At 34.8% G+C, this 134,095-nt stretch overlaps 6 protein-coding genes across 9 annotated transcripts; 4 read left to right on the forward strand and 2 right to left on the reverse strand.

Moving 5' to 3' along the window:
• Positions 1-3,267: 3,267 nt before the first annotated feature.
• Positions 3,268-44,884, reverse strand: LOC129246190 (TRPL translocation defect protein 14). Of its 4 annotated transcripts, XM_054884779.1 has the most exons (12): positions 43,970-44,884; positions 39,084-39,151; positions 33,576-33,613; positions 33,061-33,098; positions 26,913-27,044; positions 13,426-13,554; positions 12,867-13,003; positions 10,455-10,475; positions 10,066-10,279; positions 9,635-9,965; positions 9,375-9,556; positions 3,268-4,724 (listed from the first exon to the last, which is right to left on the reverse strand). In XM_054884779.1, the coding sequence occupies exons 1-12, from the start codon at positions 44,190-44,192 to the stop codon at positions 4,633-4,635; spliced, it is 1,605 nt and encodes a 534-aa protein (XP_054740754.1). In that variant the 5' UTR covers positions 44,193-44,884; the 3' UTR covers positions 3,268-4,632. The 4 variants fall into 4 exon arrangements, with proteins under 4 accessions (XP_054740754.1, XP_054740755.1, XP_054740756.1 ...); XM_054884780.1 differs by lacking the exon at positions 10,455-10,475 and having other exon boundaries at positions 43,970-44,878; XM_054884781.1 differs by lacking the exon at positions 26,913-27,044 and having other exon boundaries at positions 43,970-44,875.
• On the forward strand, positions 11,027-12,108 carry LOC129246191 (uncharacterized). Its single transcript, XM_054884783.1, has 2 exons — positions 11,027-11,622; positions 11,699-12,108. The coding sequence occupies exons 1-2, from the start codon at positions 11,358-11,360 to the stop codon at positions 12,052-12,054; spliced, it is 621 nt and encodes a 206-aa protein (XP_054740758.1). The 5' UTR covers positions 11,027-11,357; the 3' UTR covers positions 12,055-12,108.
• Positions 44,885-50,230: 5,346 nt separating the features above from the next.
• Positions 50,231-54,580, forward strand: LOC129243571 (kelch domain-containing protein 10 homolog). Its single transcript, XM_054880688.1, has 3 exons — positions 50,231-51,665; positions 51,822-52,382; positions 52,451-54,580. The coding sequence occupies exons 1-3, from the start codon at positions 50,871-50,873 to the stop codon at positions 52,799-52,801; spliced, it is 1,707 nt and encodes a 568-aa protein (XP_054736663.1). The 5' UTR covers positions 50,231-50,870; the 3' UTR covers positions 52,802-54,580.
• Positions 54,581-59,541: 4,961 nt separating this feature from the next.
• Positions 59,542-60,507, forward strand: LOC129243573 (ragulator complex protein LAMTOR2 homolog). Its single transcript, XM_054880690.1, has 3 exons — positions 59,542-59,688; positions 59,837-60,023; positions 60,187-60,507. The coding sequence occupies exons 1-3, from the start codon at positions 59,621-59,623 to the stop codon at positions 60,307-60,309; spliced, it is 378 nt and encodes a 125-aa protein (XP_054736665.1). The 5' UTR covers positions 59,542-59,620; the 3' UTR covers positions 60,310-60,507.
• Positions 60,508-60,565: 58 nt separating this feature from the next.
• On the reverse strand, positions 60,566-66,211 carry LOC129243572 (pre-mRNA-processing factor 19). Its single transcript, XM_054880689.1, has 4 exons — positions 66,038-66,211; positions 64,872-65,890; positions 64,477-64,817; positions 60,566-60,800 (listed from the first exon to the last, which is right to left on the reverse strand). Exons 1-4 carry the CDS (start codon positions 66,054-66,056, stop codon positions 60,656-60,658), a joined length of 1,524 nt encoding a protein of 507 aa, XP_054736664.1. The 5' UTR covers positions 66,057-66,211; the 3' UTR covers positions 60,566-60,655.
• LOC129243574 (uncharacterized) lies at positions 60,954-64,490 on the forward strand. The gene is made up of 10 exons (XM_054880691.1): positions 60,954-61,179; positions 61,269-61,345; positions 62,711-62,820; positions 62,883-63,015; positions 63,075-63,266; positions 63,322-63,525; positions 63,583-63,681; positions 63,734-63,864; positions 63,921-64,143; positions 64,210-64,490. The coding sequence occupies exons 1-10, from the start codon at positions 61,140-61,142 to the stop codon at positions 64,426-64,428; spliced, it is 1,428 nt and encodes a 475-aa protein (XP_054736666.1). The 5' UTR covers positions 60,954-61,139; the 3' UTR covers positions 64,429-64,490.
• Positions 66,212-134,095: the final 67,884 nt, after the last annotated feature.

Genomic DNA, 134,095 nt, shown 5'->3' on the forward strand with positions numbered 1-134,095 from the left:
TCTTTAAATTATAGAAGTATGATCAATAAGCACTGTTTCCACCATGTCTTTTTGTATACGATTTGGAATAGAATTGATAATCCTACAGAAGGTTTCTGTGATCGTGGAACATCGTTGCCATAAATCTCTCTTATTTTTGAATGTTTCTTTTTATGAAAGCCATTCACGCACTAACATAGAGTAGTGTTTTGGATAATTACGTTGCATAAAAAGCCACCGTAGGGACATAATGTCCTCAGCAAATGGTAGCATCACTTCTTGAGGCATGTCCGTGGAAATAAATTAGTTTGTTTAACAGTAATATAAGCCCCACCAGTGTAGGGCATATCACCGATCGTCTTCGTCTAGCTCATCTAAAGGTAGGCCCAGGAAACGTGCTGTTTGGACAGGTTGGGTCCAGAGGGCGAGGGGTGTTAGATGAGTGGGTTTAATAGGGCATGTGAAAGGTGGTTAGTGTTGTTGTTGGACGGGAGCTTAAGAAGGTGGTGACGCCATTCCCATGGCAGCCGGTTCTACGCTACCGGACTGACTCTGGGTTATCTCGACCAAGGGCTGCCGCCCCAGTAAACCAGCACTGTCTAGTGAACAGCAGAATTGAAATAAATTAGTCTATTTTATTGGTTATGAGGTTAATAGGCCCCTTTCCATACCAAGAGAAGCATCCTCAAATTATTATGTTGCCGTCCACGTGCTTAATAGTGTTTTTTTTTTGTGAACCGCAGTGAGAACTATTGTCCTTTTTTTTTTGCTTCATTACTCCAAAGTATGTGATACTATTTTTTCATACCCCCTGGTCCACACCATGATTTGAGCTCTTGAACAAAACTTTTCCTCCTTCAATTTGCTTTTTTCAACAGAGTAAATCTCTTATTCTGCCTGGTAGGTTCATGTTGTACAGTGGACGGCGTACAATTCTCGCTGATACTACGTTGTTGATTTCAGTTGCAATGGCCTTTGATGACTTAAAAATATCCCTCTTGACAAGAGCCACAGCTAAATTATCAGTAGTGCAAATCGTTTTGTTTTTGCCACCACGTCGATTTTTTCAATAATAGTTTTAAATTTTTCCGAGCGGCACAAGGATATCGATAGATAAAGGCAGCGTACCTATTTTAATGACCATATATATATATATATATACATAATTGACCCGTCGCCGAGCTCCTATTTGTGGCGTCCCTGTTGAAGTTGTTTCACAAATGGAGGTACCTACAATTTTGAGACGACTCCGAACGGCAGATATTCTTTTTATCAGAAGCTTTTTTCATGGCAGAAATACACTCTGAGGATTGCCATTGTCTGTCGAGGGGCGACCGATATTAGAAAAAACTTTTTCTTCATTTTGGTCTTTCACCGGGATTCGAACCTACGTTCTCTTTGAATTCCGAACATTTCATTCTTTTCAATTTTTCCGTACTCCACGATTGTAAATATATGTTGATATACAAATTCAGAAACTGTTCGATTTAGAACGATCTTGTGGAATTCCAGTTATTTCCTCTAAATTTTCGAATTCGCCCCAATTAGTCAAATCAAGTGCATACAGCTTGTTGTTGTAGCAACATAAATTTTCCCCATATAAGTACAGGGAATGCTGCTGGAGTCACAGTCCTTGGCCCGGTATAAATCCGTGCCTTTTTGGTAACGTAGAACCGATTGTCGGGTGCAGGTCTTAGGTTAGTTTTGCTTAAGCGCTTGTTTTTGCTCAGAGCATGCTTTTGCAAGTTTTCTTCAACTGCTTTGGATTTTGTTAAAGTCTGTTCGGTTAGAAGGTTAATCCGAGCATATCGCCGCAGCTCACCTGTAGATGGCTCGCGCTAGAGTAATACTTTTGGATGACATGGGCTTAGTTTCATGAATCATCTGTTTCACGATATTAGTGGCCGGTGAATGTCGAGATGACGAAACTCTCAAACTGCTTTTATAAATCCAAGAGATGGAAAAATGCAGACCAAAAGGTAACTTTTTCGGACTATGCGCAGCAAAATTTTGTAAGAGGGTTGCATTATATTTTTGGTCTTGGGCACTTCTAGTGTTGTCGAACCAAAATTCGACATAATCTACAATAAACGCACTCAAAACGATGAAACGCAAACTCAAATGGAATAAAATAATGAACATTTATGTTCGACCATTTTTCCCAATTTTCGATGGATTAACAAGATAAGAATGTACTGATGAACTAAAATCACTATATACATATGGCGAGCAAGCAACATCCTTTAGAACCGTAAAAAAACTGGTACAATGAATATTTTCGTGGTCGCTGGTCAAGCTGGTATGACGATCAATAAGATTTTGACTGATCACCTTGCGGTAAAAAAGGTGTGTTCGCGTAGTAATTTAATTTAAAAACACCCTGGAAACGCGAATGGATAAAGTGATTCGAAATTTGATTCAAACGAATGCGAAAGTGTATTGGCCAGCATAGAGAATATGTTTTCAACGGACAACTACCGTTCCCACGACAGTCGGTTCTACGTAACCGGAACGGCCTGGATTTACATCCGGCCAAGGACTGTCACTTCAGCAGCATTCATCGTATATGCATGGGGAATGTTTATGCTGCTACAACAACAACAACAACAAGGTTTATTTTTTCATTGTTAGGACAGAAATGTAAATAGCAACCCTCAAGAAGGCAAATCTTTTTATTTACTACTCTTTCCAAGGTTACACTTTTGGTCGCAATTGTTATTTTAACAGTAATAGAAGCCCCGTCAGTGTAGGGTATATCACCGGTCGTCTTCGTCTAGCTGATCTAAAGGTAGGCCTAGGAAATAAGCTGTTTCGACGGGTTGGGTCCAGAGGGAGAGGGGTGTTAGATGAGTAAGTTTAAGGGGTCATGTGAAGAGGTGGTTAGTGTCATACGGAGTGTCTTCACATGCCGGACATATGTTTGGTATGTCGGGGTCAATTCTGGATAAGTAGGAGTTTAACCTACTACAATATCCAGAACGTAATTGTGCCAGTGTTACACGTGTCTCACGGGGAAGCTGGAGATTTTCATCTGCAATAGGTGATGGTTGGTCTCCGATTACGGTCTCCCGATGAATGTCGTTTATTGACTGTCTAAATACTGCCTGGTCCAGTAGATTTCTGTCAGTTTTGTCCTGGATCTCGTCGGTATAGTTTAAAAGGTGTCTCCTGACGCGCCGAGGAGGCGGCTCTGGCTCAAGCAGGTGCCTGTAAGGGTGAAACCTGCGGTAGCATCCCAGCAGGTCGCAATCATACGCCTTACTGTTAAATTCAAATAAAAAATCGAAATTTCGTTTAGCTTGGTGATCTAGTGACTTTATTTACTTTTTTGTATTGATTTAAATTAATTTTAAATTTATTTTCTTAATTTTTTCCCTTTTTATTTTAATTTATTTAATTTACTTTTTCTAACATTTGTTTGTGACTTATTATATAACGATGCGTGACATGATATTATTTCGGATATTATGGATGAATTCGAAAACACATTAAGGCAAAGTGTTATTAGTCGCTTTAATTTGAAAAAAAAAATGCCAAAATTGCACCGCATATTGGACATTATCAAGTGTTGAGGCTTAGAAAAACAATATATATGTAGATCATACTTCGTTTTATTGCGTTTTCGAATGCAGTCTCACTTTCTTTCTTCATTAACAGATACAATAGTAAATTTGATTGAAATATGAAATATTTTTTCTTACAATAGTTTGAAAACCCATATTTATTTAATGGTCTGCGCTCTATCTATAAATTATTAAATTGAAAACATAATTTACTAAACAATCAAATTTAAAAAGAATTTTATGATTATCATGATCACGTCCTAAAATGTCCAAAACAACAAATTGGTGAGCTAATAAAATGCTTAGGTGCATTTAATTTTTTCACATTCTAATAAATGTCTATATATGTATGTATGTAAGCAAATCAGCAGCAGAGAATATATGCACTTTGCTGACGTCCCTTTTGCTTTCGACGATTTAACTTAATTTTATCTTTGTTTTAGTTTCTCTTTTTTCGTTCCTAGATATCAGCTAAAATCTACAACAATTACATAAAATCACAATTAAACTATTCTTCCAACTCGTGAAAAATTTGACAAACAAAGTAAAATGTGTAATTTGGTATTTTAGTTTAAGTACCATAAATATAGATTTTGTTTTCTAATTTTTTATTTTCCAGTACATGATTTGTTTTAGTAAAAATTTCAAAAATATTAAGTCACTTAAAGCACATAGTTGCATTTTGCTAAAAAAACAAACGTTGGATGAAATAATCACTTCTGCATAGCCTTGTTATATAATTACGTATGTATGTATGTATAAATGAAAGTATGCAATTTTGAGTTAAAAAGCTTTGAAGTCAATAAATTGTGTTACTCTCTTTCATTTCAATGAAATTAATTTAGCCATAAAGTACTGTGTAAACAGTTATAACTATACATATATATTTATTATCTTAAAAGATTTCCAATAATCAAGAATATTCACAAAATAAAACCTGACCTTACTAAAATATTTATAAGCTGTGAGACGACATCAAATTTTGATTGTACATATGTATGTATATGGAAATATGTATCTGTTATGCTTACAAAATTATCTAAAAGTTTTTTTAACGGCGCAAAACATACTACGAGTATTATTATTATTATTAACCCTTGGCATGCCCGTTAAGTACCAATTGCATATTCGATACACCGTTCGATTGCTTTACTTTGCTGGCGTTAGTGGCGGTTACCTCTTCTATAATTAAATAAACAAACAAACAGAAAAATAGAGTAATTATGTAGGTGTGTAGGCATTGTGACTCGTGCATACTACAATATATAATATGTACGACAAAATAGAGAATATTTGTAATTTGAATGAAATGGCAAGAAAAATATAATGCGCAAGCAATGCTTAGTAAAACATTAATTTTAAATACATCTCTTAGACTGCCTACTTGCAAGTTGTTGCGCCATTTGTGTTTTCGGCCGAGTGTGGCATTAAGGTCTACACTCGAAAATAAAAAATAAATTACCGCTAAATGCCTATTTGCTTCTTAAATCGTACCTAAACCAACGACTGTTCTATGTAAACTACGAAAATGAAGTCTCCAGTTTCCAACAAATTAAATCTGGGGTCTTATACGGTGGCATATTAGGTCCAATTCTGTACCTAATTTTTAAACACAAACTGCCAACCAAAAATTGTGTTCTAACCGGTACTTTTGCCGCCACAGAAGCCTCTTCTAAGATCCAAATTGGCTTAAATAAAATCCAGAAATAGCTAAAGGGCTCCTGAGCTGGCGCTTGAAAGTAACGAGAAAGCACCACCTCAATTCCGCAATGTTATACTGCCAAATACCTAAATAAATAGGCATTCATTTGGATAAACGCCTTGTGGAAAAAGCATACCTTTGGCAAAAGGAAAGCCCTAAGATTAATATTTCGAAACATGTATTGACTGTTAAACCATAAATCCCCCTCCTAGTGGACAAAAAATCTGTACTCAAACTAGCCTGGACTTATGGAGTCTAAGTGTGGGGCGCAGCATCAAATTCAAACTTGGAAATTTTGCAACGTTTTCAGTTCAAGACCCAACGCATCCTGGTAAAGGCTTCGTTGTACGTGACGAATGCCCAAATCCATCGGGAATTAAAAATTCCTTTAATAAAAGAGGGAATAAAACCAATTTGGGAATTTAACCAGCGAATACCGAGATACTTTTCCAACGCACCTAAATGAACTGGCCTCTGATCTCATGTCACCATGACGTGTCTGTTTAACACCGATCCACCTTCCTCTAAGAGCTACCTATAAAATGTTAATTTGTTAATTTGTTTGTAGAATTTCACAGGAAATCCACGATACTTCTTTAATGAAGTCAAATATTTGGAAAAGGTCTTCTATGAATTATTAGTATAGATAGAATACAAAAAAAAAAAAAAAAAACCAATATCAAAGATTGTCACTACTGCAGAACTCCTATGCGGTTACAACATATACCTCATACAACATATACCTCATACGTAAAACCATGCACAGGACATGTATACATTTTATGCGTATTATAAAAAATGTTAGCAATATGAAATTTATTGCTTTTGGTTTTTGTATGAATGTATAAGAAAATCGATTTGTTTAAATTGAATAAAAAAACAACGGTATTTTGTTCCGTAAGAAAATTCAGAATATAACACTACACGTCACGTATTTGCTTATTGCTTGGTTCTAAAGAGGTTAACTTTTGACCTTTATATTATTAAGCAAAATAGTCTTGTTGACCGGTGTTATGCACAAAAATTAATATATTGCAAATATTTTCACTTTTAAACCCGTGGCAAATTATGGTGGCAATAAATTAGGGGTTACTAACAGCTTTGCATAGAATTGATTAGGATCTCAGACATTTGTAATTATTTTATTTTATTTTTTTTTTGTAAAAATAGGTTTGTTTTACGTACTCAATAATTACTGCATTCTTACAAAACCGTTACTCTGCTGCATAATTGCAGCACATAAATAGTGTTTACAGTTTAAGTTGTTGTTGTGAAAGTGATTGCCAACATTTCATTTTCATCTCGAAAGCTAGATGTCGCAGTGCTGCCAGAAATTGTAATTCGAACGCAGCGCATCTTGGCATAACGAACAATACTGTAGTAATTATATAGCAAAAAAAAATCAAAAGAGTTTTATAAACGTACTGGCCATTAAATTACGGACGATGCAAACAAAAAATAATATTTTTTGAACAGCAAATAAATAAAGTTAAACCTTGATAAGCGATAAACTCTATAATAGAGATGAAATATAATATAATGCCTTAACTTCAACTTTCGAAACTCTCTATAAGAGAGAAACAGTTATGTGAACGTCATTTTCACACCTTAATCTAAATATGTATTTATGTAACTGAGGCTGCCATTACCCAATGTCTCCGAAACTCGAGTGAATCATATTTTATGTTGTAATAACATAGGTCACAGTTTTTTTATCGTAATTTTCTAGAATGGTTAAGCATCATTTTCGAAATCATCAATTTGTTAACGCTAATACATTTTGGCGGACGCCGTAGCTGAATGGGTTGGTGCGTGACTACCATTCGGAATTCAGAGAGAGAACGTTGGTTCGAATCTCGGTGAAACACCAAAATTGGCAGGCAATGGCAAACCTCCAAGTGTATTTCTGCCATGAAAAAACTCCTCATAAAAATATCTGCCGTTCGGAGTGGGCTTGAAACTGTAGGTCCCTCCATTTGTGGAACAACATCAAGACGCACATCACAAATAGGAGGAAGAGCTCGGCCAAACACCCAAAAAGGGTGTACGCGCCAATTACAAGTGTGCGCCATATATATATATATATATATATATAATACATTTAAGTTTACAAAAAAGTTCGAGATCTAGAAAATACCTACAACTGCAAATAATGAAATTTAGTAAAGAGAAAAGGTTCCAGAATTCTGACCTATTGCACTCTCCATTAATGGGATTAGTAAAGAAAACGTAAATATCCTCATTTCTCCAAACAATTATACGCACAAATTTTGTTTCCTTTGTTTTTACATGTAAAGGAGGTTTCAATGTAGATAAATTTCTATAATCGAAGAAGATCGAGGCCACATTCACGGTTTACATTTTTATCAAAGTGAGTTTTAAGAACGAGCAATATTTGGAAATTATTCAGAATCACTACCGAAATTTTGAGTCGGTTCTCATAACTTTCAGAGCTCTTGCTTCATATACAGAAATTGGAATATCCTCACAAGATCAAATTAATTAAAAAATAAAGATTATTAAGCATTCGAAGCGCTAAGATATCGCCAGAAATCTGGAAAAAGATAAATTATCGAACGCAATATTGCCCCCGTTTCCGCCGTTAATGTGTGGAATATTGGTGGAAAATTGGCTCGAGTCGAGCCATATCAAATTTTATACTTAATTTTAACATGTAAACTACACTTGGAATAGATTTAATACGACCGATATCTCAATCTATCTATTTCATAAAAAATTTCATTAGTCCCTGCTGAAAAATCGGATACTTAATACATTGTGACACTATTTACCTCTACATCCAACTAAGTAAGGTGTTTCTTTTGATTAAAAAAAAAATTGTTAAATTAAGTAAATAAAATAATTTAATGAACAGATGCTGTATATCAATGAAATAACCTGTCAGCGGCAATAAAAACAAAAAACGTTAACATATCGAACGCTAACCCTTAAAAGATCACAATTAACATCTTAAAACATATCTGTGGACTTTTAACAAAACAACTTAAGGGGACTTATACGTATGTATTATGTAACAAAATTGCTGAGATTCATAATCTTAGTTTTGGAACGGGTGTTCTTGATTTATTGCTCCTTAAAGTCAGAAATCCACAGCTTTTAACTTAACTTTTTTATTAATTAAAAAATTCTTTATTTTGACTTTTACGCGAGAGCAGTCCAGTTAACAAGTGCCAAATAAGATTGACGTTTCCACGACAGTCGGTTCTACGTTACCGAAACGACCCGGATTTATATCCGGCCAAGGACTGTCACAACAACAACAACAACAACAACGATTAGCGTACGACGCCATTTGCAAAAATTATAAATCTTTCAAAGGGGTGTCACCTTGAATAAACACGATTTTGAGTAACGTCTTTCTCGTCGTTAGTGTGGAATTAATGTGCATGCTTCATATGTAAAAATACGCTAATTGTAGTTCAGTTTCTATTTATATAGCTTGGTTAGTTGTTATTCCGCGCAAAGTGGGCATTCCGGTATTAAGTCGGTATGTTAGCAGTAATAAGATATTATAAATATGAATTTAGTGTGTATTTCATCAAAACCATTTTCAATTTCTAACTGTTATCGTAAATATTTCCACATTCTTCATTCAAATTCTTCTTGCAATCACATTGGTCAGTAACTAATAAATATGTACGTTGTAGATAATAAGAACTAATATTATTTTCGTATATATGTTTGTTGTTATTGACTATTGGTATAAATTATATTTAAAAAAAAGTTAGTATTTTTAAGGTTAAGCGTTAGATTCTAGCTCTTCCTTTCAGTACATAAATTTGTTTAGTAGAAATTTTACTAAAATTTACAATATTATACAATACACAGCGCAGTAAACTGTCATGTGTATAGATTTACATATACATACATATGTGCCTGTATATGTATACATATGCATAGTATATATAAATATTATTAGCGAGCAATTAGCGAATAGTATACTACAGCGGTGCTACATTTATTTATTTTACTTATACTAAATGCTATATTGATATTTAGGTAGATTAGGCGGGTAAGCAAGCAAGCAAGCAGTCATTATCAACAAGTGCATTAATCACTTTCGACAATGTCGTCACATTTAGTTTCACTAGTTTTGCTCCCATCCTTACCAGGCAAAGGGTGCCAGAATTTCTTTGTCGTACTCCAGTCCTCACGCAACGACAAGTTGAACATCGAATATGCTGGATCGCCAGTAACCTCTTTCACGATATTCAAGAATGTCGGCATATAATTTTTAAGCGCATCGCCGCTATGTGATGAGTAGGTTTCCAAGAGGATCAGCCCTTTGCAACTGCAAAATCATAAAATTATAATTTTTTTTTTTTTTTTTTCAAAATCACGAAACTAAATGAAATATTTTGCAGCCTACCGTGGATGGCTTGGTTCCTTGTAGATGTCTAATTGGAAATATTGATTATTGATGAGGAAGCAACGGCGCTTCTTATAGATGGTAAAATGTGCATCGTCACGTTGCGCCAACAAGTTCATGTAGTCGCGATGTGTTAGTTGTGTCTTCACCTCAATGCGCGACTGTCCATGCACATTGGGACGGCGTATAGTGTGGATATAACTCCAATGATTCTTTTGGCCACGTTTGCGCAAACGCGCTTGTACTTTCGGTCCTGAGGATTGCAAGTAGTGATGTACAACATCGAAGTCTTGAAACGGTGGAAATTCAGAGTCAGGTGGTAGTGAAGCAACTGTAATAGAAAGTCGAAAGCAAAATGTGTTACAATTATTTAGAAATAAATAAAAATAAATATATTAAAATAAATAGTTGGCCAAAGTTAATTAACATACCAAGAAATTTGAATTTTCTTGATGTGGCAAGCAGACGATCGCCAATGTCGATGCCAACTTTCTGGCATACTGCCTCAATTAAGCGATTCATTTTGGTTTCAAAATTTGTTGAATTATCTATGACATCGAAATATGGATGACCAACCCAGGCGGCAGCAGATTTATAATCTAAATCACGTGCCATGTCAACGCCCTCGGAGCGGCAGGCATGATCCTAAAATTTAGAAAAAAAAAAACAGTTTTATAAAAATTGTATATATGCATAAAAATGTGAGAAATTGCTAAATTTAGTAGTATATTTTTGTTATTTTTACTGCGCTTACTAGCATTTTTCTTCATACCATAGCTTTTCAATCATTTTTAAGCTTGAGAATGTTGGAAAACTTTACCTGAGAAGGCCTCTTTAAAATCTTTTGAATAAAAATTTATTTATGAAAAAGTGTTTTAGTAAACATTTAAGTATTTTTGTGAAGTTTTCGTACAAAATATGTTGCTACACGTATAAGCTCTTAGGCAAAGTTTTAGATATAAGTATATGAATGAAGCTTAGCACATATTCCTTGTTACTTGGAAGAGTAATAATAAAAAAATTTAAATTAAATACGAATTCTTGATATTTTGGGTATTTGTATTATGACGGTCTTCTAGTAAATGCGCAATATGTACACAGCACGGGTCTCAATTAAGTTCAGTTAAGTTTTTAATGTAAACTTGAACTGACACAACACAACTTTTAGTCTAAGAGCTCATGACCAAAAAACCCAACATATTTTATACTTCTTGAAATTTTGTGAGATTAGTTTTTAATATTATACTAGAATCGATATCCGGCGGGCTGGCTGCTCAATAGCGGCCTTAATTATGCGTTTTTATTTTTTAAAATTGTTAATAAAAAACATTTACTCAACATATTTTATACCACTTGAAATTTTAACAGAATTTCATTTACGGTCTGTATGAAATGAAACGATGGTTGCCGGCAACAAATTTGGAAAATTTCATTCCTGTGAGTGCGAGCGAGACCGACTTACGTGAATGTGGGCGCGCGAGAGAGAGCGTATATCGTTTATATACTGGCTCTCTCGCACGCGCTGGCTCTACTTTTTCACTAGGAATTTTGAATGGTTATTCATAAGTCGCCATCTGCCTGCAATACAATAGGGGCGGTATTCAAGGACAACAGTGTCCGGACTCAAAGTACGATGTCATGTATAGTTAGTTCTTTCCACAGTGTTGGCTAGTAAAGACGTAAATTTTAACTTTTCGTTCGATTTTCTTACTTGTTATTTAAAATGGAATCTTCCATCAAGTGCGTTTTTTGTAACAGTAAAAGTACAAATGATAAACTCGTTGCTTTTACCGTGCATACGTTAAAAAAGTGCCGGGAAGTGTTGGACATTCGGAAAAAATTTAATTTAAAATATAAAGATGTTATTTTGCCAGCATCAGAATGTGATGACGGCTATCATATAAAATGCCATAAACTGTTCTTAGCAGTCATGAAAAAGTATTATGAAAAAAAGGCACTTACATCATCGGATATTTCAGTTCAAACAGGTATGAAAATATTTATTTTACTGTAATACTAGTTCCGATTATAATTTTTTTTTTGTATTCAAATGTATTTTCACAGATGAACCGACACCAAGCACTTCATCTGCTCACGAAATAGAACAAACACATCAGGAAGGTCAATCTGCCATACAAGAAGCTTCAGGTGAAAAATTAACGGAGGCAGCATTAAGTGTGGCGCAGGATATTTGTGCATTTTGTAATAAAAAATATAAAAAATTCAAAGGACGTCAGGCACCACTTGTTAGAGGAGAAAAAAAAATTCTCATTGAAGCCTTGGCAGAATATTTAGATGTTGTGAGAGATAGTGAACTTTTTAAGTCACTTTCTAACGAGCCTCCGCACTTATTTTATCACAAAATCTGTCGGGTTGAATATTTTAATAATTTAAAAAAAATAAAAAGACAGCCGGTATAAAATATATTGACTTGTGCTTTCATCAACGCACTTTCAACATGGGCTGGCAGTACTTTGGGACCATGAGAATGGGCTGGCAACCATCGTTTCATTTTATACAGACCGTAAATGAAATTCTGTTAAAATTTCAAGTGGTGTAAAATATGTTGAGTAAATGTTTTTCATTAACAATTTTAAAAAATAAAAACGCATAATTAAGACCGCTATTGAGCAGCCAGCCCGCCGGATATCGATTCTAGTATTAAAAAACTAATCTCACACAAAATTTCAAGAAGTATAAAATATGTTGGGTTTTTTTGGTCATGATCTCTCGGTCTATTTGGATAGTTTAAAAATCAATTGTTAAAAATATGGAACAAAATACCAAATGAAGTCGTTAGTTCCGCCTGCGAAAGTTTTCTAAGCCTGTGAGTCAAATACAAAAAATTTAAGGTGAAAGAATTAAACTTGAATTAAGCTTCGATTTAAGTAATATATGAATTTGTATATGCTATACTTTGTTATCGAAATAAAGCTATTAATACCGTTATTATTAAAAAAGCGACAGTTATTATTTTACACGCTGTATATTTATTTTTTGAAGCCATATAAAACCTAAGCATTTTCTTTACAAGTATTCGTACATCTCCAATAAAGGTAAATACATATGTATGAACATACGACTACTACATCCCGCTTTGGTTTATATTTTCAAAGCGCACTAAACAATAATAACTAAAGTTATGAGAGCTACATGACGTTGGCCTTTTGGCTAATTTTAATTAATGTGATATGTTATCAATTTATACAAAAACAAAGAACAAATACGTTACCTCAGTGGTGTAGAAATCTTCAGCGCCATTAGCCGCGGAAACCAAATGCAAAATCTGATTGTAACGATTATCACGCAATTCCACAGGATTCCAGTTGTTTGCAGACATCATTTTCTCCCATTTATCTTTCGAGATATCTGCATTTGTATGTATTAAAATAAATTTGATATCAACTAGTTAATTTAAGTAGGTAAATATACTATATACAGGGTGGTCCACATAGTTGTTGTTTTTTTTTGTTGCTTGAATCATAGTTAGTTTGACAGTCATAGCTCTTTCCAGCTGGAAATCTTGACAGAAAGTATCATATCTCCGTGGCACGAAATGAAACTCTGCACGCTTGAACAACGTTGGGAAATATTGCATCGTCAGAGAGAGTGACGGAGTTTAGAGCGGAGGCATCATTGGCATTTTTTTTTTATATGCTGCTTGAAAAAATTAAAAAATACCGAAAGAATTGGTATTTGTGCATTTGTTTTAATTTTAACAAAGAAACCACCCTTTCATATGGACCACCCTTTATATATATACTTATACATACATATATGTTTGTACTTACATGCACTGGCATCCATGACGCCACGATCACAGATAATCAAACAATCACGTTGACTCGATTGTCCCAATTCAAAGTAGGTATTCTCGATTTGTATCATTGTACGTATTAGATTCTCTTGAAACTTAAAAGCTGCAATGGAAATGGTCTGATTAATTATTTACTCATACGAATGAAAATTGTTGCCTGGTGGTAAACCAAGCATTTCGATAACAAAATTCATTGCTTTGCGCAATATTTATATGCATTTTAAGAAGAAACAGTTGCAAGCAAGAAACCCACAAAAAACATAGAATTTGTGCTGAATAGTGGCCAATGATTAACTGATTGCTCGAATAGCCAGATGATTTGTGTATTTCGGCAGATGAATGATGGGAATATGAAATGATTAGCCCCAACGTACATACATAAATGGATTCGTTTGATTGCGCATACATTTTTCAATATAATGTAAAAAAAGTCAAATTCTTAACTGAATGCTGAAAATGTTCTTTAAATATGATACTAGAGGTAGTTCAGGTCAATGAAATAAGTTACTATATTGCTTAATTGCTAAACTTTGAAAAAAAAAAAAAATATTATCAATTGAAAAAGTTTATATATATATGTATAAGTATGTATGTATATTTAATGCAAGAAATATTTAAAATTTTTAATTATATGAATATAAATTAGTTCAGAAATAAAATAATATCAAGCTAAAAAAGTAGAAAAGGGGATGAGCGGCAAACATTGTTAGAAAACCTTCTTTTATGGCTTTAAATTCGAAACCATAATTCAGGAATTACAAGCAGAAATATTTGAGCCAAAAATCATTTAATTTGGTTGCTCATTATTATTTCCACATAAAGAAGTATGGTATTTTCAAATTTAAACGAGTTTAGCACATTTAAAATTGTTATTTTTGCATCTTCGTCTAAGACCTGCCAAGGTGGAAACCACTTTCAACATAGCCTCGGCACCACCAGCAGTTATCGTATTGAGTACTTTCTGGACTGGAGTACCTACCTATTCGCATGACTACCTAATCAACGGAGCCGATGTAAGTTGATTCAGTGTACTATGTTGATGCCTTCGTAAAGTTGTATAGCTCCTGGCTGGCTTTTTTTGCGAACTTTTTATTAAAAAAAAAAACATAATAAAAAATTTTCCATTACGTTAAAATGGCAAATTGTATATTAGAATATGCAAAAAGCTGCACAGTTTTTAATTAGCAAATATTCAATTTAGCATTATTTCTTTGTTTTCAAGAAAGGCAGGAATAGTATCGAATATTTGATTTCGTGCACATCGCTAATGTGCAGCATAAATAAATTTTTAAATTTAATTTTTTTTCTTCAAAAAAAGCTTGTAGAAATTCAGCAACTGATATGAACCAGCAGAGTAAGATAAACACGAACCTAGGTTTCATTCATTTAACTTTATTTGGCTGCGATATTAAGCGATTTTTGGGAATCCTTGAAGAGTTGAAATATGCAATTTAGAATGAGAATATTAACCACCTTTGCACGAGCTTCCCTCGTATACCCTCGTACAGCCACATAGAGATAGCTCAGCAAATAAAGATCAAGTGGCTTAATCCGCTAGGTTTAGGAATGCCCTTCTGGGTTGGTGAGACAAAATAGAGGAGTTGCGGTTTTTAAATTAGCTTCGCTTAGCACGACGAACGAACGACGCGCTTTGCTCAACTCACTTATTTCTTACTTCTTCTAGCCTTTAATCGAATTTCGCATTTAAGCTTGATTTAAAACATAATGCAATAATAACAATGTTGCAAGTTTGCGTTTAAATGAAGAGCTTTTTATTTATTTAATTCCTAATAAATATTGCTACAGAATGAAAAAATAAGATATGCTTTAGAGTTTTTATTCAAAAGTTTTTGAACAAAAATAAGGGGCTTTTAATTAAATTTCTCCGAGAGAAGCTAGTTTGTGTAATAAAATAAAGTGAGATACCGTGTCGAAGGCTTAGGAAAAATCAATATAAACATAATCAACTTGCAGCCCATTTGAAAACATGCTATATCAATGCAATATTCGCTTAGGCGGTTAGGTACTGTGACGATAAAGAAAAATAAGAAGGTTCGGCGTATCTTAAATTAATACTTCATTGACTATTAACCATAAAAACAAGCTGCGGCAGGCACTCTATCAAAAAACAATTTTTAATAAAGTACCGAAAATTACTCAATTTGGTAGGTACCGTACCGCTAGGTATGTCATGCACCAAAACACTCAAGCGGCGACGATATTCGATACATGTAAATTATTGTGTATACATACATGTATGTACACATATGGGCATTAAAATAGGTACGCTGACTTTATCTATCGATCTCTTTGTGTCGTTTGGAAAAATAAAAAACTATTATTGAAATTTCGCTTTTTTTACAATTGACATCACTCCTTCGTTGTGAATTTAAAAGACCCATTATATTTATTAAGTTGCGTTATTGGTTACACAGATTCGGTTACTTTCATAAAGTGTAATTTTTCGTGACCACTACAATAGTTACTTTCCGGATAACTCTTGCCTTTCAACTAATTAAGTGAAAAATATTAAATGTTACGTAATGGCATAAACAGACAGACGGTGGCGTTAATCGGGAATAATGACTTAATTCGGAATTATCTTAGAAATTAAGTGCAAGTAATCCGGATCAACTACTAGACTGAATTGACATAAGTTAAGAGGATTAGGGGAATTTTCGATGGCGATACTGCCGAAAAACGACAGTTAATATCTATTGAACAAGAAAGACTGGATGCAATGCAAATTTGCACTAACTCGTTCGAAATTACATTCATTATTTTGATATTTCGGAGCAGTTTGAGAAATAGCAATTTAAGTTTTTTTATATAAATAATGTTTTTTAGTATCAGGACAGCTAATACCCCTTTTTGTTGTCTGCGGTCCATCTCTTACTTGTGGCGTGCGTCTTTATGTTGTTTCACAATTTTAAGCCGACTCTGAACGGCAGATATTTTTTTAATCAGGAGCTTTTTTCATGGCAGAAATACACTCGGAAAGAAATACACCATTACCTGCCGAGGGGCGACCGCTATTAGAATAACCTTTTTCTTAATTTTTATCTTTCACCGAGATTTGACCCTACATTCTCTCTGAATTCCAAATGGTAATCACGCACCAACCCATTCAGCTACGGAAGCCGACTTTAATCTGTTGAAAAAAGCAAATTGAAGAAAGAGGAACAATTTTACTCAAGAGCACAAATCATGGTGTGGATCATAGGGTATGAAAAAATGGTATAACATAATTTGGAAAATTTATTTTAATTCATTTGGAAATGACGTTGGACGAAATGTGAGACGTACTAAAGGACAATAGTCCTCACTGCGGTTAACAAGAAAAATAATTAAGCCCAATGCCAGCAACATAATTATTTGGAGATGCTTCACTTGGTATGGAGCTACTAGTCCAATCACCTCTCTAACCAATAAAACGGGCAAATTTATTGACAACGACATGCTAGCATCACCATTTTTTGAGAAGAATATGCCACTTCGACGACTTTATATGCAAAACACTCCTCAATGTTAGTGCGTGAATGACTTTCACAAATAATGTTAAAGTTATGTGTTGGCCAAGCCAACATAATATTCTACTATATGAATTAAAACCCGCATACAGTTAATATCTGTTATTATTAATTTAAAAAACTTGCATTTTCGCTCCCACGTACCCATGTACCTATTTTAATGACCATATGTGTATATGTACATATGTATATGCACGTAGATTCCCATTATTGAATAAGACAGTATTTTTATAGAAACAATCTGACATTCCACATATGTTGAAATAATATAGAAATCCTATTACTCATTGCAGGAATAAACAATGGAATTGACAATACGTATTTATTTAATGTCTGCAACACAATGTAAGGCATAGTTCGCAATCGCATTTCAAGTTGTTGATTTTTATGATCAAATTATGTTGTTTACAACCTTTGAATACTTTTTCAGCAAAGACCCAAAAGCTGATAGTGGCCTTTTGTTGGCTGAGTATTCCCTTAACTTTGTAGCAAGCAGAGCAATCAAGAAGAATTCAACAATCACAATTGCGTATGCTAATTGAATATTAAAAAACGTCTGTATTCGCTAAAATAAAAATAATCAATTCGAAATGTGGAATTACACATACGCCATGATAATTACACCAAACACCATAAATAATTGTTTTTGTTGATGTATGTTTTGCGAAAAGAAAATAAATTCGCTACAGTCATTTGACAATCGACCGTAGGAAGAACTTTTTATGGCGATTTTGATTGTTTTATTTAATTTTTTGTTTTTGTAATACATACATATGTATGTATATAGGTATTTCAGTGATTTTCCTACACTGTACCGTAGAACATTCTCAAAATTTATTTACCCCAAAGTCAGCTGCTGTTTGACGTTTGCCGCTTTTCGTTGCGTACACAACCAACCACCCCCCAGTAGAGAGCAAGTGCGATTTGTTTTTCCCTACAATAATTTAATTAGTGTAAAAACATACGAAAGCAAAAATAGTTCGCAAGTCGCTACTGCACTGATGCAATCAACTGCACAGCTATGTGTATGTGCATGTGGATATGCATATTTGTGCATTTGGATCACGATTGTACTATTATTCAATTACCGTTCAGCGAAATTTCAAAGCATTTAATACTTACATACATTTTATACTTAGAAGCCGGTAGATTATTGAAATGCTATTTGTTTATTTAATTTTGTTTAGTTATTTTTATTTTTATTTTTTTTTCAAATTTATATATGTATGTATGTACATATGTAGAACTTTTGTTGATAGGAGTATTGAATGACAATAATTTACACAGAACAAGATACGCGTGCCAGTTATTGGTTTCCCAGGAAATTACCTACTATTTAAGCAAAATAAACTATTTAGTCCTAGAAGACCTAGTCCTTTTTTCATGGCAGAAATACAATCAGAGGTTTGCTATTACATTCACGGAGATTCGAACCTATGCACCTCTGAATGGTAGTCATGCCACAGTCGTGATACTTCTGTTTTTTTCAAACTGATTAAGATAGCGCAAAAAATGGGTCTGGAGTGAACGAGGGCAAGACGAAGAATCTTCTACTATCAAACAAACCGGCGTCTCAGCAGTGACGTAGTAATAATTTGGAAGTAGTAGAAAGCTTCGTTTACTTACGACTCTAGAGTAGTCGCGCCTTTTCATGAAAAGTGAGTACTATTCTGCCGATATTTTTCGCAATTAAAAACAAAATGAAATATACACCAGCCGAGAAAGTAACGATTTTCGAACTTTACAACAAAAATAATAATTTGTTAAAACTTACTTACAACAATCTTAAATTTTAATGAGCTGCTACAACAACAACAAGGCCGACTTAAGGCTAGTCCGACTATATATTTATTCTTTCAACTACGAGTAAATTTTATACAGTATATCGATCCATCATCAGTAACATTTTCCATCGCCAACTCGTATGGGTCCATTAATATTCCGTAGAATTCTCTCGAGCACTCGAAGAACCACCTCATTTTATATAATAGCTCAAGCGCCTGCGTCATACCGTAAGACGGGCATGATTTGTTTGATTAGTTCTATATTTGTCGTCGAGCGTGCCTACTCCTTAATCATCGACTTAGTCCAAGAGAACACTTTTGGTCAATACAGATCCTGGCTAGAGTGCTCACCCTATAAGAGATGTTTATTAAGGAGGCCTATACTGTGTCCAGAAGACCAGGTGCAGAAGGTCTTGACTTTAATTAATCGCGAGGTTTGTTTCTAATAAAACGAAGATCATTGAAAAATATTGTACGGTGTTTTCTATAGCATTTTTTAAAAGATACCATCTGGTGACCTACCTTTATTTATAATTTACAAAAAAATCCGACACCTGTCATAATATTGAGTTTAAATATAGCGGATTTCCGCAACCAGATTACGGTATTCAAGATACTCATTTAAACCGTAAGATACAGCAGTCAAAAGATTGTTGTTGCTTCCTTTATTGATATTGAACTTAACTAAATATTATTAATGATATGGAAAAGATATGCGGAAACATGTCAAACAAATTGATATTTTCCAAATATTTTATAAGAAATATGTTTACCGACTTGTCCGCTTCCCGGCATTTATTTTTATTTTTACTTTTTTTCGACGTTGGATCAATTATCGCTAATCTGATTGTTTAAAAGTAGTTTAGATTGATAAGATGTGAAACCCCGCAAATCGAGCACATTTAAACATTTTATGAGACACTCTTAACTGAACTACAAAAGAACAAACCGATATAGGGCCCATTACCAGGAATAAATAGACACCAACCACCATTCATATATATTGAAATACTTTAAAATTATACGATTGAACGAAACCAGTACTTTTTAAGAATGAATATCGTGTATACTGAAAAATTTACCAGTGACGCACGTTGATAGTCATATGGCCGACGATCACTTTCCGGCGTTCAAAGTTGGAAATGATAAGACGTCATACAACTACGCACATACCTACGCATATGTACTTATGTAGTCTCTTCCAAAAAGTTTCCTCGGAACTAGTGCAAAATTAGTACACAGGGGAACAGTTGGTCGGTTTTGCGATAACATTCTCGTCCAGAATACTACGCTTCCTAATCCTGTGAAAGTCGAAAAATAAGGTACACGATCTTCTCGCACATTATGGAAGTAGCCTCCTTTAATGATTGGGTCACTAGTTCGAATAGCAATGGGAGGAGGTGGGGATTTTGAATGCAACAAATATGTAATGTTGTTATGTGGTTTTGAACTTTAATGGATTTAAATAAAGATAGGTTAATTTTAGGAAATATGATATAATAAATATTATTCAGTTTAGGTAATTTACACCCAGCATTGAAAAATTATAGTACAAGTGGCAAATTATAGTAAAGTGTTCGCCTTTCCGCAGATGGGATCGGATATTGATTTCCTGAAAGCCACACCGTTACAGTAAGCGGTTGCGACAGCGGCACCAGCGCGAAGTTCCTATTTTTTTGTTTCTACTCGGTTCTGAAATACACTAAATTTTTTCCCCCCAAATAATTCAACCTATTGAACTCTCTAAAAGAGAACACGTTCAGTATTGCGCAACAATAGAACAGAGAACGAATACAGCCTCCTAATGAACAAGTTCTAAACTAGTCTGATTTATTGCAGGGCATATGTGTACATTTGGTCTAGACTACCTACTTGCTAACAAATAGCAAAGAAGGGCTGTTAAAAATATGAAATATATACTTTCAATGAGCTACACACACACGCACACTCATGTGTAAGTATGTGCTAAAAATGATCTATTTGCACAAGCTTGAATATCTCATATACATACCTACATGACATAAACGTACTTGTTCATACATATGTAAAAGATCTTAATGCAAATATTTATGTATGTATGTGTGCTCATTAAAACTGAATGATGTACTGAAATGATGAGGCGGCAAGCACGTGATACATTAACAGACATTTTCACCTCAAAGTAATAAGCAATCAGAAACATACACGACGCGTGTGAACATAAGCACATTTGCATGCATAGAAAATGGAAGAACTATTTCGAGTGTTTTTAATATTGGGTTGTTTGTTACTTCTGGGCTTTTTACGAATTTCACACAAAAGTTCCCAGAGCCTTTTGTATGCCCATTCTCGACTTCGGCACGATAAAAATTCCTACTGTGTGCTTATTTACACATACTTTGCCTGTTTAATTTATTTAAAGCACGAGGGTAGTTTATAGATAGTAGTTTATATGTGGTATCTATTATTGACTGCGTTAGGCAGTGGAAATATGTAACTGTCCCTTTATACATATGTATATACACAAAAACATATGTCTATATACAATACTTCTTTCTTTAACTAAATCATCAGCCCAAGTTGGTTCGCGAAAGTTTTCGAAAGCTTCGTTAAAGTTAAAAAATTGCGCCATTGGTTCTATATCACAAACTGCAGCTGCTTTTATTTCAAATGTACAAAACACCAATTATACCTCCCTTCCATCGTAGGTCTGTTTGTATGTATGTATGTATTTTGTGCGGCAATCGAACTCTTTACGTAATCTCTAAACGCTAAATAGTGAGACATTTATTATACTTATACATATGTATGTATGTATGTACTGTATGTTTATATTTTCAGTCAACAGCCTCGAAACGCGTTTTGCCATTCTACCCGGCTATCCATTCTATTGGTTGTTCTTTCTATCTGTTAATTGTAAGTTCTGTCTAGTGCAAAGCGATTTATTATTGAATATTTTGTATATAAATGTAATCAATTTTAATTTTCGTTGGTGAGAAAGTATTTTTTGTTTGGTTCAGTTCTGAGGTCAGAAAATGACGCGGTTTTCTATTTGCGCGGGTGCATAATTTACAAAGAATATATATATATATATAGAATAGCTGGGTATTTCATACATATCCCTATTTAAAAAATGTTTTTGGTTTTTGGTTTTGCATTCGGAGCAAATAAGCCACACTATCAAGGGAAACAATTATCAAACATCAACGGAAACATTGAGCCACTTCAATGTTGCACTTTATTATAAACCTTTTTTTTATGTTCTGATTAAAAGGTTTGAAATTTTTATGAAAAGCTGTCGAATTTTTGTAAATCTTTTACAAAGTTTGAAATTTTGATTTATATATTTTTTGCAGAACGGACTATATTTTTATAAAAAAACATTCTCTAATAAATATCCTATTCCTAAAAAATCTAATTAGGTGCACGTAATTACATACATATGAGTACATACTGTCAGGGTCAAAAGAAAGTGTACACCACATATTGACAAGTTATGAATATTTATTTAGTTTTGTTTTTATAAAAGTATAGTTCAAGCTACAACAAAAACCGTATAACACCCCTTCTGAATTTTGGATTTCGTCTTCTAATCCGCCTCATCTACATCCCGCCTCCGAACGGCAGACGATTTTTTATGAGAACCTCTTTAATGGAAGAAATACACTCGGCCGCTGTTAAAAAAAAAAAATCTATCAGTTGATGCTTAATGCCGGCAGTGAGTTTCGAAGTCAGAGCCTGCCTAATGGTAATCACATGTAAATCCATTCTACTAAGATGACCGGAGGTATACTAGGAGATAATTATATTATATAGACGTAGAAATGGCGGGTTCTGCGGAGACGATTCGAAAATGGCAAGTGAATTGGCCACCAGATGATGCTATTTGAAGCCGTTGAGTTTTTGTTTTTGAGAGGTGTATCAGTAGCCCTAAAATAATTGTTGGACTGAAAGACGAGATGCGAGCTTTTGATCAAATTGAGGCGGGGCTATGTCAAAATGGAGTCCAGAACTTCGACTTTGATAAGTCTGACATACATATTGCTTTGTGATGTCGCTGCCGAGTGTTGGCGTGGCATACAAGCATGCGCGCTAGCTCTGGCTTGGCTCATCAACAGGACATAATTTTCACAGTCCTACAGCTGACATAAAACAAAAAGTGTATAGATATGAAGTGGAATAAACTGTAGTGAAAAAATCGATCAGTAAAAGCCGAAATAGAAAAAAATATATTAATTGTTCCGTCAAAATACAGTTCCGTAATAGCATTGGACTTTGCATATTCGCATCATCTTTTGGGGCTCTTATAGTTGGGACCACAGACTTACCAGACTGTTAAAGGCAGTGACAATGATCCACCATTGGTGTGGGTCATAAGTTCTCCAAGCCAATGATAGTTGGAAAGTACTGAGCAGAAAATTAACAAATTTAACAAAAGGTGCAGCTATAATAAATGTTTCTTTAAAGAGGGCGCTATCTTAATTTAATGCCTATTCTTCTTCCACAGACTTTTATGTTTCCTTTCATGAGTAATGAGGTTTAATTTTTTGTTATCTTTTTTTCATATAGTCGTAAGCATCTTTCTTGTTGATTAAATAAATAAATAAATTATTCAGCATTTATTTATTAGACTAAGTACTTTGATTCTGGAACTGTACATTTACTTTTTACACAAATACTTTGTCAAAAGATTATTTGATAGGCCTCTCGAGAATTTTAGATGCTTCTGTTGAGCGAATGAAATAATAAAAACATTTAAGCTTTTTTATAGAGACATAGGCAATGAATAATAAGGTATATTTTTATATATGTACACCTGTATTCAATATAGAATCTCGATATACTGCAAAGTTTTCATTTATTATTTTTTTTATTAAAATATATTGTAATTCAAAGTTTCAGGCATTGTACGAAATTAAAAAAAAAATCAAGATATATTCATCAAAACTTCAACTTATTATAACAATTCTTAGAAAAATTCCGAGTATGCAGCTTTACAAGCGATTGAATTTGGTATAATAAAAGAGCAATTTCAAGTGGCGCAAAAATTCGCTTTGATTTTTGACAATTCTTTTTGCTGGCGGTCTCGTGCTTTTCCTCCAAATATGGGCCATAAATTGCATACCCAGAAGGTTTCTGAAAATTTTGATTAAAAATTGTATAATTATTCGAATGCGTTTAATTTTTGTGAATTTCGTACAAAGTTTGAAGCTCTAATTTTTAAGGTTTTTGTTATAAAGGGGTTTTCAATTGGCGCGGGTCGATTTTGGCGCCCTGTGGCAGCCATTTTGTTTTGGTAACATCTGTCAAATCTTTTGTTTATTATTCAGTTGTTTATGCCAAATCATCATGGCAAGTTACACGATTGAACAACATGTTCAAATGATAGAACTTTATTTTCAAAATGAGTGTTCATTAATGCAAACGTTGCGCGCATTGCGCCCATTTTTCGGTAGACGTGGTGGCCCTTCCAATTTCTTATGGCCCATATTAAACCATATGGACCTAGACGACATGTGGTTCCAGCAGGACGGCGCTACGTGCCACAAGCAAACGCCATTTTATTCCATTTCAACATCTACCCGCCCTTATTGAAAAACTCCTATATTTTTATAAAAAATTACGATAAAAATTTAGCCCTGAAATATTTCGTATATTTTAAAGTGATGAAGTGACTTAATTATGTGACTACAAGTGTACATATTTGTATGTATATACGTGTGTGCATTGATGCTTTCTTGTTGTATGAACCTGAATCCATATGTGATTTAAATAATTTGCATTGACGAATATTTTCAACATTTTTTTTGAGAATTTTCACATTTCTATTGCGCTAATCAATAATTATTTTGATTAACTACAAAAATATCAAAAAGTTATAGGTCCAACACGCGAAATTTCATTTACTCTATTTTTCTCACGCACGGAAATGATTATAGCAAAGTGTTGATTAGAGCAGAAATCAAAATGAAAAGAAAATACGTCACATGCATTTCATCGATAAGATGAATGGCGTACGACACCTACTATTTCATTCATTCTATTTTTTTTTTGTTTTTTGTCACACGCTATTTACTAGTTTTTTGAATTTTTTGACTAACTGCATGGCACAAAATTTGAACGTGACGTTGTGACTGTATGTATTTTTTCGTATATATCGATTCTTATTAATAATCAGATATTAAGTTTATTAGGCACACCTATAATAAATTTTGATTGTAATATTTTATAGGGCGGTTTCGGGCGGCATCACCATAACCAAATATTCCAATCTGGCAGCCTGCACCTATCTTTCGTACACTATGTGCGACCAGAATTCATTTATGATTTTCGGTTAAGCGAGAATGACAGATGAGTCTATCAACGGGAGGGAAAGTGTGTTATTACAATCATCACCGGTAACTCGAAGATGGAGGGGCATCTCCCGATCAGATAGTTTTACCATTATTGCGTTATTTACTTCCTTTTGGTTTACCATATTTGGTAAATCAGCGAAGTAGTCATCACTTTACAACAACTGTCGTCATATAATTTAGTAGTAACAAACAACCTATGGACTAAACGAGTTGGTTTTAAGGCTTTAAGGTTATTGGCTATGGTTAAATAATTTTTATAAGACTGAACAAAGTTGCTATTGCACAAATTCTTCAACAAGGGCGCATACACATAAGTTTTCCCTGCAGAAGTTGTCGAGATAAAGAAGAGTCAGACTCGATTTATCACTTTCTATATCGAGGCCATACCTTTCCACTGGCCTGTCAGATATGTATGTATGTAATAAGTGGAAATATTGACCTTTCTTGGTCTGGTGTAGTAAGTAGTTCATGAGGACAGTACTTGCGGCCACCGTAACGGACTCAGCTATGTGTGACTACCCCTATTTGGTATGTCCCGAGTTCGAGGGCCACTCTAGGCATGGCCAACCTCTGAGAGAATTTCTGCTATAAGCATCTCATACGAAAAACCAGCTGCATAAGAGTAAGTAGGCGGCATTAGACTGTAAGTTCTTCTCATTCTAGCGCACAACAACTTTATTTTTTCTGATATTTTATATCTGATGTGGACAACGAATCATCTAAGACGTATTTGCGTTGCACCTGTGTTCTCGTCGGAACAAATAGATCATAAGATAAAGGGGCTTGGCAGAAAGTAATGTGCCAAGTCACACGTACCTGCATATATGTACTTTTTGGTTTAAATATAGTAAGATACCTAAGGACAATACGTTTTTTCTAATCTAGAAATAACCTTCGCTTAACTCCTACATCATCGACGTCAGAAAAGCACGAGATGGATAAGTGTACATACATATATTGAGTGCATAGTACACAGTACATACATGAATACTTATGTATTGTATATTAACGTCGACATATTTAGGTTATGCGTTAGGCTCTTAAATGAGTGGAGTGTGTATGCTTCCATGTATGTATGTATGCATGTAGTGACACCAAGCTAACAATATATAATATTATACAATATGTGAGGTGAGTTTTGTTAGTATAACACAGCACAACGAAATTTATTGTTTTAGTAAAATAAAACCATATAAAAAACCAAAAATATATTTTATAAATTAAAAAAATTGAAATTAAAACAAAAAAGAAAAACAAAACAGAATACAAAAAAATAATAAATAAAAGAAAATTGGCACAGCTAAGTAGAAGAAGGATGCAAATTAGAATGAAAAAAAGAAAATTAAATGTGTTTATGGAAAAGTAAATTGTAAGCAAATATAATAGAGAAAATCAAAAATAAATATGTGCAAAGCAAATTTATTGAAAGAGTTACTACAGCGCCAAAAAATTGTTTTTTTTGTTTTAAGCTGCTGAAACGGAGCAAGTGTGGTGTGCTCGTTAAATATTTTTTTAAGTTCATAGCTTTAAAATTAAATTCTTTTAAGTAATTAGTTAATTAAATTACATTTTTCTGTAAATTATTAAAAGCTTGTGTACCTTATTTCGCTTATATGTATATAAATACACGCCATAATATTGACAAATTTATGTATGTTGTTACATATATTACATGTTTGCTATTTTTCCTTCAAATTTCTTTATTTTTAATTTATTTAAGATGATTATTTTTTTAATTGCAGAAAACGAGCACGCACACGCAGATTAAGACTCACATACACTCACTTGTGCATGCGAACGGTGTGGACTCACCTTCGCTGCCATTGGGTTTGGAGGCAGCATCGGCCAAGCAGCGTGGACAGGATGCGGTCAAGTCAATTAGACTGTGTTCCAGTGCAGCGAATGGTAGACTTTGGTATTTGAATGTGCTTGGCGTAGGTGGCGCTATCAAATGTACATACATACATACATCATACAATATATTCTACAATACATACGTATCTACTACATATTATATGTATACATATTTACTACATAAGCCGTATGTATGTGGCTCATAAGCGCAAAATGAATTCATGTCATACTTACATGACAAGTATACCAATTTACATTTTCCGTTTACATTATTATATATGAATATGTAAATATATATAGATAAATATAATTTTTTTAATGACAAAAAATATGAAAACAAAATTCGAAAATGCAATTAAATGAATTATTCGTGGAGATTAAACAAAGAGCGCTGTAGCTATCATATTTTTGAAAGCGCGCAGATCTAAAGCCTATTTAAATATGTCACGCCTACATACATACATCGGAAAAAAAATATACAATATATATGTATATATTTATTTAAAAAGTGAGGCGCGCATGTGACTTTTCTTAATACTTGTATTTATGAGCTTTTTTTTAGTACCAACAAATACCACAGCAAAAATACAACACAAAAAAATGCCTCTCGAAAATGTTGAACAGCACACAACGTTCAATCCCCTTTGCATGTTCAATTAACAATTAACAAACATTCGCTCATTCAAAAGCGATAACGTTTATTATTGACGATAAAATCAATCAAATTTATCGATACAGAAATGCCTGGTGGCCAATTACATTTGCGATAAAACCGTCTGCAGAAGCGAAAGGCCACATGCATGCAAAGGTTGTGTGCTAACTTCTTTTAAAGCCTAGGAGGGTTAACACGAAAACGCTTGAAGATAATTCTAATTGAATAAGACGAATGAGATCTAATATAAGCCAAAGGTATCGGAAAAAAATCAACATTACTAGAGGTAAGAGGAACAATGACGCACACTTGGATTTATCTGGAGATTCGATTAGATATTATCTAATGTTTATACTTGCATACATTTAGGATTTAACATTGACTCGAATCTATTATTTGTGCGGCAAAGATCCGGACACGCCTCGGAGTAGCAAATAATTTGCGTCTAACATCATAAGAAAAAATCTATTGCGAGCAACCGCAGTCGCAACAATCCTTCAGCAGATTCACCACTCGACTCTCGCTCCTGCTGGCAGAATGTACTGCTCTACAAAACAAAACCGAGCGAGTAAGAGGCACACACGCCCGGGAGGGAACACTTATCCCATCTGTTGAATGATGAGAGCAGTGGAAATAAGAAAGAAGATGAAGACTTCGAAAGAACGCTTCGTTAGTAGCACGTCAAAAATAAATCTCAGTTGCGGGACGGAGACAAATTGCCGGAGAAGCTGTTCAAATATGTCAGTCAGGAGCTAATATGGTAGGTGTAAGAACCAAATCTAAGGTAGAATATGGACGGACTAATTCCGTTAATATTTCCTGGGGCGACTTTGACTATATTTTTTGAAATGTCATTAAGAAGACTTTAGAGCATGTTAAAACTGTAAAAATGAGATGTTCTATTAGCCATTCTCTTTTGATGCTTTTGCTTTGCGAATATAAGATAATTCGCATTTTATAGATCAGAAAGGTATTTGCAGCTACATAGTGAAATCAGAGCACTACTTTACATACAGTGCACTTCAAAAACCGATTTAAGCGACATCGAATTACGAATAAGCAGGTAAAATTTTGACCAACTTTTGAATTTTCAATACCCATTACAAAACAAATTTGAATACAATTCGACGATTTACATTATTGAGGGAACCGGATGTTACATACATATGTACTATGGACTGTCCAAAAAACCCGTTTTTCTTGATTCTACCACCAAATTTTGTTCGATGGCCAAAAATTTGAGACATCTATGTTCATACATAGATGAAATACGCCTATGAAATGAAATATCTACTTAATTAGGTGCTTCACAGTTGCCTCAAGTGCTGTATTATCATACGTCTTAAAGTTTTTAACGGTTAAATAAATGTTTAGGCGACTGTAAACCACAACTATTTTTCAACGGTGTGAAAATTCATAATATGACTTGTGTGGGATCTTGTGAGCTCCTTAAGTATATTCTTAGTCGTTTGAAGCTTATGACACATACCAATACCACACCCCTAATTGTGTGTAAAGGGAAACCACACAATTTCTAGCAATCGTTTGGTATTTAACTGGCTCAATACTTATCAGCGCCGCATGAGTGTAAATCTTTCTCATACCACTTTTTTAACTGTTTCCGGAAAGTTTGTAAAAGATAAAAAAAAATGCCTTTCAAAATGTCTTTTTTTATCATAATACATGGAAATGTTTGAGTAATTTTGAAAACCTCTGATTGGCGTTCATTAGAATGCTCGCTTTACTGAACAGGTGGCAACCCAAAGTATTTGCGAAATTCACCTCTCTTCAACCTTTTTCCATTTGAATCCTCTATTGTAATATTTGATTTATCTAATTTTTTTTATTTATTTAATTTAATTAAACTTTTTTAACAGGTGAAAACTCTCTTAAAAATCAATTGTGATCTATTTTTTAGTCCTGGTCATATGCTATCTGTGTGTAAAATTTTATACGATTTCGTTCAGTCGTTCTCACGTGATTGAGTCACAAACATACAATTATTTATTGTTTATAATTGGCGCGTACACCCTTTTTGGGTGTTTGGCCGAGCTCCTCCTCCTATTTGTGGTGTGCGTCTTGATGTTGTTCCACAAATGGAGGGACCTACAGTTTCAAGCCGACTCCGAACGGCAGATATGTTTTTATGAGGAGCTTTTTCATGGCAGAAATACACTCGGAGGTTTGCCATTGCCTGCCAAGGGGCGACCGCCAACGTTCTCTCTCTGAATTCCGAATGGTAGCCACGCACAAACGCGTTCGGCTACGGCGGCCGCACAAACATATAATACATTTGTAAAATTACCTTTGAATTCGCACAGGAAAATTTCACTTTTGGAATAAAATGCTTATAAATCAATATTATTTAATACCCTATAATCCAACACAAGAAAAAAATATTCAAAAAAGAATACCCAATATAATTTGTTATTTCTTCACAATAACCTCGACCTTAACATTAACAAATTAGTTTTAAACTTGCAGGGAATAAAAAAAACTTTTGAAGACGTATTTTTCTTAAATTAAAAAAGTCACGCGACATTTGCATTCAATAAAAATTTGCACATGTAGCTAATAACTCTTTCACGTAAGTAAAGGGTGTTTCAAAAAACTAACATTCTTAGTTTTTGCCATTTCTTATGGAACGAAAGTGTGGTTGCATATAAAACAGCTGACTGCAAATTTTAAAAAATGTGAGATAAGACTAATTTCGATTAAAAAACAAGTTATTTTACGACAGAAAAAAGTAAATAAAATGGGTAAATTGTGCAAGAAAAACGCTTAATACCATATGCGTTTGTACAAAAAAAATTGGAGGCTTTACATTTTTTCTTCGCAAATTTTTAGAATTAATTTCTGTTTGAGAACGAATTTATTCTCAGAAATATTTATTTCATTTGCTTTGCTGCTTTATACTTTGTACTGGAAAAGTACTGAAGCGAAGTAAATATGGCATATATCGATCACACCAACTTAGATATGTACGGTTCTCCAACTTGATAGTAAAGCATCAGCAGATCGATGACAATTTTAAGAACTTATTTTTACTTTTTGAATTACAGTATTAACTCACTTTATGCACCCTTTATTATTACGATAAAGGCATTAAACAATGAACAAAATGCTCAGCGAAATTAATATGCAAAAGGGTATGTGGGGGCATGAGACACGAAATCTTGACGACATGGGGTTGTAAAAGTGAAGTGGCCCAAATTAAGGTAAACAACTCAAATGTTAATTTTTCAAACCGCTATAGACAGACACGAGTTGACAATTTTATAAGCAAATTTTTATTCGTGTTTGTTTATTGTAGGACATAAACGAAAAAACAAAAAGTTCAATTACTTAAATCTAATTAGATATAAACATGCATTGACATTATTTATTGTATAATATACATTGAAAGCGATCAGTACATAACCATGTAATCAGAGAAAATCCGAGGGTAAGGGTAGAAAGCATAGAAAGATAGGTAGGTCAGTGGAGGACATGCGGAATTTTTAACGTGGTTGTATTGTTTTTGGCGCAGAAGTGACCTATTGCCAAAAGGGCCAGTAAAAGATGAGACGAGTCAATATGAGAGGCTGCTGCTATACGAGACCAAAACTAAATAACGTAAACGTGAGCGCGAAAGAAATGTGACGCCTGGCAACGTGAATTTTCGAGAAATGTGTAGCAGGCACGATTTGGCACGATTTCAAATAAATAAAAATAAAGAAATAAAACAGCAAGAAGCAAATACGAATGGATTTCTTTGCCTCAGAAGAAAAATAAACTTCGGTGTAAATGCATGTAAATACATATAAACATATCGAATATATTTATAATACCAATGAGACATTCGTTGGACAACTCACAAATGTCCAACTGACGCTGACGGGACTTTGTGCCACCCGAGTTGACAACGCTAAGTGCAACAAAGTGTACTTAGTCAAGTGCAATAGTGCCTACACCCACGAAATAATGCATGTATGTATGTATATATGTATATATTGATACATATATTCTGCCAGCTACTTACGGCACGGCATTGTGCAACTATTTAGACGTTGGGGCAACAATGGATGCCGGCAAAATACATACGAATGAAAATTGCTAGTCTGAAATATTTGGCAAGTACTTTGCCAGGAAACTGTGAACATGACCTTTGAGAAGGTAAAGATAAAAATTTAGAGAAATACAAGAAATTTCACCCTGAGTGAATTAGGTTTTTATTTTTGATTTTTGTTATAAAAAAATAATGGACTATTCCATGAACTAGCAACGTTTGGAAATTATTAAAAATTACTTCAGATAATTTGAGTTGGTGGTCGCAATGGGTCGTAATAAACGTGCCACCGGAACGATATGCTCTTACGCTATTGAGACAACGCACCGGGCGGAGTTATTCAGTTGAAGATGAGTCAAGTCAGTCAATTCTATATCGTTAATAGGAGCTGGGAATATCTCAGTAGATATTGTCACAAATTTAGCATTACTTTTTCGCTCTCACCCTTACAAGAACAAATTAATTCAGAAAAATGTCAATAATTTCAATAAGAACCGAAATTTCTCCGATGAGGCTCTGTTATTTATAGTAAAGTTATTTAGAGCCCTATTGAAAGCCGTGACTGAAAAGGATACATACAAGATTAACCTCAGTTATTACTGAAAGTCCGTGGTATGGTAAAATAAAATTGAAGAGTCGAGCTGCGCCAAACTTCACCCTGGAGACTTAAACTGGCCAAGATGAAACAGTTGTTAAAGCAATTCGACGGTTATTTCAAGCAAAACGATTCCGGAAATCTAACAAAACTTCTTTTCTACCAAAAAAAAAAATGCAATTTGATATGCCGAAATTATTCGTGATTCGGTCAAAGAAACACTCGGGGGCGTGCCATCACAGAGGAACCATAAGGAAACAAGTAATATATTTTGGAAAGAATTGTTGCTGTAGATACTGCCATACAAGTTACTTCGGGCGTTCGATAGGATATTTATTTATTTTATAAAAACTCTAATTAAAAAGTTTGAAATACAAAAATACAAAAGCAGTCTCATATAAAAATGGGGGAATTTTGTAGACTGTGTAATTGAAGCCATTCCCACTAATTTCTGCAGGCTGTCATCACTTTTAAAAATCTTTACCACAGTTCCTTAATGAAGAGCCCATCTTCGAAATGTATATCTTATTTGAAGCCCTTCCAAGTCGAATTAAGTTCAAAGGTGGGGTTTTAATTTGTAGTCAAGGCAGATACAGCAGTAAATAAAAACCTAGGAAGTTAAAATATCAATTGCGCGCTTCACTTTTTAAATTATTGTAATTATTTCGCTAGCATAGAGTATCTCTTATGTTTTTTGCATTTTTATTGCTTGCAATTATTTTATTTTATTATTTTTGTGGCTGCATGAAAATTTTCTTAGTTGCTTTATATTAAATTTAATTTTCTTTAAATATTTTACTATTATTCTTACCTTCTTTATCTGTGAGATCCGAGAATTTAACACCACCACTAGATTTTTATAAAAGAGGAAGAGATTAAAAATTGAAACAGTTATTATTGATATAAAAGGAGTACGAAAAAATCGACGAACTATTTTCGAATTTCAGAAATATGCAAGTTTGACAATTGATTTTTGTGTTTTTCATATTTTCTTTTTTGAATTAGTGCAAATTATAAAAAAATATAATATAAATAATTACTATTGTACTTTATCTCACACAACTTAAATACATTATAGCACTAAAGGTATATTTGCTGGCAGTATTTGACTTTAGTAAATGGAAAGATTATAGTTTGTCAATATTAATGAATAGTTGTTTTTAATGTTAGTATCGCTAAGGTTGTTCACAATTTTACTTCTTCATATTTAATTTAATGCCAACAAATCTTTAATAGATTTGTGTTTTTGTTTTTATTGAGAGAAAAATTTGTTTAATATTTTTTTATTTATTTTGAATTCATTTAATTTGTTTTTTAGGCATTTACCTGAGGAGCACTGTAGCCGTTTCAGGCACACGGAATACCTGAAAAAATTATTAAAAGCTCATTTTGTTTGTCATGGTCGAGTAACAACTATTAGATTGTAATTGTTTTTATTTTTTGTCTTAAATTGTTCGCTAACGATTGCAATGGAATTTTTACTAACGGGTTTTGTTCGCTAAAAAATGTTTTGAGATTAAAAAACTTAGGTCTATTCAAAAATAATTCGATATACTAAAATTGAGTATGCTTATTAAGTTGGCCTGTTTATTTATAAGTTCATACATTTCGTATTTTCCCTGAGAAACCTTAAAACGATTTAATGGCAATTTTTTTCTTTTGTTTGGAAAATCTACCCCCAGCCGTTTCCCATTTTCACTTATTTTTGTGATTTGCGATTTTTCATTTTGTTTCTGAGAAAGTAAACCAACAACCCCGCCTCGGATATTAAAACATTAGAACAAAATGAATTTTTATTTTAAGTACCTCAATCTTAATTCAAGACAATGTGGAAATAAATAAAAATAAATACAGATTTTATAAATTGCTTGTTTATTCTAATATTGCCAATTACTTTTCATTTCACTGTCTCAAAAGCTGCTGGTTTGGAATCGAAAATATTTTCCGACTTTCGAATATTAGAGAAAGTTTGTTTGCGATTTAAAAAGTAAATCATAAAATTTTTGTGACAACGAAAATGGAAGCATGGGCTGCCTATAAAATTTTAAATTTTTTTCCGTAGCCTGGAACCTTTGTTAGCCATTTCCAATATTGATTATAAAAATATTATTTCAGACCATTTAATGACACTTCTATAGAATTGTGCAGAAATTTATAAGATGAAACTAAATTGCGAAATGAACTTCAAGGAACTTGATGTCTTTTATGAAAATCAAAATAACTCAATTAAATAAAGAGGTTTTTTTTTAATGTAGAACTATAAAGACGTGTTATTGCTGTTGTTGTTTCAGTTTACTAAGCCCTGCTGATCTAACGATAGGCCTATAGGAGCAAGGAGCATCTATCAAGCCAGTTGCTCAAGTAAACATTTAGGTTCAATATGCATTGGCAAATTACTATACAAACACTAATGTAGGGTTGTTTTCTGAACCTTCTGTTAACGTGAACATCACGAAAGAGGCTGATCCATTAGTTTTCGGGTACGAAAACACGAAAGCTGTGCATTAAAAAAATACATACATTTTTTGGTATAAAAAAACTCAAGGATAGGAAAAGAGGAAAAAGGAGTAGTTCTTGTAAACTTGAGTATTCGAAGGGCACAAGGAGTTACATTTTAACTCAATGCAATAAAATGTTCGGCAGGCCATGAAAATCCTCTGAGACTATTTCTACTACGAAGAAGCTACTCAGAAGAAACCATCTGCCGTTTGAAGCCGGCATAAAATTGCAGGGCCTTCCATTTGTGAAAAAAACGTCAAGACGCACAACACAAATACCAGGAAATATACTTGCCGAAAATGAATCCAACCTGTTGTCAATGTCGAGCGCTACAGTCAAATCACATCAAATGACCTTTTGGTGCCCCACGCTATTACCAATCGTTGAAGTGCTAAATGGTTGTAACATGGCGTTGCATCATGCTATACCTGAATCAGGAGAAATGGGCCTGCCGATTGGCCATCTAGATCAGGAGATAGCACTCTCTTAGAGCAATTTTTGCGGTGACAAGTCAAGTCATTGGTCTATAATGTTAAGCGAGCCACGCTTGCCAACTTGAATGTCGACGGATACGATCGGATGGACGGATACCAGACGCAGTAAAGGTAACCATACGCCCGAAATAGTTATTTACCTTGAATGCCTTACAATTTACAAGGTAATAAAGCAAATATTTGATGATTTAATTGAGTTCTTTGTACGTTGTAAAACATAAAAGTTAGTGCGCCCCGCTTCATAGCAGAAGCAAAATGTATTGAAAGATTCATGTAGGCGCGATTTAATAATGAATATTTTTGCTATTGATATGAAACATTATTTCGAAATGAAAGATAGATTCAGTTTATATTGGATATGTCACCGTTACGTCGCACTTGCCAGTACCAGAGGATTAATTTTCAGGCGGATATTTGTCACTTCTGCGCCATGCTGTTTCCACATAATCACGAAGGCGCGTCCACATAAGAGTCAACGCTGGCAATTCACACTCAATGTCAGAAAAGGAGAGGATGTCACTATTCCAGTCACGATTTTTTTCCTAACTTTGCTCAATAAATTCTAAATCAAAAACGTCCATACCTATAAAAAGAACACTCCCGTTATATTTGTATTTTTTCATTTTCATTTTTCTAGTGCCTACTAACGCGCCGGATTTTTGTTATTTAATTAAAATTAAATCAATAATAAGTGACCTACTTCGTGAGATGACCTTTTTTGGTGGTCCCTATTTACTGTACTATGTATTGGGTGTGGAAGATATTGGAAAACATTTCTCAACATTAATCGTATTGTACGATTTTGTAGCATAGCTATTTTTAACCCGTTAGTGATGGAAAATATGAAGCTTATACAATGATGTACCATATATAAAAGCTTAGAGATTTCCAGGAGAGCAAATTACATATGTTCATATATATAACTTTTGGCAAAGCAATTGATTACATAAAAAATAACTTTGGACTTTTGACAAAACAGCATAAGACGACTTAGCACTTTGCATGTGTTAAATACTAAATTGATGGATTCTAATGCAATATTTGAACCATAGATCTTTTTTCATCTAAAACAAAAACTTATTTTTGGTTATGAATCCAAGTTTTTGATTACAAATGTTAAAGATTCCGTAGAACGCAGCACTTTATCAATTTGTTCGCAGAAAACACCAAGCCTATTTTTTGTTTACATTCCAAAGGATAAATCGGTTCCTTTTTCTCTCGAATGATACAATTTTACTTTACATTAAATTTAATTCTTTATATAATTTGCTCCCAGTAAGTCTTCGGTAGTTAGATAATTGTAAGTACAAAAACAATTTAATACATACATATATTGTATTCTTAAAAAGTTATAATGGCGCATATTCACAAGTGTTTGCTAATATTATGTGTAAATAGTTAAACCGCAATCGTCTAATATTAATTAGTTTCTGTTGTATAAATAATATAAAAATCAACTTTTTTGTTATTCAGAAAAATTTCAAATACTCGTAGTAATTCTGCATACTAGTTTTTCATGTTTCCACCAATTTAATTTTTTACGGAACTTTATTTTTTAACGTGTTTGTAAAAAAACAGGAAGAACGACGTTGAGATATGTATTACTACATATACCGTACATATATACCTTTAACATACATATGTATCTATTTTTTGTTCTTCCAAATAATTCAGTGGGAATTTTTAAGGGCATGTAAGGATAAATTATGCAAAGGACACTATATTTGTTTGGATAAATCTTCTCTCGTTTGATATCCATAGTGCTATCATAGAGTATTTAAAGTGATTTGTTTTTTGAAAATCTCGCCCTTTGAAATCCTTATCTCTAATCTGTAATTTCACGTGCAAATGAATTTTTTCCTGGATACCTTTTACTGACACTAGTTGTTATAGTCGCTTTTCAAGTGTTCAATGAATATATCTAAGTGATAGGTTTTTGTTTTTGCACGTATATGTACATATCTGCGCTTAAATTTGTATGATATGAAGCAATAAGCGCAGAGTTTTATATGCCCTTATGAAGGATTTGCCGATGAAATCGGTGCATCCAAGTTTTGTTATGTAGTTTTTATCGGCCTTTTGTAATCTGTTTTGTCGACCGCAAATGTTATACGAAATGTGAACAGAGAATCTGAAACAATTAAGATTTTAACTTTTTTAGCGCTACCATTTTTGAGTTCGTAATTTTCTTCAATAAATATTGATTAGATATTTGTTGAACAGTGATGCCAAATGTGAATACGGATTATAGACAGTTGTCGATGTGAGTTGTTCTTTTTTTTGGTGTGAGCGCAGACACATATGTACATACATACATATGTAAATCTCATTTCATATTTCATTTATGTACATATGAGACGTCTTCGATCCGCAATGCGTTAGCGACTGGCGAATAGATGAAGCAATTGGCATAAAAACATATCTTGACAATTACATTTGGTACGAAACACAAAGCGTTTTGACCGAGTACGACCAACCCGGAGTTCTTTTCCTTTTCTGCTCTTCCAAAAGTTATGAGGTCTAATGAAACTTGCCTCTTATCGACAGCATTAAAAGTAATGAGTGCCGATTTTTGCTCGATAGCTTTGTTTGTGCTTTAACACAATGTTTATTTATTCTTCAAAATCAATTTTGTCCCCTTCAAAGTACTAATGGCGCTTTTTACCCAATTATTGAGAAAGTTGTTAAACTGAAGCAAACTAGGCCTTTTTCTAATTGGTTTGATTCTTCGCTGAATAGTCTGCCCCGATTTGATTTCAAAGATACTCTTACATAATTACGCAGGCCGACAAGAATTTTCACCAGAAGTCAGAGCTAATTTTTCAAATGTTTTTAACGTTTTCTTTCAATTATTCTGGTAGCTCAGGTTTTCGAGATATTCTTATATAAAAGCGCAAAAAACTCGGTTTCAGCCCATATTTGAGCTTATGAGCATTGTGATTTGTACTTAGCACCATCATTTTGAATGCAGTGTTTGTAGAAAGTTTGGTAAAGTTTGATGTAGTGGTTTAAGGGACAACAAGCACATTTTAATCTAGTTATCTACATAATTAGACATGGCTAAATCCATGTATATCATAATTCTGAATATATTTTCTTCTCTACCTCGAATCCGTTAGGTAGGAAACAACATTAATGTACACTAGCGTAAAATTCCATACCCACAATGCATTAACCCGCACGATTATACAATAAAAAATTGGAAACTACGTATTTTCAAAATTAAGTTTAGTATATGTATTTATTTTATTGAAAGTAAATAGGAAAACGGCTCTAGAAATACTGGCAATTAGTTTGACAGTTACAGTATTAAACAAAAAAAGTTTGAAGCAAAATTTAATTTTAGTTATGATAATGAACTAAGTTAGGTTAGGTTAGATGATTGCCTCCAAGGGTAAGAGAGTTAACTTGGAAGTAAAATTTAATTTTATCCATAATGGATTGCTTTCAATTGATTTTTATTTTATTATAGAATTGTTGCACGTAGCTCTGACAAAGCGATCATTTTCACATATTTATTTTTCTTTTAAACGTCGACAGTAAAAAAAAAGCGCTAAATAAATTTGATGTACAACTATGAATATGCGCGAAATACTTTTCAATATATGTACATATATGAATGTAACTGATTTTTTTAAAGTAGGTACATTAATAAAATTCTGCGTTATTACTATTGTTATGCAATCACCTCAAATAGTGACTTTAGTAACGACTATTTTCTTTAGTACTCATTAGGCATTATAATATTTACAGAAAGTAAATAAATTTCAGTTATTAAAAGTGAGGAAAAAACGAATAATAATTGTAATAAATTATCAAATGAATATAGTATTTAACATACCTTCCATCCTAAATTTTCGAAGAATGTGCACAGACGTGATTGGCCAGTTGTTTTGCCACCACATGGACCTGCAAAAATAAACAAATTTTTATATTTAATAAAAAATAAAGAATACTATAAGCATTTTTGAAATAATTATATAGCAATACTAAATAATTGAGAGCATGCATTGCGCAGTTATTATAGGTATGCAGGTATGTAAGTATTTCCCTGCTGTTAAAATGCAATTTCAACACCACGAGGGGCTGTATTATCAACACCCTCACCATCTCCGATTGCGAATATTCGCATAAACGAACATCCATCAGTATAATGCGCGCGAATAAATAAACAAAACCAAAATGTTTAGTTTACATGATACCCGCCAAAAATACCATCCCCAACTTCGAATCACACGTACAATATTCAAACTTAATGGTACAGTGGGAGAACTTCCGAGCAAAGGATGGCCGGCCTTCCTTCCATACAACATCAACACTATGAAGCCGATGATTCCCAAACACAAGTATCTGCATATATCTATGAATGCACGTAAAAGTGAGTATACACATACAATCCAACTACAGAGTGTACATAAATAAATATACACAGCATCTAGCTGACCTTGAGACAATAAAAAAAACAACAACAGCCCACCACTAACAGAGAAATTTTCAACATGCGCGCCCATTTCATACTTTCGACTTGGCAGTTATCAGTCTGGACGGGCCCACTGGACCATAAGGAATGTATATGTAAGTATGTATATATTTTTACATGCATACATTTAAAACATAATAAATAAACTGAAACTTGATTCAATTGATTGAAAATTTGCAAACATCGTACAAGGAAGTAATTATATGTGTGCACGTATGTACTATTTTACAAAAGAGTGCTTTCTACCTATCGCGTTGCTTGTGAACACATCATGGAATGAACAAGGCTGTGATTAAGCAATTGGTGTTAAATTGAATGTGATTGAAATGGAAATTTATTTTAACAAATGTATGTAAGCATATATGAATACAAACATTGATTAGAATGTACTCGTACATATGTATGTACGTCTGTGTAGTAAACAAACTATAGTTTTCCAATTGAATGAACTACAAACTGTCTATGGACATTTGTGAAGACAAGTAGAATCGATGCACCGGCCAATATCGTTTACCAAGTAGTTAATGTCATTTGACATAACCACTCACAATTGACGAAGCAGTGTGAACAAGATAATAACACACCATAAACAATTGTCATGACTAGGTGCTTGCTTATACAGTATTTCTCATAATTTTTTTCACTATTTAATATTGTATAAGGCGTCTTCGCCACATCTCTGCCCTTTATCTCTGGGCTCTGCTCACTTGATGAAACATAATTACTCTCAATGCAGCCAACTCTGACTCCGAACAGCAAATTCTACCAATATATGTATTTATTTATACCAGTTGCTTCATTAACACTTGGCGAATCGAAGAGGCCTATAGTATCATTATTTTATTAATAGATTCGTTTATGGCATATTACTTGGAATTCCTTTTTTGTAGCAGAAAACTTTGCTGACGTTTTCTATTTGTTCTAGTAAACAAAATTAGTTATTAGAACGTTTAATATGCAAAAACAACCACAAAAATAAAAATGCGTTATATTTTGGGTTGTCTCAAACATAGAAACATAACAGTTATCTATGTGTTTTTGTATATTTTTGGTTACTGCTGCACGTAGAGCTGATGAGCCAAGTAGTTACAAGTGATTCGTGGTGTTCATTATATCGCATCAATAAGAAAACGTCTTTGCAATTGTTCTATTGGATTTAAGCCCAATCCAGAGCAGTGATCGAATTGTCTTCGAAAAATTATTTGCAACAAGGCTAGTGTGCTTCGGATGTTTGAAATATAAATAAATTTGAATGTGTTGAAATATCGTTTTTTAGTTGTGTTGAAATATCGTTTTTTAGTTGTGTTGAAATATCACTGTAGGATAATTCGGTCTTTTGAAACTCTAAGATTGCTTTTTGAAGAGCTGGGGTTCAATTTTTCTCTTTCGATATTATTGAATCGTTTGAACTTAAGTAAAGTGCTGCAGGAATACTCCAGATACATCATTTTCACAAAATTTTGGACGAAGATCGAATCGTTCTTAAGTATGGTATATTTCTCACAAAAATTGCAGTACTTCTACTAAAACGCAAAAACTCCATGCGAATTCTTCAAGAGAAATAGATAAATGAACGCATTTCAATGAATGTGATCACTTCAAATATATGTACATATTCATGCTCAAAAAGTACCATTACGGCAACGTACTCGTTAAAAGATGCACATATATGGTTGTCAGCGCATCGTTCTTAAATATTTTTCAACGACTATATACAGTACATCACTTGCGCATTTTGAAGATGGGATTTTTTATAGTCTCGATAGACGAGTTTACATTTTCTTGCCGCTGAGTGGCTTTTACTGGGCAGAGTAAAGCGAACATTGAACATCAAAAAGCTCTGTCTAACAGCGATCGCCATCCTCGGCAAGGAATGACAAACATTCACATACATACCATATGTATATACTTAGGTATATTATATTTCTACCGTGAAAGATTTTTCATAAATAGGCCCCTTAATTGGTTCGACAATACTAAAGACTTATCTACAAATTAGAGAAAAATCTTGACCTAAACCCATTTCACGGATGTTTACACTATTATTAGTTTATTATGTGTTTATTATTAGTTTATGCATCAAAAATTACAAAAATAGATGGTATGCAGCTGAAAGGACAGCCCGTGGCCGGTTGTCGTAAGAACGTGGTATAATTTATAGATATTCACTTTTTTTTGGTTAGACAAACATCTAAAGACACAGTAAAATTTTTCAAATGGTACTCAACATTTTTTTCTTTTCGAATTTGACAATTTTTATTCGCTGAAGTGTAACGCCGCTTCTGCCATACAATTAATAGATGCTTGAATTTTATTTTATGAAAGAAAAAGCCTTAGATCGTTAATAAGAAATATTACCAAAAATCAACTGTTTTTGTAATCACTTGAAATTGGCTATAAAACATTGTTTTTGTTGTTGTTATATAGTTTTGTTGTGGTATAAACAATATTTTTCATAAGAAAACAGTGATGTGTTTATAACTTTGCAACGGGTGTGTGTGAGAAGAACTCGTAGAAGCACGAATTAATAGTGGTTAGGGCAAGCATATGCCTTTAGCATACATACACACATATATTTTTTGTTAAAATTCATTAGGAACTTTAAAGGATAGCCCAGGGAGAATTTTTTCAAACGACATTACTGTACTATATTTTTATACTACATATGTATTTTTTTAATACAATAAAATATGTGTATGAATTTATATTTTGTATGAATAACTTTTACTGTCACACCGAGTAATTTGCCGAGGATCAAATGTTGTACAAAAATGCAAATCAGGAATTGAATTCGATTTGCCTCACTATATCCGAAATCTCGTAACTTAACTCTTCAAAGCACCAACTGCAAGCACATATAGGCATGTATTTGCCCTTTAACAATCAATAAAAGCAATCAAAGCACGTCATGCGCTAAGTTCCCCTGAAAGGCATAACCGCCGCTGAACTTGGAAACAGTTAATGTCTTGTTTTTTGTCTTATTATTCAAAGCTTTATTCTTTCCTTTGTAAACCTGGACGCTTATAGCGATAAGTGATGGTCGTGCCAACAGAATTTCAAATCTCAGAACAGAATTTTCGCATATTTTGTTTAAATTGGTTTTTAAAAATCTAACATTTGCCCACATACATGCATAAAAATGCATAAATTATTAAAGATTATTTACTATAAATATACATATGTACAAATGTGCGCATAACCAGATACACCATAATAAAAGTAAAAAAAAAAAAATGCAAAGCAAGAATATACAAATATAATATATGTACGTTATTCAATAATGTATAATTGTTTCTTGCTTGCACTACCAACAGATATGTGCCATTCAGACAAGCACATAAAATTCTAAAATTTGGCATATTGCGCGGCCATCCGCCGGTTAGTCGGCCTTTCATCAATTTCTTTCGTTTTTCGTGCCAACATATAAATACATACATACTATATGTATGTACATCCTTCCACTGATCGGTGAAAACGATTTTTAAAATAGCATTGACGCAGAAGCGAATAGCTTGTTCTTTGCAGTGAATGTGGTAGTAGAGGCAGCAGTATCTATCACCAAATTTACTCTTGGCTATTTTGAAGTCTGCTTTAGGTATATATACGCAGTCAAGAATTGAAATACGATTTCCATGCTTTTTAGTAGGATAAGCACATGCATTTCGAAACTGCCATCTCCCTTCAGTATTTACAAACAGATTTTCGTTGAAAACAAACCCGTATAAAAAGGTCCGCTGTTTTAATATTGATGAAGGAAGCCCACGTGTAAAATGACATAAGGCACTGACACATGACACACTAACAAATATCTCTACGCGCTGCACCGGTCGGTATGAAAAATGTAATGGCAGGTATAGGAATATTTACGACCCAATAAAGCAGTTTTTGATTTATAGCTTGCTTCCTTCTATCCTAGACAAACAATTGCAACGCAAGAAATAGATAGGTAACAAAATTCACGAACTTCAGTTGGGTTCTAATGCAGGCGATCCTTATTTATCAGTATGTATGTTGTTGGCTTGCAAAACACGTGCAACAGTATTGCTCTACGTATATAAATAATGTACTGTTATTGACCCTGAAATCTACATAATCACTGGCGCAACCGCAATGCGATTTTGCTGTCTTTTAATCAAAGCCTTGCACATGCATTCTACTATCTTTTATCCACTACATCAAACATTTCTTAAATTTATGAAGCTTATAAAGAATATACTGAATTATGGCTCAGTGGCGGATGCACTTACCGCCTGTTAACACCACTTTGTATACACGTCTTTTTGTGCTGCCATTTGTTTTGGCCAATTTCAATCCTGCTCGTGGATTCAGCTTTGGTGATGTCCTTTCCGGTTGCTGCTGCTGTTTCTGCTCTTCCATTTTCTTTTCAGAGTCCTGTTGCTGTTTGTTTGACTGTTGCTTTTGCAGATGTTTGCCATTGGCATTTTCTATTGTAGCGTCCTTGCGCTCCATTCTTGCCCAATTTTAAGGATTTTGACGCACTCAAAAACACCCACCGAACTCTTGCTTTGCGAATCTGATTGATTCGCTCAGTCTCAATCAGATTTGCTACGCGATTGTGCAGCGCACTGTTATAGATTTGTTGATTGACTTATTTGAACTACGAGCAATGCTTGTGGTCTCGATTTTTCCTTCCGTCGATGTGTGCTTTGATTCTGTTTAATTTGTTTTTTATAATTCTTGTTGCTGTCAAATGATACTCCCTTTTGTAATGTTATACATGAAACCCGTTGATGTTGGCTAGATGTTGTTTCCTATTCTGAGTTGAACTTGATGAATTCTCACATTGAACTATGTATGTGCAGTTGGAATTTTTCCGCTTCCGCCAAAAAGTTAAATATCAAAATATTTAGCTTAGCACGAGGGGTAGGATCGTCTTCAATCAACAATGAAGCAACGACCAGGTATGGGCCGAATATCAGAGTTTATGTCTATTCTGTTTATGATTAAACATTTTTACGGTATTTGCGTAATAGAAATTAGTTGAATTTCACATTCGCAGACACATTGAAAAGCCGAAATATAAATTCACGGTTAAACACGAAACACAAATTTACTAGAGCCAAATCACTAAAATGACTGAGAGAACATGGCCGCAGAGCTCCCCTTTTTATGTAAATCTCTATAAAGGTGCCAGATAGATCCAAGCCATAAGGAGGCTCAACAAATTTTGAATATATAGAATTAACAGATCAAAGAAAAAGACGATTGAGGAAAAAATTAAATAGAAATTTTTTTAAATATTTAATTTTAATAAGCCATCTTGGAATTAAAGATTGTAAAATTTTAATGAACAAATTGCATAGAGAAAATGAGAAGGTGGCAAGCTAATATGAAACGAAAGAAACGGAACACTATAGTGCCAGATGAATTGAAATGTAAACGACTGCATACAAGGTGAAATCAATAAAGCAGCTGTGATTTTGTGGTTTGAATGCAAGGTGGATTTATTATAGGTATTATAGGTACTCACCAAGGTGGATTTAATAAGGTGACAGCATTCACCCAGCTGAATTTTTCGCCGTAGTGATGGCTTACGTCAAAATGATATGCTTTGTTTGTATGTATTGGTATGTTTACATTCGTATGTTTACATTTGCTTGCTGATTTTGACATGATGCTTGCACCAAACGCAACAACAAATACATGTAGGGTTTTACTTATATGTGTTTGCTGTCACCTGTAATAAATTCGCCTTGGTACTCACCCAGCTGAATTTTTCGCCGTAGATATGGCTTACGTCAAAATGATATGCTTTGTTTGTATGTATTGGTATGTTTACATTCGTGTGTTTACATTTGATTACTGATATTGACGTGGTGCTTGGACCAAACGCAACAACAAATACATGTAGGGTTTTACTTATATGTGGTTGCTGTCACCTATAATAAATCCACCTTGTTTGAATGTAAGAGAGGGCTGTTTATTTGCTATTGCGTTATCTGTGTACATTCTCATTGCAATTTTGAAATTCAAACCCCCGAAGAGCAAACACAATATATAAAATATGGTTGTTACACCGTAACTGTGGTCGTTGCAGTGGTTTACTAAGCTCTACCGGCCGCGGTGATTTTACTGGTCATCTTCGTCAATCTCATCTAACGGTAGGCCAAGAAGTTGCGGTTTCGACGAGGTGGATCCAAAATGAGCGGTGTGCTCGGTAAGTGGATTTAATGGAGCACGTAGGTAGAGAGTTATTGTGGTGCTGCGTACCTTCACAAGCTAGTTATATGTTGAGTATGTCGGTGTCGATTCTAGGTAGGTAGGAGTTTAACCTGCTACAATAACTGGAACGCAATACTGCAACTAGTTCTGCTTTACCGAAGTCACCTTCTGTGAATTAGCCTTGGCCAGCAAGAATTATAGAGAAGTAGATTGCGTCTTCCAAATTCGCTGTGTCGCAAGAGTCCATCAATAAACAAACAAAAGGAAGAGGAATTACTTCTTTGTGAAGAGTAGGCGAAGGCAATGGAAACAACCCAACACAAGAAACTATACGTATACCTATACTTTCTTGTCACGGTATATTCCTCATAAAAACACAAACAAACTGCATTTGGAAGCTTTTTATTAATTTGTGCTTTCACAATTTAGCACACGGTACTTCGTTCCTATTAGTTTTATTAGCTTAAATCTCACAAATCACAATATTACCACGAAATTCATTGAATATTCACAAACATGTAATTTCGCCTATTTTTGTTGGTTTTGTTCATTTGTTTTGTATTGGTAAGGAAGCTGACGTCAAACTTGTCCAAATCGCGAAAAATAAAGTAACTGTTATTTAATCGCGCCACTTAAAGTACTCAATTCGCCTTGCTTGGCCAGAGCAGAAGAGAAGGCAGAAAATCAAGGCGAATTTATACAGGGTGGTATTCAATAATGATAGATTACAAAAGCGCATCTTCCGAATTCCTTGTGACGTCAACGCTTATGAATATTCAAACAAAATGAAGATAAACTACTTGTCTGTGAAGAGTAAGCGAAAGCTTAACACAAGAAATTATATACACCCACTTTCTTCCCATGTGCTTTGCACAAAGATATTTGAATTGTATTTCTTCCAATGAGTGATTTGAATTTGTAAACGGTTAAGTAGTTATTGAAATATTTACGTTCTTGAAATACGTAAAACTGATATTGGACCTCCTCCGATATCTTCTCCATTTTTAATTTATGAAAGGCATGAAAACCACAAAGTAGCTAAAAAAAACTCTTTTTAAGTTTGTGATTGTACTACTGCTATTCTCCTTTTTCAACGAGCTAGGTGTGTTGATTTCGCTTCGATAATTTTGATGATTTTTTACAGTTCACACCATTCGAGCGATTTCGATCGAGTCGGTGTGACATCATTTCAGAGAACGTTAAATATAGAGAATTCTCACGAGCTACGAATGGTGTGAATTGTCAAAAATGAAGTGAAACGGCGAACACTGTTTCACCTCGCTAAACTCGAAGGCGGGGAAGTTCTTAACAGAGCTGATTACAGTGAATTATGTACAAGTACATTGGCTCTGCTCAGTTTTTGGTTTCTGTATGAAATCAAATTGACGAATGCCGACGGCATTTTGCAAGGCATTTGCTTGTGCATTTTTATGTTCCCTTGGTAAACGAAAATATATTCAATTTGTATTTTCAAACAAAGGTGATGAAGAAAAAATGATTGAATTGAATATATGCGCCAACATTTCAAATCAAAGTAACTTTAATGTTTGCTGTTTTAATTTTAAAAGAAAAATTTAAACAAAATACATTGTAAAACGACCTCACATTTTTTTGTGTGCGTTTTAGTGTAAATTTGATGAAAATTTTTACTAATTTTTCGAGTCGAAATTAATTTTAGACAAGAATTCAAAGAGCATATTGGTATATTGATGAATATACATATATGCCTATCAATATATGTTTATATACATATATTTTGTTAGTTATATTCGTGCAAAAGTTCAATTGCATCTTCAATTCTTATAGTGTTACAAATGTATGTATGTGCACACGCACTGCAGCAACAATGACCTATCTCACGACGCATTGCCTTATCATATTATATTTATGTACATTTGAATATGCATTTTTGTTCCTTTGCCAAACGAAATTTTTTTAAATTTACATATACATATATATTACAGGGAATAATTCATATACATATGTATGCATTTTATAGATAGTACAAAACTTTGAAATTTAAAATAAATAAAAGAAAACTTCAAACAAACGTATTTGCATACATACATATATGGGACAACTAAGTTCTATTGCATCTTTAATAAATATAGTGTTGCACGCATATGTATGCACTGAAGCAACATGACCTACCTCACGAGCATCGCCTTATCATATTTCATGCAATAATTAGGGTGTAAATATTCGAATGATCGAATTCCTGTAATGCTAAAACAACTTATTCTGCATATGCATCGACATAAGTGCATGTGCGTATATGCACACTTGATGCCCTAACTATGTATATATATGTACGTTCAAATCAAAAAATTCTGTATACAAAACGCTTCATTACCAGGCACACAGGAAGATGGCATATGCAAATATAAATATTGAATTCAAGCAAAACAATGCTTATTAATATACACATATGCATGTACATACAACCGCACACATAGGGCATTCGCTTTATTCCTCAAAATGCGTATGTCGTTCAAAGCTAAAATTCTATGCCTAGCGACTACAAGAACAAAATGCAGTCCTAGACGCAGGCGTAGCGGCCATCATTCTAGTTGCCATAGCGCTGAACAGTCGCGGCGGCGCCGAACAGTTTCAACTATTGTTCTGTGCAACAAAAACTCATCTTCAAAAAATTCATTGATAAATTCGAGCTCATAGTTCTAAGAGCAAGAACTTTCATTCATAAAACGAGCCGCCCATATGCCAATTTTCTCGACAATTTGAAATTAGTCAATATTGGAATATTTCGCGAAGAATTATTTGCCAATATTTGATAAATCTTCAATTTTTGTCAAGTCGAGTGCCCGCGGCATCGTACATATGTATGCAAAAATATATGTATGTAAATATGTCGTTCTAAATGCTCGACAGCCGCAGCTGCTGTGCGTCAAGTGCGCGCATGAGCATACAGTAAGTTGCAGAAGAAAACAAGTAGCTTAAAAAAAAGGTCTGATTCGGACATTTTAATACTAAGATAAAATTTGGAAACAATTATTTTATGTTAACTGATAGTAGGCAAATAGTTAATTAGTAGATTACTTTACGTATGTAGTTTTTCAATTGATAAAAAGTGCACAAAACATATGCATATATCTGCAGTTAGAAACTTACTCTGAAATCAGAGCATTTGAAGATGCCTGTAACATTTCAAGCTTACTGTACATACAATGCTGTGCCAATGAATGTGCGCTGCGCCATGAGTGCGCGCTGGATTTCTTGCGAAGTTTTACCGTTTTATCTTGAGCTGTGGCTGGTGAGCACACATACACACAGCATATACATATGCGCAAATGTATATAAATTCACAAATGTATATAAATTCACAAATGTATATAAATTCACAAATTTACATTTGCATATGCCATCTTCCTGTGCGCCTGGTAATGAAGCGTTTGCTATAGAGGATTTTGATTCAGGTGAAGGTAATTCAACAAAGTTTTACAGACACCAGACAGACAGACATAACATATGTACATAATTTGGATGATTTGGAGAAATTCAAATATATAGGTCATATTAAAAAGCTACCTAACATTCTTTGCTTCTAATTACCAACAAATTCTTATCGACTGCTGCTAAATTTACATAATTCAGCCCCTCACTGTTAATTTTTGTTGAAAAATCTGTCTATGGTGAATTGTCTTCGCGAGACGAGTACCCCTCGAAAATGAACACTTTCCAGTCATTAAGACTTCTCTATTCATTAACGTTCTCTGATCATTTGTTACAAAAGCCTCAGACAAGCAAGAATGATGGCATATATTGTGGCAGAGAATGTTGATATCAAGGCGAATATACACGAGGTGATTTCGGCATTTTTCTTGCAATTTGCTATTTTGAACGGTCAAAGAGTCCTGCTTCTTTGTTGTTATCTTTGATTGTTTATATTCTAATTTAGACATTCAAACTATCAAACTCAAATTGCAAAATCAAAATTCATGTGAATGTTATTATTGCTCTAGCGAAATCACCATCTCTGAATTCGCCTTGCTTCTCTGTATGCTCTCAGTACTCAATTCGCTATGTTTGGTATGCTTTGCACAAGGTGGATTTAATAAGGTGACAGCATTCACCCAGCTGAATTTTTCGCCGTAGTGATGGCTTACGTCAAAATGATATGCTTTGTTTGTATGTATTGGTATGTTTACATTCGTATGTTTACATTTGCTTGCTGATTTTGACATGATGCTTGCACCAAACGCAACAACAAATACATGTAGGGTTTTACTTATATGTGTTTGCTGTCACCTGTAATAAATTCGCCTTGGCTTTGCATTTGCGTTATCTATGGCATTTGTTGCGTTGAATTGGAAGGCAAGTGACGTGTAAACACGCAATTTAATATTAGCATTGATTAAGCACTGTTTGGTGTAAAAGTTCTGAACGAAATTGTGTATTAAATATATACAAAAAGTTTAATACAAAGTAGGGCACAAGAATAAAGCACATAAATAAAATGATACGGAGTGTACGCAAGCAAAATTTGCTCAAATTTCATTTGACAACTGTTGCGAATGATTGTATGAGGAGCAGTGGACGCTAATTGTCAGCTGATCGGTGAGGTAGCAATGTTGTTGCACTCTTGCATAAATCCCCGATAATTATTGGAATAATTAGATTTTGAACAATAATCACAATTAAAAACATTAAAGATTATATAGAAAGAGTGAATCCTAGCCGCCGTGATTGTTCAGAAAAGACCAATTGTAATTTTTGGCCTTAAATAAAAATTGGTGTTGATATATAGCAACATTGTACGACCTTCACCACCAGCTGTGCGCGGTTAAAAATCTATGAAATCTAATTCTTGAAAATTCAATGTGATTTTCGTATCAATAATTTAGGTGCACTTTTACACTTAACATTTTAATTGTAACGAATGATTAGTGTAAGTGAAATTTAAGTAATAAAAAAGAAACAAAAAAATACGAAAAGTTAGGAACTGTAATGAGAATAAGAAGATTGGCAGCGCTAGCCTTATTAAATTTGCTGAATAATTTGCTGCACGCCTGGCATTTGATAGCAGTCCTTGAACGAAATTTCAATTATATTTTACGAAGCATACTTCCAACGTTTTTCTCCGATACGATGGATGGCGAAGGTGGTGAACAACGGGATCCCATGGAACAACATGAGGCTGAGCCAATGGAAGAGGATATGGAAGATCAAGTAGTAATGGGTCTAGGCTACGATGACGAAACAGATAATGAAGATGATGCTTATGAAGACGAGCACGAGGATGACAACGGGTCAGATACGTCAAGTGAAACTGATTCTGATTATATAGTGGAAATAGATAGTGATGACGCATTTGAAAGCGATTATGTAGCGGGCTATGGTGGTGGCTACTCAACTAATTCAGAAAGCGATAGTGAAGTTGGCCACAAAACTTCTCGCAGCCATTGGAATGACGGTTCAGGATGTCGTTTACCTGTCATATCGTTATACGCTTTTAAACCACAGCGTTTGCTTAAGTGCAACTACAAGAAATTTTGCCCACCAAGGGATTATCCTTTTGCGCGTAGTGGACATCGTGTAGTCGCATCGGAATCACACCTTTACACATTAGGAGGCTACAATCCAAGAAATAGAGAACATGGGACGGGCATGCTTTTCCAAGAGCTGTGGCGCTATAATTTCGCTACTAACCGATGGGTGCTATTACACAATCCCACAACGAATCGAAATATGCCAAGGGAGTTAGCATCAAATGCGCTTATCATTAGCAACAATTTATTGATTGTAAGTAAATTTTTTGACATCGTTAGCTACTAAATTTATCTTTGTGATTCCAGTTATCAACACATTGAATAAAATAATTGAAACAAATGGCATATGAAGTTTTTTTGTAACATACTCGTTTAAACATTTGCTTTTATTTCTTATATTATTATTTAGTCATATGGCGGCACCGGCTATCCATTTGGTGAATCTTGCTCAAACGACTGTTATATATATCAAACAACAGGTAAAAAACCGAGTGTTAAGCGAATAGAGGCTACTGGTGATGCGCCAATTCCGCAATATGGGCCGGGAATAGTTTTACACGAACATTATTTATATACTGTTGGTGGAACAACTGGCTATGATTACTCTTGTGATGTTCATCGCTTAAATTTGCGCACACGAGTGTGGGAATGCGTATATATCTGTCGTCCAGATATACGCGAAGATCCAGAGGGTCGTTATCGTCACGAAGTTGTCTACGATGGGCAATACATATATGTGCTGGGTGGTGGTACATCGAATTTAGTGTATGATTTACAACGCATCCCTGCATTTAATTTAAATACAAACCGATGGGAATATTTCGTCACATTACCCGATCGAACATCACAAACAAATCTAACAATCGAGCGACAAAATTCCGGATATCCAAACCCACGAAAGTGCTTTTCCTGCGTACAGCACACGAAATCGAATGGTGAGGTCGAAGCATTTATTACGGGAGGCTTGCAGGTGCGTAATAATTAAATTTAGTATTATTAAATTATTTTTGAAGTTGGATATCACTTTTCCATTTACAGGCCGATCAAGTATATTCTTCAGATATATGGAGATTAAATTTTACTACTAAGCAATGGACTCTTATAAAAACAGCGTCTCTACCAAAAGCTTTGTACTTCCATGCCGCAGCGCACAGTCAAAATGGTTGTATGTACATATTCGGTGGTATTGAATATGATGGAAAACGTATACGACGGTGCAATGAGCTTTATAAAATGTGGATGACCATACCATTATTAAGTGAAATTTGCTGGGAGGCAGTGTTACATTACAGACCAAATCTCAAATTGAATGGCCATTCACAGCTGCTTAAAATGGGCATACCACTGCGCTTTGCACAGAGATTGTGGCATTCTTCAAAAGCCAAATGATTATACAATAAATGAAGAGATACAATATATGGTATGGTATGCCATGTAACGAGCAATAAGAAGCGACAATTTTTATGTTTCATTCTAGACATAAAAGCATAATTATTGTTTGCTAACCATTTAGGAATGACATAGTTTCATATGGAAGAAATGGAACCAAAAGAATAAACATAATAAAATAAGACATTAATAATGAGTATAAATGAAAAAAGCTAATTAATATGAAAATAAGAGTAATTATTTTTATACGCTACATATGTGTACGAGCAGTTGTGGCGATTTTTTTTTACAATATGGTTCATACACTGTCAATGGATGCTCAGATCACGAATTCTAGAAAATTGTACTATTAGAGTGGAAGCAGGATCAAGTGGCCAATCGGGCAACCAGACCAACACCAAATTTAACAGGATAATAGTCTGCCGTCTGATTTAAAGTTGGTATCCATGAGTCTATGCATAATTAAACTCTCCTTTTCCAGATTATTTATATAAACAAATTATTTCACAAGAAAGAAAGATACCAAGTTTTTAAATCAAGGCGGCAGTAATGTGCTAAATAGAGATTGGCCTCGAATGCCTGCAGTTTTTTTCTGTCCACTACTACATTTAGTTACATATATCTATTATATATATGTATGTATAGTACACACATGCATATTTAATTTAATGCAATACAACATTAGTAGAGAACGGCCGCACTTCGGATTCGGCCACATAAGTTTTTTTTGCTCCGGCCGAAGAAGAACCCACTCTTTGGCAGAACATTTCTTTCACATTTTTTGTTCAAAGTTTGTATTGAAATTTAGTATTTGTAATAGTTTTTGAATGCTTCTATCAAAGCCCAATTTTACTTCATTCACTGCTTTAGAATATTTGTTCTCCCATCGAGTGTGACTAGGGAGCAATTGCTGCAAGTCAGCTCTAAACCGATAGACGGCGCCGAAAGATAGAAATGCCATTATAATAAACTTCAATTATTATCAATATAAAATTATTCAACTATAAGTATTCAATAATTACTACATGTATATAGGTATGTAAAAATAAGTTGAAATTAATATAATTGATACTTATTTATGTATCTGTTTTGCTTTTTTATTATTAGAACAATACTGAATTTTTGAAAAAATCGTTGGTTGTTTATTACTTCCACACTTTGAAAAGATCGGTTCTTCGGCCTTAAAATTTAATGTTCGGTCGTTCTCTAACCATTAGTAACAGCTAGTAAAGGAATCAAATAAAGCCACAACCCGAATGATGATAATTAATTAATTAGTTAGATATTCAAAACAATTTATTATTAATATTATATTACTGATATCTAACTGTAGAAAGAATGTAAGATTTCAAAGAAATTTGTATGTATGTATATATGTACATCTTTCGGCTCATACTCATTAACGTAATAATAATGCGATTTCGTATATTTGTAATCGAATTTAAAAACAATCTGATTTTAAATATCTTTTATTTGCATTTGTTTCAATTATAGATTTCAAAGCAGCAACTCTTTGCTAGCAAAAAGTTGTAAACCCTTAAAAGCGTAGTGGTAAACGATTTTTAATAAAGGAAGGAATACAGCGCAGTTGCAATTTTCAGCCAATAAGCTTTCATAAATACATACATACATCCAATAGAAACCTCTAAATATGCTCATGTATGTACTTCTAATTATTGCCATTGCGATTGTGCCTGAGATTTAGACTTGTACCAACAAAGAAATGTAAATATGTAATTGCTATAATAAATTAAAAAGAGTTTAATAGATTCATCGAAATGTGAACGTCTTTGTTTACGCAGAGTGCCTGCGCAATGGTTAATAGAAAACGATCAAGGCCGGGGATGCGCCTTTTTATTGGCTGCATGCAAATTTGTTTGTTTCTCATTCTAAATATATTTTCGCTGAAATGTTATTATCGGAAGGAAAATATAGTATCCATACAAAGATCTGTATGTACAGCTGTGAACATGAAAATAGCAGTACAAATTAGTTTGAGGTCATTTATTTTTTTCCTATAAATCATACAAAATAAAATTTCTATATCAAATATCTACGAAGGGTTAGGACAACTACGTAAATTCGGCTTTTAAGGAATATTAATAAAATTTTGCACAGATCTAGACGAAAGTACGTTTTTTATTACTTAAATTTTTTTTTTAATTTTGGTGAGTGTCACGCATATATTTCTTATGCTTCGACTATAGTGGGGCGAGCGAAACATTGCACCACAGAACAACGAAAGCAGATTGACAACAGATGTAACATCTTAGACAGAAATACAAAATATTCTTTCATGTTCAGCAAAAATGATTTCGAATGCAATCAACATTGTGGAAAAGGAGGAGGAAAACGAAAAACTTCTCAGCAGAATTGAAAGGTGATTCAAATATAATCAAATAAAGTAAGTCATACAATTCAAAATTGTAATTTTATTGTAAATAAAATAAATTGCAGTTACAAATTAAAAAGAGGTGAACTTAAATGTTTTCTCTGCCATTCCTGAGACCAGAACATGAGGCAAAACGTTTGGAATTTGCCAGCAAACATACTAGGTGGACAGCTAATATGTGGCGTAATATTTTATGGACTGACGAGTCTAAAATAGTTTTGAGTGGCGTCATGCGTTTACACTCTAAAAAACATTAAACATGGAACCTCGAAAATAATGAGAGAAAACGCCAGTGAAATGGGGGCTACCAGCGGGATAATGATCTTAAATACACGAGTCGGAAGGCCAAGGATTGGTTTCGCACAAGTAAAATCGAGGTAATGGAATAGCTCAGTCCCTTGATCTCCATCCTATAGATAATCTGTGGGGGAACTTACAATGGCAAACCGAACTTTGGGCAAATATTAAAAATGGGTGGCTGTAAATTTCGAAGCAGCGATGTGAGCAATTGGTGAACTCAAACCCCGCCGTTATGATGCCGTAATAAAAAACTGGCAAGTTCAATTAAATATTAGTTAAAACTTTGTATCTGCAAACTTTGTCAGTACAGTTTTTCCTTTAATTCTTTTACTTGATCAGAATGCCTTACTTCTATGACCACTGCTATTTTAATGTTAACCCTGAATTTCTAACTTTTCTTACAAAAAGTATTGTTTTTCGTAATAAAATTGATTGAAATGTGTTCATTTAAAGAATAGAATAAGATTTTAAAATAATAATAAAAATTTTCTAATCACATCATAGATTAATTTTTTTTTAAATCTAATATTTTTTTTATATTTGCAACGTGACGCATTATAGATGATCTGCTTCTAGCAACATTTTTCTTCAATAAATGCAAACAAAACGAACTAATGGCAGTTGGCGCCGTTAATCCGGATTACCATGACAGCTAATCTGACTAAAATTGTAGTGTGACAGATAATTGTTACGCGGATTAGAGACCAGCTGATTTGTTTATTGGATAGTTTGCCAATAAAGGATGGACCGCAACAAATACTAATAACCTGATACTAAAAAAAATTATTTATTAAAAAAAAACTATCTCAGGAAAGAACGAGAAATCTGGAAAATTGTAAATTTGTTTGGTGTAAGACGAAGTACTGTGGGAGAAATATTTGTGGATTTTTGCAGCGCCGGATATCAAATACATTGGATGTGTTAATATGTCGGTGCTTCTTATAGGTAACTCGGCTTTTCGATTGTCGCGATACGTTGTTCGGAGTATTTGATGCAGCCTTTTTCACATTCGCCGAATAAGTCAGTTGGGGAGGAGTCTTTTAACTACCGACTGTTAAGATGCCGCCATGTAGTAGGGAATGCATTCGGCGAATTTAAAGCTCCATTTAAAAAATCGGCAGAAGGCTCTAAGTAACGACGCAACGGCATTGGCAATCAGGAACGCGATAGCTAAGAGTTTTCGTAAGTACAAATTCAACGGACTACTTCAATTCAGGTACAAGTAGTACAAACCTTTGCGTTCCTTATTAATAGCAGTATATTTTAATTCATAATATTACAAAATAATAAATACTACTTCGTAATATGAGATCTTTGTAAAAGAACTTAAAACATTAACCTAACACACACTGAAAAAAAAAATTCATAGAATTCATAAAAAAAGAAAAAATTCAAAATTAGATCTTATCAATTAATTTCTCCATTAGAGAAACTATCCTCTCTGATGCATAATTGTTTTGCTCCACAGCAGAAACAATTTGGTTTGTTAGGACTCTCGTTCCCTCCAAGACATTCTCTAACAATTTTGTTTGCTGCATCATTATAGCTTCAATTGAACCATTTTTTTCCACCTTTTTAATTGCGGACGATGGTTCTGTAACTGCAGCTAGCGGTGTTGTCAGTCCAGTATGTACGGGTGATAATGGTGGTGATGATGGCTCTGGAACCTCGAATGGAGGCATAATTGGCGACAGCGGATCAATTACTGTCGGTGATGGTGACGGCAATGAAGAAGGTGATGGTGATGTCAGCTGGCTTGAATTCTAAAATTCATCTTTATAAATTTATGAAAATATACTGAATAATATGGCATGTAAAATCTTACCATTGAAAATGATTCACTAGTGGGGGCAGTGTTCATCGCAGTACTGCCCATAATGCTGTGCACAGCGGAAAAGTGTCTCCAAGTTGAATGGTTTCCGGCTGATCGACGCCTTTTTTCTTTCTCTTCTCTGGAAAACTCCACAAGTTAGTTATTAGGTAATATGAAAAGAGTTAGTTAAAAAATTCACCTGTATTTCTTCGATAAGTTTTTTATTTTTATATAAACTTCCTTCGCGCTGTATTTGCTTCCCATTTCGATAGCAATGTTTTTATAAATGTGGGCATTTCTTTTCTCCCTCCGCAAATCATTCGCTCGTTCTTCCCATTTTATTATGAGCGCCTGCTCATCCTCTTTCGTCCAGACTGAGCGTTTCTTTCCGCTTGCCATCTGAAATTGGAAAACACATTTTTAAGCTTAAAAATGAAATGAAAATGATATAAAATACTACTTACCTCTGTTGTGCTCATCATATTGTTTCAGAATATTATGCTGCAATGATTGTTTTCAGTCTTCGTTTTGTTTTTCTTTTTAAAAGCTTGATTATTTTTCATTCACAATATATATTAACTGTTGCTTTTCGGCAATGTTGCCATCGAATGCTTCTAATCCGCTTAAATTATGAGAAATAAAGTACGTTCACATATGCAGTAATTAATAGTAAATCCACGAAATTAATCTACCCGTTCGCATATGGCAGATTACCTGCAAAATTGACAGTCAGCTGTCGAAAGGTTTTTTTCATAGAAATAGCTTTTGTGGAACATTTTGAATTACCTTCCACATGGATGTACAATCCTGCGGGAATGGCATCTGCACAAAATCAGCCTAATCATACTATAAAAGGCGGCGAAAACGACGCAACGGCATTAGCAATCAGGAACGCAATAGCTCAGAATTTTCGTAAGTACAAATTCAACGGACTTACTTCAGGTACAAGTAGTACAAACATTTGCGTTCCTTATTAATAGCAGTATATTTTTATTCATAATATTACAAAATAATAAATACTACTTCCTTTTTTTCATAGAAATTGCGTTTTATTTTTGCGGAGTATTTTTGAGTTTTGGTTTGTTTAATTATTAACGATTTGAAGAAAAGGCAACTTCCTTAGTTAATTTAGTTGTACCATTGGCTGATAGTAATAAACAGCTGGAGGAAACCCGGGAGATATACTAAATAGCTCTGTATTCCCTAAAGTCGGTTCTATCATATATGGTTTCCTTCTTCGGGTGAATGGTATGAGGATAATCTATTTTGGTATCCTCTGGTGGCCATTATTGTTTTGTGTCTTCCTCATATCTTGAGAATGGTTAATACGTAGAGACCAATCATTAAATTCATGTTCTTCTTAGCATTGTTGTTGTTGTAACAGCCGACTAGCGATTTGAAGATATTGTTTTGGACCTTATGGGTATTTATGGTTAAATGTGTTGACAGCAAACTCTACATCGGTTAGATGGGAACAGTAGTCTATTGCATCCCTTGATACGACGTATTGTCGAAAGCCCTCCAAGATATTAATAAAATCATAAAGCGGTAATTTTTTTGACTACAGAGCTTTTAATAGTTATACGATGTATTAGTCTTTGGATTTGCACGATTCGTAGGCCAACTGCAGAGATGGCGGTCCTTAAGTTTTTTCCGGTTTTGACTAAGTTCAGTACAATAAGGTATTCGGGAATAACTTCCAAGTAATTTGCATTTGTGAAATTTCTCTAATATTGCATAAGCTATTGTAATACCGGCTAACTGAGTTGACAAGCCTAATAAAAATTTAGAAAGCAACTCAGTATTGGTTCAGCTCTTGTACATTGACTATCATTTGATCTACTTATTTGTTCCATGAAACAGCTGCGGGATTCATAAATCAATAACACAAAATCTAGCTCATGTCATGAACATTAAAAAAAAAAAAAAATCAAGTACCAGCGAGCTTCATCTCATTTGCCGTCTTACCGGGGCAGAGAGAGAAATAGTATGCATTTGTAGTTTGTAGGACACAATAAAGGTCATCCCATTGGAGGAATGTTCAGGTACGCGCCTAGAATTATTTAGTTGTTTTGCGTGTATAATATTGGACCGGAAGAGTGGAAAAAGTGAGAGATATGCAATATTATAAAAAGATTCCCAGTAGGTAGTACACTGTAAGACTTTATTATTTGTAGCAATGCAACCCTGCAGTTGCCCATTGTCGTTATCGGTCGATTTGTTTTTAGTTGTACTTCTTCCATTTCCATTTATTTTGCAGATAATTCTGGTTGGCAATTTTTGTGAATTACTTACAAGTATTTTTGTTTTAAATATGTTAAAACCGAAAGCATTGACGCAAGTACTCGCGCAAGCAAACACAGGAGGTGTCGAGAACACGCTGTAAGTAAATGAGTCAATTATGTTATCAGGATGTTCTTTTAGCTAAATCAAAAGCACTAATGCCTACGAAAATTCCGTTGCATTCTAACCAAATGTATTATATGCGATCCCGAACCATCTTTATTATGATATGAACGAATGATTTTAGTTTGCTTAGCCAAGAGGGCGCTTTACTTGCATATGCAGGCTATGGTGATAAGGACGCACGAGTGACTGCGGCGATTGCTAGCAGTATTTGGGCAGCTTATGAAAAACATGGGCGCAATGCGTTCCGTGAAGATCGTCTTACCTTTGTTCTATTAGATTGTGAATGCGGTCATGTGGCCATTACACAGGTGAGTGGGAGTACACACATTACTCAACAGCTTTTTTTTATTTTGGAGAAGGATTTAAAGCATAAAAAATGTATTTTTTACACGATTCAATAATAATTGAATCATGTATTTTTTACAAATTTCATACATTTCAACAGACGTTAATGCATGTTTACTTTTTCAGGTTGCCAGCATATTGCTTTGTTTGTACGCAAAGGAAATGGTTGGTTTGGGTTTACTCAAGCAGAAGGCGATGGCATTGGCAAATTATTTGGAAGGACCACTGAAACAGATAGCAGCCTCGTAGAAGGTGCTCGTCCGTACATATATTAATATTCAGCGACTTGATCAAGCCAAAATAGTGAAATAAAAAATATTTTAAGTCTTAAATAATATTAAAACACCAGCAATTTTTATGGAATTTGCGCATTACAAATGTACTACACAGTTGTTTTTGTAAGCACGTTAAGATTATGAGCGATAAATACAAATTAAACGAAACATATATGTTGCGTATACCCTTATTGTTTTTGCTGTGGATTTGCAATACGAAGATGAATGAATTGAATTTTTTGCTATTGTTTTAAAAACTTTATATTGTTAGTAATTAGGTTGAATTTGAGTCATAGCTACAAAATTAAATTAAATTAGTTTTATTCAATGGCATAAAGTTTTAGTGTACGATCCATGCTTGTCGAGGCCAAATATTGTGCATGTTTGCCGAATCGCACACCCGTGGCTAAAGCCGTGTGGTCGTTGAAGACTTTCAAATCCTGCCATTGTTTACATAGATGAATCCTGTAACAAGAAGAAAGGAAATATAAAAGTTTTTATTCCTTGTTTTTAGTAAGTTGCGATACGAAAAACATAGAAAATTTTTGGGGAATATTGTTTTTTAAGTATTTTAGATCTTAATATAGCCTAAAATGCACCTAACAAATTGGTATAATATGAATATTTCTTGGTTGGATATAAATTTGAAGCGTTTCCATGGCGATATTTTCACATCATAATTTGGCGTACTAGTACTTGACAGGATTTCTATGCCTAAATTAATTACTTGTATAGAGGGTATCATGACAACGAAGTAAACAAATAATTTATTGATTAACGAAATTTTATAAAGCTTGGATCGAGATGAAAAAATCAAAGAAGAAAATCTACCGAAAATATGAAGGTAAAATATTTAAGCTCACATATTTATAAATTCATTTCCATTTCGGATTGAATGAATTCAACTTATTTGTTTATTTTAATTGTTCATAGATTTCTACAACGCTCAAGACTTGCGTGATCCCGACACGTTTCCACGAATTAATTTAACAATCAACGATTTTGATGCGGTAAATTTTAGACACATTTAATTTTTTTTACAACCGAAATTTGAGTGTTTTTTATAAATAAATTGTAGTAATCAGAAGTGAATCGTTTTTAAAAACTTTATAAACACAAATATGTTAAACATTGAAACAAGCTCGCCAAATATACCGGAGTTTCAATATAGCAAACTGCTTCTATAATAACATACATTTTTTGGAAGTAATTATGTATAGTCTTGCTATAAATTCTGTGACAAATTTTTCAATGCACACGGCGAGAAAAAATTCCCAGGCAAAAGTTAGAGAAGATCCTCACATGAAACCTTCCGTCGCTCAACTGGCCATCTTTTGACAACGCGCTTGAAGAAAATTAGACTCGAAAGATGCAAGCAGCTTCTTCGGTGGCACGCGGTCAATGGCCATGAAAACATTCCTTTCACAAATGAGAAAATGTTCGCTGTTGAAGATATAGTTAATAAGCAAACCGAAAAAATCTGTGCTGAAACTTCTAAAGAAGCAAAAAATATTGTTGTTGTTGTAGCAGCATAAGCATTCCCTATGCATATACGAGGAATGCTGCTGAAGTGACACTCCTTGGCCAGATATAAATCCGGGTCGTTCCGACTACGTAGAACCGACTGTCGTGGGAAAAATGTTGTTCTAAGGGTTCAGCGGGACCACCCTTCAGCCTCCGTAATGGTTTGGTGGAGAGTGTCTTGTATGGGCGTTACATCTCTTCATTTCTGCGAAAAAGGGGTAAAGACCGGAGCAAAAGTGTACCAGGAGGAAGTCTTAGAAAACGTGGTGAGGCAGTTGAGCAGTTCTCTATTCAATGGCGGGCGAGATTCCGCTCCAACCCATAAGACAAAAACCCCTCAGCAGTGGCTAAAAAACAATATTCCTGGGTTTATAGCCGCAGAATATTGGCCGTCTGGAAGCCCATGGAGAAGTCTGTCGAAGACCTCAAAAAAATTTGGAAAATCTCAAACAATCTTTGGTTCGAGCAGCGACGTCAATATCCATGGCAACAGTGCGAGCTGCAATAGCTGAATGGCCTAATTGTTTGAAGGCTTGTATAAAAGAAAATGGTGACCATTTCGAATGAAAATTTTAAATTTTGTGTTTAATATTATGATTAAATCAAACTAACTACATTAAAAAAACTTGTAATTTTATATCTATAACAGACTTAACTTGTAACGGAACTTATGGCAGGACTAGGTATATGTTAAAATAATAGCTAAAATAAGTGCACTTAAAAATCCATGCGGTATCCCTAAGGGCTTTATTTAAGTTTTTAAGAGAAATAATGTGAAAGATGTAGCTTTTATAATAAATTGAAATGCTTTAAAGTGGTAATTTAATATTTTTCACATTCTCTGCTTTAAGAGCGGCGGTGTTGTTAATCCACGCGCGCCATGTCTTGTGACTACTATCGACCCAGGTTATGTGAAGGATGCACGCACCCAACGTTTGGCGAGAGAATTTCGCATGAAAACGTGTGTATACAATAAAGTAATAAAATACCATTCAGTAATCGGATTTTTTTAATCACTTACAGTGATATATTACTTTTGCGTGAAATAACACGCAAGAAATTTATGATTTACTCCACACAACAAATGTATTTGGATAAAGAGCGCGAGAAAAAACAGCAGGAAGAAGAATACACGGGACTGCTTGACTTTTACGAAGTAAAGTATAAAAATTAAACAATTAAAAAAAAAAAGATATTACAAAAATAAAAACTTAGTTAACAGGAAACTCATTGGAAACGATTGAAAGAAATGCATTCAAAGATATGAAAACCTCACTGGAGGAATGGCAAGAAATGCAAAAATGCACACTAGCCCATGAGCTCAAAGCGGTAATTGAAGACCACAGACGCGCATTGGTCGAAGCTCATGAAGTCTATCAACGCTTTTTGTATTTGCTTAAATTAATTGTATAATATTTTCCATACCGAATAAGTACAAACTATTTACTGGAATTTGTTTTAGGGTTACTTTGATGAAATCGACGATGATGCGCCAGCCAGTGAAGGTGGCAGGTTAGTTTTACCGAACGAGATTGCAGAGCTCAAACCACAGAACGAAAGTGAGGCTGGTATGAAGCAAATCGAAGTGGTTAAAAACTATATGGACGCCGTTATACGCCCATATTTGGCTAAGCGAAATCACTTGAATGCGGATGTGTGGCTAAAGGTCAGCGAGGTAGAGTTTGATTAAACATTGTTTTGAACTAATTACCTATATTTTTAGGGATTTGAGTTAACTCGAACTAAACTTTCTAACTACTATAAACGTTATACAAATTTGGCATTATTAAATCACATTGTGGCGCTGGTCCATGAAAAGTTTGTAAGTGGAAATTATATAAAAAAAAGAATATAAATTATTTCTAATTTCCTAGCAAAAGACTCAGACGCGTTGCAGCGTTCCGGCACTGCTTAAAGATCCTAATTTTATGAAGGAGCGCGTTAACACTTTGAAATTGCGTGCAGATAGGGCCTTAGCGAAATATGAGTGCAAACAAAAACAAGAGTAAGCAAATTCATTCCTGATATACACATTACATAAAAGTCTTTTACTTTTCTCAGCAAATTATCTTTAAAACTGAATGCTACAGTACCGATTATACTTAAGAGTTTACAGTGCACTAGAATGAAAGCAAGCGAGTCAGATAATGATCACGCGCTACAAAGGGATGACGATCGAAGCGTCAACTCATATAAATCACGGACTGAATCTGTTTTGAGCTCTTATAGAGATGAGCCAGATACTACACTGACAAAAATTGAGCAAATACAAGCATATCTGCTGGTGTGTATATTTGCTTATGCAGCAATACCTAGTTTTCAGTTCATACTTCATCTTTTATATTTTTAGTGGCTATTGAACGAACTGGATGACATGCCACCAGATCTCTGCAAGAAAGTCGAGAAACGTGTAAGGCGACGTGTAGCCATGGCAAAGGAGAAGTCCCGCCGTGCATTAGTCGAGCAAACACGTTTACAGAACTGGATGACACATTTTAAGAGACATGAATTACAGAGACAAAAGGATACTGCCATATGTGTGCGCAGAAAAATAACTCACGAAATTTGAAGCTCAAACAATTAAGTAAAAAGTGTTTTCATAATTAGTATCTCTTACCTCACATCAGTACCCGCTATGGCCAAATAGGTACCACTCTGGTCAAAGCACAGGTCTTTGACTTCGTATCCATCATCTAATTGTATTGTCTTAAAGTTCTTTAATTTGCGCAAATCCCACAATTTTACGCATGCATCATCCGCCGCAGTGGCCAAGTAATAACCATTTTCCGAAAAACTAATTGCTGATATTGGACCAGTATGTCCAGGGAAATTGGCTACATTACTTTGTTCTTTCAAATCCCAAATCTTCACTTGTGAATCATCAGTCCCGGTGCCGAAAATTAAACCATCAGGATGGAATTGTGCTGTTGTTAAACCGACCTCGGCGGTGTCAATTACCTACGTAAAAAAATATACTAAATGTTTACTATCTTTACTAAATTTATTTCTAACCTTTGTCAATAAACGTCCAGTGCGTATATCTGAAAAAGCCCAATGTTTGTCCGATGATGTAGATAATATGTAATCGCCCGTGGGATGCAGTGACAAACCCGTAACAGGTCCATCATGACAACGTAAAAGCAACTGCGTTTGTGATGTAGGGACATGCCAAATACGTATAGACATATCAGGCGAACCTGTAATTACGGTATCCTCATCCGGATGATAGATCACTTTGGTTATCTTCTTAGTGTGTCCTTTCAGTATAGCTACAACTTGTTCCGTATCTTTATTAAATACTGTTGCATTTTTATCATTTCCACCAGTCAAAATTTTACTATGATCAGCACTATTAATATCCAACGCTAAAATGCCTGGTATGGAGGCCGAATGTAAGCCAGGATGTGAAGCCACAGTCATGAATGATTTAATTTGCTCCTGTGTAACTAACTCCTCGGGCACAGTTCGGCCACGCTTCTTACGTTCCTGTGTTAGTACAGTAGCTTTGTCTTGAAGCTTTTGTATAACTTCGGCACTCATGCCAGTCTGTTCAATCGGATGTGTGGCATTGCCGGCAGCTTCAGCAGCAATTGCTGGTTGAGGTATTGACGTAGGTGCAGTAGAGGCGCCAATACCGGCTTGCGGTTTGAGTGTCGCCAAGGCTTCACGTGCTGCAGCCACTTCTTTATTTAAACGCGATATTACACGACATGCCGCATCATGTTGATACAAGGCATGCGATAACTCTTGCCGCGCTGTCTGCAGTTGTTGGCGTTGTGTAAATGAGTGCAACATTAATGCGTCCCACTCATCTTGCATTGTCTTCAATGTGGCTGGGATACTGGTAGCACTTGGAGGCTTCGGTTTTACTATTGGCGGTGTTTTTACTTCAATCAAGTCTTCAACCTTCAGCTCTTTACCGGTGATTGGGTCACAACCATTTTCCAGTATATATTTCTCAATGATGCGCTTTTCGAATATTGCACCAGAATGTGGTGAGATTACGGGTGTGTCTGGCACTTCATTTGTAACTATGAAAAGAGTAAAAATCAATAAACTTACTTGTTCAAATTTCCGAAGGAAATGTACAGAAATATTAATGTTTTGCGGAAAGTGACACTAGTGCCGCGCATCATAACCTATAAATGCATCGTTATTTGAGTAGTTGTTTCACTTACTTGCACAGACCAATGACATTGTTTATTATTTCCTGATTGTTATTGGCGTTCAGAAGAAACGAATTGCGAAAATTCCTTTGACTTTTTCAAATAGTAATAATATCTTTTGCACGTATGAAAATAATACAGCAGCGTTTAGTGGAGTAGCTGAATTTTATGAGTGATGCCAGATTTGAGTTTGTGCAGGGACGCATTGTTGAGTGATGCCACTGTTTTTAATTTGTACGCAATTGGGTTGTAAGTCTTCTCTCAACGAACAAACCTAATGATGCTTACACTCACTAGCGTAAACGTACGTTCCGTGCCAGTTGCCACGAAAACCTCATGAGAGCCCCATGGAAATGAAAAATCAATCGATTAATCGAGCATGGAGATAGTGTGCGGGGAAATGGCGAATAGAAGAGGGCTAATATTTGATGAGATATCCCTTGGAGTGTTTGAGAGAAAGATTTTGCGGAAGACTATTGGACCCTTGCGCGTTAGCGTTGCCGAGTATCGCAGGCTGAGCTGTATAAGCTTTGGAAAGTTTAGGTGGAGATGAAGTTGGCTTCACTTGGTGTGTCTAATTGGCGCCGGTTAGCACGAGTAAGAAACAACTCAAGCTTGTTAAGCTCGGCCAAAATCGCGTAAGCGGTTATGGCGCCAATTAAGGAGAAGAAGAAGAAGTGGCAAGAAATTCGGTGAGATATGTTTTAACACTCAAAATCGCGGCCTCCACCTAACATTTCTGTTTTAGCAGAACTTCTTTAGCACAATCTATAGAAGGTATAGATGTGAGCTTACAAAGAAACATCACCGAATTGGCCGTTTACGTCAAATCATTTGCCAAATTTATTGTCTTTGACAAATCGTAGACAATGACGAAAGCGAGTTGCGAATGTATAACTCAACATCTTGACACTTGATTCTTCATTTTACAACTGTCTAATTTAATTGAATGTGATGGCAATATTTTAAGTGTGTGCATTGTCATGTTATGTTATCATCAAAATGTCATCAAGTAAGCCAGCACGTTGTGCCCGTCCTCTTGATTGAAGGACGACGAGATTCTGGGTGAATCCTTTCTTGGAAAGAAGTAAATGGCCTAATACGGAAAACAGGGATTATTAAAGATGCTGCCAATATGAACGTCACAAAAAATATCAATTGACTGCCAAACAGCCTATTACTCCACAGGTGTTGGGAAAATACGACTTTCGCCTCTTTTCTGCTTGCTATATCTGGGCTCTGCTTGCTTGACTAAAAATTTGCATGCGAAAGCAATAACGAAGTATGGTTTCGGGTATGGTTAAACCCCATAAAAGAGGTTTAACCCACTATTTTCAATGCCGCCAACTCTCTTCTCTGATATTTAGTAAGTTTCATAAGACCGCGTTCATACAGGAAATGTTTGCAGTTTTCACTTTGAATTCTCGTTTGGTGTAGTCCATTGAGTTCATACATGTCAGCTCCGTTGTTTGCAATTGTTTACTTTTTAAAATAACGTCAACAACAACATTGAGAATGGCGAGAACCCAAAGGGTATTAGCAGAGTACGAGCATCAAAAGTAACGAGTTGAAGCAACACATTTTTCCATGTATGAACGTGGTCTTACTAATACTCATGAAGAGCTTCCAAAAACTATGGCCCTTATTATGAGCAACATTCGATCTTCGACTGTAGTCGAAAGTGCTGATCGAACGAATTGTCATTTGGTATTATGGTGCTCATTCGCTGAAGAGTAGGACTATTGTGAATTTCGATCGCTCGACGCATTTACAATAGATAATTTTTTCTCAGCTGATACACCGAATCAAAATAAAAGAAAAACCGATTGTGTTGAAATTCTTTGCTAACAACATTTTTAAAAGTTAAAAAAAGTATTTTTTGTGAAAATGAGTACAACGGAGTTGTGGTTCGACGATTTATTGGACGATGAAAGATTAGCGGAATTAGCTAGAAGTAGAAAACAGTTGAGGGGCGCATCCAACCCCCTAGAAATGGCTTCCACTGAGTACGTTTAGAATTTTCAAAATGTGTTGACGTACTTAATATTACAGAAATTTCCTTACAGATTTTTAAAGAACTTTAGATTATCTAAAGAGGCGTTTATGAACCTACCCGACGAAGTTCGCCCAGAGGTTTGATTCTGTTTATATCTACTATAAGACTATTATTTCATCAATGAGTTTTTTGAGTGAAAATCTGGGTACATATGATGAGTACATAGATAATGACATAGCTATACCCTTATAAACATGTAAGCTACTCATCCTTGAAGAAATTGTAAAGAAAGCAAACGAAAGATGGCGTAATGAAGCCACCTGCAAAATCGCCCGTCAACTGTGGCCGACTCTAAATGCTAAATGTACAGAATCTCTGCTAAGCCAAAATAAACACAGTCTTAGCACATTGATCTCAGTCATAACGGGGCACTGCCTAATAGGTAGACACGTCCAAAGGATGGGTGTGCAAACACATGACTTCTGTAGAAGTTGTCTAGATGAGGACGAGGAAGAGACAATGTGCCACTGTCCTATCCAGACGCAGGTTTACTGTTCTGGGTAAACAATTTTTTAATGAGTTGGAAGATCTCAGTTCTACAGAAATCAGAGATATTTTAAAATTTTTGAGAAGCACACACTGGTTTTAAGAGTTATAGGGACAAGCTCCCCACGTGGCATAACAATTGGCTATGAGCCTAACCTAACCTAAGTTAATTTAAGTTACTTTAGACCAGTTAAGTTACATAAAGTTATTTAAGTGTAGTTAAGTTAAGTTTGTTTAATTCAGTTCAGTTTATTTAAGTTAAGTGGAGGAAAGTTATTTTAAGCTATTTTAGTTTAGTTAAGTAAAGTTGAGTTTGCTTAAGCTTAGTTATGTATTTAAGTTAAGTTAAGTTAACAGAACACCGCTATGCAGAATGAGAGGCTTCACATGGGTAACGCTGCACAGCATGTACATAGTGAGCTGTTACGCACCACCGAGATGGCCACAGGAACAATTTGCATGTATGCTATCATTAATAGAAATAGAGCTCAGGGGGAAAACTCCCAATACTGGTCGCTAGAGAATTTAATGTTTGGTCACTGGCATGGGGTAGTAGATTTCTTCGCTTCCCTGGATGGTGTTATTGAATGAGCACGGAGTTCACACTTTCGAGACAGTCAGACATTGATATCGGAAACGGGAAGACAAATTATAGGCGCATAGCGATCATCTCCCCATCACAATAGATATCATAAAAAGCCAAGCTGCCACAGAGTACAAGCGAAAGCATGGAAGACCAGGTCTTTTAACATAAAAGCCTTCAACGAAAAATTGGAAGGATTAAAAATTACGGGTGGCACGTCAGATATTATTGCCGACCAGATAGCGCGTCATATGGAAGCAGTGATGGGTCGATGTCTAGATCCAAAAAACCTGCCAACAGAAAAACGGTGTATTGGTGGTCGAATGAGATAGCTGAGCTGCGGGAAATATGCAATAAAGCAAGAAGACGATCTCAATGAGCGAGGGGAAGACTAGTATTCGAAGAACTACGGGCAGAAATTAGAGCACACCGACTGAAGTTAAGGAAGCAAGTAAAAAGGGGTGCCTTAAAAAAATGATCGACGACGCGGATGTCAACCCATGGGGTATTGCCTAGAAGACAGTCATGTCCAAAGTAAGAGGTCCCCAAGCTCCTCAACCAACTTGCACAGAACTGCTTGAAAAGGTGGTCATCTCACTCTTCCCTCCACAGGAGGAAACCAGCAGAATTTGTACGCAAGTGGGAGAAAATTATGAGATTCATGCGGTTACAGTGCCAGAAGTATTAAGCACATTGCCGCGAATTAATGACAACAAAGCATCTGGGCCCGATGGCATACCGAATGCCACATTAAAGCGGCAGTGTACTCAAATCCGGCCGTGTTTGTAAACATGTATAATTCCCAAAGAGGTGGAAAAAGCAGCGTCTTGTATTATTGCTAAAACTGGGAAAGCAGCCGGATCAGCCATCGTCATACAGATCGCTGTGTATGCTCGATACCGTTGGGAAACCGAAAGATTACGGGAATATCTGAAGGGGCCAGTAGGTCAGACAATAAGTTTGGTTTTCGTAGAGCCAGATCTACTGTTGATGCAATAGGGATGGTAGTTGATTTGGCCAAAAAGGCTGTTAATAAACTCAATGGCACCAGGAGAAAAATTCTCTCCACTGTGACAGACTCCATAATATTGTACGCCTCTCCAATATGGGCTGGAGCAAAAAAGTGCCATTTTAAAGAAGTACTGCAGGTAAGTAGAATAAGTGCGTTGAGGACCGCATGTGCCTATAGAACGGTGTCGGACGATGCAATCTGTGTCATAGCTAGCAAAATGCCGATAAACATCCGGGCAAACTTACAGAAGAAATTGTACTGCTCGCAAGGTATGAAGCCGACAGACGAATTCAAACAAGCAGAACGTTCTACCTCGATAGCTGACTGGCAATCAAAGTGGGACCAGTCATCAAAAGGCCGGTGGACGCATAGGTTGATCCCACGGATTAACGAGTGGATCTGTCGGCAACATGGATACGTTGATTTCTTCCTAACGCAGCTATTAAGTGGACACGGATGTTTTCAAAAATATCTGCATCGCCTAGACTTAGCTGGTAGTCCTTATTGTCCAGAATGCGTGCACGAAAAGGAGACGGTCGAACATGTGAAGGATCGCGATGACCTAGCAAGAACAACTGGTGTGTTTCTGACACCCATTAACCTAGTCCCACAAATGTTTGAGTAGAATGAAAAATGGAGGGCAGTGCAAGCTTCCGCAACTCGAATTATCGTGGAACTTCGCCACATTGATTGGAGGCGAAGGAACGAAAAGTAGGCGAATATAACTTACGATTGAGCTTATTGACTTGAGGTGCTTTTAGTGGCGTTAAAGTCCCACAATGACTAAGGCTTTCGATTGCTTTTACACCTCGTTAAAAAAACAAGGTTAAGTTAAGTTAAGTTAAGTTAAGTTAAGTTAAGTTAAGTTAAGTTAAGTTAAGTTAAGTTAAGTTAAGTTAAGTTAAGTTAAGTTAAGTTAAGTTAAGTTAAGTTAAGTTAAGTTAAGTTAAGTTAAGTTAAGTTAAGTTAAGTTAAGTTAAGTTAAGTTAAGTTAAGTTAAGTTAAGTTAAGTTAAGTTAAGTTAAGTTAAGTTAAGTTAAGTTAAGTTAAGTTAAGTTAAGTTAAGTTAAGTTAAGTTAAGTGTGCTTAAGCTCTGTTCAGTTTATTTAACTTAGGTTATAATACGTTCACATATAAGTAGATGATATACTTTTTTGAGCTTAACTCAAAATCCGTAATTAAAAAGCGCGATTTCCCATACAAAATTTCTCTCCCAAAATCTGAGATTATGAAATAATCCTAGATAATAACGATACTTATTGACATACAACCCTGTGTTTTCTGTGTTATCGATAATTAATATTACGAATGTAAGAAGAAACATCAAAATAAAAACTAAATGAAATAGATGCCGGTAAAGAAAACAGGTCTATAAACATAATTCTAATAAAATTTTTGTTAAATATTACTAATTAGGGATTCATTTTACAGAAAAAAGCGTGTGTCCATACCGTTTGTCCACTTATTACTTATTATAAAATGTAATAAAGAATATCTCATGCGCATTGCTGCCATAACTTTTTGCAACCTTTGCTATTCCTTCTCCTTGTATTTTCTTCATATCGATAATAGTTAAAGAAACCAAAAACACAAAATCTGCCATATGTGAACGGGTAGATTAATTTGGTGGATTTATAGGTGATTAATGCATATGTGAACGTATTATTAAGTTAAGGTAAGTTTATTTGAATCAATTTAAGTTATATTCGTCTAGTTAAGTTAAGCTAAGTTTGCTTAAGCTCAATTCAGTTTATTTAAGTTAAGTTAAGTTGAGTTAAGGTAAGTCTGCTTTTAAAATCCTCAAACAAACGCGTATAAAAATATTTGCTGTAGCAAGTTTATTGGATGTGAAAAAATGAAATGTCAAAAAAAAATGACGTGTGGATTAATTGTTGTTGTAAGAAATAACAAGGTAAGTTAGGAAAATTGTATATAGGCTAACTAGACCATAAGAAACAAAAAGTAGCTAATTGTTCATTCTTGTTATTAAAGGAATAAATGCTTGAATTTAATTCAAATTCAAAGAAATTAATTAAAAATTATTCAGATATACGCCTGGTGGTAAAAATAAATAAATAAGGAACTAATATAAATAATGAATTTTTAATCAAGTAAGAGAACCAAATTTTAAGTTGTTAAAAAAAAAAACGATGAATGTATTATTAGACAAATAAAAATTAATTTGTTGCATTTAGTTTGATAAATTTCTAGATACCCCATTTTAATAAGTCTTATTGATTAATTTAAAATTCCAAAAGACTGATAACATTTCTAGTTAAAACAGCTACAATGTCCCATAAGTCAGATACTCAAGAAACCAGCGACAAGCAAATACAAGCACAAGCATATACATATATTTTTCGGTTTATACTCGTTTGCACATAAGTACCATAATAAAGAAGCCTCCTCACACAGCAGATGACCTTGGGTTTTTCCTGTTATAGTCATGATGCATGATCCCTTAAAATTGCCGCAAAATACGGTACTTTGTGTTCACGTAAATGGTCATCACAGCGGCTATGAACGAGCTTTCAGCAACCCAAAAACCAAGTAGTACATATACATGCATACCTACGCTTACATGCTTGTGTGAGAAGTTAAAGCAGCGGCAAGTTCAGTTACAATGTAGTCACTAGGGGCAGCCTCCACGGAATGGAGCGGCCACCGTCAGACACTTGAATTATCGCTTGCCACAGGTTGCATATTGACAACCTGTACGAAGTGAGTTGCATGGTCACAGAAAAAATAAAAATATAAAAATGCAAGTTTTCACTTACATAAAGTTGCACAGAGTATCTTTTAAGTAGAGTGGCAGCAGCAGCACCAACAATTGAAAGGTTGAAAAGAAGAGGACGCTTAGAGCTGCCGCAAATTAAATGCCAACAGTTTTGACCTTCATGCAATGCATCAAGAATACGTATCTGCATAAAAACCTGACGTACGAGCACATATGCATACATACTATGAATATAAGTAGGCAAGTATGTACTCGTATGTATATAAGTTTACATTTTCTTTTTGCTTCAGTTTATATATCTGTTGCGGGTTTTTGTTTGCATTCAGAACAAAGCGCAAGAACCATAATTGAAATCGCAAACTTAATTTATCATCATGTGCAAATACATGCAAATATACATATAAGTATATACGACATATAGCACTAGGTATATGGTGCATTTGTACAAGCGCATGAATGGCTAAATATGGCTAATATTTCAAAAGGTTCACGCTACGCATGGGATTCTTTGCTTTGGTCGCTTAAATCAAAGTTGAATGCTAACAAAAGAATTAAGCGACGAACTCGCTTTCAATGCAATGCAGTAGCAGCCAATTCTCGTCAATAGTTGAATAATGCACTAAAATGCAACAGCTGATAAACTAGAACATTTCAATGGATTTGTATTCTATAAATGAAGCATCTTTGCTGCTTTTGATGTTTCAGCGCAAGAAAAATTATCTAAATAAATATACGAAAGAGGAAAAGTAAACAAATAAACGCTTCAAGGTCCATCCAGCTTCACAAGCCAGCTGAATGAGACAAAAAAGTGAAAAAATGGCAGAATGTCAAGTTTTTTCTTGGTTTTTTCAAGCATATGGCAGCAAGAAGGTGATGATTTATGATGCGCGCATTCACAAATGTGAGAACTGCAATTTAGCGTTTGAAAATATACAAAATCACAAAGAAAGCAAGAACTCAGGCAGAATCTATTGAGTGCGGCACAAAGTACATAGGCTAATTGACTTAAAGCAACATTTTTTGGCATTTGAAGAATATATTCGTAATTTTTTATATGATTACTCGATATCACATACTCGTACATAGTTCTCATCTTCGCATCGTGGGTCACACTTAAATGACTCATTAAATTTTTATTGAAAATAATTAGAGTAAACCTTTCTATTGTAATATATATGCCATATATGCATATGTATGCATGCTGTTAAATATCAAAAGAAATTAATCATTCCTTATTGGGTCATAGCATCAGCGGGTGAGGGCTTTGCGGTGCCGTTATTGGCAAACACCCACTGGACGCCTGCAGGCGAGAATATAAAATCAAACAGAAATAAAAATAACTCAATGAAAAAAGTACATCGATTCTAACACTCATAAAATGTATTTGAGTTTTTTATTTCTCTTTCTTTGGAGCTTATCTGGTTTAATCAGCGCCTTTTTTGTTTTGATTAATAGAATTCTAGAAGAGAGGTAAGAAATAATTTGAAAAACGGCACGCTTTTACGTCCCCAACTAAATATAAAAATTTCAATATTTAATTATCAAAAGTTTAAGAAAAAATATATAAAGTCACATAAATAATATAACATATTTAAGATTCCAAAAGAAATTAAAAATGATAGAAATTAAGATCGGAATTACCAATGAGTCTATTACTCGTTTATCTCCTTTAAAAGCAAGAAATACAGTGTTAGAAATTTTGTAATTTTTATTTTTTATTTTTAGAAATTGTTCAAATTGTTGTTTGTTTTTGCACAGGGTGCTCAGTAATAAGAATGTTCTACAGAATGAACGTTCAATAATAAGAATGCACTATTTTGTGCACAGATGGTTTTAGAATAAGAAAACTGCAAAATTGTACCCTTCGATAAAATGAAATTAAAGTAATTTTCTAAGAGCGAGTTTCCTACTTTTTTGGCTTCATTTTCCTACTTTTTTGTTATTTTTATTTAAATAGTCAAACACATTCTCCTAAGTTATTCAATAAATTTCTAACCTAAAAATTAAGAAAAAATAAATAATGAGTAAATGTATTTTTTTATTCTTCAAAAATCTACCTAATGTGATTAGCCAAATGTAGCCGAGAAAAAATAAGCATATTTTGAGAAATACAACTTGGGCAAAATCAATCAGCCTATCGGAAGATTTATAATTTTTGCGAATGGAATCGTACGCCAATTATATTTCATACTTGTGAGCTCTTCATTATATAAACAGTCTGCCAATGGAGGGCATAAAGGTCAAAATAAAGATTTCTATCATTCAAAATCGTTTTTTATTTAGTAAAATAAGCTATTCACAAAAACAAAACTGGTTTTAGTCAAAGTAACAACATCAAGACGCACACCACAAATAGGAGGAGGGGCGCGGCCTAACACCCAAAAAAGGTGTAAGGGCCAATTATATTATATATATATAATATAAAAGAAAATGGGACTACTTAACATCTCTTTGAAAGGGGCTGTTTTTGACGGGCACGCGGGCGGATCGATTGCACTTGCATTTTTTAATTTACTGTCATTAAAACAATATATGCCAAAGTTGATTTTTTGACAAACAAAGCATTAAAAAAAATTGACGACTTTCCAAAGAAAAATATAATATTTAAAACTAAAAAAAATCATAAAAAAATAAATACCTCGAAAACAGAAATAAATAAAAATCCATGCCAATTGCACTGATAAATAACTTTTACAAATGTCTAGAAATGGGGATTGGTAAATACAGATGTGGCAACCAACCAAAAAAAAAAAACAAAAAAAAAGAAACACTTGGCGGTTGTCTGGGAACTTTTCGATCAAGGTGATATATAGGTATATACATATTAGTGATGGGAAGTATTGAACACTTTTTGGAATCGATTACTTCGATATCGATTATTTTAAGAATCGGGTACTTTTTAAAGTATCAGGTGCTTTATTTTCAATGAAGAAATAACTCAAAAAGCAATATATATTGAGCATAATTGGCTTGAAAATCGGATAGCAGAGTAAATACATTCGTCTTGCCTTAATAATCATGTAGTACTGACTTCTTTTGAGTACTTTATCAGGACTCACGACAAGTCTAATACTTATTTGGGAATTAAGAGTGCTATAATTTCATACGGAATAAAATAAATAAAGCCACGGACAAAAATTGAAGGACACATTTTTGCACAAAAAACTTTCATAGTTGCATGGTCTAATCTATTGGAATATAAAAGTATACATATACTTATACGTACTAACTTTTACATTCAAACTTTTTAAAAACTATACTAACCCGGCTTTTCAGTTAGCCACTAGTGTACTGATATGTTATTTACACGATTGCTCAACACCAATAATTAATTAATTTGAACATTCCAATTCTCGCGGTGGCTATTACGGTTATATACAATTAATGCAACCAAATTTGATGCTGGAAATCGAAATGACAGTTACGTTCTTGCCAAAATCTAATAAAAAATTTGAACACTTCATGCACTGGAGTTAGTTGGCTATAAGCTTGAGCGCTACTTTTTAGTACAGCTAGTCGATTTTTGGTAAGTTGTTTTCGTGCAACAGCAGCAAATTCTACATAACTCAGCGAATGAAGTGGGCAGTAAACCAAAGATTAATTACTCGGAAGCAGTTTTACGACTTTGCTTTCGATTTCAATGCAGATTTCACAGAAAAATGGCATTCAAAATTGTTGGTGTATTCTATGAAATTATTAAGATTCTCAACGTTGAAATAAAACAACAGTGAATGGAGAGTTTTATTTTAAGTAGAAAAAACTAAATTAAAGAAAAAAGGCAAAAGTGTTCTTGTACTTCTTAAAGAGTGCCTTAACCGTCTAATCGATTTTGGCAGACTTTAAAAATGCACGACAGTCGGTTTTTTATTCTGCGTGCAAATTGACGTCATGCAAACTGACGACAGAGCGGTAAAGTTTTTCTCATCTTGGCCTCTTCAAAGCAGAATAATCTTCATCTTGCTTCTGCCGCCACAGCGGGTATCGCATCAAATACTCTCAGAGGTGGAACATTTGAAACCATTCGCTCGATATGTCTTATTCAGCACAACCGTTTTTTTCAATTCGCTAAACTGAGTTGTTTGTTTGTGAAAAACCTCTGAAGTTGGCTTCAATGCTCTGTGCCGACTGTAGATTTTTGAACTATGCAATATTTATTGTATCTGGCTCCAAATGATGCAGTGATGCCTGCAGTCTGCTTACGAAGAAAGTACGCAGGGAGAGATACTGAAACTTTTTAAGATGTTTGCCTAAAAATATGTGTTGTGTCGATGGTCCGTCAAGTAGAAGGACAGCTGAATGTTCTTATATATTTGTGGGGAGTTAGCAGATCTGAAACGAAAGCGCTAGCCAGGTTGTTTTAAATAACCTAAAAATGTTCATATCTGGATCTTAAGAAGATATAAAAAGTTTCTATGGCCTTTAGAGCAGCCTGGTTGTAGTTGATACTAAATTCCATTGGGCTATGGAATAAGTTTGGGCTGTGGGGCTTAGGAAAATAAACTGGCTACCGAATTGCCAAAATGCAAATAATTCAGTCGAAATTCCAGGTTACCGTACACTTTTCCCAATCCAATTTTCCCAAAACCATTTTCCCAAATCAATTAAAATCCTATTTTTCCCAAACCTGTTTTATGGAACACGTACGAAAAAAAATAGGATTTTAATTGAATTGGGAAAATGGTTTTGGGAAAATTAATTTATTTTCCCAAGACTTTTTTCCCAAATACATTTTTTTCCAAAGAGCAAAAAATTATTTATTAAATAAAAAATAATAATAATAATGTTTTCTTCAGTTTCGATAGAATCCACAGTATTTTTGCGTAGAATTCCTTTTCGCGTGGCGGGCCTTCGGCCGCGCTTCAAAAAAATAACCCTCATCAGTCCAACTCCGGCTACGCAATCCACCGTATTTTTGAATTGGGAAAATGGTTTTGGGAAAATTGGTTTGGGAGTTATTTTATTGGGAACAAAAGTTTTGGAAAAAAATGTATTTGGGAAAAAAGTCTTGGGAAAAACAGTTTGGATGAAAAAATTTGGGAACATTTGCCTTTGGGAAAAGTAAGCATTGGGAAAAAAGTTTTGTGAAGAATGGATTGGGAAAACTGGTCGGCAACGGAAATTCCATTTTTTTTTTAATTTTTAGACAAATTTAAGGTATGCTATTTTATAACTTATTGAACTGTGATAAGTAAACTTGCACCTGGAGTAGTTCAAAACTTGCATTGAATTTATTGACGGTGTTTAATGTTTTCTTCTATATAAAAAAATTCCGAGCATTCGTTATATGGAGAAGATACAAAAGAACGCCCTCAAAAAATGTAAAAATGAACGCAATTTTGAACCACTTAAACTTGTAATTGTAATTTTAATTGTAAGAAATTCAATGTGCTATAAAACAACATACTCCAAATTTTCTGAAACTCTGAAATTTTTATGAACACTTTTTAACCCTTTTTTAAACTTGCAAAAGGTTGAAACTAGATTGAACTATATTTTCATGAAAAGTTATTAAACTTAGGTAAGAAGCAAATAAAATATTAAAATTTGTCCTACATCTTTGTACTGTTATGTACGAGCCTGTACTATGCATAGCTAAGTACTCTCTCTTTCTAGTCCCTTGTGGACAGTTATATTACGAACGCGGAATTTACGAATTAGCTTAGTGAGTAATTTTTAATGCGGCTCCATGACATATTCTCTTCTACGTTCAATTAACACAACATTTGCACAAGAATTTTATTGAATGTTTACATTTATAATATACTCGTAAATATTTTACTTTTGGCCAGAAATTGTTGTTGCTTTAAAATGTTGCTGGCTTCTATTGAGTGTTGATTGATTGATTGACACAAGTAAAAAGCAGAAAAAAATTCAAATGTAAAAACTATCTATTTGATTACAAGTGCATGTGCATAGTTATATTTACTAGTTTAGTATTAATTAATTGGATTTCCTGCAAGTTGGTTGCATAAAAACGCATATTTCAATAGTCATATATAAGTATACATACTTACATATGTGTTCACAAGCATGCAAAGTTTTTAGTTAATATACATATGTATGTTAGTTCCATGCACTTGTAGCATTTTTTCTTTGCGCAATCACTTGCAAAAGCAGCGGCGGCGTGGGGCGATTTCTGCTAAAGTCAATCATTATTTGATGGAGAGCAGGAAAATTGGAAAAATTATTAAAAAATAATGCCTTGTTTATTTTTCAATTGCTTTCGTGGTTGTAAGCGGCAACTATTGCAAGCATACATATATATATCCCAGCAGGAAAGAGTTTAAAAATCGAAAATTCTATTCGAGAAAATTGCATTTAAACTAAATTTAATTTAAAAACTAATAACTACGATTGGGGTACGAATTATTGGTGGATGGAAGCACAGTGCCAGTTTTATCGTAAGCTTTCATTCCCATTTGCCCACTATCGGAAGGTTTATAATTTTGGCAAATGACGTCGTACGTCAATCATATCTGACACTGGTAAACAAGACAGCTGTAGTATACAAACAGAGTAGCAATGAAGCGTTTATACTCCGAGAGCGTGGGATAATTGCGTCGATTTTTTCAACCAATAGTAAGTTGGTGGTGTTGGCGCAGCATGAATATCGACGCCGATTTCTTAATCGTGACGCAACAATTGGGCAAGCACTCCGGCGCTAAGCTGCTCTGCTTGAAGAGACTGGAACCACACGTGACCTTGCAGAGCGTGGCCGTCACCGACCATTGGGTATCACCACACGGATGCTAAAGCGAATTTTAGTGAAAGACTTACACTTGGTCACGTACAAAATGCAAGCAGTGCATCAAGTAATGCTAACTACAAGTGTGATAAACAGGCAAAAATTTGTTCAGCACTTGGGACAGTCACTTGGCGAATATCATCTTTTTCACTTAACAAAACAGATTGTAAAGGTCCAAAAGATTTCCGTCATTCAAAATATTTTTTTTATTTAGTAAAAAATTTATTCTAAAACAAAAGTGGATGATTAATTTTATGAAAATTTGAAAATATGAAAACTCAGAAATCTCATCCCCCACATATTTTAGGAAAGCTTAGTTAGTGTTAATTTTAAGTATTTATTTAAATATCGACCAGATCATTTTAAGAACTTTTACGTTTATTTTTTCAGAGATATGTGAGCTTGAAGGAGAAAACTTTCGTCCTCTGAGCAGTTGCTTAGCTTTACTAACATATCCTTAACTAAAAATCTAAGCATTTATACTTTTACTAGGTGCTTGCGTTTGCAATGACATACATTTAGTAAAACACTTACTAACATTAAATTTTTGAAACAGATGAGCAAACAATAAGGTGTTTAAGGTGTGATCATTAAGTCCAGTGAATTAAGTTACAACTCGGAAACTAGCAAGAATGTGGGATCTAGAAGAGACAACTGGAGAGGACCTTTTTCTAGCTCTGCTCGAAGTCTGAAGTCGATAGCTCGTTTGGTTTGTATTTTATTTGCGTTATGCAAAATAAACTTTCTTAGTGGCGTTGCGAAAATAGTGAACTCACATTATAAAATCGAGCTGAGAGGACTTGACGTTCAAAGGTTAAATGAGTCGCATAGCTACTAAAAATAAGTCCTGGATATTTCAGTATGACCACAACATCCTGTAATATAATCAGTGCGACTGTACAGTTCTATGATTGGGTCTTGGAAGATAGTCATTTTCCCTGAGAATAATTGCAATTTGTACCGCGATAGCGCGCTAGTCCTTGCGTGGAGTTGGAAGCAGTATTCGGTGAAGGTCATTTTTAAAATTTTACTTGTAGTTTAATTTCTTATGATTTATTAACAAATACGCTGAACTTCATTGTTACACTTTCTTTACTTCGGCAGACAGAGCTAGAGCTTTTTCGGAATTCAATACCATCCCCATAGATTGAAATAAATTGAAATGAAGTGGAATGAAAACGCTTGGTAGTTTGAAAAGAACATCCTTTCCTGCACGGCTACTTGTGCATACCCTCATTTATCAAAAATATGTTTGTTAGTTATTTTTCATTTTTTTTATTATATTTTTTAATACTTATGTTGTTTTGCTTTCAGTAAACTGCAAGCTGGTATTTTTGTTTCAGTTTTTATTAAGCCATTTGGCAGCTACTTTACTCTGCATTTTGTGCCTGCTTTTGCGTTTTTTGTAGTTGTTGGTATTACCAGGCTGCTCCAATTTACTACGCTTGATTAAGGCAGCCATTGTGTGCGCGCAGGTTTAATGCTGTTTAAAAGTAACCAAACTACACACCCGATCGCCCAACTTAAGAAATATTGAGTCAGGCAGCTGGCGAGTTTACAACGGTTTTTGATAAGTTTTGGCGAATGCGCATACGAGCACATATATTACATATACCATACATATACACCACCACCATTTCGTTTTGTTTTTCTTTCATTTATATGTAGTTACAAGCAGCATACCAACAAACGCATTCGAAACCAGACACACACTACACACACACATACAGTCTAGAGCCCATACTCGCATGTGCTTAATATACAGTATATCCATGGCAGAATCGACCAACTGAGTTGGCTTTAACCGGTTAATTTGTTTACTGCACTACGAGCGCGCTTTATTGCGTAAATGCGCCATAAATAATAAAAACAGCAACCGCTACCTCTATCCTTATACATTTATTTTTAGTTTAAATGAGAAAAGCAGAAAAAGCAAATCGGCCGCAATGGCCGAAATTTATAAACAAGTTTCATATAATTTATGCATTCCACTATTTATTGGTAGTTTTTTTATTAATAACTTATTTTCTTTCTGCTACATTGCTGAGGTCAAAAGGGCGTGTCAAGTTTAAGTCAATCAGAGAGTGAGCAAGCTTCGTTTTCATTTTCAACAATTTCAATTTCTGCAATGCACTTTTATGTCGATAAAAACAATGGCAAATAGCCCAAAACTGCAATGTTTACTTTAATAAATTTCATTAAAAATAAAATTTTGTGGCTAAAGCACTTTGTTGTTATTTGAATGTAGGTCACTTTTAGGCGTAGCAACTTCTAGTACCAAATTTTCGCTTTAATTTACACTAATGAGTTGCTGCCTATGCCAACCAGCTGGTGAGTTGGCCGCATGGACCGTTAATGAACATTGTTAGCTATCGAAAAAATTTGTTATCTGATTTTATGCAAATATTTTGCTTCGTTTATTTCTTATTGTTGTTATTTTGTCTAAATTAAGTAGACTCTAAATTAGAGCATACCAAGATTTATGTATCAATGACAATTTTTAGGGAGTGGAAGGTTTATGTTAATTTGAGATAGTTTGCGGTAATTCGGTTTGATTTTTTGTGGCGGATTTGAAATTTGTGAAAATTTATCAGCACCTAATCATGTTTCAGCAACTTCATATTATATTAGGTGAGTTATTCTTAAGAAAAGGAGTGGTGCCTAGGAAAGATTTCAATAGTCGCATCACCTCCTCCTATTTGTGATGTACATCTTGATATTTTTCGACAATTAAGCCGACTTTGAACAGTAGATGGTTTTCTATGAGAAGATTTTTGATGCCAGGAATACGCCACCGAGGGGTCACCGCTATTAAAAAACGTATTATGTGTTGTTTTGTACCCGGAGTTTCGAACCCGCACATTTCCGTATGCCAGTCAGACACGAACCCATTCGGCTAAGGTGGCCGCCTAATGTGGGACATTATTTCATGTACACATTTTCTCTACCGTGATTATGTCTAAATAGTCCATACTTTAAAAGAAGATCATTTTCGAAATACGAGATATACCTCTTCCTCATCTCTAAAGACCCTACGGAAATCTTTATGCGTATCCCGGAATTTGACAGTCATATACTTAATAGCGTAGTGCCCATTGGGAATCTTCTTATTAGTCCGCCTGCAGTTCTGGTATGGATTAGAGCTATGCTGTCGAATAGTTTGTAAGGATATTTCACATTCTTGATCACATTTTGAATGAGTCGCTAACGAATCAAGTGCCTTGGACGCTGTCTAATAGTCTGCAAAGAATGCGAGCTTTGAAGGAACGATATCTCTTATGCCGTTACATAAGGGGTTAGGTTAGGTTAGCCTAATTGGCAATAAGCCAAGCATAGACCTTTTGGTTCCTAGCGATACCAGATGGAGACCGACCTCTATGAATACCTAAAGTAGACATCATGTAGGATGTCAGCGCTTTTGGCGAATCTAAGTAGAGCTGGGAGCTCCGCTTTTGAGACGTCCTCCAGACCCTCAAACAGTGGGGCTCCCAGGCATCTCAGTCGCGTTTTTAATAATGCTGGACAAACGCATAGAAGGTGTTCTAAAGTTTCCTCCACATCCTCTCTGCATTTCCTGCATTTGTCCGTGTTAGCAATGCCTATCTTGTACGCATTTGCAGCCAATAGATTATGACCTGTTAGCATGCCTATGATCGTTCTGCAGTCCTTTCGCGAGAGCGTAAGTACGAATTGAGTCAGTTTTTTGTCGTTAGTTCTACACATAACTTTTGCTGTTTTGCATGTGGTCAGATTAGAACACCTAGCTTCCACTCGCCTTTTCATGTGGTCGTCCATTTCATTGTAAATTGTGTTTAGCGGTTTTGGTATGTCGTTCTCTTGCTCAAAAGGTAGTCCAACAGCACTTTTTGCTATCTCATCTACTATTTCGTTCCCCATAATGCCCTTATGACCAGGTACCCAGTAGATATGCAGCCTACTGTTTGCGGCTAGCCTTTCTATGGCCTCCCTGCTCCGTCGAACATTTTTGGACTTAATACAATATGAGCTTATTGCTTTTATTGCTGCTTGACTATCCACGTGTATATTAATTGTTGAGTTCTTTCTTGCAAAGCGAAAACTTCCGCTTGGAAAATACTGCTGTGCTCTGCCAGCTTGATAGGGTGCCTTATCCCTAGTTTTGAGCAGTAAATACCCGCTCCCACTCCGTCTAATGTTTTAGAGCCGTCTGTATAGATGTGAAAAGTTCTATGGCCAGGCTTCATGCCTTTGTGCCATCCCTCCTCTTCAATTGTAGTGCGAAACCTTCTCTCCCAATTAAAGTACGGAGTCATGTAGTCCGTGTAACCTGAGCTCCACTTTCCTATTGAGCTTTACCCGAAGGTTCTACAGGTGAATACCCTCGCAGCCACTAGCCTCCTTGCGGATTTCGCTGCCAGGTTTTCCGCCATAAGGTCAATAGGTGGCATGCTGAGCATCATTTCCTGCGCCGCCGTTGGAGTGGTTTTTATCGCTCCTGTTATACACAGAGCAGCGAGTCGTTGAATCCTTTCCAGTGGCATTAAGTATGACAGTTCTCTTGTCGCAGCCCGCCATACTAAGGCCCCATACAGCAATATCGGTCTAACTACTGCCGTGTAGCACCAATGCATCAGAGAGGGTGATAGACCCCAAGTAACGCCCAGCATTTTTTTACATGCGTACAACGCATTACTGGCCTTTTTCACCCTCTCCTCAACGTTGTGCTTCCACAGCAATTTGCTGTCCAGTATTACTCCGAGGTACCTCGCATGATCTTTGAGAAGTAGTTCGTTGTTGTCTAGCTTCGGGAGGTTCCACGTCGGGACCTTGTACTTCCTGGTAAAAAGTAGCATGTCCCTTTTTCCCGCGTTTATCCCTAGTCCTGCGCGAGATATCCTTTGGTGTACCCCGTCAAATTTCTTGAGCATTTCATTTGCTACAAGTAACCATAATAGCGGCGATAGTACCCCACCTTGCGGAGTACCTCTGCATGCATATTTGGTGAGGCTCGGATCGTTCCACTCCGCTCTTATCTTTCTGCTAGCTAATAGCTGCCTTATCCATAGATAAACCGCGGGTTGCACATTAAGTGACTCTATGCTATTTAAAATAGCATCTTTTGTCACGTTGTTAAAGGCCCCTGATATATCTAGAAATACTCCTAGAGCACACTCCTTATATTCTAACGCCTTTTCTATGTTTAGTACAAGTGAGTGAAGTGCAGTTTCAGTAGATTTGCCTTTAGTGTAAGCGTGCTGCGCCTTGGATAATTCGTCCGGCGCAATTGTGTCTCTAATGTATGTGTCTAGAATCTTCGCTAACGTTTTCAGGAGAAATGAGGTCAGACTAATGGTCCTGTAGAGAGAGGGTTGCTTTTTCCCCCTTTTGGAATAAACAAAACTCTCGCTTCTCTCCACAATACAGGAACGTAGCTGAACCTCAGGCATCCTGAATATCGTTCTTAACCATGGTACCACAAGATGACTTACCTTTTGGAGCATGGCTGGGAAGATTCCATCCAGTCCTGGAGATTTATATGGGTCGAAACTTTGTATCGCCCATTCTATCTTGTTGGTCGTAATTACGTTCGTCGGAATTTCGTGCACAATATCTCCTCTAGGTTCGAGATCTACAGTGTCCGCACACCCTGGAAAATGTGTGCTGACGAGGTCTTCTAGAGAGTCCTCACAGCTGTCAGCCCACTCCCCGTTAATTTTTTGTATTGTTCTTGGCATAGACGGATTCTTGGATTATAGTTTCCTAAGTCTAGCCACATCGTTAGTGTCTTCCATACTGCTACAGAGGTCTTTCCAAGATTCTCTCTTGGCTTTACGTATCTCTTTCTTGAATACTTTTAGTAGATCCATATACTCTTTCCAACAGAACTCATTGTCAGCAACTTTGGCTAACCTATAGAATTCATGTACCCTACGCCTTTGTGCTCCTAATTCCTTGTTCCACCAAGGAGGCTTCCCCTTGCGTCTATTACGTGTTGGAGGGCAGGATATTTTAAAAGCTTTGACAAGAGTAGCTGCAAACAATTCATCCCCTTGCTCAAGTGCGACGTCTGACTTGTATTTCCAGGGTATCATTGGTGTTTTTGATAGTATATCCCTATACAAGTCCCAGTTCGTATTCTTAAGATTTATAACGGATATAAGTTTGTTTTTTGAGCGGAATATAAACTGAAAGCTTGTGTGTCTGTGATCAGAGAATGAGGGCCTACTCAACACTTCCTATTCCTGTACCATAAATTGCTTGCTTGTATAGAGTGTTAAATCAAGTACATTTTTCGAGGTTGGTCCCACATATGTTGGTTCTTCACCTCTATTAGCTATTTCTGGGCTACTTTGAAGAATATAGTTAAATAGTGACTCACATCGGTCGTTTATGTCTGCACTACCCCAGACCGTGCGATGTGCGTTTGTGCCCGTTCCTACCACCACCGAAGTTACATCTGTGGTGCTTCTTCATCATGTGGCATATAGCAAGACCCAAAGAGTAACGTCTCATCGTTGCAGCCCTCTAGCGCCACCACTGTCAAATCGTCTGAAGAGAGATTAAGAGATTACATAAGGGGAGTTTTTCGAAATTTTTTCCAAATTTTGTTTAAGAATGGCTACATGATCCAATTTTGACCAGTTCCAATTTTTTTGTTTTAAATGCTCGTCAATGATTTTGAAGAGATTGTCTAGGCCCGAATTTTAAGTTTTTTATTATATCAAAGTACATCCCTGAATAGGGACATTTCTATGAAATTCTACCATTTCTAATCAGTGGTAGTACGTCACGCCAAGTATGTAAAATTGGTAATTCTCTAGGACTTTTGTACAGAATTTGTCGGCAAATACATATTGCCGGGTGGTCGCCATTAATCTCGCTATGCTTGCCTTAAAATTGCTTGGCCTAAGCACTCAGTTTTCCTGCATCCGCAAAAGTTCAAATTCTTTTTACTTTGTAACGAAGTTCAGCCTCAACATACATTCGTGGAATATTTTTGAAAAAATGCAAGCGATTTCTAAGGCGATTTCTTCCATCTCATTAGGCTTAGATGTATGTATATTCTGATTCTGTAGTACCCCACGCAACAGAATTTTATTTTACAAGTTAGTGTGGCCATTTAATGAAATTTAGCAATCATTTATTTTGTTTGTTGACTTTATCTGCTAGCGAACCATCTTCGGATATCTCACGTACCACTGGCAGTATGCGTACTACAGTTGGTAATACCAGTCATATAAATTGTTGTTTTCATTGATTTTATTTTACTTTCAAAAAGTACACTTTTGGGCCTAATTGTTTTTAATTACTAATTATGCTGCATAAAGAACATAAATGCAAACTGATACTAGTCAGCGAAACATTTTTAAGAAATAAAACAAAATTTGATTTAAATTACTTCAAAAGAAGTCTATTGTTATGCATCCAATCAAATTGTTTGATCAAAATAATCAACACAATCAAAATATTTATAAAGCTCGATTGCGCAAGGCTACCAAAAGTCTATAACAAAAAGCTACCAATACCGCAACAAAAAAATTAAATAATTGCACACACTAACCTTCTAATGTTCGCCGCTTAAGTCCTCTGTATGGCGCGCCGCAGCACAAAAGGCAGCTGACTCTTTTATTTCGCCAGCAAAAGTTATCGCTCGCATGAAAACGCTATCATTTAACGGTTAAGTGTTTCATTTATCACATAAAGGCAGCGGGTTTAAACTATCAAAAAATCTAATCACGGTCACTGCGGCATGGATTGGTTTGCTGTTTAAACGTTCATTAGCCGCAAGCGCGTTTTTCATACGAGTACGAGTCTATTGGCAAAACAATTTCTATTTTCGACATTCTGCAAGTACTTCGTACATATGTACGTGTGTATATAGAGGTAGTATAAAGCGTACATGGGTAAATAAAAACTTTGAAGCATGGGAGCATACGCGTATGTATGTAATACAGTAATAAAAGTGTGTTTGGATATGCGGGCGCGCGCGTATGTGTGTTTGGTAATTTTCGGCAAACTGAATAGCAATGTGCTGCTAGTGGCAATATTAAAAAAAAATAAAAAAAATCGTTTAACTTTTTTTGCAATTTGATGAGTTTGTATAGGCACACACAGGTGCTTTTGGTGGCTACTAAAATATTTGGTGTTAATTTTAGTATTCTTCTGTTGCGTTTCTTACCTGCCATGTGTGCAACACTGTTCAGTAGTTAAAGTGTTAAGGGTCTGCAAAATTTTAACCTTGAAATATGGACTATTACTTAATATTTAAATATGTTTGGCTTTTCTTTAATCATTTTTGGTCAACATTCGTTTTTATGAAACGGCTTATTGACGCATTGTAAATTTTCATAATACAACTATTTCATTTTTGGTGCTATGACTTTGAACGCATTTGAACTTCAACATATAAATCCATACAAGTATGTAAGTATATATTAAAATACGCTAGTCATTATATTAAATGATTTTGCACAAAAATGCTTTATTTATAATATCGGAATGTATTGAAATTTAATAAAAGTGGCTTCAACTTTTTTCACAATTTTTTTGAAATATTTTTATTCACAAAATTATTCTATTTATTATTCTACAATTAAACGCTGCTGTAAATCCGGCTTCAATGGAGCGTTTGTGACATATTTGTATCAAGTTCACAACTCAAGCAATCAAGAGCACGATTTTAATTACAAAAAGCAACACAAATAACAACAGCCACAAAAAATTTCATACGCACCACTTAGTTGAATAGAGTGAATAGCTGTAGTTGAACGAATCGCCATTGCCATTTGCCCGCAAAAATCGATTCGCCTTTTGATTGATGCCTTTGTGCGACAGATTAGCCGATAGTTGACCACATATCACTTCTCCGTGCACTTGCAATTTATTTTATTTATTTTTGTTGATTTTATTTGTTCAGTTAACTTTTTGCTTCTATCTGTCACGTTAGTTTGCTTTATTCAAGCAGCACGTGCGCTATTTGGTACGCCTTTGCACGAAGTAAACAATACTAATAGATCGGCAAGTTCTATGCTCACTACCGCTAAGCGACTGAAAACGACATTTTGTTTGTTCTAAAGTTTATAAATTTGTAAACATTGTTTTTGTTCTTTTGATTTTTGTATTTGTTAGCTGCGCTTAGAATTCAATGAACTCGTATTTCAGTTCCGTTTTGAGAATTATGTCACCATCGCAGATTAGATTTAAGTGACAACTGCTCGAGAACACAATGAATTTAATGCCACTCGTTAATTGACTGGCGAACAAATTTGAAATTAAGCAAATCGAGTTTGTCGCCAAAGTCTTTGATAGCCGCTGGCGCGACATAAAAGGCGATTTGAAAGTAAAGTAGATTGCAGATAAAAAAATAATAATGAACCAAAAATCTGTTAACAGTGGGCTGTACAAAGAATAAATACTATTTGCTTACATTATATACTTATACATACCTATTGTATGTATGTTTTTACGTATTACGTTGTAAAAAAATCGTTTCAAAACCTTTGTCTAAAACAAGTCGAGTTTTGTTGAACTGGCTGCTGTCAAATTTGTCCCTCTACTAGATTCATTTTGATAGCACACGCAGTTGAGGGCGGAGCCTGAGCGTTCGTATATACATTCTATGGTGTCAATGAACCTGAACGGATGACATACATATATTCAACCTTGATTTTGTACTCAATTTACTAAGAACTTTGTAATCAGTAATTTTAGTCGCTTTCTTCACAGTTTGAAGCAATGGCGCCACGTGCATCTGATAATTTCGGACTACCCTGCATTTCTTTAACTTTTTATTGTACGAAATTAAGCCTGGACTCTTTATAGTGCCAAGATTGATACCCACTTCGTAGGAGAAGCTTTTGAAATCTGCTTATGTTGCATTCTTCTGCCAACAAGAGTTTAACTGTGTTACAGTTACGCGATCCTTCTATCTAATTCCTGCTTCCTTAACCTCTTAAATGGCGTGTGCCTGAAAACAGAGTGGTGGAAGGTTGCGATGGTAAGGGAGTACATATGTCACACCCATTATAATCGAAAACACTTACGTCATAACCATTGAAATGAAATATATTCTAGAAAGTTTTGATTATATACCTATTAGTTATTATAATTCAAAATACACAAATTTAAAAATACTTCTGACACAATCAGAGTCAAGTCATATTATTTTTTGTTGTTTTTTCGAAAAATGAGGAAACTATAAAAAGTTTATTCAAAACCCTGATATGAATTGCAGAAAAAAGCGCATATCTCAAGCATAATTTTATTTTTGTTTTTATTAAAACACATTCCCGTGAACTTAAACCAAATTTTGGGGCGGGGGATGGTATAACGAAGCCTTGACAGCATAGATGGGCTTAGTTTATTTTATCACCCACAAATTATGATAGTTGTAAATAGATAGTTTTATTAAGCAACAAAAAATAAATAAAAATTGCAGATGCAAGTACTCGTACATTGAATTCATTTAACATAATTTTAAATTTACTTTATTTAATTTTTTTAGTTATAACTTTTACACTAATTGTGATTAGTAAAAGTTGTAGATATTATAATGAACTAAAAATATCTATTACCAATTTTTGCGCTCGCCGATAAGCTCAAAAAACTAAGCCCACTTTTATTCACGAAAAATGCAACCCTGTTTCGAATTCATCAATAAGCATAACCATTGAGCTTTCCTCGGGAGTCAACCCTTCGAGTACATTAATACAGCCACCGCTATTTGCGTCTAAACACAGGGGTATCGTACCATTAATGGTAACGAAATAGCTGTTGAGTTAGCTATATATGACTAGATACAGTTCCAGAAACGATAGGTGAAACAATATTTATTTGTTTACCTTACTGACTACTATTAACTAAAATTATATTCATTTAACTAAAATTAAATTCATTTATTAAAATTATATTAATTTATAACATATTTTCAGTTTAATTTAATGGATCTAGTAGAAGATTCGAAGTTAATAATACCAATTATAAAAGGTAGCAATAGAATTAATTTACTATTTTCTAGTTGTTTAAAACTACATAGGAGCAGTCGTGGTTTATAGAGCGGACCCGGATCATAAAACTTCATCACATATCAGAGAGAGTGAACTTGACTGACTTCGGCATAGAACGAACCAAAGCAGTAAATATTAACTTAAGGGTATGCAGGTCTGAAAAGTTTTAGTTATTTCTTCTAATAAATTAACAGAAATGTAAAACACTTTCTACAACAAGTTGAATTACCGTATCAGCAATGTTATAATACGTATGCATGTATACCGTTAATTATTATCGACTAAGTGCATATACTTCCCGAAAGAAAATGGTATTCCTACATGTGAGATGGACGACTATTGAGTGCTGTCCCCAATGGATAATCAGCAACGATTCTCTGCTAGACATTTTTCTAGTTATGTCTGAAAGAAATTCCTATAATGGCGCTTTTCAGAAAATCTTTTTCGAATTAGAGAGCACTTATAAAGTAAACGACTGAAAGTTTCTTTTTACTAATGGTTCCAAGTCTGCAGAGTTCAGCTCATTCGCAGTGGTAACCGACGACGAGAAAACAATTCGCTATTGGCTGCTTAATCCAATGTATTCAGTGTTCAGCGGGGTCGTTTCAATCCTGCATGCCCTAGAGTACGCCAAGAAAAAAAAACTTGGGATAAATATCTAATTTGTACTGACAGGAAATAGTGTATCTCTGCATTAGCTTCACCGCCGAACTCTAATACACTAATAGCAGCAAACAGAAATAAATACGCTAGGAAAAATTAAAATTATGTGGATCCCAAGTCATGCTGGAATACCAGCAATCAACAATTGACTGAGTTATCCACACATCAATAACCAAAACCAACGCTGTGACAGCAAATACGCGTTTGCGGATAAGATACATCATTTTAACTCAGTAAATGAGTAAATGACCAGAAACAGTCCAGTGAATTGCTTTCTTTAAGGGACAACCAATTAAATACATCCTCGTAGCATACCCAAGAGTGCACAGAACACTTTACGGCTCTGACAACATTGACCTCATCAAAGTTCTAAACAATCCTTGTGGGAAAATTGTTATGAAACAACTTATTAAAAGATATATTTAATAAATTAACAATATTAAGTCGTCCCTTACCTATAATGAATTTTATTTATATGTTACGTATTCTTAAGTAACAATGCAGCTGAAAGCCTCGTAGACAGTGCTGGGTTTTTCGACTTTTATATAATTACATTTATGTTATATACATTTTATAAAATAGTTTTTAAATTCCACGAGTGGGACTTAATGGAAGTACGTTGTTTTCTGCTCGAGCCGTTTCCATTTGTCGAAGTTTCCCTACACGTATCTTTGTATTTGTAACTATTTGAGTGATTTGCGAAACCCATTGCCTAGATAAGGCGTGAACACTTGGCACTCATTGTATAGCCAAAGAAAAAGCAAGATCGCGCCCAAAGAAGCGAAAATCTCGTTTTTGGTCAGTTCTAAATCTTCGTTCGGTGGATGGAACTAAGCTGCTTATAAGTATTCAAAACGGCGTCAACTGGAGTTGACAGAAAAATATGGTTGTCATTTTTACCTTGAAATAATCTTGTCAAATTTTTAATTTACTATGCTAAATATAAGAAAATCTCCCTTGCTCGTATATGAGCATACATTTACGGAATATCTTTACTACTTTTCTTTCGTGTCTTTAATTTTCATTAATTTTCTTTTTAAATATAGTTCATTCTATCACACAACAAATATCATATATAGTAAATTAAAGTTTTAAGCTCTTACGAATGAAAATTCAAAATAACGCAGTCACCACATTTTTTTTTATAAAGTGAAAATGATTAACATCGTCAGGTAGGACAAATATTTAAAATCAACGAGAGTTTCGAGCTACTCTAAATTTGTATTCGTCTCCATTCTGTATTTACGTTGTATTCTGTATTTATTCGTCTACATAGGTTCTTACAGACTACTAGATTTATTAAACACTTTAAATAAATTCAACTTAAAGTCGTATACATTATATATACTTAAATTAAAATTTATAGCCGCGAAGTAAATGTTGCAAAGTTGGATGCATCTATATAAAGACATGCATAATTACTATAGATTTACGTACAGCGACTGTAACAATTCTAACGTGCCTCAATTACCATTTAAGATAATAGAGGTTTAGCAAATCGTAAACTTCACTACATTCTACTAAACCACTAAGAACTTTGTATACAAACAGTATTGCAAAGTAACTCCTTCGATCAGATAAGTTCTGAAGCCCAACAGTTTACGCCTACCGAAATAATCGGGATTACCATTTGGCCAATACAGTTTGGATAATGCAAACTTATTAAAAACTCTTTACATTTTAATTGACTGAATATCGTAGCAAGAATTCTAAATTATGCAACAATAATCGAGGAGACTACATACCAACGAAACGTACAGCACTTTCAAAGTGATTGGATCAGAGAAATCAGCGGCGTTCCTACGAATAAACCCAATCATTGAATATGCTTTAGACTCAATAAACTATTTTTTACAAAGACCTTTCTCCCAATTAAAAAACGACTGAACATTTTTGAAAGCGTTCCTTTAATTCGGAAGCTCTCTGCCTTTATTCATAAGAATAGTTTGATCAACCTTTTGAAAAATAAGTATAAATAAAATAAGATTACCTAGAGTTTTGTGCCTTCTTCGAACGGTAGATGGTTCCTTAAGAGTTTTTCATGGCAGAAATATACACGCGTCCTGCGGAGGGGCAACCGGAAATAGAAACAGTTTTTCCATCATTTGATGCTTCATGCCCGAAGATTCGAACCTAAGAACTTCCGAATGGTAGTCGTGTACCAACTCATTCGGCTCATTCAATTTTAAATGCTGATAAAAAATTTGAAATTTTCACGAAACTGTATGTACTACATATATATTTTTTTATTTTTTTTACAAATGTGGACGTCGAATGAACGATTTTTTACAGAAAAATTAGGAAATATGTAATACGTTCCATTTGTGGAACAACATCAAGACGCACGCCACAAATAGGAGGAGGAGCTCGGCCAAACACCCAAAAAGGGTGTAAACGTATAATAAATAATAAATATATATATATATATATATATATATATATATGCATAAATAGAACTCCTAACTCCATTCTAAAACAATCGCTCACGCATTCATTCGAAATAATTTCAGCAATCCGTGGCAGATTCAATGCCATTTTCATAACTTTTAGACAAAAAGCTTTAATTTCTACTTTTTTTTACTGAAAATGTTCCTTAAAATGTGTGAATGGTATTATCTGTGATATAGCTAATTGTGCCACTTTTTATGAAAACCATTTATAAATTCGATATGGGAATAGTATTTGGATTGATTTTAAAAAAATTGCCCGCAGCCTTTTTTACTTCAAAAATAAAAAGAAATAAAAAGAGAAAACATCGTGGTAGTTGAAAAACTACAAAAAAATATAATAATTGAAGCGGAATCAATATGAAATGCACAGCTTTGTTATAAAACTAATTAAAGCATGACGAACTCAAGCCGAGTTGGCATATCGGTAAACAAAAAATTTAAAAAACATTAGTCTCGGCCCTGTAGGAAAATAAACTATGCCAAAGTCAATTAATAGCGCCTTTTATTTTTTTAAGGGGTTTTGAATTTGATTTTATTTGTTTTAATGCATGGTATAAGTATAAGTAAATGTGCTTTATTTGCTTATTTTATTTTGTTTTCGAAATGATGGTAACGTATTCGTTTTCAAGAAGTTCTTAAGCAGAAAATAAAAATGTATTAGTAATATTTTATTATATTTACCCGACCGAATAATATTTTCCGAACCGATATCAAACCGTGAGCGACATTATGGTGTGGAGCCGTCCTAATGGGTCAAGCACAATAAGCTTAGCTAATGTTAATTTACCACGTTAATCCTTTCCAGCAGGGAAGTAGCAATATATTTAAGCTTCATTTCAGGTGATAACTCCAAAACATTCACTTAAGTCTTAAATATATTCATATCCATACGTAAATACCTATGTGCAATAAAGTCTATGCCAACAATAACTTATGTATGTACGTATGTATGTGTGTATTTATTCATATATCAAAATGTTTTCATTACAAATAATTATACATACCCGTGCACTCATACTTAGCATGATATGAATATACGCCCAAAAGCAATAAAGATTTTTCGATTATCTACCAAAAAAAAAGAGAAAAATAATAACCAGCCGTGGCAAATTTTTTGCACAGCAGATTCCTAGTCGATTGAAGCAATAAGTTGCAATTGGATTTAATTGAATTTTGAAAACCGAAATTCGTTCCTCGCCCGCTCAAACGTAATCCAAAGAAATAATTGAGTCATGCAATGATTTGTATTTCTGGCGATTAGCAGAAGCCGAGTGTGCTTGCATGAGACATATGAGCTTACGAAGTGAACGCTATTGATTCGAATCCTATTTAAAAAATGAAATATCAAAATGTAAAAGTTATCGCCACAGAAGCAGTAAGCTCCCCACAAGGGCTCTCAATGGATCTGAAGGGTCCTCTTCAATGATCGCTTTCGCTTGTTGGACAAATTCTGACTGACAGTGTCAGAACATCCATAGTGTTTCCTGCGTTTTGCAACAGATTCTGCACTCTAGAAAATTTCTAACTATGTTGCTTCCTTCTTTGATTTAAGTTCCAGTTCTCCATGTCTTATCTGAAAAAGAGCAATAAGAAAAATAATGATTTCGAGGAGTTATAGCCACACATATGCATATCCCCAACTATCATATGCATCCTGTATTCTTAGAAGAAAAGTCATATTTTTCAAACATGCCATTTAAAGATGTTTTGCTTCGCACATTAACAACTTTTTTCTAATTTTAATAGAAATGTATATACCTCCCCTCTAATGAAATAGAAAAAATCTATAGACTAAACGTAACTGGAAAACATTGATCTTCACATTATCCACACGTTTATGCCAAGGTGATATTGATTTTAAGTAGATGAAGGTACAACTGCCCAATTATACTTAGAATACTTTATATTCTTGACATTGAACCATGGAATCTTGCGTGTTGAATTTTAAACACCTTCAAATTATTAAAATTTATTAAAAAATAAGTGCTCTGTTCGTCAATGTTCTTTGTGTTCGGGAAGAAAACCATTTTCGGTGATTTGGTTGATTCACAAGCAAAATTATCAGTGGGACGACAATCCACGAAAATTTACTTATCGAAAGCGAAAGCTATTTGATGTGGATTTTAGTCGTGCATTATTATCTGTTTTCTTTCTTCTAAGCTGTTATACAAAGTCGTCCCCAACAATGGCACCACGAGCGCTATTTAGCCGAAATTATGTTTCACGCATATTTTCATAGAATGCAGGTAAAAATAAAAACAACAATCGTATTAGTATCACATAACTTTAATTTTAAGCTTTGAGGGCGACAAAAAAAATTGTTTGAATATACTTTTGCTTAGACTTATACTTGTTATGGGTTTAGCAAGTATATAGAAAAAGACTGCATTCCCAGAATAATTAATTGACCCTCAAAATCTGAACTTCGGGGTGAAAAAGCAATTTTTCGTAGCTTGAAGCATATATTTACTTATTCATAATCTTATATACTTATGCGGCGATTTTGGGATGTTCTTGGCGACGTCTCAACACTGGCCCGTACAAGAGCAATATTCTCATCTGATCGCCTTGGTCGGTTTTGATTGGGCCTCTTTGGATTAGAAAGAGCATCACCAGACGAAAACCTTTCGCACAAACGATTAATGGTGTTCTTAGAAGGCGCACTTTTCACATTATTTAATTTTTTATACGCACGTTGAGTTTTCACAATTGACTTCTTTTGTTGAATGTAAATTTCAACAATTTTGGAGCGCTCGCGTGACGTGTACTGTTCCATGGTAAACATTTGCTTGGACTGACGCTTCCAACGCGGTATGTCATTAAGCGATCTGACGTCTCTGTCAAAAGATACAGGGTTGCCAGATAGGTCCGTCGAATATGGGCAACCCTGTACTATTTTTGTGTTTAGTAATAGTAGCTTTAGTAATATACTGATGGTTAGAAGGTGTACACCGTTGGTGCCATTATTACCTTTTTACGAAAAGTGTAGCTGAAACCTGTCGTATATTGATCAATATTTACAGTAATCACGCTCCACCAAATACGACTTGTAAAGAGTGGTTTCGACGCTTCCAAAGTGGCAATTTCGACGTGAGTGATAACGATCACGAGCGGGTACCGAAAAAATTCGAAGACACTCAACTACAACAATTATTGGATGAAGACGCATGTCCAACCCTTGATGATATGTCTAAAGAGTTGGGTGTTGACAGATCAATCGTCGGTAAACGATGGGAATGGTCCAGAAAACAGGTAACTGGGTGCCACATCAACTGAAGGATATCGGAGAGGGATATCGAGAGACGTTTGGTGACGTGTGAGATGCTTCTTGAACGGCAGAAAAGAAAAAATTTTCTGCATGGCATCGTCATTGACGATGAAAAACGGATCTATTATGGTAACCCTAAGCGTCGAAAATGTTGGAGCCTGCCAGGTGAACCAGGTCCATCGACAGCGAAAAAAAATATTCATGCTTCAAATTTTATGTTGTGCATCTGGTGGGATCAGAGGGTGTCATCTATTATGAACTCCTTAAACCCTCTGAAATAATCACTGGCGATCGTTACCGACTGCAGCTAATGCGTTTGAATCGAGCTCTCAAAAGCGGCCGGAATAGGATTATAGATATGACAAACTGATTTTGCTGCATGACAACGCCAGGCCACACGTTGCTAAATCGGTGCAGAAATATTTAGAGGGACTGAATTGGGAAATCTTGCCCCCCGCCGTATTCCCAAACATAGCACCTTCGGATTACCACCTGTTCCGATCAATGCACTCAGCCCTTATGGGAGAGCGGTTTACTTCTTACGAGAGCATCAAAAACTGGCTCAATGAATGGATCAAGTCAAAACCACTCGAACTTTTCGTCAGAGGAATCCATATGCTGCCTAAAAGTTGGAGTAAAGTTGGCAATGGCACATACTCCACATAATGTCATGTATTATTTAATTGCTTAAATAATTTGTAACTTTGGCTAAGAAAAAGCGGAAACTTATTCCCATACCCAATTTTATGGTCGATTTCAACACCATGAAAGTCTCAGGTAGTGCAAGTGGAGCACGTGAAAGGAAAAAAGCAAATGAATAGAGAAACTTTCAATCTTTTAAATCTCAATTCTCAAAGTTTATATGATATATTTTACATTACGAAAAAATCGGCAAAAGTTAACGCCTGAAATCTTAGTGATAAAAATAATTAGAATTCCGGTTTATTTCAAGATCTAAAGCCGTTCAAAGAATGTTGCTTCGAGTATCTAAACAAAATGTTTACTTCTTTCCATTAAAACAAAATCATTTATTTAATACTTACAAAATACTATATAAGTATATAGTACTATAAGCTAAACTATAAAACTTATGCAATATTTTTCTAAAATTCTTCCACGAAAGTGCATGCGTCTTACCCACTGTGAACCTATTTCCAATGAGAATATATTTTTTTTACTTTGCTGTCTCAAAATAACAACTTTTCTGGTTTCACTTTCATGTGCCAACTTCCAAATGAAAGTGAAACTGCAGCCGGCACCGGCAGAGAAGGCATATAAAAATCCTGTTCTCTGACCTCAAAACGCGACCAAGGTGCTGCCATGATAAAAAAAAGGATTTCTTGTTTTTGCTCTCACATTATTTATTTTCTCTTTCAATTCCATCGCATCAAGTATTACATAACTAGCAAATTGCAGATGGTAGACTGCAGGCTGCAGAAAGTGGATTGGTAAAGCCAAATAACGTACGCAGACCCTTTTCTCGCACACACTCGCACACACTCGCAGCACTTATTGCAAAGGTAATCGTAAAACTTGAGCACGCAGCCTACAAAAGTGGGTCAACTTGTCGTTTTGCAAGAAGTATAAGGTAAAAAACAGATAGCAGCAGAGTTAGTAGTGTCGGACAGAAAATCCCCAAGTTGCCAGACAGATCGGGCGATTGCACATCACTAATGCTGTTAAATGGTAAACGCCTTAAAGCGATTTGATTTATGAGCGACTGTGTTATGCTGTTGTCAACGGGAGCAGCGGCAGATAACCTAGATAAAAACAACAATAGCGACAGCATTTACACTAGCAATAGCGCAGGAAGCTGTTACAACTGAAACACATTACATGCTCGTATAATAAACTCCTCGATATTGCATGGAGTAAAAATGCAGGCATGAAGCCAAACTCAATCAGGCAGGGAGCGCATACGTTGCTGGCGAGAGGAAGTTGACGCAATATGTGTTCGCCAATAAGCCAGTCCGCAAGTCAGCCAGTCAGCCATATAACAGTGACAGGGAAAAATTGTTGCGCCAAGAGCCATGACAAAGGCAGTTATGGCGAGTGATAAGCACAGCAAATGGATTGGCTCAAAGGAAGCAACTAAGTTGTGTGTGTGGATGCAAAGCTGAAGCAAGGAAGATGGAAGGGAAAAACCAAAGGGGATAAGCCGAGCGACTGCACTGGCAACAATGCATACAAATACAAGCAGTAAATGTTGATTGGCAAAAATAGATTGTGAGTCAGTTTATGTTTCAGGTAACCGGTATGTTGCATGTTGTTGGCAAGGAAACAGCTGTTGTAGGTATGGTGCGAATATTTCTTCAAGCCAATACAGAAGTTTTGCATTTTTTGAAAGTGTATATTGTAAAGAGATACAATTTAATGGAGAATTACAGCCATATGGTAATTATTCTATAGGTGCAGAATACCTACATTCTTGTGAACAACTGCGGGAGAAAGGAAAAGGAATGTAACATATCCATGAAATATGCAGAATACCAGATGCAAGAACATCCAGCAAAGTTTTGGACGTACGAATGTATGGAATATTCAAACAATTACATTGAACATATTTCATATCTAAGATGCTAGGGTTTTAAAATTTCGTGTGTAGTTTCAGCCTAAAAGTAATAGATTTTCATGTTTTCCAAAAATTCTGACGTAAACCTTAAAAATGATTTATGACAGTTATTATTCCTTCACTTTATTTCTCAAATTCCGGTGGCAAAACCTCATTACGAAAAAAGATGGATTTTGTTGTACAGTGCAATTATTGACGTTCTTTTTGTGACTATGGCTACTACAATCCACTGAAAACACGAGTAGAGTAGGTGCTCAGGCGCTTCTTTATTTATGTTTGCTTTTTAATTCCCACCTTTCGTGTAAATACTAAATTTGAAAACTCTATAAAAACAAAAAAATAATGGTTGTTTATACATTAAAAACAATTTAGCCACTTGCTACCTACCTGTGCTGATGCAACCTAATTTTCGTATGTCTTAATGTGTGTCACAGGTGCTAATCAGTAAACACAAAAAAACTGCAAAAACGTAGACTATAAAAAGATTTTACCATCCCATTGCACCAATTTTATTATTGACAAAATAAAAAATAAGTAAAAAATGAAAACAGCACTAGGCTTGGAGCCATGCATATACACTATCCACTTACCGCAGCCAGCTAATTCACTTGCAACCTCAGCCCGTTCAAATGAGCGCTTTTCCATGCAAGTCTAATAAAATTTAAATTAGTTTGTTGGCAATAGCGATTTGCCACCATGCAACAAAACATGACACTTTACTAAACATACACACACACACACACACACACAAATAAATATCAACAATAATTAGAAGAATTATTGCATATTTTAGGCAACGTTTAATGAAGCATATAACAATAAAAAGTGGTTATAAAAACAAGAAGTTGCAAAATCATTATTAAATAATAGTAGCAAATGGAATAGTAGTAATTTCCAACACTGGGAGCCTTTTGCAAAGCGAAAATTGGCAGCAAATAAATTGTATGTTAAATACATTGGCAACATCGCTAACTGTGTAAGCGCTAATGCAATGCAAGTGTCTAATTCTTGGCGCTGGAGGAATGAAATGGGGTTTGGGGGTAGAAAAGAGGTACCTACATCATGCGCATACATCATATAAATGAAATGAAAATGCTTGAGTAAAACTTGTCAATGAAAGATTATGGAGGATAATTTTGCAAACATTTTGAACATATTATTCACGCTTACTTGTGAATTGTGAGAGTATTGGGTGTATTATTGTGTTTAATACATATACATATATATATTATTGTATTTAATACATATACTCGTATCTATGGACATAAAAAAGAGAATTGTAAACGGATTGGTGAGCATGGTCGCAGTTCATACATTGGATTTGGTGGGAACTTTATTAAATGCCACTTGTTTGTATAAAATGACAGCTTAGCCAGTTCATCGCAAATATCCATAATTGAGATAGGTTATGTTAGCTAGGTTGCTTGTCTAAGACGAGACACTCGGTGGTTGTAAGGCCCATTGTGATACCTGTATTTGATTTCCATCCCCTAACTAAGTTGCGTAAACCACTTAGATCCATTTAAGGAGGTACCTAGTCCCTCCAGTGAGACAATTTGCAAATTTTCCAGGATCTCAAAGAAATAATCACCAAAATATTTGGCACTGCTTCTTTGAACAGCTGGACATTTACGGAAGAGGTATTGCACCGACTCAGTTTCTTCTTCATCTCCTTCAACTCCTGCAGAAGTTATTGTGAGGTACTCCCATTCTACTGGATAGGGTGCCAGGTTGATCTGTTGAATCCAAGCAGACATTTTGTCCTTTCAAGATTCAGTTTTGATCAGAGCGCTTTGGAGACTCTGCAGTTAGTAGACAGAGACCATCTTCTATTGGTTTACGTGATTACGCTCAAATCAATCGCAGTGTAGATCAAGGTCAAGCTCAAAGTCTTTCCTTGCACACTCATCCGCTCTTTCATTTCTCTCCACTCCAGAATGGCCGGGGACCCAAAAAAGTGTGATATTGTGTGGTTGGATAAGTAAGAGCGACCTTTTGCATTCTTTAACACATAATTGAGATAAATATAGATGAAAATACAAATTTAGACAGAGATGTTCTTGTTCCATTGTACATAGCAGCTGTCGTTCCGCTCTCCCCTCCACGTTTCTCCACCTGTTCGAGATCTCTACTGCTATTTTTATACACAGGTATCTTTAAAAAAATTCCTACATGTCTACTCAGGTAAGATTTAACATATAAATAAAAAGAAATACTGTTTAAAGAGAAAATATATGGTCAAACATTACTTTTTTATAATACAGTAGGTTCTGTTTTTATGCGGTAGATACGTTCCGCAAGAAACAGCATAAAGAAAAAACAGCATAAAAAAAGCTACTAGTTCTATAGTAAAACTATAGATACGTTTCAAATGCTAAAACCGCATAAATCTGAAATAATCGCATAAAAAAGGGCACTAGTCCCATATTATTACTATAGATACGTTCCATAGACCGCATGAATCTGAAATAATTAAATAAAATCGCATAAACAAAATATTGTATCTTTGAAAATTATATCTTTATATATCTTCCATACTTGTAGGGTTAGCATTTCTGATGCAATCTGTGATGAGTTTTTGCTTAGCTGGTTTAGAATCTTGTTTATATGTACAATTCCCCATAGGTCGACATGCATTTTGTAATTTAAAAAAAAACCGCACTATTTCAAAACCGCATAAAAAAAAGCCGCATAAAAACAGAACCTACTGTAATTTGTTTAAAAAATGAAAAATGGAGTGCACAAAAAAAAATTTTGGGTTAACATTGCAATTTATATTATAGTTTAAAAAACAATATCCCACATCGATCATATTAATTCATTCACTATAACTCTAATCCGAGGCGAAACCCCCCAGGCGCTCCACTAATATTTGAGATGTGTTAGTCTTAGCTCATATATTTATTAGTAGATTTGTTATGCTTTAGGTAATATTCACGAGATTCGTTGGTTTCATCGGCCTTCAAGCTTCTTATAAGTTTCAAATAGGACTGAGTCATTTAGTATTTAGCACATGCATGCATTGTCGAGTTAACCCAATGATCTTCTGCGTTTTTGACCAGAAATCAAATTGTCTACTATGGTAGGTTGGTGGATGTTTCTAGGACGGCTGATTGGTTGATCCACTTATGTTGGTCAATACTTACTTGGAGTTCTCCATCTAATAATAATTTTGTATGAATAATCTGATTCTGAAATATATTTTTATACCCGCACACTTGAGCACAAGGGTATTTTAATTTTGCTCTCGTAATGGTTATATGAAACAGTGTAAAGCATTTGCAAAAGTATTTATATAATTGCCGCTTATATCGCTTGTTAGTTGTTTGGCCGAACTCCTACTTCAATTTGTGTTGTGTGCCACAAATGGTGTGGGGTGATGTGATGTTGTAGAACAAATGGAGAGACCTACAGTTTTACACCGAACGTCAGATAGTTTATATGACGAGCGTTTTCATGACGGAAATGCACTCGTAAGCTATTGTCTGCAGAGGAACCGTTAGCAGGAAAAATATTTTCTGTCATTTTGGTGCTTCGTGCCCAGAGCGGGTTTCGAAGCCGGGCACAACCGGATGGTAATCACGCACTAACCCGTTTCGTTTCGGCATCGAATCACGACATACACAGGGTGGCTGATGAAAGCCGCTACCAAAAAAAAATTGAATAACTTTATTTCTTTTTAAGTTATCTGTTCCATTTTTGTTTTAATTTGCAGATTGATCTTTAAAATTTATTAAAATGGATAACTGGGACACGCAAACAAGAATTTGGATAGTCCGCCGCTATCACGCACTGGAGTCCGTAGTTTTGGTACAGAGAGAGTACAGGCGGATGTTTGGCGGCGATCCCCCGAGCAGATGGACCATAATGAGACTGGTGAATAATTTTGCTGAGCAAGGAACAGTCGCAAGAAGGCCTTATCATCGAAACCCACCAGTTCGGACGGAGGAAACGATCGCTGCTGTAGCTGCAGCTATACAAAGCAATCCAAGGGTTTCAACAAGAAGCTTATCTGCTCAACTTGGTGTCAGCCGACAGTCTTTGCAAACAATAATGCACAAAGATATAGACTTATTTCCCTACAAAATTCAAATGGTTAACAAACTGAATGCAGCAGACTTGCCGATTCGCTTGGAATTTCGCCAGAAGATACTCCACGAGACACTCCCACAGATACTCCACGAGACGGAATTGCATCCTCTTCGCGTGACAGTGTGGTGTGCGGTTTCTTCACGCTGTATTGTCGGGCCTTATTTTTTTGAAGAAAATGGTCACACCGTTACGGTTACTGTTAAAGAGAATTCCTTTCAACTCTGTGTGGTTTCAACAAGATGGGGCAACGTCTCACATAGCCCAGACTGTTATGACAGAGACGGTTACGGTTACTGGAGACCGTAATTTAAAATGCTGAAAGAATTTTTCTATCCAGAACTACGCCGAAAGAGAATTCCTTTCAACTCTGTGTGGTTTCAACAAGATGGGGCAACGTCTCACATAGCCCAGACTGTTATGACAGAGTTGCGACGAAAATTTCCCAATAAACTGATTTCAAGAAACTCCGAATTTCGTTGGCCCCCCAGGTCGCCTGACCTTACTGCACCTGACTTTTTCTTGTGGGGTTTATGTAAACAAGAAGTTTATAAAACAAAGCCAACAAATTTGGATGAACTAAAACAATCCATTCGGGCAACAATTGCGGCTATTCCTGTCGCAACTCTCAAAGCAGCAATGAACAACTTTTTACTAAGATGCCGCACTTGTGTCAACGAGCATGGGGGGCATTTAAATTCAATTATTTTTAAAACTAGTTAAGCTACATTTAATAAAATTTAATGACCTTCAACTTGAAAAAAAAAATAAATGAATTCCATACACTAAAAAAAAAGTTATTTGAGTTTCTTAATGTAGCAAAATTCATCAGCCACCTTGTATTTACCAAAATACAATAAAATTATGAGGAGAGGCGATTTAATCATCTCCCTCCGTACGTCTATGTATCCATGGATACTATAGTTCGAGCAAAAATTAATATCGTTCATTGAGACTTGGTACACATACACACTTTTTTCCTAGTTAGAGAAAATGGGCGAAATCGGTAAATAACTATGTCCACGTTCCATATAACGTTATAACAATTGTAACATTATAAATGAAGCAAAATTCCTCAACTTTTGTACAAATGATAAGCCAAAAAAAATACAAACGACGCAAGTAAAATTTTGGAGCATGGATGCGTGTATCTCGATAACTTCTTCTCCTACAGTTGCTTATTCGTTTACGAGTATATGTGATCACACAATATTTTATATCTTTTTACAATTGCTTTATAAATGTCTCTATTTTTAGCTGCCTTTATAATTCTGCTACATTCCATATTGGGTGGGCATATGTCTTATATTTCAGAATTATGAAAGCATCGTTTCTCTTGAATTTTTCCTTCCAGTACTAATTGTCCCATATGGTATTTGGTGTTTCTCATTATGTGTCCAAGAAAAGCTGTCTTGCGATGTTTTATAGCTTGTTCGGCCTCAATTAACTCATCGTTGAACCTCTATGTTAGAAACCAGATCGGTCCACGAAATTTTCAAAAGTCCTCGAATCTGTTAATGTCAGCGACATTGAGTGTTGAACATTCCATGGCATATAAGAGCCAGACCACACATAACATTTCACGAAACGAGCTTATTCAAATGGAAGTCATGGCAGCTTAAGATTTTTCTAAACTTACAAAATGTAGGTCTTAAATTTGTGGAACAAATTGTATGTATATATACTTTTTTGTATGCTCAATCGATGCAGTAATAAACACAAAAAGTTGAAATATCTTTTTTAATTTTTAATTGCATAAAAAATTGTGAAAATAGGTGAAATTTTCATGCTCTAGGCCACCGGGCCCCCTTAAGGAACCTTTATTGGAGCCAGGTGGCTGAAATTTATGTTGGCAACGAAAAATCGCAAGAAATCTCGATTTCTTCCACTCGTTTTCAACATCTATTCTAAGAAAATGTTTCAAGAAACTTTTTGGGATTCATATGAAGGCATACAACTTAAATAACATTGAATGATTTGCAAACCATGCTAAATAAATTTGTTCATCACAGCGAAAATTACTGTCTTAAAATTAACCTGAATAAAATGAAATTCGATACGAACGAAATTGCTGTATATACCTTCTACTCAAATATGAACGAGACGGTATCAATAAAACGGTCCGCGGATGACATATGGCAAAAATAAATTTTTTGTTTTTTGGTAGGACTGTTATAAGCTTACATGGCAAATTTCAGCGTGATATGTCACATAGTTTGTTTTCTGTGCTACTGTAAACAAATCAAGCTCGAGTGTGTTCTTCGAATTTAACGATGGAAATTCAAGTTGAACAAAGAATTTGTTTGAAATTTTGTTATTCCAACAAAATTTCGGCTTCAGACGCCTTAAAAATGTTGCAGACAACCTATGGGGACTCTGTTCTATCGCGTGCACGTGTTTTCCAGTGGTACAAATCGTTCAAAGAGGGCCGTACATCAACCCAAAAAACCACGACAAAGTCGCTCAAAAATTAAGGTTATGCTGACTGTTTTTTTCGATTACGAAGGTGTGGTGCACTCGGAGTTCCTTCCGCAAGGCCGATCGGTTAACGCTGAATATTATTTAGACGTTTTAAAGCGTTTGTGCGAGAACATTCGTCTTAAAAGGAAGGAATTGTGGGACAACAAGTCATGGTTCTTACATCACGATAATGCACCAGCTCACACATCACGTCTTGTTCGCGATTATTTGAACAAAAATAATGTTAATATCGTTCCGGAAGCACTGTATTCGCCTGATATGGCTCCATGTGACTTTTTCCTGTTTCCCAAGCTCAAGTTGCCGCTCCGTGGAAAACATTTTGAGACAATTGAAGTCATAAAAGAGAATTCCAACAACACACTCGAGCTTGACTTGTTTACAGTATATTGTATATTTGCCATATGTCATCCGCGGACCGTTTTATTGATAACGTCTCGTTCATATTTGAGCAGAAGATACATATATAATATATATATATATATATATATATTACATATATATGATTTCAACTTTTTGTGTTTATTACTGCATCGATTGAGCACACAAATTTTTTTTGTTATTTTATTTTAAAAACAATATTTTTCTTATTATAAATAAGCCGGACACGGACGGAGTAGATGATTTTGAGACTTCTACTCATCTGTAACACAAAATTCAATTCAAATTCAATTCTTAATCAGAAAGAGTGCAGTTATGGTGAGAACTAGAACAAATCGAATAATTAACAAAATGGCGCGCTTTTGAAAAAAAGTTCGTAAAATCGAGTCGTTATAAAATTATTATTCCAGTTCCGACAATAGTTATACATGTGGGAAACAACATATACAAGTTTCAAGTGAATTGTTTGAACATTTTTTTTATCCCGCCGTGCCGAAAAAACTCGTTTCGAGATATATGAGTTTAAAGTTTAAGGTACAGATAAAGGGTTTTTCAATTGGCGCAGGTCGATTTTGGCGCCCTGTGGCAGCCATTTTGTTTTGGTGACATCTGTCAAATCTTTTGTTTATTATTCAGTTGCTTATGCCAAATCCTCATGGCAAGTTACACGATTGAACAGCACGTTCAAATGATAAAACTTTATTATCAAAATGAGTGTTCATTAATGCAAACGTTGCGCGCATTGCGCCCATTTTTCGGTAGACGTGGTGGCCCTTCCAATTTCTTATGGCCCATATTGAACCATATGGACCTAGACGACATATGGTTCCAGCAGGACGGCGCTACGTGCCACACAGCAAACGCCATTTTATTCCATTTCAACATCTACCCGCCATTATTGAAAAACCCTTTATATGAGTTTAAAGTTTAAGGTACAGATACAACGCGAACCCCTCTCTACTTAATTAATGTGTTGTAGGGGCTTTAATATTGGGAATTTCCGCATGAAAATTTTACAGTATATTCTTAAGATACTATACTTTCGAAATATTAAAAAAAAAAAACCAAAATCGAGTTTTGGAAATTTCTAGACCTCCGGGTCATCATATATATATATATAATTGGCGCGTACACCCTTTTTGGGTGTTTGGCCGAGCTCCTCCTCCTATTTGTGGTGTGCGCCTTGATGTTGTTCCACAAATGGAGGGACCTACAGTTTCAAGCCGACTCCGAACAGCAGATATTTTTATGAAGAGCTTTTTCATGGCAGAAATACAATCGAGGTTTGCCATTGCCTGCCGAGGGGCGGCCGCTATTAGAAAAATGTTTTCTTAATTTTGGTGTTTCAACGAGATTCGAACCAACATTCTCTCTGTGAATTCTGAATGGTAGTCACGCACCAACCCATTCGGCTACAGTGGCCACCTCCACCGGCTCCTCTTAAATATCGTAATTTTTTTGTGTCAAAGCCGAGTGATACTAGGAAGTCAAAGAGCTTGTCATGTTGCACATGTCTCGATAACGACTTAATGAAAGTCGCCCACACTTGGTATACATATTGCCTCCTTTCCCATTTAAATTCCACTTAAATGTTATTGGGATCGGAAAGAAGCCACACCTACTTTTTATATTTTAAAACTTCATTTCTGTCCCTCTATGGTGTTAGAAGCTATAACTCTTATGGCTATAAAAAGTTTCTTTCGTACCGGATTCAGCACTTCCTTATTTGTTTTTTTATTTTTCTGTGTTGCAACATTTCTATATTTTTCCGTTTTATTTGACCCTTCAACTATATTAAATATAGTTATTTCAATCAACAGACTCTTTCACATCCACATATCGAAGTGGCTTCGCATGTGACCAGACCACAAAGGCAAATTTATAATATGAGCGCACACCAACAAAAATGTGTATGGCAAACAGACTAAATCGTTCATACCGCATTGTTTTGCATAGTCAGGGGCATACTTGCCGCACTATTGATATATACTTATTTATGTACATGTGTATGCACGCAATTACGTATAAGTGCACTGCCGTTCGTGTATGAAGTCGAAGCCGGGGCAAAAATTACAATGTAAGCTAATAACGGTGGCACGTTTGCTAAATGGCATAACTGCCGGTAATGCGGGTCCTGACTTTGCCCATAGTTTTATATTTATTTTTGATGTTTTTGGCTTCATAAAAGTTAGCATAAAAAACTCCTTATAGAATGGTTCAGCACTCTAAATTGCAAGTAGCGCAAAAATTGTCGAAAATCGTAGTTCGGGTAAACCACACTTTACATCAAATAATGGGCGGATATGGCGGGTGTTGCTTGCCGCAAACTATTGAAAGCTTGTAAATATGCTCATATGAGCTGTATGTATATACATATGTGTGCTTACATGGAAACCATTTGCTTGCCACATGCTGAGCAAACAGCTGCCCACCCACAATGTGTAGCTTTGAACGGACAACGCCAAATTTTCAAATTCCAAATTTCAATTGTTCATGCATGTGAGTACATATTTTACTACAAAGGGCGTTAAGCAATTAAATATGGCCGGCAGCTACGATATATATATGTATTTTTATAGATGGAAGCATTTGTATGATCTTACATTGGTGTATTTATATTCCTATGCCAAAAAGTGTCGTAATATTATTCAGTTTATATTTTTTGAGGTTTTTGTTGCAATTTTTTTTATCGAATGTACGTTGAAGTGCTTGTGAATGTTACCGCTACAAATATTTGTGATGGATAACTTAAGTGTAATAAGACTGTAAGCCATTGCTACCACCAGCGCCACCGCCACTGCCGCTGTCGTTACTATCGTTTGCCTTTTCGTTGTTATTATGCAATATTTGTAGACCTTTCACTTGTGTTGAGTAACCCAATTTGCGGTTTCAGATCAACTAATGCAAATCGCTTTGGCGTAGGTAACGCATTAAAATGTCGCTAAGTCGCTAATTACAGAAGTCTATTTGACCAGCACAGACTCACAGGCGCAGTTGAGGGCGTGGAGTGTGTGGGCATGTGGGCGAGTTGTTGAGAGCAGGCGAGTTCGTCGCTTAAGTCGTTTTATTATTTCAATTAGCATTTTATGTAACACGTTCGCAGCCACACAAAAAACGAAAATCAAAAAATTATTGGGAAGGCCTGGCGACGGTTTTTTAAGTAGCTATACAGAATTGAATAAAAAGCAAATGTCTTTAGAATTTGGATGTTATAACCTTCAGGTGTTAATTGTGGCCTGAGGTACGGGGAGCTGCTGCTATTTTGTAGAATATTGGAAAAAAGAATAGACTAATAATTAAATTATCATATAAGAGGAAAGGACTACGATAAGATAAGAAATCAAAGGTCACAATCAGAAATTCAAGCCAAAATGGCGAAAATAAATATATTGGGAAACATTTTATGAAAATCTCGAAATGACGAACAAATATTATCAATAAGGTTGGTCTAGTACTACAAGTCAATAATAGTTGCCTTCGCCATCCACAGGGGAAAATTTTAAAGTTAAAAGAAAAAATGCCGAAGACCAAAGGAACGAAGACATTTTTCGAAAAAATAAAATAATTTTTTCTATATTCTATTATCTTAAACTTTATTTTATAAAGGTTGGTTAAATTTTAAGGGCCGACGTTAAATGTAAACCACACCTAAACGTTAAGTTTTTTCTGCATTTCATTTAACATTTTTCAATTTCAGGTTAAGTCACTTTGAACCATGGAAAGATACATAATCGAGCAACGCGTTAAAATTATTCAGACTTATTATGAAAACGGGCGGTCAAATCAAAATGCACACTTCGTGAGGAAGTCATCTTCAGTGATGAGGCACATTTTCACCTCAGTGGATTCGTCAATAAGCAGAATTGCCGCATTTGGGCGAATGATAATCCAAGAGTGATTTCCGAAAAACCAATGCACCCACAAAGAGTGACTGTTTGGTGCGGTTTATGGACCGGCGGCATCATTGGGACGTATTTTTTTGCAAAATGAGGCCTTTCAGGCAGTTACTGTGAATAGTGTTCGCTATCGTGAGATAATAACGAACTTTTTACGGCCCGACTTGGAAGATATGGATGTGGACGATATGTGGTTTCAACAGGACGGTGCCACTTGTTACACAGCAATGGCTCTTTGGGCGAAAAATTTGATGGCCGAATAATCTCACATCGCGGCGATGTCAATTGGCCGCCATGATCATGTGATTTGACACCGTTGGACTTCTTTCTTTATTTGAAGAAAAGGTGTGCGTCGATAAGCCAGCAACAATTCAAGAGCTAAAGGATGAGATAATTCGGCACATTAACGGCATAGAACTTCAATTATGCCTCAGCGTCATGGAAAATTTGGACCATCGGATGGAGGTGTGCCGTCGAGGCCGCGGTGGCCATTTGACCGATATTTTGTTCTATACGTAATTGAGCTACACCAATATTATCATAATAAAGAGAAATGACAATAATTTCCTAAAAAATTGTATTTTATTCAAAACCAACCCACTTCCCTTGAAACTTAACAACCCTTTATAAAAACTAAATACATATGTTAAAATATTTGGCGTCAAAAATTCCTAAAACTCTTGAGTGGACCAATTTTGCCGCGCATGGTAGGAAATTTGAAAGGTCGAAATAAAAAAACAACGAAAAATTGTTGAAATTAAAAATTCAACATAAATTGAATTCGAAAACTCCTCATTGGACCAATTGCGCTATTCATAGACCAAAATTCAAAGGCAGAAATTAAAAATAGTGGAATATTAAATTCGAAAGAAATGTTTAAAAAATATGGAAACCTAAAAGTGCTATATTTTTCTGTAATTTTCTTGTAAACCACATATATTATTTTTTATTTTATTTTCCAATTTCGACGTTTTTATACCAAGGATTTTTACCCGAAGTCCGAAAAGGTTTAAACTTTTTTAAAGTAAAAACTATATTCGTTACCAAAAATTACAAGTATTTTTAATGACTACTCACCACGTCAACTTTTTGCTGAAATTTACAATAATTTATTTTGTTTTATATAATATTTTCCTTTTCAGCTTTTTAACAATTAGTCGCCTATGATGTCATTTACTTTATATAAGCTCATTAAAAGAATTGTTTCGTGGAGATTTGTAAAAAAACTACAAAACAATATTCGAAAACTTCTCGCAATTTATGTAAGGCTACAATTCAAATATCTAAAGTCTATAGGTTTTTAAGTTTGCTGTAAGTTAATTTTTAACCAATCGGTTACGCAGCTTTACATATAGCAGGTTGGAAAAAAGCAATTAAGGTAGTTCTCGGAAATTAAGTTTAGTTTAACCTTTGTGGACTGAGATTTTTCTCTTATTCTTCTAGCATAGGTATACAGAATATTATAAGAATTGTTGAATAATCATAGAAATGACCATAAAATTTACTTTATTGTAAAACAGACAACTGCATGCCATTAATATTTGAAAGATAGTTCAATATTGGACCCCTCTAACGAAGCGATTAGTGACTCGATGATTTATTTAGTGAAAATTAGACAGAGGGGGGAAAATGTGTTGAAATCTGACACACACTTCTAATGCCAGATTTAACTAATACAATTTGGCACTACCATTAATAATTGATAAATTGGGTCGTTTGTTGCTGTAAGCACGTCGTATGGATGGATGCTTTTCTTTGACATAATTTGAAAAATATTGCTCCGTTTCTTCCGAAAATATTGAAAATGTCTTTACGACTGGTTTGGCTAAAAATACGTGATTTTTTTATGAGATATTCACAAAATGCTTGGGAGATGGAAAAACGTGCCTTGCCAATAATCATTGGTTTCAATAAAATATTTTTTTTACCAATTTTGAATAATGAACGGTTTCTCAGACACCCTAAACCAAAGCATATGCCTTTTAGGGTGATGGTGATACCATCCTTTGCCATCAACTTCGGAGGGAGGAATTATACCCACCCCTACATTCTTGTGCTTTAAGCTGAGCTACCTTTTCCGTATGTTAGAATCTATCTTCCACAAATCACCGACGACAAGTCGACCACTGGACTCAACGCGTTACAGGCAGGCTCTATCGAACTTTCAGCGAGAGTCCAGTGGCAGTACTCTTGCATTATTACGTTCTAAATACTGTGGACCTAACCTTTTAATCATCCAGAATTGACCCCGATATACTCACCATGTGGCTGGAATGCGAAGGCACTCCGTATGACACTAAGGCCCCTATTATGAGTTCGATTCGATCTTTGATATTCGCTGGTTGTCGAAGATCGAAAATCGAATGTCAATTTGGTATTATGAGCGGTGCAACTCTATCGAAATTTTCGTTGTTTACCGAATTTAGAGTCGAATGCAATTTTGCTTTCGATTGTGTGGCATATTGTGGGAAAATGAGTTAAAATGTAAGTTGTTTGCGATTATTTATTGTTTTATACATAGTAACCAAATAATAAACATGTACTAATTTTGTTAATTTTATGCAGGTCGGAGGTCGTGAGTACCAAACAGCAATTAGAAAGGCTGATTGCATTAATGGAAGAGAATCCGCAATTCGCAAAAGGGATTTACACAAACGTTCAAGCAGCAAAAAATGGGAGGAGTTTACAACGGAGCTGAATTGATTGGGACCACCAGTTATAACGGCAGCAAAATGGATTAAGGTTAATAATGGTTTTTTTGTGATGTTTGTAGAAATACATTTTTATTTTCCCTTAGCAGGTATGGGCTGCTGAATGACGAATATTTGAATAAGGAAAATTTGTAACAAAAATAAAAAAGAAACTATGGCGTAAAGGTTTTTATTTAATACTTTTTAGTTTTTTCCATAATATTCTAAGAATTTCATTTCTTATGTTTTCTGCTTCTCCGTTATTTGACTCAACTTCAATATTTCCAGCATCATCGTTGAGGGTCTCATCGGATAACTCTTCATCCGGAAGTTGAATATTGTAAAGCAGACAAATGTTGTGCAAAGCTGCACACACATTAATAATTTGTGTTACTTTTTTTGGAGAATAGTGGAGAGCTCTTGCCTGCAACAAACATCTAAATCGGTTTTTCAAGACTCCAATTGTTCTCTCAATGATACTTCTCGCTTTAGCATGTTGTTTGTTGTATGTCCTTTGTGGAGACCCTACCTCAGGGTTTCTGAACGCCGTCATTAAGTATGGTTTTAGAGCGTATCCAGCATCATCTGAGACAGACAAAAATTATCAAAAACGGAATTTCAATTGGTGTTTATTACATACCGAGGAGCCAAGTATTGCGACGGCCATTGAGATGTTGCTCTTCTAAATGCGCTTTCAATGGCGACATGTTGAAAGCCATAGAATCATGAGTAGCTCCTGGATTTTTCGCATTTATATAAGTTATTTTCATTGTATGATCCGTTGTACTCATTTTCACGAAAAATACTTTCTTAACTTTTAAAAATGTTGTTAACAAAGAATTTCAATACAACCGCTTTTTCTTTTATTTTGATTTGCTGTATCAGCTGAAAAAAAATTATCTATTGTAAATGCGTCGAGCGATCGAAATTCACAATAGTCCTACTCTTCAGCGAATTAGCACCATAATACCAAATGACAATTCGTTCGATCAGCACTTTCGACTACAGTCGAAGATCGAATGTTGCTCATAATAAGGGCCTAAGTACTTTTACACCAGTTAACTTGAACCTACTCCTACACCACCTCTCTTCATTTGATACCACTCTATAGAAACTGGTCTATTCCTGGGCCCAGCGTAACATGGAACTTATGCAGATAACTGATAACTTCGCCGCTGTAAGCAGGAATCTGTAAGCTGCGTTAACAGCAACAATATTTAGCCTAATAATTCATACGCAAGTGCTCAGCTCAGCTCCTTAGTTTATTTGCTGAAGTTTTAAGATTTTTTATATCAATAAGTCGCCACTTGTTATCAAAACTTTAGGGAACGAACACTGCGATAGTGACTCTTCTGGCTTCATCTATCCTCTTGAAGTGATATTATGCTGCTGTTCAGGGGTTATTTGCCCAAAGCCGAACGAGCCATTGTATTTCAATTAAACTTTGAAAACAATAACCTTTAATAACTTTTTATTAAATCTCATTTAAGCAAAATCGCCGACCTCTGCCTCTAATTCATTAATTGTAATTAAAATGAAATGAAAAAGGGAAGAACTTACATTAATTTACATTGCTAGGGCCATGACTCACTTAAAATATGTTTGTACTCGATAGCAAATGTTTGATGTTTTATGTCATTTCCGCTACCTTGAATTTGCTTTTGAGATTCGGGTATTTGTAAGCCCTTGTACTTTTTACAGCTGCTTAGTAGAGTGGTGTTTTTAGTTACTTCATTAGCTATCGTCTTCTGCGGAGCTGGCAAGGCAAAGGTCGATAAGTAAAGCTATACGCAACAGCCGGCCAAACATTTATATTTATATATATACATACATATGCTTGTACACCTTCCAACATACATGCACTGAAGGTAAATGCAAAATAAGTTTTTAATTTATAAAAAATCAAAAGTCTTAAACTAGGAAATTCGGCGCAGGATTTGGATCTGGGATTCCATTACAAATTAATGGAGAATTTGCGATTACACGAAAATATACCCTTTCCTTGGGGAGAATAAAGGTTGATGTGCGCTTTTTGCATAGTTTTCCGTGATATTCCGGCTTCTTGACATAATTTCAAATATCTTTCGCACTAGGCGTAATTTTTTTGTGCTCTTAAGTACTGTGTTACAAGCAATGTGCTGTAATTTCGTCAATTTTTGAGGCCGCTGACAAAAATTTGCATCCTATGTTTGAAAAAAAAAAGAAAGTTTTTAATCACTTCAATAGTTTTCGGTATGTATTCGTATTCTCTTCATATAAAAAGCAATAAGAAGTTTTGCAGTACTTACATAAACATAGCAAAAGCTGGTTGCGACAAGCTTTGTACCCCAAATGACTTTAATACTCAACTTGATACAATTTTGCTTATTTGGCTCCATAAGCCAAGGAAACAGCCGACATGCATGAACGTGGATTTTCAAAAACTTGACAGAAAAACAAAAATTTAACTGTTTTTTTGCGACCTTAATAGAATTTTCATCCTTGAAGCAAGCCACACTGCTACTTTTATTTCTACCAATACATTCCATATTTATACACGTAAATAATATTAATGTAGTTTTAGCTCTTCGAGCGTAGCGAAACTTTCAGGTAGACACTTTAATTCAATTTAAATAAATAATGCAGATTTCTGTTCCTTGAATAAGATTTATGGTTCGATACGATTAATAATATTTCACCACCAATGTTTCCCTTCACTTTTTACAATCAAAACTGTAAATTTTGACCAGCAATCAGTTACGGCAGTAATAAATCAACTTAGGCGCGCGTCAATCGCAGCGTACAAAGCAAATTGACACTTGCAAAGGCAGCAACAGAAGCGCAAACACACACCATACATATGCAGTGAGGTACATACATAAATAACTATAGCACCGGGATTTATTGGCAAGTTTTGACAATTTATTCCTTTTTTTATAATTTTAATAATTTTTAATGAAAATATAGTTGAATGTTCTATAGAAACCATATAAATCCAAGTTTCGAACTTTGTGCAAATTAAAAAACGTCACTAGTCTCAATCAAAGTTTCAAACGTTTTTTAATCAGAATTTTCAGCAAAATTTTGAGTATGCAGTTTTGTAGCCTATTAGAATTTAATGTGTAATAGAGTATAAGTTTAGAGTGATTCAAAATCGCGTTAATGTTCGACATTTTTTTTTATCCTTTCATATAAAATAAATATCGAGCATTCGTAAAAATTTGTTGAATTATTTTTTAAATTCATACGCAGTTTAAGACTTGTATTTACATACCTATTAGGTTTTGTAGGAGCATGAGCAATATCTTCATTAAAAATTGTTAAAAATACGAAAGAAATAAATTGTCAAAACTTTTCGATAGGTTCCTGTGCTTTTGGCGTTTAATTGTTTGTATTTTTGTAAATGGCTACTTTGCAGGACAAACCTGAAGTAGTGAAATAAATATCTGGTTCAGAACTAATCCGATTTCACCAGCTGCGAACAGTTTCGTTATTCAGTAGCGACATCTATCTTCAATTGCGTTGGTCAGAATCAATATTTAAAGTAGTAAGTAGCGGATTCCCAAAGTACTCCATGTTTTCCATCATAAAGTCGTCAGAGAGTGTGAAAGTGCTAAAGTAAACGCAATAGCTCCGTCAGAGAATGTGAAAGTACTAAAGTAAACGCTATGGTAGACTCGCTAATGTAGATATTCATATATCCGGATTAATAAGCTGCGAAGCAGGTTTGCGTTTTCTTAGAGTAAAAAATTCTTTCGACATAGTACACCTGTCGATTAAGCTATTCGGGCGCAATAGATCTTCAGATTGTGTCATATGCCTCGCCCCTATATAGTATATATTTAGATCAAAACTATGTAGTACTCCTGAGTATTGAAGCAACGCACTAATCTATCAAATATATAAATACAATAGCGGCAGTAAAGAGGCAGACGTAGAAGCAGACTTAAAAGCGATGAATGTTCGTAATTGGAGAAATGAGGCAAGAGAGAGACTGAATTGGAGGAGAATTGTTGATGAAGCTATGGTCCCCCACAGACTGTGAACCTTAGAGAGAGAATAGCGGTAGCAACGCCAACTGGGTTACAGGTTTTGTTTCACGTAGAGATTCAACATAGGTGCGGAATTAGGGATGGGCTTGCTTAAATTTCTCGAATGCAGTACTTGTTGAAAACCGACGAAATGGAATAAAATTAACGTGATGGGGTAAAATTAACGGTTATTAATATAACTTCATGAGAAATTCCCTAACAAAGAAAGCGAGGTGAACTAGTAATAACTCTAAATTCATTCAAAACGCACCAGCTCGTTACTCCTGAATTCCACTGCAGAGCCTTTACGATCAACGATCAACGCCAACGTAACATTCAACACTTGTAGCCACTGGAGCAGTAACAGCTGCTTTGCCACCAGTGGCCTTTTCACATTAGCTCACGTCACAAGGCATTATAGTCAATAAGCTTAGCGATAGTAATAAATTGTAAACAATAACAAAAAGCGATTGGAATGATAAAAATATGAGCAGAGCACTAAAAACAATGAGCGGTGGCAACAATAGTTATATCTCTTCGATTTCGGGGCTAAGAAAATTGTCAGCTTAATTTTGTTTTTCTGAACCGTTATATTCATATATTCATTCATTTGTTCATTCAATCCATCGCTTGCATTGTATTTGTTTGTGGAACAGTTAATTTGCGCATGCGCAGCCCAACCTATTAAGTATGTATTAGTATTTGGCAATGGGCGCCACAATAATAATGACTTGAGCGTTGATGGTCTATGCCTAAGACCACTAAGGCAGCACCTTCTGCGCGAAGAATAAGGTACACATAGCTTTTGGTGCAGCGGCAGTAGAAGAAGCAATTGCATTGTAATCAATAATTTTTTGTAGATTGTTACACGCAACCTTGGTCGAATTTCCATTCAGATTTTACGTTACCATAGTAAAAAAAAAAAGCACTAAAGTAAGTGCAACAGAATTTCAATATCGAATGCCAATCAGTTTACGTTAATTTTAGTAATTTTTATCCGGGCGGTGATTACAGCTGAATTGTTTCTAAATCATTAGACAATTTTGTGGTTTGCACCTTTTGCTGCCATATTTTGTGCTGCATTCAAATCATTTTAAATTCCGTTGCGCATGCGCAGTCACACTCACAATCGATTGTTAATCAGAGCATTTACGGTAATTGAGTAAGAAACAACAGAAAAAAATTAAAAAAAAAACACAAAACCGGGAAGAAGCAAAACAAACAAAAAACGAAAATTAAAAGGCAAATCTCAGCCAACAATAAGTTTGTATGTATTTGTATACATTAGCTATTGCACATATAATGCACATTCCATTAATTTACCGCTGCACCATTACTCCAAGCCAAAAACTACAAAACTATCAATGCGTAAGCCAACTAAATTGTTGCTGCTAATAACCGCTCGCCCCCCGCCAAGCTCTGCACATATGCATACTCCCTCTCATGGATCAATTACTCAAGCGCGCAAAAGTTCAGTTGCTCTTTGATTTTGTGCGCCGTTGAAATAGGCATCAATACTCGTAGGCTAGTCATCCAGTTGCCACCTGCTGGGTCAGCGCCAGCGCTCCATATTGCCCTTTTGACTGTTGCATTGCATGCGTGTTTGTTTATGAGCTGTTGTAACGTGAGAAGTATGCACGCCTAACTGTGTAGCATGCAACGCCGAGTGAACGCTGCCAACTTCGAGTTATAGGTGGATGTTTGTTCACCTTTTAACACCACAACACATCCAGGCACATCATGATATACATATAAACATGAATATGCACACATGCATATGCACACATATGCGCTGCGATACTTTTCATTAATTGGACTAGGTGGTGCACTATTGGCTTGATTGCCGCTGGTCAGGAAATTAATTAATGTTATTGTATTTTCGAGTTTTCGTATTTTACTTGTAACTTTTCAGTGCGTATTTTTCGGAAATGCCGAACATTTGGTGAAACTTTTCATGGGTGAAGTTTCAAGAAAAGCCATTGTGTGAAGAAGAAGTGGTCAGATTATGTAACTTTTACAATACAAAGTTTGAGCTTTCTCACTCTTCTCACAGAGTGGCAAATTGCACCCATACATGCAAGTAATCGATTTATTATATGTTACAGTTATATAGAGCGTATTGAAGTATTTATTGAACATTTTAATTAAATACGGAAAGTGAATGTTTTGTAATGCGTTAAACTTGGTCATGTCTGCCTAATGACTACGCCTCAGTTTCGCAACTTGATTGCAACTCCTCTTCTTTGTCTCACCTGCAAGGTGACTTGTTGCAGAGTGGGTATTCTATTTTACGTACATTATATAAGTATATTAGCTTTTTACTTGCAGTTGAAACTCCACGAAAAAAAGGCAATCAGGCCTGACATTAAATCCACCGTAGAATAGCTACTGATACGAATAATTCCTGCAAATACGAAAATTTGTGCCACTAAATTCTCGTAAAGTCAAAAATATGGTTGCCGAGCTTAATTATGAGGGTTGCCACTTTTTATACATTGCGCTCAATATTAAGTTACAATAAAAATGGCCTTAATGTTTTTCAAAATATTTTCCTTGGAAGTCAATATACTTCTGGGTTCATTTGAACCAATTTCCAAAGCACTTTTGCTACTCAGAAGAGGATACCTCAAAAACGAGCGGCTTAAAGGCTACAACAGCTTCTTCAGGATTGGATAACGTTGACTTCGCATTTTATTATTAACTAGTATGTAACCCCCTAAAATCGGGTGGGCTTTTTTCCCACGGAAAGTAAACAGCATATGTGACACTTTTATATATTAAAAGTTATGATGATTAGAAAAGTGTATATTTTTATTCACATGTAGTATGTAAGAACTTATGCATATAACATTTTTAAAATTTTTTTCAGTTAAATCAGTAATTTTTTTTTTTAAATTACTTCATTATAAACTACATTCAACGCCAAGTTTTCGTTATTGCCCATTTGAACGCGTATATTTTCCCAGGATCTAACCCGGTTTAACGCAACATAAAGTTGGCGGTGAGCAAAGCAATCCTCCTTTAAATTAAGCCCCACCCTTGATAATGTTTGCCCCTGGGCCTTGTTTATTGTTACGACGAAGTCTATTATAATGGGAAATTGGCGGCGCTTCAACGTAAACGGAAGTGTGGTTTCGCTCGGCCGCAAATTTATACGAGGCAATAGAAATCGCCTTCCCTGAGCCTCTCCGCATAACACTTCCGCGTGCAAACAATTCGGATGCATTTGTTTTATGATAAGTCGTGTGCCATTCACCAACACAATTATACAATTTTTTTTTTGCCATTCGTAAAATTTCTTGGATTTGCAAAAGTAAAAATTTTTTTTCACAGATTTTTACGTTTTAAAAATTTTTAAGAAGAATGGTAAAACAAATTTTCAAAGTTCATATTCATATATGATTTGATAATGGCTGCATACATAAAAATATACATGTGTACACATAGAATACAATACAAAGAAAAAAAACACTTAAAATGTATATCTGTGTCAAAAAGTTCGTTGATTTGATGGGTAATAGTGTTCTTTTAAATGGCGTTGGGCATCGTCTATTACTATAAAATTTGTCTGAGAATAGCCCAAATACAGTTCACCTTTGAAAAAGTATCAAATAAATAACTAATTTGTCTCTCTCTCCTCATTTTTTAAAACTATTTAAAATTTTGAGTTTTGCAAAAAGGATCAAACGCACACAAAATGTTTAAATACATACATACGTTTATATATTGTAGTTCAATTATACCATATATGAACGAAAACAAAAGAGGATGCTTCTACCAATCATATCCAATACGTGACGTTTCAAATATTTATCACTTACTTACCTTACCTGCTCTATTCCTCCACTTAAAGTAGGAACTCTTCTACGAACTCTTCTTGGTCGTCCTCTAGGCATATTTTAAAATTAAATATGGATGTACTTTTTTCTTTCTAATTTGCACTGTTACCGTTGTTTTAAGTGAATTGACAAATTTCAAGTCAATTGTCAATTCATACCGATTATTGCCATCACAACAAAATTTTGAAAAAAAAATCGCAGCACCCGTTGGGACTATGTTCATGAATACATATTTATTAGTAAGGAGAACAAAACAAAACAATTATTGAGAACACAAATGTATACAATGCTGTGTTCATTAGAAAGGGAGCTAAACAAAGCAAACGTACTCATATATATGCGTTTGTGTGTCATCCCGCTTTGCATAGACATCGCTGTTATCAATATGAAAATTTTGATAACTTTACACGCAAATATTTCATGAACAAATTAACCAATTTTAATTTTTATAATTTTCCGGAAATATGCTCATCAAAACCTTTCTTTTGATATATATTTCATATCTGTACATATTGTAGTTTAATCAGAATAATACTATAGATGCTTTGTAACAGAAAGAAATCATTAGGTGCTAAATCAGAGCTGTGGCTGAGCCATTAGGTCAGTCTTTTGAATGCTCAAAAACCCTCTTGTGTGAGCCGATACGTGAGAGCAAATTGTTTATGCAATATTGAGTGTATGTTGATTGCACTAATGCCGATAGACGATACTATCTCGCGATATGCCACATTATGGTCTTACCTTGTCAATTGACCCATAGTATCGATTGTTTCTAGAATAAGAAAAATTCTAATTAAAGTTTTATTTTTTAACTTCTACTTAAATTTCATTATTAATTTAAAACTTTATAGTAATTTCATTTTAAAATATTCTTAGGTTTGAGCTATTTTGACTGGGCGTGCGTATCTATGGTAAAATTTTCTCATATAAACTTAGCTTTGTAATTGACTTCTCCATTTGCGGAACAACATCAAGACGCACACCACCAATACCAGGAGGAGGTCAAACATCTAACAGAAGTGTACGAAGTTACTTCTAAAAAAGAAGTGGTAACATCAGACAAAAAATTTTTTTAGAACACTTGCTTAAATACTTTTCATTTAATACCTATATCTTAGTCTTGTAAAATTTGTGATAAGGTGCTATTTTTGCAATCAGATTCAGGTGACAGCGTTTAAAAAATATGTTTTTTTATATATATTTTTTAAATACTCGCCTTGATATCCATGCTGTAATACTCATATTTATGTTTATTTTTTTTAATAAATTACTTTTTCTTGAATATAACATAAATCGGTCGAGAAATTCTGTTAAAATTCGTTTACACATAAACCCTGCCCGACCAAGAGGCCTTCAAATAGTGCAAAGATGTTAAAATCACGCAGTAGTTTTTAAGCGATGCGACTTTTCGAGGACATGTTTTAAATTTTTATGTAGAGATTTTGCATTTGTTTTGTACCTCACTACCATTTCGTAAGTACAAATGCGAAATCCACTATAGATGTGAAACACTAAATGATAGAGTAGGTAGAAAGTACTCTAATACCGGGGACGCCCATCAGCTGGCAGTAGCATTGCATGTTAGACTAATAGAATTTTTCCTTCGATGGTTTAAGGCCGCAAATTTAGTCAATAATTTATCTTACAGAGTAATAATAACTTGTTGTTTACTACTTTGGCAAAGACTTTATAAGTATATCAAAAATTATTCGAATAGATTTTTTTGTAAAGGCATTGAATTTTAAATAATAATTCTTAGTGGATTTTTGAATATTAAGAAATTTATAAACTTAAAATTGTTTATATGCGCTATCTGGGAGCAAAAATCCATAATGGTTTCTAAAAAAAAAATCGCAATTCTATATAAATAACCTCAAATATTTCCCAGAATCAAAGTTTTACACTGTCAGGTTAACATCTCTCGGAAACCAGGCAGCCAGAAAAATTATAAATACCGATTTGGATTTATCAGTTCGAAAATATTTGGTAAATATACTTTAGGTTTTGCTTGGTTTTTGCTCAAAAATCACAATCTGCCTTGCATCCTGTTTTTCCGAATCGGTATTATCAGATCTATATTCCAACTATCTAAGATTTCACCATTTCACTATTCCACAACATCTGTACTAGTTTCTATGTCCTTCTAAAAATTCATTTTCTCTGAAAGTTTTTACGATGACAAGTGATATATTGTTACTAATCTACTACTAAATCATCATAGGAAAGGGAGTCATTTTTGTTATTACGACTATCTTCTCATGCTACTGTATATGCATTGTTTTTGCTTGCAATTCAATCAATTTAGAGATAAGGATTTAAAGCAACGAAAATTCAAATTGATTGGGCAGTCTTTATTACTTTTGTGTAGAATCCCTTTCAAATGTTGGCCGCGACTGCGCAATAATTCGTCCATCCGTAAATACTGATTTTGAATGGCTCGCTGGAGGGCTTCGGTCGGTATCTCGTAAATAACTTTATGTAGTAATGTTGGCCTCCAATGTCTCAATCGAAGCTGGGTTTTCCACAAAGAATTTAGGCTTTACATACCCCCACAAATAAAAGTCCAAAAGTGGGGGCTAATCCACTGGTCCGAGACGAGAGATAAATTGCTCACAGAAACGATTCCCGGGTTCTATGGTAAGTAAGTCTTGTTGGAACCAAATGTTGTGGAGATCACGGGTTCAATTTCCGGCATCAAAAAGTTGTTTATCATATCACGATATCGTTCGCCATTCACTGTTAGAACTAAGATTCCTCCGACCCATAGACCGCACCAAACGCTTGTTTTCAATGGATGTAATGGATGTTATTGAATGGTTTCGCGTTACTCTTTAGCCCAAATACGGAAATTTCTCTTATTAATGTAGTCATTAAGCCAAAATTGGCCTCATCGCTTGAGCGCGCGATGAACTCTTTTCACAGAACGTCGATTTTCGTAATACAATTGTACGATTTTTAAACGTTGTTGAGTAAGTCTTTTTTTGATGAAATGTCAATGAACACTAAAAAAAACTATGTATTTAGTTTGACAGTAGTCAGGCTGATCTGTTAGATCCTATTAGAAAAGTACATTCCATCTGATCACTCTTTACTAGACTAGTAGAAGTACAAACTAAGACCGTTCAAATATGTTATTTTTAAGTTATTTGCATATAAGAGATATAATATGTTAATATATTGCTAACACTCTGTTCAGTAGATATTTTAAAATAAATCTAATTTTGTTTTTGAACAAGACAATAGATTTTTACTAATAAAAAAATGTTTACTTTTGATCTGGGGCGAATGGGTGCAAATGTATTAAATGAATATTTTCAAAAGTAATAGAGTTATCGATAATCTGTTTTTAAACATACAGAACATAAATCGAGGGCACCGGATGCCACTATCCCTTTACAATGCAGAATCGGTGCATTTTATATGTATATACTTATACAAAAAAAATTGCTTCCCTCAAAGATGTATATCTTATGAATCAATACAAGCTATAGAAAATGAAAGATAATAAAACTCCCCATAAACAGTGAGTACATCAGTTATTGATAGGTGAAATAGTTTTTGAGAAATCGATTATTCATTTCAAATTTAATTTTTTTTAATTCTAACTGGTTTATAAGTTATAGAGCCGATTTGGATAGTGGCATTCGGTGTGAAAATAAATAAAAAATAAAAATTTGTTAACCAGTGTTTATCAAGAAAAAAAAAAATTTTTTTTAAGATCTACCTTTTTATGAACCGTTAAGCTGCAATTCAAAATTAGAGAGTGGATTTTTAACATCTGTACCCAGCTCTAGATTGCTTTTAGAAAAGCTAGTAGTAGAATTTGGGAGCTAGGAAATAAAAGCTAGCTAAATGAGGCAAACAGAAACACTTGCAGCAGAATATCCGGCGTGTACAGTCGTGAAGTTTTATGTATTTGTCTTAATTGCCACCCTCGAATGTATCTTCCCATAGAATGCAAAAAGGTCCAACACCCTTTATAACATCTTGTTCTTTCATTAGAAATTGAAATGTGAAACTTTGAATAATATAAATACACATCCAAGTTTAGATCTAAAGTCTGATATGGTTTATAGGTTCTTGAGATTATGGCAGATTTCTGTTGTGATAAAGTTAAAAACGACTCGTATTTAGAATCAGCTACGGCAAAAACATTACTAAACATGGTAGACTCCATTCAGAGAAAAAATAATTTTTCTAGAGCGCTGTATAATTTTTCGTAAACCCGTTTGCCGCTACGGAAAAGCATCTGCATTGACATCGTACCCGCAGAAATTACGCCATAAAATTTGCACCCGTTAGTTGGGAAGCTAAATTAGATGACTGGTCAAATCTTCTGACCCCTCTCCCGTAGTATTATTTGCTTTGCATAGGCAGCATTTGTTACAGTAGTTACAAGACGAACTTGAAATCACACTTTTATTGTTTAAATAATCAATAAATAATTGGTGCGTACACTTCTATTAGGTGTTTGGTTAATGGATCTTTCTGTTTAAGTCGGCCCGAACGGCAGATATTTTTTATGAGGCAGATATTTGGCCATTGTCTGCCAAGGGGCGACCAATCAAAATTTTTGTTTTTGAGTTTCAATTTAATTTCTTGGCAGATCAATTTAAAACTTCATCTGCATATCTCTTCTTCCACGATTTCTGCTAACTCTACTACTTGAGAGTCTATATCAAAATCTTCTACGTATGTAGCCACTCCGGATTTGCTATTCATTTGTTTCTTGTGTAACATTGTGTAGTACTCGTATTTGAATAATTTTTGCAGCTCTCACTTTCGTAACTGTACCACTTTCATGCCCTGTAACCCTTTTGGACCAGCCGCTGATTAATGCTGATTAATGTTATTGTAGCATATCTTTGTTTGCTCATAGTTTACTGTTGCGTATTTTGTACGAGTACATCGACACACCTTCAAAGGTCGCTTAGAGAAACAAAAGTCGTGGAGCATTCAACACCAACCTTGTTTGTTGTTACATACAAGTGATTGGCGATGGCGATGTCGGTGGCGGCGGCGCCTTGCATGTTGAGTTAATAAAATTTATTTGCTTTCAATATAATTGCGGTTATATTATTTTACACAATTTCCTATTGCTTTGATTACTTAACAGCTATTTAAAAGCGTTCAAGTTAAATGATTAACTGCGCCGATACGAAAGACTTAAGACACAAACCTAAACGACCTTAACAGCAATCCTTTGGCTTTGTTTACTGATTTTTTCCTTTTTTTGTAAGCAAATGTTGCAAACACTAGCAAATGTCTTAATGAAATAAAAGTTATTAAGCTATTTATATGCTATTTTATGCAATTTTTAAATTTTTTGCTAGACTAAATTTGCATATCAACCTTGAAATTGTGTTTCGCCATTATTTACCACTACATGATTGACGGTTTTGTGGGTGGATAAGCATCACACACCCATGTGCAGTGCTCAGCCATGATACATACATAGTTGTGTGCATGCTATGATACAAATGTACATACGTACATTAACAAAAACAATTTTGCAATTCTTGGCAGTTATGCTGTGAAAACAGCCATACAAATTTTTAGAGCAAAACTTAATAATTTCGCATTTTGCCAATTATGCAAAACTGGTTGACTAGCTATGGTTACTCTACTTTCGAAAATGCAACATAGCAATTAAAAGAGCTACCCTCAATATTTATTAATATTTGCATTATAATTTATTGCTGTAATATTGGCATAAATTGTTGTTCGGCATCAATATCGCATTAAATATTGGCATTTAATCGAATGTATTGGAGCACCCCAGCTGTTGATGGGCAAGTGCGGGTAACTCTAAAGTCGCCAAGGTATGCAAGTACCAGATTTTGCAATAAATTTTCTGAGCATGCGCGTACATATATATCGTATTTACAGTAAAGTGTGTGGAGATATATAATATATAAATAGTGGAATTTTACTTAAAGTGGAACAGAAATTCAAGTTATAGTTATACGTTTTATATTTCAAGTTATATTAATAGAAGGGCCACTATTTATGTTGTGGGTCGTGATGAAGTGCATGTTGACGTTTTGACTAGAAATTTGTATGTATGAAAAAAATATATTATATTATATTATATAAGGTAGAGAAATTCTAATTAGTAGTTTCAATAAAAGAAACCCCCCGAATCTGATGAGAGAAGTTAAAAATACCTTAAAAATAACATTTCTGTGATAACTTCCTTGATAATAAGGCCTTATACTAGAACAATCTCGCGTACCGGAAAACCTTAAAATATCTGTGCTAATCTATAAATTGGGCAATAAATCTGAACCAAGAAATTGTCATTTAATAGAAATATCCCCCGTGCTGGAAAAAATCATGGAAGAGTGATAAATAAATAAATAATTAAGACAATTTATAGAAAATTATTACGTCATACAACACAATCAATTTGGATTTCAAACAGAAAACCATATAATTAAACTATTAGAAAATTTCGCAAATACGTTAAATGGTCACCTCAGCAGCAGCCATTACTACATTTTTTTAATTCTTATTTTTGAACGAAAATTAATTTTTTTCTTATTTTGATTCAATTTTATTCAGCGAATTGTAAAAGAGAGATGCAAAAAAGTAAGTTCTCTAAATATTTGATAGGCGGTTTCTTTTCTATGTAATTATATTTACTGCTTTCGAGAAAAGTGTTTGTAAGGTAGAGAAAATATTTAACCTTTCATTCTTGTGATGAATGATAGTTACAGCGAAGCTTATAGCAAATACTGAAAAAATCGAGGAAAGTAGGCGTATTTACTTGAAAGTACAGATATCGAGTGTTCATTATCATGTATCATTAGTGTTGAATTTTTTTAATTTAGGACCCGCATTAAAATGAGCACAAAACCCTCACGCACCAAGGAGAACGTGCCAGTGTCTTAAAGTACATAAATAACCCCATATAGGTAAACCTCGGTAAATTTTTCATGTTCATTTTAACCAAACCAACCGTAATGCTTTGAACATTTGCTAGATTTGCAATAACTGCATTAAGAATTTCGATGTTTTCTGAATTCTTTTCATAAAACCAAATAACTAAACAAGAAAAGTAAAATAAAATTGCATACTTACTTGGAATGGAAAAGAAATTCTAGTTTTTGTTTTTCAGATGCAAAAGTGAGTAGTCGTAAAAGTGAGTGTCGTAAAGTAGTCGATTACTTTTCTAGGGATAACTGCGCTAAAAGTACACTGAAAATAGTAATACCGACCCAGGTACATGAACTACCCTCCTAATATATAAATCTGCCGAAAATCTAATAAAAAATTACCTTGTAAATCATCAATTCAATTCAATCAATTCTTTTTATAAATCGTTTCTATATTTTTTGAAAATATAGTCAAGTCAAGGGCAGCTATACCATTTGTGGGTTAATTAGTACAACCCCTCTGTAAGGTTGTTTGAATAAATAATAACTAATAAAAGAATAAATAGTAAAGAGTAACAAATACTCGTAATAAAGATAAGCAGCTCAAGTTGAGCAGCAGAAATGAGTTTTAAACCTTACAGGTCACAGGGAACGATAAGTTTTTAAAAAATCTATTTATGGTACAATTGGGTCCATACTCATCATGTATTTTGTTACTTACACGGTGACTACTCGCCTAGATTTTGTAGGATAGTACTGTTTTTCAAACGTTTGTTTTGCGTAAATTAACGGTGATGAGACGTAAATCTCTGAAAGAGACAATTGTAAACTTGATAGCTGCAGTATACAAACAGACAAGCCATGGAGGGCACGAAGGTAAAAATGAAGATCATCATCAGACCATCATTCTAATCATATTTTTAATTAGTAATAATTTATTCAAAAACCACATTGGATGATTAATAATCATTGGAATTGTGCTTCTCCAAAATCCAAAAAACTACAACAAAGGCGTACCTAACTTAAGGTGTTGTTAACTATTTCCCTTTCATTGCAATGGTAGGGCCTACTGCAAATTTCTTCCATCAGGTCAAGAAGTAAATCACGAGTATTTTATGAGCGTACTCGAGCATTTGACGGAGAATATTCGCCTCAACAGGGCAGAATTGTAATGAAAGAAATTGCACTTTTTTGGCTACGGCAAAACTCTAACTCACTTTTCACTTCTTGTAGGCAATTTTTAAACTAAGAATAACGTTAACACGTATCATTATCCAAGTTAATAGAGTTTGAGTTACTTGACATGACTCCGCATTGTTTAATGTTGCTGTTCCCACGACTCAAGTTGCGTATTCGTGGAAAACATTCGAGCCGATTTAGATGATAAAGGAAAAAGTGGTGTAAAGTGGTTTAATAGAGTTAAAGGCTATTTTAAAAATTACCTATACAAATTGTGTTTGAAGACTAACTCAAATATGAATGTTGGTTATCAAAGAGATGATTTTGTATGTAATAAAAGGTGGTCAATTTAGAGGTATCGGATTTTAAATGGAAATAAAAAAGGAAAATTCAAATCGATTGGGCAATCTTTATCATTTGTGTGTAGAACCGTTCATCAGATGTATTTTTTAAAGATAGTCCCTTTTAAATGTTGGTCGTAACTGCGCCCATTCGTAAACACCAATTTTGAATGCCTCGCTGGATGACCTCGGCCGCTATTTCGTGAATAATTTTAGTAATGTTGGCTTCTATTGCCTCAATCAAAGCTGGTTTATTTACAAAATATTTAATCCTTACCTACCCCGACAAATAAAAGTACAAAGGTGTGATATCACACAATCTTGGTGGGCAATCCACTGGCCTCGTCCGAGACGAGAGATAAATTGCCGAAATTGCACCAAAACGACGACACAGTAAATCCATTGTTTCATGGGCTGTATGCCAAGTATCGCCGTCTTGTTGAAACCAAATGCTGTGGAGATTACGGGCTTTAATTTTCGACATCAAAAAGTCGTTGACTATGGCGCGATTGCATTTGCCATTCACTTTAACATTGACGCCAGCCTCGTCTTTGAAGAAATAGGGGCCGATGCTCATAGGCCGTATCAAAGAGTTGTGTTGAATGGATGTATTAACTGTTCTTGAATGGCTTCGGATCGCTTTTCAGCCCAAGTACGGCAATTTTGCTTATTTATTGGTCTGAGCGCACGATGAACACTTTTCACAGACCGTCGATTTTCGAAATACAACTATACGATTTTTAAACGTTGTTGAAGTATAAGTCTTTCTATGATGAAATGTCAATGAATACTGAAAAAATTATGTATTTAGTTTGAGAGTAGTCAAGCGTGATCTGCTAAAAACCCTACCCCCAATATGATTACCATATAAAATAAATATATCAGTAAATAGTGAAACTTTTTTTATTTAAAAGCAATTTATTCAAGAGAAATTAGTGTTTTGTTATTAGCGTACAAAATAAGTAGTGGCCCTCTTAGTTAATACAGCACATTGCTTGATAAGGAAATTTAAATACAAGCCTTCAGTTAAATAATAATTCAACGAGTAATTTTTAATACTTATTTTTATTAACTCCATACCAGTCAACTTGTTACTTTTGTTTAGTTTTCAGCAACTCACACATTTGGCTTACGATTTGTTACCTGTTAATCTATGGGCTTCACCACAATTCTGCTCGATATACTTGTACATATCTACTGACAACTACCGGCAACCTGTCAACCACCCCACTTGAGTGGACCTGTGCCGCTGCAAAGTAGGGTTGTAAACAGAATGACAATCCATAGCTGATCACTGAGCATGAGAATGATTAGCGTTGAATAATTAACGCTGAATTATTGCACTTCAATTGAAGTATGCCAAGAATTCATACGACAAATTACGTCATTACGTATAAAACGCAAAGAGAGGAATTCAAACAAAAAAAATCATTAACTTAAATCAGATGTCAAAAACACGTGATTGTTGCGAAGTGAGATGGATGCAAACTGCTTCGTTAATTACGAATATACATATATATAAGTAAAAGGTCTTTCAAAAGTGACGGCTAAATATTAGTAGTACATGACTCCTATTCAAGCTTATTATAAAAAATGGTCAACCTTTAAGAACAACATATCGAGAAATTCATGATTTTTTTGGTAGAAATAATCGTCCGAATGAATCAAAAACTCTAAATTTGGTGAAAAAGTCTCAAGAAGCTGGTTTTGATGCCGGGGATAGAAAAAAGACTGACAGACCAAAAACAGGACGTTCTATTGAGAATAGTATTGCTGTTGCAGCGCAAAGTGTTCCTGAAAAACCCTCAACATCGTTATTTCGATGTTCTCAACAATTAGACAGTCATGAATCGACGGTTTGGCGGATTTTACCTGTAGACGTGCCACGGTAGATCTTTAAATTATTTAATATTTCACATAACATTGTTAAAGCCCGTATTTTGATTAAAAATAGTGAAACCTGACAGAATGTAATTTATATAAGTTTTATTTTAAAACAACATCTAAGCATGTCTTTTGAAAGATCCTTTATATACTGGTAGTAGCATAGCATACTGAGTCATCGGCTGAATATTACCAATTGGTATATGATTTGGTGAAAAGTCTCAGGTAAGATGAAAAATTAAAACCGGATTAAAAGAAATATCCCCTGCATATCCTTTTTTATTAATTTTTAATTAATGAATTACTAGAATTTGGGGATTTTACGTAAGCGTGGAGAGGCACATCAATCACACCTACAGACAAGTAAAAAAAAAATGATGTTGCTAATTTCAGGCCTAGTTCCAAGCCATCAAAGTTGTTTGAATAATTTATCAAATAAAAGTTGTATTTCATCGTAAAGCATTACATATCCAACAACCAGTGTGATTTTATGGCTGGCAGGATTTTATGATCACTAATCTTGCTGTAATCACAGAATTTTACGCGTCTGTTAGCGATACTAGTCATACATAAGTCGATGCAGCCAGAAAATTCGATACAGTTAGACATTTCACGGCCGCCTTAGCCGAATGGGTTAGTGCGTGACTACCATTCGGAATTCGGAGAGAACGTAGGTTCGTATCTCCGTGAAATACCAAAATAAAGTCAAAGTTTTTTTAATAGCGGTCGCCCCTCGGCAGGCAATGGCAAACCTCCGAGTGCATTTCTGCCATGAAAAAGCTCCTCATAAAAAATATCTGCAGTTTCGCTCCCAGATTGCTTAATTTTTGAATCCGATTCATTCATTTGATGCAAGATCAGCCTTAATAAAATTGAAGTCGTTACAAAATAGAACGACTTTCACTTTGATTTATCTTTGTTATCATAATTGATTAAATTTTTCTAACATAGCGCATTTATCTTTATATTCCACTAGCGTACCCTCGCCCGCTTCGCTAGACGATAAATTCAATGATTTGCTGAAAGAGAATAAAATTAATACGAAACAAAGCAAATTCTTTGATACAATTTCATTCGAACTTTATTGTAACACTTTTTGGTAGACAACGTTTTTGGTTTTTTCATCTTTCGCGTGAATAATGACGATGGTTTGCCAACTCGTGAGTAAGCTACATACAATTGTCCATGAGAAAAAATTGGGTATTCTAAATTAATACCGCACATTTGTAGATACTGTCCTTGCGCCTTATTAATTCTCATAGCGAAGGCAAGGCGAATAGGGAACTGCAAACGTTTGAAATCGAATGGTAAATCCGCCGGAATCAGTGGAATTGAGGGTATCAAAATGTCTTCTCCTTTGTACTTCCCTTTCAAAATTGTTGCTTCGATAACGTTACCCATTCGATAACGTGCCCCAAAGTCGGGGCACATTACTATTGCGCAACATAATAATCGGTGCTCCAATTTTTAATCGTAAATTATGAGGTGGTAAGCCTGGCAAATCGAGTGAGTTTAAGAATTCAGTTGGATAATTTACGACCTCATCTTGATCAGTAATAGTGTCCATTGACTTATACGCAACTATGTCACCAGGTATTTGATCTAAAATAGCTGAATTTATATCATTGACGTCCTTATTTTTCCCAGCTAAAATTGCTCTTTCGCTGAGTCAATCATGGTTTTTGTAATGTTGAACTATGTTTGGAAATACACTCTGTATCAATGCCTCTTTAGACTGTGCAAAAGTGCAGAAATTGTTAGGCAATGTTATCATTCCTGTTGTTTTTGAAAAAAGGTTTATTTTTTTTGGTTAAAAAGTGTTTTTTGAAGTTTTGAAAAACACTTCGCTCTAACAAATTTCTTCTCAGTTAATTGCTGAAAATTAAGTATTTTGAAAAAACTATTTTTTTTTTAATTTAACGTTTTTGAGAAAATTTTGTTCTTGAAAAAATTTCATACTTTTGTAAAAGTTTAAATTGATTTGTTAAAAAAGATTTTTTTCCGCTTTGAAAAACACCTCCTCGAAAAAATGTATTCTCTATTAATAGTGGAATATGAAATGCTTTGAAAACACCATTTTTTTTTTTTAATTTTGTTTGGTTTTCAGAAAATTTTGTTTTGAAAAAATTTCATTCCCTTGAAAAAGTTTTATTTTATTTGGTTTAAAATTTTTGAAATTTTTTTTTTGTAATTTTAGAAAAACACCTCTTCGAAGAAATTTCTTTTATCTTTTTGAGGAAAATTTGGTTTTGAAAAAATTTCATGCTTTCGAAATTTTTTTATTTTACTTTATTTCTCCAAAATTTTTGAAAACAATTTTTTTTTATAATTTTCGAAAAACACCCCTTTGAAAAAGTGTTTTCTATGTGTCATAGTGGTATTCCATTAACTTTTAGGATTATAGTCAAATACTTACAAATATCTACGCTTTCACAAATAGCAACAATAAACAAATTTCCTCAAAACCAAAAAATTTACTTTTTTTTTTTTTAAATTCTAAACAAACAACATAATAAATTTAGAATTTTGTGTTCACGAAAAAACAGTATTGTTTTTATTGTATTAACTGAAAACCAAAATGTTGCAAAAAATCAAAACAAAACTAAATTATTTTTTTGTGTTCATTTGGTCCATATGTTCCATAAAAAGTTGATAGGTAAATAATATGCAGGGTCTGATACACGCAAATTTCCATTGACCATTATAGTGACAAAATTATCGATCACCAATTCCAACAGGATTTCAAAATCAGAGTTGGAATGAGAAATAAACAAAATAAATCTAAAAATTCGAGTTCTAACTTTATCTTGTGTATGTTCTTATTACCTTTGAATTTTTCCAATGAAGC

The sequence above is a fragment of the Anastrepha obliqua genome, chromosome 4 (assembly GCF_027943255.1).
Source record: "Anastrepha obliqua isolate idAnaObli1 chromosome 4, idAnaObli1_1.0, whole genome shotgun sequence".
NCBI lineage: Eukaryota > Metazoa > Arthropoda > Insecta > Diptera > Tephritidae > Anastrepha > Anastrepha obliqua.

Coding starts and splice junctions, on each gene's coding strand:
- LOC129243573 (XM_054880690.1), top strand. CDS start 59,621: ATGTTAAAACCGAAAGCATTGACGCAAGTACTCGCGCAAGCAAACACA. Junction 59,689..59,836: donor GGAGGTGTCGAGAACACGCT/GTAAGTAAATGA, acceptor GAATGATTTTAG/TTTGCTTAGCCAAGAGGGCG. Junction 60,024..60,186: donor GTCATGTGGCCATTACACAG/GTGAGTGGGAGT, acceptor TTACTTTTTCAG/GTTGCCAGCATATTGCTTTG.
- LOC129246191 (XM_054884783.1), top strand. CDS start 11,358: ATGGAATCTTCCATCAAGTGCGTTTTTTGTAACAGTAAAAGTACAAAT. Junction 11,623..11,698: donor GGATATTTCAGTTCAAACAG/GTATGAAAATAT, acceptor GTATTTTCACAG/ATGAACCGACACCAAGCACT.
- LOC129246190 (XM_054884779.1), bottom strand. CDS start 44,192: ATGGAGCGCAAGGACGCTACAATAGAAAATGCCAATGGCAAACATCTG. Junction 27,045..33,060: donor GGATCTCACAGATAAAGAAG/GTAAGAATAATA, acceptor TACATTTGATAG/CGCCACCTACGCCAAGCACA. Junction 9,966..10,065: donor AAGAAAATTCAAATTTCTTG/GTATGTTAATTA, acceptor TTTCTATTACAG/TTGCTTCACTACCACCTGAC.
- LOC129243571 (XM_054880688.1), top strand. CDS start 50,871: ATGAGAATAAGAAGATTGGCAGCGCTAGCCTTATTAAATTTGCTGAAT. Junction 51,666..51,821: donor TTAGCAACAATTTATTGATT/GTAAGTAAATTT, acceptor ATTATTATTTAG/TCATATGGCGGCACCGGCTA. Junction 52,383..52,450: donor TTATTACGGGAGGCTTGCAG/GTGCGTAATAAT, acceptor TTCCATTTACAG/GCCGATCAAGTATATTCTTC.
- LOC129243574 (XM_054880691.1), top strand. CDS start 61,140: ATGAAAAAATCAAAGAAGAAAATCTACCGAAAATATGAAG. Junction 63,267..63,321: donor TGTATTTGCTTAAATTAATT/GTATAATATTTT, acceptor AATTTGTTTTAG/GGTTACTTTGATGAAATCGA. Junction 63,865..63,920: donor GAGTGCAAACAAAAACAAGA/GTAAGCAAATTC, acceptor TACTTTTCTCAG/CAAATTATCTTTAAAACTGA.
- LOC129243572 (XM_054880689.1), bottom strand. Junction 64,818..64,871: donor CTGGACGTTTATTGACAAAG/GTTAGAAATAAA, acceptor TTTTTTACGTAG/GTAATTGACACCGCCGAGGT. Junction 60,801..64,476: donor ATAGCGGGTACTGATGTGAG/GTAAGAGATACT, acceptor TTCTTGTTACAG/GATTCATCTATGTAAACAAT.